Source organism: Micromesistius poutassou (assembly GCF_964030765.1).
Source record: "Micromesistius poutassou genome assembly, chromosome: 20".
Lineage (NCBI taxonomy): Eukaryota > Metazoa > Chordata > Actinopteri > Gadiformes > Gadidae > Micromesistius > Micromesistius poutassou.
In genome coordinates, this window is record NC_140290.1 from 14475870 (window position 1) to 14606585 (window position 130716).

Genomic DNA, 130716 nt, shown 5'->3' on the forward strand with positions numbered 1-130716 from the left:
GTAAACACTAGATTGTAACGAGGTGTTCCATGCACACAAACGTTAGATTAACTTCCCACATGTTTTGCAGCTTGTTATGCTAATTTGATTTTAGCCCAATGCAACATACTAGGCATTGTGAGTTGGGGGCTTCGAAGTAGACAAACCAGTTCTGGTTAGGCTAGGGTAGTTAATGGTCTGGTTAGACTAAAGCAAGCCATTAACGGTGTGAATGAAAGGTCTGTGAGATTCAGGCTGCAGACAAATGTAAATCTGGAAAGCTGCATACAAATGGAAATAGGGGTCTAGACTAGGCTGTAACTTGAAATAAAATGTGTCCCTTGTCTTCAAGGCTTTTTACTGTTTCTCTAATTTATTTACCTCTTGTATCTAACAGGTCATGCATTCACGACGGCTCTGAGCCTCCACTCACCCCATGGGTCATCCTCACACCATCGGGGCAAGTGTGTTCGGCCCACTGGCAGCCACCAGTTGGGGCATCAAACATGAGGAGACAGCGAGGCAGGCATACACTGCCCAAACAAAGGATCAGCACACCGATCAACAAGTGGAAACTTGTGGGTTTTTTGTCAACCCGGCCTTCCCACAGGTAGGAGCATCGCCAGACGCCATTGTTACTTGCACTTGTTGTGGGAAAGGCTGCATAGAAGTGAAATGCCCCGCGAAGTACAAGGACAGCACAATCCTTGGTGCGTACTCATCAGATGACCGCAACTTCTGTCTGCATGCTGTTGATGGTCAGGTGCACCTCAAGAAGAACCACCAGTACTACACCCAGGTCCAGACCCAACTGTTTGTAACAGAGAGTGCCTACTGTGACTTTGTAGTGTGGACATTGAAGGACTGTGTGATTCTGCGCATAGCTCCAGACAAAACATTTTGGAATGCACGGCTTCAGAAGGCACAGGACTTCTTTGTGAAGGTGGCTCTCCCTGAACTTGCGGTGCAATATTTCTCGATACCACCTACCTCCCAAGCATCACCTGGCCCCAGTGTGCTTCGTGAACTACAGCCACAGACCCGTGGTGAAGAGGCCAAGGAATTGTACATCCATGCACATTTCTTTTTGATTTCTTTATTGCTATTTTTAAATGTTTATTTTTAAATGCACATTGTTCTTTTGCACTGTTTCAACCTTTTGAAATGTTGCACTGTCAATTTCTATTTATTCAATTTATAGTTCTATTTCTATTCTAACAGTTCTCAATAAATAATGTTACGCCATATCATGTTTCAAGAATTTATTTCACACACGAAACAGTAAGGAGGCACTCAAACAACACTTTTACACATATTTGTTAAGGCACAGCAAACAGTGACAATCTTATCCAACGGCATTAGGTTTTCACCCTCACATTTGATGAGCATGTTCACAGGTACAGTGGAGTGTAAGAATTTAAATTTGTTGCGCACAACACCAATCACCCTCTCAACATGAATCCTGAGATGTGCTATGGCCCTAGTCTCCTCCACATCTTTCGCATCCAGCTGTGCACGACCCCTTGTGAACGTAGGTACCTTAACTTCAGCACACATCATACCCACACTTTCCCTGATATTAAAGCCCCTATCTGCCAGCACAATGTCACCTGGCAACAGTTTGTTGAGGAAACCACTTTGCTCTGTTATACGTTTGTCACTAGTGTGCCCACCCCACCCTTGGGATATGAAAGAAATTACACCCTTTAGGTGTAAGGGTGTAATTAGGTACTTCATGGTGTATGCATGTTTATACTGAGAGAAAGTCTGTGCCCTTGCCAGTACATTTGAGGGTTTTTCAATAAACACCTCGAAACAATCCACAATGGCGGCTACATTTTTCCCGAACGATTCCACGAACTGGTGTGGCATACTCGTCAATAAACAGTCTCTGCTTGGCCAGTGCACTAATGGACACAGCCGTGCATACATCACTCCAAGGGTATGGTGAAAGGCATCACTGACTGTTGTCCTGTGTACCCAAAACAGATGGCTGATGTGCTTTACTGGCAGGTCTAGTCTGAGGCGCATTAGAGTCAACAGGACAAGCTGGAAGGGTGAGAGTTTCTTCATCCTACCTTGAGGCAGATATGGGGTGAGACTGCATAGAAGTGTCTGAAACATTACATAGCTTGCAAGTCCTGTGTAATACTTCACTATGTTATCATCACCACTCAGAAAGTTCTCATTCATCCGGTACTCATCAAGCTCCTCCTTCAGCTTTCTGTTTTCCTCCAAAAGACTGTTACTGATTACATCTCCTCTAGATGTGCAGAGTCCACATTCCAGGTCCTGTGCTGGGGATGGCGGTCGCTGGTCCTGTGCTGGGTATGGCGGCCGCTGCTCCTCTGTCGGGGATGGAGGTCGCTGCTCCTCTGTCGGGGATGGAGGCAGCTGCTCCTCTGTCGGGGATGGAGGCCGCTGCTCCTCTGTCGGGGATGGAGGCCGCTGCTCCTGTGCTGGGGATGGCGGCCGCTGCTCCTCTGTCGGGGATGGAGGCCGCTGCTCCTCTGTCGGGGATGGAGGCCGCTGCTCCTCTGTCGGGGATGGAGGCCGCTGCTCCTCTGTCGGGGATGGAGGCTGCTGCTCCTGATGCTCTGCCAGCGGTGGCACTTGCTCCTGGTGCTGGGTCCTGCTGCGCATTACATGCCGCTGATATCTCGCTCCATCTGTTGGCTTGACATCACTGTGGCCTAACCGCAAAGATGGTGTCCAGTCAGGGTGGTTCTCCACCATCTCATATGATGGTTTACCTAGAACAGAATAATTAGATTATGAAAACTCAATGTAATCAATGCTTTAATTACAATCAATGCTTTAATGCCATGTACAATGTACAATCAATGCTTCAATCAATGCTTTAATGCAATGTAATCAATGCTTTAAGCTTTTACAGAAAATGTGTTAGTTAAGCTCAAAACAATCATGGGAAACACTAATGTCATGAACTGAATCTCAACTAGTTTTGTTTAAAACAACATTAATGGTTGGGCCATCGAGCATTTTCTAAGAAGCAACAGTTTGTTAGGTAGCTAGCTAGCTGCTAGAAAACAACTTCAGATGCACTTCAGGGTTCGCACCAACATAAGGTACACTTCGTGGCTTTAAGAGACGACAACAAATTTAAAGACATTTTTAGAGAACGTACCTGAGTGAAAATGCAGAGAACACACTCTTATCGACTGGGGAATGTTATCGAAAGTAAGGTCCTTTCTTCTGATTGCAGCCACCCAAGAAATCCGACGTCTCCTCGTGATGTCGGATACTTGCTCTCCTAAGTGCGTTCTCCATTTAGGGAACCTAAAAAACTGTAGCCCACTGTTCTTACGGTTTCCTCGGCGATCGTGTGAGGCATTGGAGCAGTTTTTAACGCAGCAGTTGCTTCCAGGCATTGTTAAAACAGTAAAGAATTTCAACAACCTCCTCTGCTAGCAGCTACCGTGTCAACAATAACGCAAAGCTCAGCTGCACTCGGAGGGGCGTACCTACCAACATGGCGGAAAGGGGGGGGGGCTTACACGGCTTACTGTGCCGTGACGTCAACTCCTCATTCCTAAATGAGAACACAATTCGGTGTTTAACTAGGCTAGTTGCACACGTCTTTTTTATGTAGACTAGCCTAGTCAAGGCCTGCGGTTCGATGAATACTTTTCTATTAGATGTAGGTACCCAATGTGTTCGCGTTATCCATACAGCATGGCCTTTTCATGCATTTCAATTGCCTATAGATAGGCTACACCAGCGGTCCCCAACCACCGGGCCATTCAGCTCTTAGCAGATCTTAGCTAGATTCCTGACCGCCGGGCCTATGGCCGGCGGCGGAACCCCGACCGCGGAGCCCCCCGGCGGCGGAGCTAAGATCTGAATATTAGCCCCAGCTTGATGATTCGGATCTTAGATTATGGTAGGTGAAAAGTTTGGACCCCTGGGCTACACTATCCATTGGAAATTGACACAGTTTCTCGTCGGTGAGTTCGCCTTAGCACTACAGGCATCATGCATTTAGCACGTGATCAGACCACCAGAGTTGTTGGTCGTAGCACATTGAGACTAGTGCCGCGGTCAGTCGACCGCCTATTTATTTTTGTTCTCCCGTCAAACGGCTCACTGTAAGTTCACCTCCGCACAAGTCTGTGCGCTGTGCGCGCCCTGCTGGTTAATCTGCTATCCTCTTTCTTCCCCCTCCCCCCGCCTTCACTGCTTTGATATGAAAAATGGCTGAGGCAGGTGAGTGCTCCGAATCAAGTCGAGTATTTCAGGCCAACTGGTAAAGGAGTTTCACGGCTTTCAAACACACAAACCATAAAGCCTATGGACGCCTCAGAACGGACTAGTCAACGCGCTGCGGCATCACTCGGGTGTGTGTGTGTGTGTGTGTGTGTGATTTCAAAGTAACAAACTCAAAGCCGATGCATGCGTCCAAAACTATTCGTTCAAAACCAAATAAACAACAAAAACAGCGTCCCTTATTCGCTTTAAATACTTTATTTACCGCGCCGTATTAATTCCCAAGTTTTGAAAAGAAAAGAAAGTATTTGAAGCGAATAAGCGACGACACACGCACGAACACACGTGCACGCACGTTCATTCACGCAAGCAGGCACCCACTACAACCTGGAGAGGCTGTAAATGCTTTTAAAAATGATAATGGCTATAGACAATTTTTGACAGGTTACAAATTCTCCCAATTTACTTACTATTCCTCTGTACATATTTGTTTTTTCCTGCATTTTACAGATTTGTGAGGAGTTTTTCTGTATTACAAACAAAGATCTACTCGGAACATTCAGAGCTGCTGTAGAAAAATATGCGCCCCTACTGCTGAGTTTGTACCGCGCCCGAAAAACAGAGTTTGGCAAGGATCTGAAGGAGATACTGAGAAAGCTTGATGATGAGGTGTGTGCACAGTACAGTACCAAACAATACTTTTGCCCAGATGAAATTCAATCTGTTGAATTACAATTAGTCTTGCTATTATTAGAGCTATCTTTCTGTTTTTTCTTTTTTTCTTTGAGACCACCAACATCGTCAGACACGGCAAGGAAGCAGCCATGAAAGGACTTCCTGTGTTCCTGCGTGAAGATCCTAATCTACTTTTCAAGCAGTGTCTTGTAAGTATTAATGGTCATTAATATAAATTTTACAAGCATATAGATACAATTGTAAAATGAAGATACTGTAATTGAAAATACTAGAAAATCTGAAAGTTTATTTCTGTTTCGCCCTCGGACTGCTTGAGAGAGGGAAGGGAAGTTAATTGCCTGTCTTATATAAAAGCTTATTGGTTGTGAAGTGAGTCCCTCTAGCACATTTGACAGGGGTTTCAGATTATACCATGAGGAAGATGCTGCTTTGCTATACAGATTGTTGTCGGCAGATGTTAGACTGAGGCTACCTGCTTTGGCTAGAACTAGGGGGCTAGATCACAGCCATATCACTCACCACCTGTCAGGTCATTCTTTTGATACTAGTGATTAGGTCTAAGCCTCTACAGGCTACAAGCTATTATTTTTCTTACAGTCCGAGACAAATGTTCTGGGCCACATAACTACAAGGGTGATATACTCTTCTACATTGGGTTGGAACCATTTCCTTGGTTTTGTGGACATTGCAGGTTATGCTGGTGAGCTGGCACGCATCTCACAGGGGTGAATTATACCATAGATTATAGATAGATAGATTATACCATGAGGGAAGATGCTTTTATTGAGCTGGCTCCTCTTTGCTCTTTTATCTGTTTAAATGTGCGCTATGCATGATGGTGGAAGTTCAGTTTGTATTATTTGTTTAAATTTCTTGGTTGATGCTTTTGCCCAACAGAACGTAGAGTAGGTTTAAAGTTTAGGATCACTTTGAATGTTCTTGTTTTCAATGGAAACACACATGAGTTATCCTGCATAGGAAATATAGGAGACCAAATCCTGTCTTTATTCATTTTTTCCAGATTCATATGGCGGTCTTATCATGGTAAACTAGCTCATTGTCAGGTGTTTAACAGCGACACACACTCAGAGAGAGTAAAGAAAGACGGGTCCAAGCTGCTACGCGCGTTTGATGTGCTCTCACCGTTCTCATGCACACAATTGTTTTTTTAATACATAAATTAAAGGCTTGCGGTTTGTCCACGATGCGGCCTATATGCGGGAAATTACGGTAGTGTAGTTTACATAGTTTTCATAGTTATCAGCCTACGTGCTGCTGAGAAGACCAGAGTTTTTTTTACAACACCCTCAGGGGTCACATAGCTATTGGATCATGAGGAGATATTAGCTGAATGCTAGGAAATGTTATTTGTTTAAAGGTCCCATGGCATGCTATTTTATGGATGCTTTAATAAAGGTCAAAACAGACCGCTGCTACAGACCGCTGCCCACAGACCGCTGCCACGGCAGCGGTCTGTCTGAGCCCCGCTGGCCAACCCCGGGGCTGCCCGCCCAGCCCCACTGCCCGCTACAGCGGGGCTCCGACGGACAATCCTAGGAAACAATCCTTTTTTCCTCCATGTCGCGGTTCCCAATTCCTTCTCAACCAACCCGACGCAGTCTAGTCTTTTCACCAAATGGGAGCTACATGCAAGCTTGCGTTATTGTGTTGCATGTTATGCGCCATGAAGGCCGCCTCATACCTCCGGATCCGGACGAAATTTGTCCGTCCGTACTAAACGTTGTCTCCGGGACTACCCTTTGTCCGGTTTCAGTGTTATGGATGTTACGCAAAACAACCTCTAGAGGGCAGTGACTGTCGTGTATAAAATGACCGGCATCGACAATGCAAACATGGTATCTGTAGAGGAGATGATTATGCTCTGTGTCATCCGGCACAAAGTGTACGTGGAGGTGGCATGTGGCACCCCTCACCAACCTGCAGATTCTCTGCTCAAAATTTAAATTCAAAAAAGTTTTATTGGCATAAAAAATATACATTTGCATTGCCAAAGCAGGTGTACAATAAAATTATAAGGTCAAGTATATAGTATAATATAAGTATAAAACGTTAAATACAAAATATTTATATACATATCAGTTATTATAGGCCTACTACTCTGGTGGTTGGGACTTCTGCCTCTACTGCCGCCTCGATCTCCGGTGGTAGTGCTCCGGTTTGTCCGGAGCACTCCGGATTCGTAAGCTCAGAGGCGACGGACCCACTGACGGACGACCTCCAGGACCAGACAAAAGCGTCCGTATCCGTATTTACCGTAGGGTGTGAATGGGCCTTTACACCAACAGCGGAACGGTTATCCAAATAACAAAGAACACTTGCGTTACAGCACGGTCCTAGCTCATTGTCTCATTGGCGGGCCAAATTCTCTGGGCGGGCCAAGCAGAGAAAGGGGAGGTAACATGGCCCCATATGACGTCATATGGGGCCGGAAGCCAAATCGAAGCGTTTCAGCGATCCTTTTTTCAAAGACGGCGCAAGATAGCTACTTCTCGGTTTACACCTAACGCAATTTTTAGCTACTGGGGGACCATAGGGAGGCTAGGGGAACTCGACTTAATGTTAGAAAACCTCAAAGTGAAAATTTTTAAATGGCTTATAATTCATAGGGCTCCTTTTTAGGTATAGGCCCATTTGATTGTTGTTTCTGCTGATCAGGTGCACCAACCCATTGCAGCAGCAAATTTGATGATGGAAGTGTGATTGCTGCTCTGCAGTGGGTGCATCACATAGCCCTGGGCAGAGCCGTATATAGAGAGAGTTCTGCCAACTGAAATCATGGGTGCCATCTTGTAGACCCAAGTCAGCTCACTGCACAACGTCTGCCAATGGAACGAAGATGGGATGGTGCAACAAATCGCTCATTATCATCATAAACTGTTTGTGAATGTTAAAAGGTTTCTCATACTTTGCTAAAATATAAACGCTTTTACAAATATATCACGTTGAACGTCTCGAGAAGACAGACAATTATGCCTACATCACCTACAGGGCTCCAGACTAACTTTTTGACAGGTAGCACTGGTGCCACCTAGCTTTTCATTTAGTAGCACCAAAACAAATTAGTTAGCACCATATTTTTCTTTGTAAAGCGTGTTATTAATACATGACCTTATGTTTATGAAAGATTGACAAATAAATATAAAGAATAAAAATAAAGATAGATAAACGCCTTAAATTAAGCACATAACATGGAATATTTATATTTACACACACACACACACACACACACACACACACACACACACACACACACAATTCTGTGTGTTTTTATAAGATACCTGGGCATGATGGCATTAAATAATAATTTAATTCTAACGGAAATTATAATTAACCTATAGAGCATTTTTCCATATAGTTATTATCATTTGGCTATATGAGACACACTCCTTACCTTCTGCATGGCCATGTTCAACCACAATATGGCCAATAAGAATATTGGTTTTCCATCTTCAACGATACGGGCATATATAATCTCACACTCTTTGGTGGATTTGTCAGTGGAACCGTCAAGCATGAACGAGAGGTAGGGGGCGGATGCGACTTTGTCAGCGGTCTTTCCCTTGAGTGTGTCTGCTATAACTCCCACAAATTGTGCACACGCAGTGTCGTTGGAATATGTGGGGTTGACGTTCAGTCCGTTATTCTATTCTATTATTTTGTGAACAGGAGTTCCTCTTTAGTAATGATATTACAGATATATATTCCTCTCTTGTAAGTTGTCGCACTTGCCTTGATAGCATGGTAATGACGATTGATTAATGTTTGGTCTGTAATATGGCGTACACAAAACATGTGACTGCCTTTGAACCAATCCATGACAGAATTGTCCTGAACGTTCTAAACAGAGTTGGCGGAACTCTCTATATACGGCTCTGGCCCTGGGAAGAACTTGTGCTGAGGGATAGTGGATGTCACATATTCTACTCTGGCCACCTGTGATCGGTTCTTTTAAGCAATCTTACACAAGATGGCGTTCTTGAATGTCATTGGTACGCAAAGTTCCGAAGTTCTGTGCTTCAAGTACCAATAATGACATTCAAGAACACCATCGAGTGTAAGATTGCAAATCAATAACACAAACCATCTTCATTATCAACAATATTGTAAAATGTTTTCATATTGTGGGTTAATTTGCCCTCAAATTCAAGCTTTCTGCCCGAGTTCATCTCCATCAGAAAATAGTTCCTATAGTAAAAGCGCCTCGTTCTTACTGCGCAAGTGAAACAATGTAACAGTTGAACGTTGTTATGGAAACTAGGCTCATGAAAGTAGTTTCAGCTAGTTAGCGTAGCGATACTTTCTGTAATTAGGCATATTATTTTTGTCCGTTCTTTCACCAGGCAGTTAAACACACTCTAGAATGGGAATTGACCAATCAGAGTGCTTGCTTAAACTTGTGTGTTATTGAATACCACATTAAGTCAGCTTTACAAATGTTCTCATTTTTCCCATGGACAGCACCAGATAGGCTTGAATGACGGGGATATGGATCAGTATACACCGGAATGGTCCTTCAACAACAAAGCTAAAATGACAGACAACTTCATATTGGATATGACAATCCAATTTGAGATGCCTGGCTCCCTACAAGACATGTAGTATGTGATGTGAGTTTGAATTGAAAATCATATTTCTTAATGTCCTCAAACAGGAAACTGATCCAGATGACGTGGCTGCCAAGGGAGTCACTGTGTCACACTCATCCCCCAAGATCCAAAACATCGCACTCATCTTAGAGGAATCCATAGTAGTAAAGGACCTTCCGGATACTCCCATGGCCTACCTTCTCGGCCTCCTTTATGCACTCAATATTTCCTATCCGGAGGACCTTACGTACACCTTTGAAACACGTGTTCCTGGATAATGGCCCAAAATGCTCTGTGTGCGATCTCTAAAGAAAAAGCTTTGTCTTGTCTAAACGTTGCAAAAAGAAAAGTGAAATAAAGAAACAGGTTTTCCCTCTTGGAGTCAGCTCTGATTAGCAGCTGTGAAATTTGACAAGTTCACATAATTGTTTTGTGTTGTGTTCTCAGACTAATTGCTGGTTAATAACTCAAAAGTTTGTAAAATGTGTGTTACACCCGTTTGTAAGTTATGTAGTTATTGCTATTAAGGCAACGTGAAATTTGACATTGATTTATTTTATTTATATTTTTCTTGTTGTTGTTACATTGTAACAACATTGTTACATTGATTGTTACATTGCTACATTGTTGTTACATTGCTACATTGTTTGTTCTAGCAAAATGTTAATGCAGAATGTATTTTCAAGTTAGACCTGTGAAGCCATACGTTTCAAGACAGCTGTGAATGACATGTTATGTGAATTTTAACAGAACTTTTTCATGTTAATTCTCTGGATGCCCTTAGTCATCTCTGACCAGCAGCTGGCAAACTAATGTTTTAAGTGTTTATCACACATTTTGTCTTAAATTGTATTTTAGATGCATCTGAGCAGGGATTATTGTTCTAGCATAAGTGTAACTGCAGAATGTTTTTCAAGTTGTACCTGAATATTTGGCCATATTGTTGAATTTGAAATTCACACTTTGATCACTGACTAGCAGCTGTGAATGACATGTCATGTGAAATTTAACTCTGAACTTTTTCATGTTAATTCTCTTGATGCCCATAGTCATCTCTGACCAGCAGCTGGCAAACTAATGTTTTAAGTGTTTATCAAGTGAAGAATGGGGAGATCGCGCACTAGGGCTGAGAAGTTCCAAAAGTATTTTAAAAGCCGAAACAACAATTACAGGACACAAACAAGGGGAAACGTTTCGGGTCTAGCCCTTCATCCGTGTTCCTTGTACGTGATGCGTCACAGGGCGCAGTGGCCTTTTATAGGCTCGCCTGCCAATCACCCAATCACCCCAAGACACATGAGTGTGTTTGGGGTCACAGTGTATCCAAATCACCAAAGTTACACCACAGGTACTATAATATCACGATTATATACAAACATGTACAGGAGATATAACATTTGTATACAGAAACATATAGTCACATTTTCATAGTGATACCAAATTTAAGTTAAAAAAAAATATATATATATATATATATAAAACAACAATATTTAGAAAAAGGTACACATCACCCTTATCAAAAGCAATATCATCATAGCACATTAGGTTATCTTGCGTCCATGTTGGCCTAGTCAATTATTCAACCAACTATTCTAATTACAACAGTTACAGCGAACATGTTATGGTAAATTCATCATTGATACCACAGAGACGGTCTCCTAAGACCAGTTCAGACCAAAGATTCGCGACGCAACGAGACTCTTGGGACGTCGCAGGGGAAAAGTTGCAGCAGTGTGAACTGGTCGCCGCAAGTTGCAAGGAGTCCCCAAAGATTGAACATGTCAAATCGTCGGGTCCAGTTTTAGAATGCAACGATGTGGCTATTTCTCTTCAGCCAATCAGTACACAGCACAACAATTTAGGCTTATTAAATACAAGTTGTAGATGCTAACGGTATTATCTTTGGTTTTACACCGCACTTATTTAACATGTCCTGCAAATGTAAATCAGTGTTCGAATTACGTGGGAGCCAGAGGGAACCGAGCTTCCAAAAAGGCAACGTCAAAAAACATTGTAATTTCATCTACAGTGTAATTTCATCTCATTTCATCTTAAACAACACTCATCCATCCCCGTGCAGTCTCTTACCATTAAAAAAATGGTAAGAGACTGCCCCTACCCCCCACAGTCAACATTTACACCCGCGGACCCTGCTATAAGGTATGCATTACAAGATTCTACAGAATCTCACGGCAGTAATGTAATGCATTACTGAACTGGTCGTAGGAGACCATTCGGGAACCATGCCTATGTAGGTAAACAAATGATACGTCTAAACGTAAAAAAAATTATGAAAAAAAAATAATATAAAAAAAAATGTTATATTAAAAAAAATTAAGTTTATATTAAAAAAAAATTATTTAAAAAAAATTTATATAAAAAAAATTATAAATTTTAAAAAAAATTGGACCTGCGCACAAATGTTTTTTTTTGGACCTGCGTGCGCATCTTTTTTTTGACATGCGCACGCGCATCTTTTTTTGGACCTGCGTGCGCATCTTTTTTTTGACATGCGCACGCGCATCTTTTTTTGGACATGCGCGCGCAGGTCCAAAAAAAGATGCGCGTGCGCATGTCAAAAAAAAGATGCGCGCGCAGATCCAAAAATAAGATGCGCGCGCATCTTTTTTTGGACTTGCGCACGCGCATCTTTTTTTGGACCTGCGCGCGCATGTCCAAAAAAAGATGCGCGTGCGCATGTCCAAAAAAAGATGCGCGTGCGCATGTCAAAAAAAAGATGCGCGCGCAGGTCCAAAAAAAAACATTTGTGCGCAGGTCCAATTTTTTTTTATTATTATTTTTTTAATTTATAATTTTTTTTATATAATTTTTTTATATAATTTTTTTTTTATATAATTTTTTTTATATAATTTTTTTTATATAATTTTTTTTTTTATAATTTTTTTTGTGTAATTTTTTTTTTTATAAATTTTTTTTCATAATTTTTTAATAGAATTATTTTTTTTTATTATTTTTTTTATACAATTTTTTTTTTCAGAATTTTTTTAATATCTTTTTTTAAATCTGTTTTTATATATAGGCCTATATATTTTTAGAATGATTATTTTTTGATTATTATTTAATAATAGGTAAGACCGCACGGGAAATTACAATGCCAAATATGGCAGACACCTTCAGATATATGAGAGAGCCCCTCAGTTTTTTGACTTTGTTGACTTTTTGGGAGCTTGGTTCCCTCTGGCTCCCACGTAATTCGATTTATACATTTCAGAGCTGCCAACTTGCACGGTGCACCGTGTGACACACGTTTTTGCCTGCTTACACACGCCACACATCCAATTTCTCACGGCCAAAAAAACAAAAAACACGCGTCCCCGTCAATCCCGATCGTCGGTCCGTCCGTCCCCCCCGTCAACAATCACGATCCCCCCCCCCCCCCCACAGTCAACATTTAAGCTCAGTTCAGACCAAAGATTCGCGACGCAACTGCTTGCAACCCTCAACTCCTTGCGGCGAGACGGGCTGAGACGTTCTAAAAACGGGGCAGTTCACACTGCTGCACCGGGCGGCGACGGCAGGTGGTCTCCCTAGCAACTGTGAACGCTCTGGCACAGCTGAGAGCCGCAACAGCATCACTTACATCCTGCTAAAAAGTAACCTAACTTAGGTTTGCGATTAGTTTTATTTTGGTTGAGAGTAGGCCAGACTTGCTGTGTTTCGCCATTCTCCACTACTTCTGCATTGTAGTAATTCGCTGGAGCTTAGTTTGTTTAGATCCCGCTAGTTGGATACATTGCATTCTTTCGTAGTGGCGACTTCTCGACTGCAAGGGAAGCTCGGCTTCCCCTAAAATTCCCCGAAAATTAAATGGTCAGATATATACTGTTGTGTTAACATTTCATTGATTAAAAATGCGTTAGAACACGTCCATCTCGAAGACGAGTTCGTTCAGAATCAGCTGCTTATCGCAGGTCGACTGACTCGATGTCCTTCTCATACACTTACGTGTTTAATTTGCGTGTGTTTAGACAGATGGGCGTGCACACACGCGCACCAAGCATCACCCGCATTCATTCATTATTTTAAACACTCACTCGCGGTAAAACTATGTTTTCTCACGATCAAATACTCATCAATCCTAAAAGTAATGGGCTTGTACACGATGTCTTTGTCAAGAACATATGTGTTTGCTGTACGGTGTTTGCAGATGCATTGATTTAAAAGTAGGCCTACAATTTACCGCTGTATCAGCTGTTCTTTTCCCAAATCATTTAACCAATCATTTACCCTAAAACTAGATTTTGTTTTGGAAGCCTGGAATATACTTTCTCGAATGTATTATTGTTATTGTTATTATTATTATTATTATTATTATTATTATTATTATTATTATTATTATTATTATTATTTTAACGCATGGCATAGCTTACTATACTTCATTCATGTTCATTCATGCAGCCCTATGGGAAAAAAAATGTTTCCACAATCCACACGCTATTTCTATGCAGTTTCACACGTATGCATAATCTTTGACATCATAATATTTAACATGCAAGTGTAGTGGTGCCTGGTTGCTGCGGGGGGAAATCAGCTTTGCGCCGGGTGTCGACTAGCAACGACACATGCGTCGGTGTAGAAAGTCAATTGCGCCGGGCGCAAGATAGGGCCCTTCTTCTGTTTGGCGCACATGGCTAATTTGCATACGCGCACAGGACTGTAGGAATGGGAACATGTCGGACTGGCAGCATTACGGGGGCGCGATTACGGGCTGGCGGAGTTACATTTAAAAAACGCGTTCAAGTAAAAATAAATAAGAAAAGCGGAATCAATTTGTGGCGCTCGTTGTTCAATCTGTGGCGCAGCGCCACACATTGGCCTATGTGTGGGAAACACTGCACGGCCATCACACATGTGCTCATTCGGAGCATTGTAAATAATTTATTGTTTCATTGTTGTAGCCAGTTCATTTATGTAATAAATGAACGATCAGGATTGTTATTGTTGTTGGATGTGTGGCGTGTGTGTAAGCAGGCAAAAGCGTGTGTCACACGGTGAACCCGTGAGAGTTACGGTGAACCCAGCTCTGCTTCAACTTTAAAAAAAAAATACGCGTACCACCCTCAAGGGTAACTGGAAACATTGTGACTCATAGCCTCAGGGGGCGGGACCAGACCTCAGGGGGCGTGACCAGACCTCTGGGGGCGGAACCAGACCTCAGGGGGCGGGAACAGGGCTGGTTGGTGTGGTTGTAAAGTACATGTGTGTTATTGGGTAGTGCAGTAGGCCTACCTTATAGGCAAACTGGGGGGAATATACCAAGGATATTCAGGTTGTTATAGAGGTGTTGCTAATAATTATTATGATATTAGTGTGTTAGATATTATGTTAGGTCGACTCTTGGTTGGATTGTGCAATAGTTTAAAAATAATCAGAATTGCACATTGTTAGTATTACATTAATTTTGCTTCTTTGATACACAACATTTCCAAAGGAAAGAGGATATGAGAAATGTGGAGTAAAGTTAGGATTAGAGCATCATTGTGCAGTTCAATCAATTGGCCCTGAAACAAGTCTTTTGGTCATGCACGTTTTTTGCAAATAAAGGTTGCCATGCTGGGAGTGATAGCCAACATTATAGCCTAAGGGAGGCCTTCAACTCAAATAAGAAGGTAGAAGTTGGACAGATTTGTCAGTTTAAACGTCCCGCTGTGCACAAATCAAAATAATTTTTCACTAGCAGCCACATATTTTGTCTGTATATGTTGAATGCTAAGCCATTCTCACATGGTAATTTTACTTATTTATTAGATAGATATACCTTATTAATTTGTTTAATTATAATGCAGAATTTAATCAGGTGACACTATGCAACACTTCAGATCTGAATCACGTTTCTTTCGGTTGAAAACAGGCCTAAGCCTTTATCCAAACCTCCCCATAACTAAGAGGATTACCCCAACATGTTAGCCCCCTGATTTTCAGTGGTTGGTATCACAGGAATTATGCTCACTCTTTAAAATTTCTCCCTCGCTACCTTATTCTGGATATTTTTTACTGTGTTACGTGGAATCCTGTGTAAGCTCTCCGTCCACCTCCAGCTATTGGACAGGAGCCTTGGCAGTTTGTCTTAGCCTTTTGCTGTAATGCGTTGGTGTACTTGTACCAGACGAACAGCAGTAGAACCTTCAGGTAGGTTCTAAGGTTTCCTTGCAACACCAATAATACAACCATACAATATCTGTGTTGTTGACGGTTTATCTATCTGGAAAAAAAAGACAGGAATGAGGCCTGACATGGTCCACCTATCTCAAGGACAAATTGTAGCTTCTGTCCTGGTTCATGAGTCAACTGCTGTCAGCGCTTTTTGCCTGGTCCGCTTATGATCGGATTGTGTTTCGACGGAGTCACATGGGGCTCCTGCATTTGGACCAATGACCAGTGGTCCAACAAACACATGAGAATCATGAGACTCAATCGAGAACTGTTTAACTGACAGAGGGGTCACAGGTCCCACGTTGTTGAACGAAAGAATGAAATCCGATCCAAACCATCTTGATCTGCAGCTCCGGCGTGCAGGCAGAGCAGCTGACGGCCAGGCAAGGTGTACCTCTCTCGGACAAGAGGCAGGTGCTGACTGAAACCCAGCTCGCCCTGCCACTACGGAGCCCAGGTGCTCCACCTATACTGCCTCTGTGTTCTCCGGCCGCACGTTATCCAGCCGCTCGTGGGGGGGGGGGGGGGGGGGCTGCTATGCCTGGAATGCCGGGTGGCAGATTGAGAGATGTGTGCTGGAACGCCAGGAATCTCTGCCCTCTGTCAAGGGGACTTGGAGCCCTGGTGACCTCAGAGAGCAGTGGGTTGTTTACGCTGCTGCATTCCTGATGTGTCTGTCATACAAGGTGTCTGTCTTTAATGGTGTCTGTCATACAAGGTGTCTGAACTACAAGGTTTCTGTCCTACAAGGTGTCTGTCCTACAAGGTGTCTGTCTTTCATGGTGTCTGTCCTACAAGGTGTCTGTCCTACTGTAGGACAGACACCTTGTAGGACTCCTACATGATGTCTGTCCTACATGCTGTCTGTAGGAGTATGTATGGATGGATGTTGGCTTCGTCACGTTAATTATATGTTCAATTTAAGTTTTGGGAAGATAAATCACATCAGCTAGTGTTTAAAGATGTATTACTCTATCAAGGCAAAACATTAATTTAATCTCTGGCGTATGAAAAGTTATGGCACAGAATATGTGTTAACATTGTTTGTAGAATACAGTGAATGTACTCCTATTTTGATGACTTAAGTGCTTTTATAATTTAAAAGCAGACATCATGTAGGACTCCTACATGCTGTCTGTCCTACAAGGTGTCTGTCTTTCATGGTGTCTGTCTTACATGCTTTCTGTCCTACATGGTGGCTGTCTAACATTCTGCCTCTCTTACATGCTTTCTGTCTTACATGGTGTCTGTCTGTCCTACAAGGTGTCTGTCCTACATGCTGTCTGTCCTACATGCTGTCTGTCCTACATGCTGTCTCTCCTACAAGGTGTCTGTCTCACATGCTGTCTGTCCTACATGGTGTCTGTCTAACATTCTGTCTCTCTTACATGCTGTCTGTCTCACATGCTGTCTGTCCTACATGGTGTCTGTCTAACATTCTGTCTCTCTTACATGCTGTCTGTCTCACATGCTGTCTGTCCTGCATGCTGTCTGTCTCACATTGCTTGAATGTTTCCACCTGTGGGTTCCTTGTTGTGATGGTATCACTAACCAGCTGTGTAATGTGTAACTCTGTAGCCACCTGTAGCTCTCCAGGGGGGCGATTCGTCGACAAGTTAATCATAGCAGACAAGCGGTCATTCTTAAAGACAACACTGTAGGACTGTACTCCAAAAGGGGTTTATTTTGGCTAATGGCCTGCAGAAAGAAGAAAGAAAGAAAGAAATAATGAAAGAGACATACATCATACACAGATAAAAAGATAGATAGATATAATAGAGATAGATAGATACAGTAGATATAATAGATAGATAGATAGATAGATAGATAGATAGATAGATAGATAGATAGATAGATAGATAGATAGATAGATAGATATAGAGCGATAAATAGATAGAGAGAGAGATACAGAGATAGATAGATGATAGATAGAGAGATGGATAGATATCTTGGTTTGTCACACAATGTGAATCACTGGATTTGCTGAATGCGGGTAGAATCAGGTTCTAATTTTACAACAATTTGTGTGGACTGGAAACAGTTTGCTTTTATGAAAGAAATCACAGAAAACAATATTTGTTCAATTGTGCTTTAAAGTCATCAGATAATCAGATATAAAATAAAATCGGCTTAGGAGTAAATTATAAAAGCACTTAAGTCATCAAAATAGGAGTACATTCACTGTATTCTACAAACAATGTTAACACATATTCTGTGCCATAACTTTTCATACGCCAGAGATTAGATTAATGTTTTGCCTTGATAGAGTAATACATCTTTAAACACTAGTTGATGTGATTTATCTTCCCAAAACTTAAACTGAACATATAATTAACGTGACGAAGCCAACATCCATCCATACATACTCCTACATCCCCCACCAACATGGTTCATATATAATCAGACCTCCTACACCACCAATACAATACAATACAAACTTTATTTATATAGCGCCTTTCGTGCAAAGTTGCAATACAAGGTGCTTAACAGAGCAGTAGAAATACAGCAGTACAATTTTTATATAATAGTATAGTGAAAATCAATGATAAATTAAGTAAAACTATAGTAAATATTAAAAATAGGAATAAATAAAAACTTAATAGAAATGGATTCAAGAGAATGCTGAGCGAAATAGGTGTCTTTAGATTACTTTTGAACGTGGTCACAGATTGTGATGGTCAATATAATCAGGTCACCCATTCAGTCAGCTTAGTGTGTTTAATACAGAGTTTAATAATTAGCTTCTCTGCTTGGGGTCTATCACTCAGTCAACCTTTGCCTTGCAGTACTTGCTAAATATTCCAAACCGACCTGTTAGACAATCTCACTGTATATTTTTGGAAGCTCTTGAGAGTATTGGGAATAATAACTCTTCAATGGCTGCTGTGCTGTGTTATCTACATTAGTTAAATGAGTGGGGCCAAGTCGTCCCCATGTATTGAGTTCTATGTTTTCTTCTACTGTTTATATAATATTGTCTTGTAGATAAAAGCACTTGGTGGTAATTCAACTTTGAAAAGAATGGAATCAACCTGCACCCAGTGGGACCAGTTTGTCCCTGGAGGTTCTCCTACAGACCCTCTGACCCGAGGGGTCATCGAAAGAACCAGCAATGGTGTCGTTCATAACACTATTTATGGGTATCTCTTCTTCTCGTGCCACATGTAGATAAAGGAGCAGACTCATATTGGTGTTCTGAGCGACCCCTGTGTTTGTCCTCAGTTCAGATATGGAACATGGTTCTGATATGGTTTTGATACTGTTTTTACAGTTTTTTATAGTGAGTAAGCCAAGATTGTTATTGTACAACACTTGTAGAACATATATAAACAATGCATTTACATGTCCTATAGCCCACACTGTTTTTTTGTACACTCATAAGATGATGGATTTAATTGATGAACATTACGTCCCTTACTCCTTGATTGGCTAATTGAGAACAATGCCCATTTTCATGGGTATATACCCCCTCCCACCCTTTGTTTCCTGTTAACACCTGACGGAGACCTACTATGGCCGAAACGTTGTGAATATCGAATAAAATCACCGGGAGCAACAGCATACAGCATACATACATAGAATTATGCAACAGCATAATTCCTGTTGCAGTTCACCCAGGAGCTGAAAGCTACCGTCAGAAGACTTTAGTCAGAAGAATGTTATCTGGTACGGTTCAGGGTTAACCACCACCGAAAGAGAAAAGGCCCAGAGGAGGCTGTCCAGCCGTCTGTCCATGACGTCCCTGGTTACTTTACTGTGTTGTCAGGAGGAAAGATCAGACACGATCAGGATCTCTACACTGCTCCAGCAGCATCCTACAGATCCATCCTGCCATTGTTGTGAGCTGGTGTGAGATCATCCCCAGGAGCGCACACAGGCCGGTCCTGTCAGCAGGTCCCGCTCTGGCCCCGGGTCAGCCCTATAAAGAACACATCTGCACGTGACGGTGCACTTCTGGCTCTTTAAGCTGAGCAGGGAGCTGCTGTGAGCCAGGGGTGTACATTGAGGGAAGCAACACAATGACCTTAATAATATCAAGTATACACGTTTCACTTTGAATGAATGGGATGTTTTAAAGTATGACAGAAACACTAAACATATACAATCTAATAAAAGTCCCGTGACCCTTGATCAGAGAACCAGACCACCGCTGTCCTGCCACTTCCTTCTGCTCCTCCCATGCAGCGTCAGATCGTTTCCAGGCTAGCAAGGAGACAATGAGAACCCCTCTTCATGGACACAACGTGGTACGTTCTGCGGCTGGAAGGCCTGTAGCGAGCTCCCTGTGGCAGAGCTGCTCAAACCCAACATTGAGCTGAACAGCTCAAATGGATACAGCTGTGGGAGCTTTCCATGCACCTGTGCTACAGTCGGGTAATGAACATTGCCATTCATTACCTGACTGCTGCAGGGAGGACCCGGTTTCAGCTCACATAGTCAAATACAAGGTGGTATTGTTGTGCACATGAGGGCTTTGCATGGCCACTCTCCAAATGTGAACAACGAGTTGTTTAAAGGTATGCAGGCTACGGCTGCTAGACTCTCGGATAATCCTCTTTATGTTCAAATACTTCCAAAGCAAAAACGTGCATTACAATTCTTTTATTGTATTTGAACAGGACTCGTTCAAACTTTCCAAAAATAAATAGACAAACATTTGACAGATTCATGTATACATTTTGTATGTTTGGTTTAATAAAAAAGAAAATAAGGAAGAAATGTCATAAAAAAAATAGGCCTGATTCAAACATTGTCAAAACATTGTAAAAGGTTCATTTTATGACGCTTTTTTACATGTTGAGAAGTCGTTCTGTGATACAGTTAAAACAGTCTTTCTTTCAGAAGGGTTTTGATGATTGATGAGGCCTTGGATGACTGTCATATTTGCAAGTCAGGGGGTCCCAAGGGATCAGCAGTGCAGGTGTTATGAACAACGGCAACAACTGTTCGGCGTAAACTCCTCATAGCGTCTTCACTGGCAGCAGAGTTCCATCTTTTATCAACACTTTTTACATTTCGGGATCCCCACGGCCTCCAGGTGTCGGCCATGTAGAATCCGATCCCCCGACTCAGTCCTGCGCGTCTTTCGCGTCGTTCCGTCTCCTACCGAACACCGCAGACACGCTCCTCACGATACCCTTGATGCCCGCCGGTCCCTTCTTCAGGGCCCGGGTCTCCCGGATCAGCTCCAGCAGGCCGTGGAAGGCCAGCAACACGCCGTGATAGTTCTCCGCGGCGGAGATCTCGAAGAAGCCGCAGTCGGCGGTGAGGGCCAGGAGCCGGCCCTCCTCGCTGGACACCGTGCGGCGGTGGCGCAGGTCCCGCTTGTTCCCCACGATGATGATGGGGGGCCCGGGCGCCGTGCCGGGACCCCCCCTGGTCCGGGCCCCCCGCAGCCGTCGCACCTGCTGCTCCACCACGGAGAAGCTGGAGCGGTCGCAGATGCTGTAGACCAGGATGAAGCCGTCCGCCCACTGGAGCTGTTTGGTGATGTTGTGATCGGCAATGCCCTCATTCTACAATAAAGAAAGATGTGATCGGACATGTTATCCAGTGAATTTGATTTGGGAACTAGGGTTCATTTTGGAGGCTGGACCCTAGACTCACCTGAGGACAGACGGAGTCCCAGATGTTGAAGCAGATCTCTCGTCCATCGATCATGTCACAGTGGCTGTGTATCGACTCTGTATGAAGGATTTCACAGTGAAGGTGAGTTAAGATTGTTGATAAAACAGAAGGTTATGAAATAGGCAATGTTCTTTAGCGAAACGTACCGATATCTCCATATTCTCCGATGAATCTTCTGGTTAAGAACCGCACGGTGAGCGCTGAGGACAGACACACAAAGCTTAGGGACGACGTTCATGAGTCGTTTAAACACTTTTACGTTCATTTGGTTGATGTAGGCCTACATACATATGCATGTATGTTTTAACTTACCAGATTTCCCTACGTCTTCTGCTCCAAGCAGGGCGATGTTCGCATCGACTCTCTGAGGAGGCCCTTCCATGGTTCTGCTCCTCTGAGGAGTCCCCTCCATGGTTCTGCTCTTCTGAGGAGTCCCCTCCATGGTTCTGCTCCTCTGAGGAGTCCCCTCCATGGTTCTGCTCCTCTGAGGAGTGCCTCTGCTCCTCTTAGTACTTGGACGCTGACTCTCTCTGACCACCATGTCGACCCGAATGCCTGCAGCCCCGAGCAGCAGGGGAGGTCTACACACGGTGGACCTGCACGGAGGGCGGACCTTCGGGAGGACAGGTGGGAGGTGCACGGGGGGGGGGAGCGCCATGGGGCGTCCCTCTGACGTCACAGCCCGACTGACCTGCAGCACGTGTCCTGGTGGATGATTGGATGATCACATCACAGTACTAAAGAGTAGTATTTCTTTTTGAGTACTCTACTCGTAGCCCAAAAGGCAAATTGAATTGAATTGCAAATTCAGATTTAAGGCGTTTTATTTGTACTTTAAATACTTTACCAATTGTATAATAATGAAACGTTTTTAATTAAATGCAATCACAAAGGATAACAATTTCAGATGGACAACCTATCCTGTTTCGTTTGCCATTTTAGCAGACCCTTTAGTTCAATGGGACCAATTTAATTAAATACATCCAGAGGATGGGGTGAGAAGGGGTCTGTCTAAAAAGTTTGTCAATATTTATTATTGCTGTTTCAATGTCAACCCCTACATTAACTTTATAATTGGTGTAGCACGAAACATAACATTTTGGCATTCATCTCAGGTTTATTCGGTCAATTATTTGCAAACATCTCAGAAACACTCAAACATTAAATATTTCATATACATAAATATATACATACTGTATATCCTTTCATTTATCATATAATAAACAAAAAAAATCATGGGCTCAAAATGAAACAGACAATGGCATGTTTCTTCAAGTGATGTACTCCGTGCTGAGCTGTAGCTGAAAACCTTCCAAATGTTCCTTTAGTTTTTCCCTCACATCTTCTCTCACGACCGTACCTAGAACATTCCCATTGGACGACTCCAAGCCCCTGTTCGCTACGTCTTCTGGAACCGGCCCTAAATCCGCCTGGAAGGTCATGTGTGGCTCCAGTATAGTTTGCATATTTCCAGCCCCATCATCAGTGCTGTCCACACCTTTTAATCTGTCCTGGGTGGTGGCAGGCACGAGCAACAGCTGTCCCTCTGTGCTCTCCTGCACAAAAAACACTTGCTGGCAGGGCTCCTTGTAAAACGCTGCACCCTTGGTTTGACCCGCCATGGCCCCGAAGTCTGCCAGCGCTGGCTGCGGATCAGGGCCCTGGGAGCTATGCAGCGACTCCCCACCCAAGAGGACCCGCTGGAGGCCCGCCTGAGCCTGGCTCTGCAGTAGGCACCTGGAGGGGGGCAGCTTTAAGGCACTTTGTAGATGGGTAGTTTTAAACCCGTCTCCCAGCGGCCCCTCCAGAACCAAAAGCTGCACGTGATCCGTGTTCTCCACTAACTCCGGAGAACTCAATTGGTGTTCATGAATTTCTCCGAGGGCTTTCCCTTCCCCGTTTACAAACGTGTCCTTGTGACTTCCGGGCGGTTTAAGGAGCGGCAGCCAATCGCAGCCCTCCTCTTGAGACCTCGCCACGCCGTCGCGCCCGACAGCGCGTGCGCTTTTACCTACCGCCCGGGAAACGGCGGGGCGCGTGTCTCCGTCGCAGCAGCCGTCCCCGGCTCTGTTGCAGCTGAAGCAGAACTCCCCCGCGTCCACGTCCTCGTCCTCCGCGTGTTCCCCCACCAGCCCGGCCTCCTCGCTCTCCATCTCCCCGTCGCTCTCCTCCGGCTGGGCCCAGAACGAGCCGTCGCCACCGCCGCCTTCGCCGTCGCCCCCGGCCCCGCTCGCCGCCACCGCCCCCCTCATCAGCCGCCCGCCGCCCAGCCACTCCCTCCTGGTCCTCTGCCCGTCGTCCTGCCCCGCGGGCCGCAGCCTCTTCTCCCGGAGCCGGGACAGCGTGCTCCGCAGTCGGTTCTCGCGGCGGCGCGCCGCGCTCAGCTGCCGCAGGGCCTTCTCCAGGCAGTCCACCGCTCGCTCGCAACGCCGCCGCCACAGGAGGGGACACAGCTGGGCGTAGCTGTGCTCCTTCCGCAGGTAGAACCCGGGGGCCGGGGGCAGGCGCCGCATGTAGCGGGACGGGGAGGCGGGGCACTCGGCGGGCGGGGACTGTTGGGGGGGCGGTGGTGGAGAGGGAGAGCTCTCGGGACGGGGGACGTGCGGGGGAGGCGGAGGAGAGGGACAGCCGTCCGTCAAGGAGGCGGGCGGCTGGGCCTCGGAGGCGGCCTCGTCCGAACAGGGCGGGGGCGGGTCGATGACGGCGGCCTCCGCACACAGACCGGCCCTCTCCTCCTTCACCGGAGCGGGGTCTCGGATGTCCTCCGCCTTCTCAGCCTCCGCGTGGTCCGCTTTGATTGGCGGCTGTGGCTTCTGTCTAGGATATATAATAGCGAGCTGGTAGAGTTACGACAGCAACAAACGATTCAGGGCATGGGGAATTATTTGTCATTAGTCACTGCTACGACCACTCAATAACAGACGGTAATAAAAAACCTCTCTCTGTGTAGTGATAGGGTTACATTTACACTCTGTTGTGCCTGAACGTCTTTGTTCATATTGTCAGTATTCTAAATGAAACATCTGCATTTGACTATAGGCTGGGTTTGACCACGACTGTGGCGTTTACCTGAACATTTTCATAAACGTTTGAGAAGAAACAAAACGTGACCACACTTTTATGAAGAAACCAAAAGGACGTGAACCTGAGATGAAGGGCCTCCCTCTTCCGAGGGCGACCGGGCCCTTTGCGTTTGGCCCCCAGCGACGCATCAAACACGGTGGGGAAGGCGTCCTCTCTCAGTCGGCGGATTCCGCTGTGAAGACGACCACAGCGGATACATTTGACTAAACGTCCCAGCAACAGTAGCCCCATGAGACCATCCTGATATTCAGGTTTGATGAACTTGTTCAAAGATCCAGCCAATCAGAGCGTTGCTCGTAAACTGGCCGAATCTGGTTGAAAGTAAAGTAAAAACGTTTTGTTGATCTGAGAAAAGCCGTCGATGCAGATTTCTGTTCTTCTTCGTCACATTGTTAGTCTTTGATGAGGCAGAGTATGTCCTGCAGCCTGGGGGCGTTCTCAACGAGAGTAAAGTGTTGGCCTCGCCTTGCGTTTTTCCGCTTTCATGATTTTTGTTAAACGCCTCGAAAGCCTTGTGACGGACGTCATTTGAGGTTTTTTTCCATTGTCCAATCAGATCTAATAAGGAGGCAACTTGGCTGAGAACAGTGACTTGGTGATTGCCTAGTAATAAAAATAAATAAATAAAAGGGCACAGCAAGCTGCTTTTTTTCAATTGTACAAAATGCAGTATGGTGCGTCTTGTGATGAGCAGGTTGGATGGAGAGGGCTTTAAACAGGATGGAGGCCAGACCGCCAGAGAGAAGCAGAATGTGAACTTGCAAGATTTGGATGGTCTCATGAGGCTTTAGTAATAGTTCCTCACAATTCAAACTTTACATGCAATTCAAAACGACATACTAATCTTAAAATCACAGACCTGTAACCAGTGAGTTCAAAATTTTCCGGAGTAAAGTGTTTTGAGCAGAAGTAAACAAAGTCTGTTTGGGGATCCCAAAGACCCTTGCGGTGTGAATTTGTAATCCATAAATTCCTTCGGCTGGCTCCCTTGGGTAATCTGGACAACAAAAATAAAGTTATTGACTATATTGAATTGTCATTCCTAACTGTGGAGACCCACTGAACACATTAAATAGAAATTCTCTAAATGATGGATAGATAAATGATAACAGATGTGATCCAAGGGTTTTCATAGTTCTTACTTGTGAAAAGTAATGCCAGCCTTGCGGGTTTCACGGTTATCGCGAGATTTGCAGCCTCCAGCTGAGCAATGTCGAGGCATCTGCAATACAGCGTAGGATACAACGTGTGATTCAATACAATTATCCACTAGGTTTATTATTAGCTAAAACAGAGACATTCAACTGAAAAAAACAACGTCACAACCAGAAGATATTTCGTTGCTGTGTCTCCTTTAAGAAGATGACCTAACTTGTAGTGACCTGGGATAAGGACACATGATGGTGGTACTGGTTGTCTGCATGTTGGTACTGGTTGTCTGGGTGGCCGATGGGCGCCCAGTGCTCATTTTCAGTGAAATAACTTGCAATTGAGAAAATAATAACTATTGGATATTTTGAATTTAAGAAAATGTGATGGTTCGACATAAATGTGTAATGACCAACATGTTACGTCGTGGTCTCCATCTTAGTGCTGGTACACGGGTTTAGCTCACTGTTAATGACCAATAACATGACCCACACTAGGCTGTTAATGGTACCTGATATATATATTGGTTGGACGCTACGCTCAGTCACATACATCCAAACATGAACGGAATACTACTGAAACTACAACGGATATCTAGATGAGAATATTGCAGTAAAGACCTTTTCGCTGATGCTCTGGACCTCACGAAGATGGCGGTTCTTCTCTTCCGCTCCCGTGATTCTTCCTCTACGCCGCTGGGAGCGGACATAAATCCCATGATCGCCATCTAGTGTCGAAATGTAAATATGCACCAGCCCCCACGATATCAAGAACAACGCCCCTTGCCCGATATTGTGTATAACCCCCTCGTATTATTGTTGAAATTAAAATTGTGTACGTCATGTGCAATGAGTTTCTCTGACCTACACAACAGCAACTCCCTGTATGAGACATTGGCACAACATCTCTTCATAAAAGCCGACAGGCCAGTACAGCTTCAGATTCAGTCATCATGTTAGGATATTTGAGAACGTGCAATTGCAATTTCAGAGTTTTTGATTAGCCCAAAAAATCCCAGTTTAACCACACGAGTCAAACATGGTAGGACAGTCATACCAACACATTTGTTTGTCCCCCAAGAATCATGGCCAAAATGCGCAAACGCCCTTTGTGCGTTTTCTTCAAGAGAATGAAAGAAGGCGTGCTCCTGATTATATCCCAGGGGGCTATGAGACGCACATGAAAACAATTTGGGCTGTCAGGAGAACCTGAGACCAAAGGCATTCAAACAAATCATTCTGGATGATGTGCTCTTAGAAACTGGAGACGCTGCCACTGGCCGGGAGGAAGTTGAGTCAGGCCTTCGCTATGTTTCCAAATGACGAGGAGAGGAGAGAGTACTTCATGGCACACTCACAGGAAATCCACAAAACACAGTGTGGACTCTCCACAGCATCCACAGGCTGGGTCCTCCCTCGAGGGCTCTATGGCAGGGACGGGTTGGAATCCATCAAAGTTCAAGGACTCTTCTAGCAGACGTCACAGTGGCACTAGCAGTGTCGTGGCAAACACGTGGAGGTCACTGCCTTGTGGCGGCGGTGGCCTCTGAGTCTGTGTACAACATAAGCAGCCTATCCTTCTCCTCAGATACATGGGGCAGTCCTCACTCCTGTCAATGAGGACCATGGAAACAGACGGATCTAAAAACCGGGAGTTTGTGGTGGTATAATGGACACTTTTGATGTTGCCAGATTGGATAACATTATTGATTGACTCTATACATAGTTAGAAGTGTTATTTGAGTGTTATTGGTTGGAAATAAGCCTAGCCTTCCGTGGCCTAGTTAGTGAAATGCTCTGTGAGAATACGTGTTGGCGTTGAATGTTTTTGCCTCTGTGTGACGCAGTTTAGATTACATACCACTCCACCTGCTCATGTCTGACATATCTGTGAGGAATCCACCTGGCCTCTCAATCAGAGGTGCGTGAATGCAACGCTTCTGGTGAGGCAGCTTTAAATAAGCACCGTACGCATTATGACGTTTAAACAAGTGAAACGATAACTTGTATGGTGAGGCTTGTGCATTTGTAAATACAGTAAGTAGGATTACAAAAAGATAATTCTGTGTGTGTGTGTGTGTGTGTTTCCTTAATGAAATTAAGATGCAGGATGTAATTGAGTATTCAAAGAAAGATTGCATATAAAGATACTGTACAAACAACACAAGAATGCAAATTTGCCCAAACTGTAATATTCATGTATATCTACGAGTATCGAGTGTTGTACGAAACATTTGCACTAATATGAAATGATAAATCTTGAAGACATCCCAATCATTTAAACCAAAAATAAACTCTTTGGGCTACTTTACTTTCTTCAAATGTTTATTTAATAAATGGTGTAAAGTATCCTATGGTGTCACATTGGCCAGTACACAGAGATAACATTGTTGTATAAATACAGATTAAAAGTCATATTGAAGAGCAAAACGAACACAATGCAAATCCAAACTTTCTATTGTACACAAATTTAGGCAAGTCTTTCATTTAAGTTCTAACACTTGAATGAGATAATCCCAAATTGCATTGGAGTTAGACTCCATGATATGTTGTTTATTTTGTCCATCACAGGGTTCATCACAATATACCTCTATCTTAAAGCTTTAAAGCTCAAGTAAAGAAAATACTGTAAACTTGATTATTGCTGGATGTCATTTAATGAACATGTAATGAAAAGGTTTGCTTCAAATTTACCAGAATGCTTACTTCAGATATGTTAAAAGAAATTGTAGTCACTATTTTTCACATACGGAGAAAGGATGTAGTTCCTGATGCTGAAAGCCTACATTATAGAGAAACCAAACAAAACTATAACACAGGAATGGTACTCTCTGGTTAAACACAGTTTATTGCAATATATGTTGTAATTTCTTGTAAATGAGTTTTTTGTATTTTTGGAAAATGAAGATTTTAAACATCTGAAACTGGTGCCACTCACTATTGCAAATCAGAAAGGGCAAATTGTACAGGCTCTGGCAGGGAGATCCTCCTCTCCTGTAATGTGTTGGCTCACTGCTGTCCTGCTGATGGTTAAATGCTGGGCTGGCTAAGCCGAGATGAATAGAGGGTAAAGGTGCCGGATCCCTTACAGCACGATGCAGCTGCATTTGGACACCTTGTCGAGGCTGAGCAGGCCGTGCTGCTGGGTGGCTTGTGATTGGATCAGACTCCAGAAGCGCTCAAAGGACACGCCCTCCCCGTCGCCGGACACGCCCATTTTCTGGAGGATGTCGCTCCATCCCGCGTCCGTGCCAACGGTCTGTTGGGAACAGGATGGGGTGTTCATTTTATTAAATAAGGCTTGACACCCTCGACTCCCAAACAAACCAACCAATATTACTTCTTTGTGTGTCAACTCATAAATTAGATCCAACATTGTGTTCCTTAAAAGGTGATGTAGGTACGAGTTATTATTTGACTCTTTTGAAATAGCATTTCCATCTGTCAGCTATTAGTCCGTGAAATGCAAACAGTGAGCACATCTGTTTTGATTTGACTGTGCCCGCCTCGATTTTAGACCGCTCCCGCTCCATTTCTGACCACTCGGGACGTCTCTTCCCTGATAGATTCAAGAGAACCTGCTTACCAGTCAATCTAAGGTGAGTGGAACTCAAGACTTATCAATGGGGGAGAACAAAGGGAGGGAGGGAGCAGAGAGGGAGGGGACGTCTTTTGGTTTAGTTTCAGCATCTCTCACTCTTCTGCTCTCTCTCTTTCCAACGGTTGAATCTTATCTACAGAAACAACTAACAACCAAAACAACGGCTGTTTCAGAAGACCCAAAACAGGATCATGCACTAAGCATGGAGTCCTACTGAGAATGTACGTTCTGTTTTGATACTTTGGGGTATTAAATTGTCTTCAAAACCTCCCTCTGAATCCCTCTGAATAGAGTCCATCTGTGAGTACAGCCCCCATAAGCTGGGTGTTAGCGGTGCAGAAGATGTCAGACCACACCCTACAGCTGGGATCAATGGTGGGCGGGGCAAGGCCAGTGCACATGGTTAAAGGAGGCGGGAAGACAGGGGGGGTTGCGCAATTGACAACCACACCTTGGTGCTCTCATTGCGTCACAGACACACATACACATACACATACACATACACACACACATCCAAACATACACCCTCACACCTCAATCTGCAAGCTAAACCCATTGACCCACGATTTTTGAGGTACCGTTGTTATTGGGTTGTGATAATTATTTAGTCGGATCTGCTTAGTCTGCCATTGAACTGTGTCAGAGTTCTTAATTATGTTATGATGATGATGTGCTGTTCCTGTATTCATCAGTTCTTGCTTGTTAAAGACTGGTTAAATCCAGTTAAAATAAAATGCAATTAAAGACTCACACCATTAGATTCAGCTATGGTGCGTCAGAACTGGGTTTATAGGCCTATTTGACCTTGTTGTGCACCGGGGGGGGGGGGGTGAGGTGACGACGTTTACCTTGGCTAATGTGGGCAGCTGGGAGGAGACCAGTCCCTTGAACTCATCCGCCTTCAGAGTGGCTCCACTGCCGGCGTTGTGGAACTCGTCCACCATTGTAGAGATGGCCTTCTCGAGATCTGTGAACTACGGAGAGGTGAAGGAGCAGAAGATGAGCGGTTATAAAGGACGGTTCCAGGTGAAGACCCTGTGGTGTGGGATACAGCAGGTGGTGGCTGACTTTAAGTCTGGAAACACCACACCACACCAACACAGAAAGACCGGCCACATTCCATTCATACATACGCGGACGTTTAAACGTGCTTTCGCACAAACTAACACTTCATTTGACGGATGTATGTTTGTTGCACAACCAACAACAGTGGTCCATCGCTGTGTCCCGTTCTGTATGACTCGGAACTATGGAATGTGTGAATGACAGTCAAAAGCATCTACACACACACATGCACGCACGCGCATGCACACACACTAGCTCAAAGTGTCTGTAGGCTACCAACTGTATAGAAACAAAAACTTTTACTAGACAATTGTGCTAATGCCATTATTAAATACTGTATTTGATTGGACGCTGTCTCAACATGGAGTTAAATATATCTGCAACTCATCAGAACCCTAAGTTGATGTTGATGACCATCTTCAATAGACTAAATAATTACATTAACACATAGCGTTATATTCAGCTCAGCAACTTTGTTCTCTATAAAATGAAGATGGCCAGTGTATTAGATTACGTGGGATCAATAAGGGCCAACATACTCTTTTAATGTACTTCCAGGCCCATAAACCATGCTTTATTGAACATGTAGTAGATGGTGTAGGCTTATTAATCTTAGGCTTTAGTTTTACAAGGCAGTTCCCAAGGTATCAGAAACTCTAATTTAACCCCGGCCCCGCCCTCGTTATATTGCATCCATACTTGTATAACAGGTTAAAAAGTAAACTGCTGCTGTGGGGCTATAAGCCATTTGGCAATTCTGCTTTAAATAGGAGAACTGGCATGTCCCACATGGCTTTTATTAGACCTATGAAATACAGTTGTGCATAACTGTATTTAGTACGTACAGAGCTAGGCCTTTTGTGCTAAAGTTTTCAGGTGATGCATCAAATCCCATCACATTGAACAACAATGGAGACATTTCAGACGGTACAAACATACTGTTAAGTCATTAACACACCCAACATGCTGGGTTACTAGTGTAATAGTTTGGATGAGGAGCCCCATCGGTTCATCATATTCGGCTCAGCGAATTCCTGCGTGTATTCTGCAATGTGCACTCAGGTTTACTCGACAGCCTGGTGGCCCTAACCAGGGGTGAGGCTGGAGCAGGCCTCTGCTGAATACTTAAACCAACTATACAATTATTACAAATCAATAATCGTCCATCATGTGTTTGCTCTCTGAATAAAATACTATTTCTGAGAGCAGTGTTGTAGTGAGGGGTTCGTCACATTGTGACCATTGATCGCTATGACGTCTCGGACGTCCTGGAGTGAAACTCCCGGAGACGGTGGAGCGATCTCGATCTGCTTCGGACCTCCGCCCGTTTCTGTCCTGAGGAAGATCTGACCTGCAGCTCAGAACCCGAGTCACACTAGGATCTTCTCCTCGTCCACACGCTGGCGCATAGTCAGTTATTCTATAGTCTCAGTTCAGATGGATTAAGGAGACTAAATCAAATTAATGAGAAATAAAAGACGATCTACGTCGACGCGATGAACTGTAGGAATTGGCTATTATTTTGCACCAAAAAACTCATGTTGCGTTCATGAAATCTCTCCAAACCATACTTGGGTGGAGTGTGAAGTCGTTGAACTTCGGCTACTTCAAGGGATAAAGTTGTTAAATAGTAGCAAAAGTTACAGGAAATGACTGTAACTAGAAGTACTTCAACCCGATCGATCCTCCTACTAGTTTACTACTAATAAAAATAAAAGCCTTACCTGGACCATGTTGGATGTTGGGTTGTTTTAGCCTCAAGTCTGAACCGTCCTTCTTTCTCCGGGAGCGAAATGTTCCTTCTCTCTTCAGTTTCCCATTCCTCTGTGACTGGCTGGCTGCATTCCTAGATACTCCCTCAAGCTGGAGAGAAAAAAAAAAAAAAAAAAAATCCTGGATCCGTGTCAGTCAGGAAGAGCGATCGGGACCAGATCACAGACTAGGACCTTCTGGGACCTTACATATTATAAGAGCATTCGACCTGGCCAATGTTATTTACACTATATCCTTGTGGTCTTTTGTTATGGTTATATATATTTACAGAGGACGAGCAATACTATCCACATCTGGAAATATTTATGAGCTCAAAAGTTGACACGTGTTTTTTTGCACTGAAGCCCACCCTAGAGCTGCATGACAGGGGAGGGGGAGCTCTGCTATAGACGATTATTTTGCTTAGTGGCATGTGTTTACGATGCAATATTTTATTTATATTTAAATTTGTTTGGTGTGTATGCACATCTTCCCTGCCGCTGAATGGCCTAAACCGTGTGTGTGATAGGGGTTTGATGACGCCACAGAGCTGTGTGTGCATGCCCAGCCCAACCCGCCCCCGGGTGGGGTGGGGTCGGCGAGGAAACAGGTTCTCGCAATCCGGTTTTCTGACTTTGAGTGAGATTGTGTAGACGAGACGAGAGGGATCAGTTCTTTGAGCGCCAGTTGTGTGTTTCCGTAGGAGAGGCATGGCTGATTCAACAGTCTTAACATCAAACACCAATGTCCTTGCATTAAAACACCAAATCATTGCACAACGACTCGGTGGTTCTCTGCGGTTGGGTGGACGTTGCTACAAGTCGTTTATAGCGAGACAAGCAAATACGACCCATGACGACATAAACCCTGAACGTCCTGTCCCGAGACGCTCAGGTCCATGTCTGAGAGGTGTGTCTGAGACGAGCGGGTCCAAGTCAGAGTGGGTGGGTCAGAGACGCTCACGTCCATGTCCGACTAAGTGTCAGACGCTCATGCCCTGCCATGTCTTTCTGCCAGGACAACCACACCGAATCCCTGAAAAGCGACACGTAGGCGGCCACACCCCGTCGAGCGAACCAGGCCCCGCAGGATGACATGAAGGCTTTGAATGGGCGCAGTTGGTTCAAATAGCCAAGTATTATACTTATTTGTACATTATATGCAGCCTATGCTGCAGAAAGAGTAACGCACCTTATTCGTAGTATCATTTAACACTACTACATCTCGTTGCATGCGCTACAACCTCAGGTGCTCATCAGGGCTGACGTAAGAGCCACCACCTTGTTCTTGGAAAGTAATATACTAGGGCAATTTGCGCCGTCCAACTACTCAATATTAATGAACAGTTTACATTTAATTAAGCACCATCATAAGATTGCCCCCTTCACCGTGCTAGGAAACAATCATGTAAAGTGACCTTTACTCATTGGATCATTCAAAAGTTTATTTCAGCCTGTACACTGTTTAGTAAAACTCAAGTTATAGTAACAAACAAGTTCTCAGGAAAAGTGCATTATACTTTTAAATTTCTTAGAAAATAAGCCCAAGTTTTGGTTCCATTTCATTTTATTGAAACTTGGAGAAACATGAAATTGAAATTTTGTAGAGATTTGGGAAGTCTAGGTTCTCATTTCTTGGTCCGCTCTTCAAGCATCAACGAAAGCTGCAACATGTGAAGATATGCACATTAGCAAGGAACACAAAAAGCCATGAAGGGTATACATTAGTTAAACTGTTTATATTGTTGCTCCTGAGGATGAGAAATAAGCTATATAAAGCCAATGTACAACCATCAGCAGAGAGCAATGGCTTTGGGATCATTGCGTAAGGATCAGACTTGGGATAGTCACTGGCCCTCTTTGAAAAATGATCCGGTGTTCAGCACTCAGAACGCCGTCTCATACCTACATCTAGAACTGCCATGACGGTGAGTCCAAAGACCCTCCCACTGGTGTCTGTCAGTCTGGACACCACCTGTAACAAAACATATTTTAGTCATTGGAACAATACAAGCTGCTCATCAGTAGTCAAATACTGACACGCAATCTCATATGGCTGAATACTTAATAATAAATTGAGACAAAATGACTTCTATTTGAGATAAGATGTTCCCAGCAGGTGTCCACAGCAGGGTTGCTAGCGGAACCCACTGGAATAGATCTGCTTTATGGTCATATCCACAGCAAGATGGGAACAAGGATCCTAAATGCCTTGGTAAATGACCAATACAATGTTCAAACCAATTCATGTTATCTAGACTAAGCTGTGCTTCATTCAGTTTGAATTAAGATGTTGTTCAATACCTGAGGGCCGGCCACCAGCACATGTTTATTCCACACAGGACGGTGAATCCATAGCTGTGCCTGTTGGTTGAGCAGAAGCAGTTGAGTCACATTGTCAAGACCTCAGCCCACCACCAGTCAAAAGTAAATCACTCAAAAAACACTAAATGTATAAAGTATCTGGCTGTAATAAGCCCGTTAATCTTCAAGCGTTTAAATGATCTTATTGGCTGACTACTACACGCCTCTGTCATTGCACTCATTACAAATGAAAGTCATCGAAGGCTAGGCAGCCCGATTGCTAAATCCAGCGTACGTAGTCAAGCACTTTTGGGAGTGTTTGGGAGAGAGTTTTCCCTGCAGTCGATTCCTACAATAGCCAATTAACCCTTTCAGGTTTCTCCAAAATGCACATTAAAACGTCAAAGACAAGACTAATCTGATTAATTACCAATTATCTTAAAAGTTCATAGGACAGGCATCAACCATGTAGGGCTGAATATCATATTTCAAGCCATCTTTCCGTATCATTTATAGAAGTTTACTAGATGGCTTGGTTTCCTACATAGTTGGTGTTGCAGCAAGTTTACCAGGACTCCAAGCACTGGCAGCAGGGAGACCAACGATGCCAATACTGCTTTCTTCTCGCACTGACTTTTGAACAGACCAGTTGGAGAAGCAACCGTCTGCAGATACTGCAGTGCTTTTCTCAGGGACAAGAAATGAGAAGTAGTGCCTTCACTCACCGTGGCCATTAGTGGACTTCCGCTTGGTTTCCATGCGTCAGGGACCCTAGAAACAAGTTGAAAGCAGCATTAATACACCAGCACCCCCTGGCACAAAGCAATGATTATGTTGCATCCTTCCTGGAATAGGAGTTGAATTGTTCTGTCGTTTTATCCCACCTGGTAAATTATAGTCACCACATGGGTAAAGCAAACTACAGCTTTAGTCTGTGAGGCATTTCCAACGATACGGCCCTATGGTAGAGAGTCCATCGGGATAGGCCTCAGTACATAGATTATAGTGAGGAATGGAAAATTACCCTATATTATCACTCATCTAGGCTCACAACCAGGGACTAAATATTTGACGTGTTGTAATTACCATGATGTCTCTCCTGGACAACAGCACTGCTGCCTCCAGAAGGCCGGTTAAAGGAGACGCTCCACATGTCAGACCTGGTCATAAGGGACCTGATGAACAAAAATAACATTCTAAATTAAAACTGCGCGCAGTGATGAACGGGACCTCGCGCCGGCTTGCAGCCGCCACTACGAGGTCCCGTTCATCACTGCGCGCAGTTTTAAAAAAAAATCGCGCCGGCTTGCGGCCGCGTCACGTGCCGTCGTAACATGTGTGCTGGCAAGATGTGCACATGTTAGGACCGCACGTGACGCAGCCGCAAGCCGGCACGAGGTCCCGTTCATCACTGCGCGCAGTTTTAAAAAAGCGCAGTTTTAAAAAAAATTCGCAAATTTATGTAATCTGTAGAAGCAGAGGTGCCCTGTGGTGTCCTACTGATTGTTTTGACATTAACATGTAAGACCACATTTAACTGAATTACATGTTGTAACAACTTTAACTAACATTATTAACCCTACATCAATGATCCGATAAATTCCCTAGGAGGAGTTAGTTGAAATACAAGGCGAAAAAGTGAAAGTATTCCATTCAAAATGGCCAACTTTGACAGCACGCCACGGCCATGCCCTTCAATGTACAGTCACAAATAGCACGATTTTGTTTCAGCACCACTTCATGACTGTACTGACCAATTTTGAAGCAGATCCGATAAATTCCCTAGGAGCAGTTAGTTCAAATACAAATTCCCTAGGAGGAGTAAGTTTAATACAAGGCGACGGATTTCAAAAATGGCCAACTTTGACGGCACGCCACGGACACGCCCTTCAACGTACAGTCACAAATAGCACGATTTTGGTTCAGCACCACTTCATGACTGTACTGACCAATTGTGAAGCAGATGCGATAAATTCCCTAGGAGGAGTTCGTTCAAATACAATGCGAAAAAGTGAAATTCCATTCAAAATGGCCAACTTTGACATCACGCCACGGACACGCCCTTCAACGTACAGTCCCAAATAGCACGATTCTGGTTCAGCACCACTTCATGACTGTACTGACCAAATTTGAAGCAGATCCGATAAATTCCCTAGGAGGAGTTAGTTCAAATACAAAGCGACGGAATTCAAAAATGGCCAACTTTGACGGCATGCCACGGACACGCCCTTCAACGTACAGTCACAAATAGCACGATTTTGGTTTAGCACCACTTCATGACTGTACTGACCAATTTTGAAGCAAATCCGATAAATTCCCTAGGAGGAGTTCATTCAAATACAAGGCAAAAAAGTGAAAAAAATTCAAAATGGCCGCCAAAAGTGAAAATTAGAAATGCAAATAGCCGACTTCCTGTGGAGTTTGGGGCATGGGTCCAAGAGGCTTTTCTGTAGGTATGGGCACATTGTACGTGAATACTGAGTTTCATACATATTGGTGAAATGTGACGTAGGGGCTGCATTTTAAAGTTCCTGTAGGGGGCGCTACAAAAAATAGAAACACGAATTTTGGTATGTGAGCTATCGGCATCAGTTTACACGTGTCCTGTGAATTTCATATTCATAACTATTACGGTGTCCGCAGAGTGATTTTGAGCCTCTGGCGGCCATGTTGTTTTTTAAATCGACTTAATTTTAATTGAGCAGTTAGAACTTTGGTACCTAACGGCCATTGAGTTGGTCGCGCTCAAATCAAACATTGCGTCTATGAACTGTGGCTATTTTAGTAACAGGCCACGCCCATTTCGAAGCCACGCCCCATTTGAAAAAATGTTGAATTATTCTTGTTCAGAATTTGATTATGAACAACTTTAGTAGAGAGGTCCAACACCATAGGAGTCCAATTAATGTAGATATGTGCAATTTACTATTTTTGGGGTGAAAAACACACCCCTTTTTGAACTCAATGGCTCATGGGTACTTTGAAATTTATCCTACAGACTAATCCTTATGTCAGATTGAAGATAATGGGCCATAGATGATATGTGCCAAAGGATTTTTGTCAAAGTCGAAAAACCTGGGATTCTTGGGGAATTTACTGTTTTTAACTAAATTCAAAATGGCGGGAGATCTGGCTACCGGAAGTGCTAAGTTAGTATCTGCAAATTTGTTCATTATGAGGATTTGCATATGTGTGCAAAGTTTCATGAGTTTAGGTCCAACCGGTGACGAGTTATGCTTGTGCAAACGTTGAAATTTTGGCATAGTTGGTATAGCGCCACCTAGGGGCGAATGTGAATTTGAGGGCTAGAATATCAAATTTTTCACCAGTCCCACAAAATGTGCCAAATAAAAATGAGTTTTCGAATATGTGCAGGGGGGGAAAAATGCAGTCGAAGATGAGGTAAAATAATAAGAAGAAGAATAAACATGAGGATTTCAATAGGGTCCTTGCCAAGTTTGGCTCGGTCCCTAATTACACATTCATCAAGAATATGAAGAGCTACATTTCAGCTGGTCAACCTTTGAACATAATCCAAGCCATGGGTGCAGATACCATGTAGTGCTTTAATTTAAATAAAAATCAGCACGTATACAAAATAATTGAGCAACTCTTCTGTGCCATATTAACTTTTAACACGACCCTAAGAGAAGTGACATTTAAGCAAAAAATGTGCAAATTATATAAGACATTGAAACAAGTTGTTTGCAAGACATTAATTTTAACCAAAATTAGCTTATTGGTCGACTACATGCACTCAATCATCTAAAGCCTGGGCAAATATATTTTAAGCCATCTTTCCAATTACTTATAGAAGTTTACTAGATGGTTTCCTACATAGTTGGTGTTGCAGCAAGTTTACCAGGACTCCAAGCACTGGCAGCAGGGAGACCAACGATGCCAATACTGCGTTCTTCTCGCACCGACTTTTGAACAGACCAGTTGGAGATGCAACCGTCTGCAGATACTGCAGTGCTTTTCTCAGGGACAACAGACGAGAAGTAGTGCCTTCACTCACCGTGGCCATTAGTGGACTTCCGCTTGGTTTCCATGCGTCAGGGACCCTAGAAACAAGTTGAAAGCAGCATTAATACACCAGTGCCCCCTGGCACAAAGCCATGATTATGTTGCATCCTTCCTGGAATAGGAGTTGAATTGTTCTGTCGTTTTATCCCACCTGGTAAATTATAGTCACCACATGGGTAAAGCAAACTACAGCTTTAGTCTGTGAGGCATTTCCAACGATACGGCCCTATGGTAGAGAGTCCATCGGGATAGGCCTCAGTACATAGAACGTAGATTATAGTGAGGAATGGAAAATTACCCTATTATCACTCATCTAGGCTCACACCCAGGGACTAAATATTTGACGTGTTGTAATTACCATGATGTCTCTCCTGGACAACAGCACTGCTGCCTCCAGAAGGCCGGTTAAGGAGATACTCAACATGTCACTGGACCTGGTCATCAAGGGACCTGCAGAACAACAGGGCATGCTAAATTACACATTTATCAAGAATATGAAGAGCTACATTCTGGCTGCGTCGTTCATAGAAATAAGTGTCATTCACGAGCTCAGAGCAGTTGAACTATTTCAGTTAATCATTACGACACAACATTCCTCTTGCATATCTCATGAAACTTACCAACATTCCAGACGTCTTCCAGGGGAACCTTGCATGTTGAGCTAAAGACAAAACAATAGAAACATGTAAACTAAATTCTTAAGATGCCTTAGCAGAATGAATGAAACATGATTCATGGTCATCATTGTCAACTCTTCTTAGTAACACTGCTGTTGATTGACACAGCAGTGGGTTGCAGGAGATGAGATTAATCTGTGCACAGCAACGTCAGGAAAGCCCACTGAATCAAGGCCCAACTTGAGCCCAGCACGAAAAACATCTACACATTTAAGCAAACATGGGGTCAATACTTACTTGACTTTTACCGAAACTCCTGGGAATCATCGTAATATTGCCACAATATCCTGAAAAGACAAGGGCAACAGTTTAACCTAATGCAAGTTAAATAACGCAACAGTTAGCAGTTGACCTAAGTAGCATGTGTCAGGCCTCATTGTCACGATACCGCAACTGAAGTGCCGTAGTGAAAGCTAAACCTGAGTCAGTCTAGCCACGGCAGTTATGGTATTGACCAATGAAAATGGACTTTCCCAAACTGAGTGGCACTTCAGTGTAAAAGCAGAGATCGATAGTGCTTTGGAGTAGAATGAAGAGAATTTGGGGAAAATATGGGCTCATAGTCATAGCAAGTGAATACTTTGAATTACTTAAAGGTGAGTTAAGCAAATCTGCAAATGCTATCAATGCAACGATAAATGTGCTCAATACAGTTCGTGCTAACGCTAGGGATCTAGCATCGTGGGTAGCTAGCCTTAGCATGGATAATAGCCTAGTGTTCACAATAAAATCATTTTATTGGCCAAATTGGCGATTGCGCAGCATTGATACACAAAATGCATTGCGGCCTTGATGGTTTAACGAGTCACCACAAATGGACTAGGTAGCGTTCCTTAAATAAGGATCACCACGTGGTGGAACGAGTCTCTGCATGCAGACCACGTTACAGAAGACAATAAGTGTAAAGTACAACCATTGTAAGAACGGAATGAATTAGGATCTGAATACATGCATTATACGTAAGTAATTATAACCGATGACCATCTGCAACTGCAAGATTGACAATTAAGACTCCGCTCACCGTGGACTTGTCACTTCAGGACACCGAGCGCAGTTAAGAAGAACTTCCTTAGAGTCGGTGGACGATATATAGGCTGAATTACGACACTTAACCATCTTACGGCAAACGCAGTTCTGGCCGGTATTCCTTTCACAATAAAGGTGCATGCATTTCCGCTTGGAGATTTTTCGACAGGCCATAAATTAAATAGGCCTACTACACGTTTTTTTTTTTTTTTTTTTACAAGTTACCTTTATTCCATTATTTTGTTAACTTAATATAACTGTTATAATAATGAAAAACATAGCCTTTGATAAAATGTCCCAAACACTGCTGACTGCACACCTGAAGTGAAGCGGTGCTCCTGCGGTAGGCCTAACATGGATGAATAAATAGGATTGGTTCCACTACATAAAATGTCCTAAAGTCTCGAATAAAACACATTGTGTGTTGACATTCAAATTGGGGGCTGCATTAAGGGTTTTTAATGTTACAAGTTGTGACAATATAGAGCTGTATCATTTGATCTATTTCGAAGAAAACAAAGAGTTTACATATTTTAAGTTGAAAAACAACTCAATGTTCTAATTTTATAAACTGAAATGTAGACCTAGGGGTCAGGGCAGCTAACTTCAAATATACCCAGCGGTTATATAATACAATTACTTAATCATAACAGGTCCATGGAAAGAAGCCTATCTCAGGTCTAAACCGTTTAAAGGAGGCCAAATGAAGCAAAGGTAGCCTAATAATTTAAAGCATAGGCATGGCTACTAGCCCCATCAATATGCTTCTAGTCGCAGCGTGCTCCACGGACTGACCACCAGTAGGCCTACCTCCCGCATCCCTCATCCCTCCAGCCCAGAGTTCACCGCGGCGGCTGTGTGATCACGGCTCCTGTGACGTCGCTGCTAAGCCGTTCAAATCTGCTTTTCAGATTTGAAGAGCAGATTTGAAGGCTCCTTTCTCTGCCGCTCAAGATCAGCACCTACGACCCTTTCTTGCCAAGTTTAAAGTCAATTAGAAATTCCGTTTATGAAACAATACATTTTAGTAAACATTAAACATTAAACGTTTGGTCAATAACTATACCAGTTAGAAAGTAGACGCCTATCGATTGGTTCAGAACGAGAGCGCTGGCGAATTAACGGGACTTTTGAGACTTGAAGCAACAGAACGGACCTGCAGCGGAGAGGAGATCCTCACGCCGCACCTTGAAACCGCCTCAAGATCCAAATAAAAAGTAAGAAAAGTAAAAGATTAACGTGTCTGGCTGTAGGCTAGTGGACCAAGGCACTGAGCCAACTTGCTGCAGGTATGGGTTAAACGCATTGATCTAATTCCCCTCAGTGGACACGCTTTTCAAATTATTATTGTAACCAATGTTCCCGTAAATTTTTGTTTCATTGCAGTGTGTCTAACTGATGCCATTATGAAACTCCCTATATTCACACATCCCTCACCTTGGCCTCCCAAAGTCTACGGGCGCCCTGTCACCCACGTGACTCAAACCCTCGATGCGTTCGCGCTGTTTTCACCACGGCCTGTAGATGGCGCATGCGCGTAGGGGACGACAACTGTTGCTGGCGAGAGGAAGCACGGACTCCTTGTTTTTGTTCGCGTAAACCGTCAAGGCGGAACGTTCACAGTTTCTTTCCGTTATCATGCGCCGTTTCATCGCTTTACTGATGATAATAGCATATTAGGCGCGTTTTGAAACTCTTTTCAACAATGAGCCGTCCGAGTGAAAGACAAAGTTCTGAGAGTCATGTGAAGTGTTGACATGCTTCACCAGCCGCTGCAGACTCTGCGCTCCCATGCTTCTTTAAACAGCACGGTAAGGGAAACCAGTGTTGGTGATAATAACATGGCATGATCTCCCAGTGAGTATCAACATGGCATATTGTTCTCAGACGAAGCGTCTTTGACAAGGCGAACACCCGGGGATTGAAGTTCACTAAAGTGTTGGTGTATGAATCCACTGCACTGTTTACATGTTCTTTTCCAGGCTGCCTGCGTGTGAACTGCATTGGTGTGTGATATATTTCCATATCGTCTCATATCCCGTACACACCTCTGCTCTCAATATCAGAGCATGCATCTCGGCCCTCTGTGTCAAATGTTACCTTAATACTGATGGACTGATGTTGGCCTGTTTTGTTACTACCAGAATCTCACCTCTGACACTGAAAGGTCTGCCTTACTCCCATGTTGTCAACATCATATTGAAATACTCTATTTCCACAGATACAATGACTGACCGGGGGCTTTTACTGTGGCTGGATCCTCACCGAACAAGTCTTTGACACGACAGCCGCGCGGCACGGCCGCTCAGATCATCTTGTTTTGGCGCCGTGCAACTCTTGGGAATGGCACAACAGGGTATAGCGTGGCTCCCCATGGTGTTATGGGCTGTGTTGGGCCCGTGTTCGGCATGGCTGACTCCACGCATCTCCTTTCCACAAGGTAAGTGGATGGTGTATGTGTGTGTATGTATGTTAAGGGTAGTTTATTTTCATTTTGACACTATACAGTCAGTCATGTTGGCTGTAGTGTGTGTATATATGAGTATATTTATTCATTACCTACTAAAAACAATTGCATCAAATCTAGAAAAAGAACCAGGCCTTAAAGGAGTCAGAGAATATCTTATTGTATTTTCTATTTGAAAGGATGCCCTCGCAATACTAGAAACTCTATCTGAGAAATGTCTGTAAACGTACCTTAAAACAAAAGAAGGATATTCTACACTGTTTTTACGAGTAGCAACAAAAGATCTTTAGTTGAAACAGATACAAGGAGCGTTATTTAAACATTTCTTGATTTGCAAAGTGAAGAAATTCAATGGACAAACATATTCTGAATTGGATGGCACAATTAATCTTGTTTCCAAACTAAGGTCACATGGTAGTCAGCTGGGGGGGGGGGGGTGCTAGGCTCTCTACTGCTTCTGTTTTCACTGGGTCAGTCCATCAACCCCTTTACTCAGAACAAGTTTGGATCACAAAGCGATTCAGAGCGATACGGCTGATGAAAAAACTTTCAGTACAAAATGTTTTTTGTTTTGCACGGCGGCGTGGCCATGGCAGCCAATCGGACACGGATTACGAAAGACAAGTTTCTTCTGAGAAATAAGGACTTATATTGTTTTGAAAGAAAAGTTTCTGTGCTGATGGTAACCCACTCTTAACTCTGGCCGGAGCGCACTACTGGGCCCAGGAGGAGGGAACGAAGACAGCGATCCCTTTTTCATGTCACTGTCCCGATAAATAGATGTTCAGCTTCATTACGACTTTTGGTCTGGCCATTTCACTGGTTTCCTGACATTGGTAGGGAGGCCTGGGCAATATGGCTGAAAGACATATCACGATATAACTTGATCATATTGATAGATAACTATTGATCATTTGAATGACCTAAAAAGACTAGGAATTACCATGCTGGATTTAAAAACTTCTGTTTAACACTTAATATTACCTTCACTGTTCTTTCATTGCTAAATACTCCTACTATGGACATATACTATGTCGATACAACAATGAAAAACACTCAAATATTGTAAATAAGTATGGAACCGTGTTTGTGTAACAAACCCAGCTGCTAGATTCGGTGGTCCAGTCTCTTATCGATATGTATTGAACGTGTTTTATATTGATCAAAGTCTATCACGATCATTTATTGTTTTATTGCCCGGGCCTAGTAGGAACATGTCCCTACTAAAACCTATGCCCTTGCATTTAGCAATGTCAATGTTTTTGAGCGTCCACATGTACTACTCCTTAATGTGGAGGCTTAACGCTGTTGTCTCCCTGGCGGTGCAGGTTCCCTCGGGAGGCCTCTGGTCCGCTTCCACCGGCCAGACGTGGGCAACAGCACCCTGCTGCTGCTCAGTGAGGACGGTGACACGCTGTTTGTGGGGGCGCGTGATACCGTACTGTCCCTGGATGTGAGCCAGGAGGGGGCCATGGGGATTAGGAGTAAGGTAGGGGAAATATTACACAAGGATCCGTGCCACCCAGTTACCCATTCATGGAACACTTGCAGGAGGATCTATTGTGCAGTTATTCATTTGTTTTTATAATACTTAAAATATATATAAAAAGATATTATTGCCTGCCTGCCTGATGGCCCAAAATATATTTTTGTGTTTGTGTTGTTTGAGTGAAACTGTTTAGTTTTGATTTCAACTACATCATCTACTCTTTATGTATCAGGTTCAGCTTGTTGATGCTGGTGATTCAAAGTTAAACAGCTGTTAAACAAATGTCTCTCACCCTTTTTCTTTTCAGCTGGACTGGTCCCCATCAGAAAATGACCTTCAGCAATGTTCAATGAAAGGCAAGGAAATGGTAAGTGTGGAAACTAATCTCTCCTTCTCAGGGTTTAAGTGTATTCTCTCTAGATAACTGTGGAAGTATAGGATTTTCTCCTTATCTCAATTAAATGTACTCTTTAGTAATAACTTGGCTGTTGTTTTGAAACTATCTTGACTTACCAATGGTTTCTTTTGTAGATGGATTGTCCAAATTTCATACGTGTGCTGCAGTTTCTGAACACCACGCACATGTACGCCTGTGGGACGTTTGCCTTCAGCCCGCGTTGCACCTACATGGTAACTGAAAGATTATGTAGCACTTCCTAGAGACATTGATGCCCTGGTATGTAGCGCCCAACCCCCTGTGTCTGGTTAACCTGAGCCACTAGCAGATTACGGAACTCTGACTATTGCCTCATAGCTTTTGATTCACCCCGTTTATACCCACTTATTGTATGTTGTATGTCCTTAAGTGCCTTAAATGTAAATTTAAATGTATATTTTGCCTAGCCACACTTTGCCCTCCTGTGGTTTATGTTCTGTTCTGTCTTTGTTTGGGGGCATCCTAACGGTCAGGATTCGAACCGGCCACCCTCCGGGTTACCGGTCCAACTCCTGAACCAGTAGGCAAAAAATGTGGACGGGGGGAGTAGTTGTGCAGCACTCTCCTACGTCCTCATCCACGGATGAGGTGCCCTTGAGCAAGGCACCTGAAACCCCCACCTGCTCCCCGGGGGCTGCACTGCGGCTGCCCACTGCTCCGGGTGTGCCGGTGGGCCCCCAAGTGTGTGGACCTCTGACAAGGTCACTCCTCTGTGTGTGTGTGCAAGTATGTATGTGTTCACCGGCTCCCGGATGGGTCAAAAGCAGAGAAAGAATTTCCCCCAAAAAGGCACAATAAAAGGGATAACTTAACTTATCTTGTTTTGTTGTAATGTTGCTTATTTCCGGTGAACTTGCGTAGCTCACCGAGACCCTGACGATGACGAGCCAGAGCGGCAAGCCGGAGGAAGGCCGGGGTCGCTGCCCCTACGACCCCTACCAGCGCAACACCGCCATCACCGTCGGTAAACACCAGCGCCAGGCGCTCCGTTCAGGGGTCCGCCGCTGGCTTATCTAGAAGAACCTTGAGTGCAGGACATCCTGTTTCATGTGTTTAACTGTTCTAATGTTCTTGGCATTGTCACAGACACCATTTGTATATAAATCATGTTTTTTTATACAACATGTAAAACATTACGACACTAGTTCTGCATTCAGAGAAAAATGATTATGTCATGAATCTCTTGACCGAAAGGAATTGATTTGTCGCCGTGCCTGATTATCCTGTAATTTGCATAATTGTTTGCATAAAAGTGGTGGTCACCCCCACTGCACATGCCTGTATTATCAGAGCAGAGTTCACTGTGTGCCCTGATGAATTGCCTCTGTGCTGTGTTTCAGACGGAGAGCTGTACACGGCCACGGTGGCGGACTACAGGGGCAACCGGCCCGTCATCTCCAGACACCTCAGTACTGCGGACCTCAAGCTGGACGACATGCTGGGCTGGCTGGAGGGTGAGCAGGGCTGCTGGTTTTAATTCCTCATCCTGTCGCAGACATTGAAGCTAGCTGGCCTTTTCCCATGGGGAATGGGCCATTCACACGTGATTATTACACCGGATTATCTCAGGCGAATCAGGTCCGGACATGATCAGGAGTTGCCCTTTTGACACGAACAACACACAACAGTTCACACGTACATACAGTTGGTGGTTGTTGAAGAGTTCTTTCATGACTCTGCTGCGTTGATCACCATCATCTTAAACCCAGCATCCTCGCTGTTCCGTAGTGGTTGATCAACATGTCCTAGCTCTGAGCCACTTCGTTGACATCGTGTCTCTGTCCTTCAGGCACTGTGATTGTGAGGGACGGTGGCTTGCTTCAGTCAAATGGGGAACCTTTGTTTTACAGCTATTTGGTGCCATCTATTGTTGTGAAAGTATCAAGACATTTAAAAGTCTTGACCCCTTTATATGACCCCACTTTTTCTGTCTTATGTTTAGACCAATACGGTGAGTTGAGTTGTGTCTTAAACACTTAATAACATGACCTCCACCCTGATTATCAAGAACATCAGCACCCCTCTACCTCCTCTCCTCTCCTCTGCACCTCCATCTTTTCACCCTTCAAAAATTAGCCTACAGCGCAAATAGATCCAAGGACATGGCCGTTAACCAGGTGCTGCACACCGCTCTCTCTCCCGCGGGCATGGGGGGGCAGGGGGAACGACCTCAGACTCATTGGCTATAGTTCAACTAAATATTGACCCTCAGTCTGGCCAGCAAGCTCAGGGACATGGGATCAACCGCTCCCTCTGAAACTGGGTCCTAGACTTCCTGAGCAGCCGATTGGAAGGGCCTTATCACTAACACCGAGAAGGCCTGAATCAACGAGGTAGAAAACCTTTTGGCCAGCCCCACTTTTCACTAACATTGTAAACATTATCTGTTTTTATCTTTTAATCTTACAAGCTTTAAACTGATCTAGGTGGGTCTCATGTGCATTTCAATACACATTGTATTGTATACTCTGTGTATGTGACCGATAAAGATCTTTTGAACTTTTTTGAATCTGTGGGACAACACAACATTGTGTCAGAAACATTAAGCAAGCTTTAAGATGGAGGCAAACAACTTGATTATATCTAATTTCTGTTCCCTTTCTTTAGATCCCACTTTCGTCAGCTCCAGCTTCATTCCCAGCGAGGAGAAAATCTACTTCTTCTTCAGCGAAGTGGGCAGAGAGTACGACTTCATCGACAAATTCATTGTTTCCCGCGTGGCTCAGATCTGCACGGTAAGGGGCAGTGTGGCGAGGAAACCAACATTCCTTGCATGATGTGAATGAGGTGAATCTTTGTGGGCATGCAGCAATCTACAGTTTATACACACATTCAACCAATTCCTTTGCCCCACATTGTTAATTAGTTCAGTTTTTATTAATTGTCAAGGTGTGCTTTGGAAGATAGACTCTCAATGTCATTTCATTTTGCATACGTAGAAGTATCTGAAAAGTATACTATAAATCAACTTTGAAGACCCAAAGCACTAGTAGTGCTGTTGTTTGGTCCTAAAGTGTCTTTTCTCATGGACCTGGTTGGTCTCAGAGCGATGTGGGCGGCCAGAGGACCCTCCAGCGGCGCTGGACCACCTTCGCCAAAGCGCAGCTGCTGTGCCAGGCCAGCAGTGAGCTCCCCTACAACGTGGTCCAGGACATCATCGACCTCCCGCCACCAGAGGGAGCCCCTGCAGATGACACCTTGTTCTATGGCATCTTTACCTCCCAATGGTCAGTCGGTCACAATTAGGGATCGACCCATATGGATTTTTTTAGGGCCAATACAATACCAATTTTTTTCCATTTTTACAATTTTTCATCAGCCTTAGCCGATACGCCGATACCGATTTTCTTGAGCCGATACTGCTTTTGCTCCCTCAATTTACATAATAAAAATTACACAATCATGATAACAAAGTTTACAAGTCTCAATTTAAAAAAGGAACATTTATTGAACTGTCATCATGCCGGTATACATGTAAAAAACTGAAATATCAGTCGATAATATCGGTCGATCACTAATCACAATACTACGTTTTTATTCTTTTAGTTTCACACACGCAGCAATAAACAAAGTGATGGTTGTTGTGTGTTAGGTCGGTGAATTCTGGCCAGTCGGCAGTGTGCGCTTTCCGCCTGGGGGACATCAAGGCAACGTTCTCCAGGAACTACAAGGTCTTGAACCGGGACACCCTGCGCTGGAGCACGCGGGTCCAGGAGAAGATCGCAAATCCAGGAGAGGTATGTGGCTTTTCCTTCTGGCCGTCCAAAACACCCACTCATAATAGGAAGGTGATGACTATCTGTATCTTCAACCCCACGCACACTCGTGTTCCCCTCTTCATAGTAAGATACTGTTTGAATATTGAGGTATTCCAGTAAATACTTGATCAATTGTCTGCCCGCCTTCATGCTCTTTTTCGTTCATGCATTTTGCTCTGCTCTCCCTTCTCACAGTGTGGCCTTCACAACGCATCAGACAACACACTTCGTTTTGTCAAAGACAACTTCCTAGCGGACGACAGCGTACAGCCAGTCGGGCGGAATCTGACGATGGTGTCACACGACCAGAAATACAGCCATCTCGCCGCCCAGCGGGTCCGGGCCGCCAACCACAGGGACTACACGATACTGTTCCTACTCACAGGTAGATAACCACACTACACAGTACTGTTCCTACTCACAGGTAGATAACCACAGGGACTAGACAGTACTGTTCCTACTCACAGATAGATAACCACAGGGACTCATGGTTTAGGACAGTCTTCAGTATTAATACAAAAGAGGGAGGAAACCATTGTATGGTAAACTTCTCCTAGACTGAGCCTTTCCACAGCAATGTTGCTTGTCCACAAAACGTACATTTAATAATTGCAGTGTTTTCTAACCGGATCAAATGGGTGACATCCCTCTTTAGATGATCAGCGCAGGGATCCTCCTCACCAAGTGTCTGTGTTCAACAAGACCAGTGTTAACCCGTATCTCTTTGACCTTCCCTTCAGACTCGGGTTATCTCCACAAGGCAGTGCTGCTGGAGCAGGGGGCTCACATCATAGAAGAGGTCCAGGTCTTTCAGCAGCCCCAGTCCACCGTCGGCATGAAGCTCTCCGTCTCCAAGGTGTGTGTGTGTGTGTGTGTGTGTGTGTGTGTGTGTGTGTGTGTGTGTGTGTGTGTGTGTGTGTGTGTGTGTGTGTGTGTGTGTGTGTGTGTGTAAACGCGTGCATCAGCCGTGTGTTGCAGATGCCACCCAGAAATTGCAAGAATCTTGCAAATATATATAAATTCTCAAATAAGAGAATTAAATAATTTGTAATATTTACTTTTGTTTTTGCTTGATATTGTTGTGTAAGTGGTGGTCACTGCAGTAAGAAAGTGAAGTTATCATTATTATTATTATTATTTTTCCACGTAAAGGACGAGGCATCCCTAGCTTGTTGTTGGTAGGACATGTGGGTTAAGATGAAGCCTCCCTATGGCCTCTCAATCGACCAATATGGATTTTTAAGGACCAATACAATACCGATTTTTTTCCATCAGCCTTAGCCAATGACCGATACCCCGATACCGATTTTCTTGAGCCGATATTTGGGCTGATACTGCTTTTGCTCCCTCAATTTACATCATAAAAATGACACAATGATGATAACAAATGTTACAAGTCTCATTTTTTTAAAAAAAGGAACATTTATTGAACTGTCTGTAAACCATGCCGGGAAAAAAATTAATAATAATAATCGGCAGATGCCGATACACGTAAAAAACGCAAATATCGGCCGGCCGATATATCGGTCGATCACTACTCTAAAGCGTCTTGACCCCCCCCCCACAGGGCGTGGTGTTCGTGGGTACGTCTGAGGGCGTGGTCCGGGTGCCGGTGGCCAACTGCTCCTTCTACCCCAGCTGTGACCAGTGTGTGCTCGCCCGGGACCCCCTCTGCGGCTGGGACCCCCTGACCAGGGCCTGCGTGGAGGTCTCTGCTGGCCCGGCCGGCCTGTAAGTACCGCCGCACCCTCTTGGACCGAAGGCATAAGGCACCGTCAAACGCGGACACCCATCTTTTTAAAGGTCCCGCATTGTACCACCCAGGTGTGAGTGTGATTAGCCGTTACAAGCCGTTTTTTGAAAATCTGCCTCTTCTGACATCACAGGTGGGCGTGTCCGCCTAGATGAATGACAATGATAGATAAGCAACGTTTGCTACGGTCCACTGGGCAGGCTGGTAATCTATCCAGCACACATCTAGGTGGACACGCCCACCTGTGATGTCAGAAGAGGCAGACTTTCAAAACGGCTTGTAACGGCTGATCACACTCACACCTGGGTGGTGTAATACGGAACCATGTTGAATGTCCTTCTCTGCGTACCTCCTGTGATGGGACTTATTTAAAATGAGAACGGGATAGGAGGGGATGAGGAGGTGAATTCGATTATTGAGGATTTGATATTGTTACCACAATATCTTTTTAAAAATTGTTTCTTATTGTTCTCCCCACAGCGGTCAGGATGTGGACACGGGAAACGTGGTAGAGGTCTGCAGTCCAACGTCTTTGTCCCCAAGGACTCGCTTTGGCCAAAACCAGCTGACTGCAGGTGGGTTCGCCTACACCCAGCCCCTCAAAAGTTGTAACATTTGTCACAGCTTACTTAGCATCCATACCAGCATACTTCCTCCAGCGCTGGATCCCACCCGTCAGCTGATTGTATTGAAGTGTAGAGACCCAACGTAGGCCTGGGCGATATGGCTGAAAGTCATATCACGATATAACGTGATCATATTGATCACTATGGATAATTTGAATGACCTAAAAAGACTAGGAATTACCATGCTGGATTTAAACACTTCTGTTTAACACTTAATATGACCTTTCACTGTTAAATACTACTACTAATAGTATTTACTAATACATAAATACTCCAATGTCGATACAACAATGAACAACACTCAAATATTTTAAATAAGTATGGAACCGTGTTTGTGTAACAAACCCAGCTGCTAGATTCGGTGGTCCAGTCTCTCTGTAGATATATATTGAACATGTTTTAGATTTATACTGATCAAAAGTCTATCACGATACGACGAGTTTATTGTTTTACTGCCCAGGCCTAACCCGACCCTCCCCGTCCCGGTCCCCAGGTGAGACGGTCGCCGTGACGCTGAACGAGGTGGTGCGGCTGCAGTGTCCCGCCACGTCCCGCCACGCCCAGCGCCTCTGGCAGCGGCCCGACAGCCGCATCTCCCCGGACCTCTACCTGCACCTGGGGGACGGCAGCCTGCGCTTCGTGGTGACCCCGGCCACCCTGGGCCAGTACCTCTGCCTGTCCACGGAGAAGGGCCACCAGCAGACCCTGGCCGTCTACCACGTCAGGCAGAAGACCGCGCCCCCGCCCCCGTCCCCCAGCGCGCGCGCCCGGCCCCGCAGCACCCCCGCCCCCACCGCCACCTGGACGGCGGTCACGACGGGAGGGCCGGATCTGGCCGCCGCCGCCGCCGCCACCACGGGGGTGTGGTCCAAGATCAGCGCGGAGGTGAGGCGCCACATGGAGGGCGTGTCGGCGTCCAGCGCGGCGCCAGAGACCCTGCGGCCCACCAGCCCCGGGGCGGCGAGCCCCGGCACCTGGCCCCGGGACCTGGGGCTGAAGGACGGGGACCGGCTGCTGCTGGCGCGGCCCCCCAGCTACCTGAAGGAGCTGGTGGTGGTGTCGGTGCTGCTGGCGCTGTGCCTGGGCCTGCTCCTTGCCGTGGCGCTGTTCGGCATCAGGCAGCGCTGCCGCAAGCGGACGGCCCCCCAGGCCGCCGCCGACGGCGGCAGGGGGGTCCCCGGCGAGAGGGAGGCGCTCCGCGGCGAGCCCTCGCCCCGCGGCAACGGCAAACGCTGCAGCAGGCACGGAGCGCACAACAGCCAGGGCAACGGGCAGGTGTGTAGCGCCGGCGCGCCCAAGGGCTCCAACGGTCACCTCCCCAACACGCCCATCTGAGCGGGGGGGGGGGGGGGGGGCTCAGGTGGGGTCACTCTCCTGTCGGGTCACACGGTATACGTGCTGAAGGGCACGTATGACCGTGTGACCTATGAAGGACCAATGCTTCGTTCTTCGTTCCTGGGACACCGGTACTCAAACCAAGACTTGCTGCTTTTTCTGACGGTACGCGTACCTGATATTGTTGTGTACATAATCGGTCGATACAGTTAATGATGCTATTATACAGAATATATCCACATTTCTAAAAGGGGATCCACTGAATGGACGGGGGTTTTATAAAGGAAGAGGCATTCCATGGTATTTTCTTCGAAATAGGTGGTATATATATATATATATCGCTCATGTCATTTTATTTTTAAATGGCATTTTTTAAGGAAATTCCACTTGAATGCCCTCTTGAAAACGGACCAACCACTTTCCAGAAGCATTTCACTAGTGATGAACCATCACACCACTCATCTATGACCACTACCATTGTTGTTATTTAGTTGTTTTAGACGCTTCAGGTTAGACTTGGAGATGGGTTTCAGACATGCTGGACCACATCCATTTCCCATTGGCCGTATCGCTGTGTGTGCATTGACCATGTGTAGAGCTTGAGCCGTTAGGAGAAACCATTAAAAAGCAATGCACCCATGAGGTGTGTGAATTGAGCATGTTAACTCAATCCCCAGTGATAATTTGCTTATTCAACAAATCAAAGCGTGCCGAAAAATAATATTGTATAAAAAAAACATGAACATAACTACCTTTTACAGCTCGTGTCTGATGACGACTTGTCAAAGCTGGCATTAACCAATCAGCATGGTTCTGTTCCGCCTGTGGTGGCTAGCCAGTTCTGGCACTTTTGCACAATCCAAATAAATGACATTCCACTTAATCGTTGTCCTCCTGTGTTATTGATCATATTACAGGAGTCAAGATGCATTAACATCATCATTTTGCATTAGCTGCCACAAAAATTATATATTGCCTACATTAGATGTTTATTTTTATTAGTAGCCCTTTAGGTCGCTCTGAATAAGTCAGGCAGTAACCCCTGGCATCGAGGCTTTGTTAAGACATAAGAATTAAGAATTGGGTTCATTTTACACTGAATTTTACAACTAATAGCATACTTTAATTTGAACCCTAAACAAGTGGGAGGCTTTGAACAATAACACTGAGGGAATAAACACGTTGTATTACTCATCGGAATCCCCTCGCATGTGACGTAGTCTGCAATGAATTGTATTCATTACTGTAGCATACAATTTCAATTCAAACAGTCTTTACTTTTATTATAAAAACCATCAAATAATACGTGACCCACAAATGATGACTTGGACTAGACATACAGGCTTTCCTGTTAATAGATGAATACAATGTGCAAAGTTCGCCCTATCCTAATGAACAGCATGGAGTATATACAAGATTGTTAAAGTATGATCCAATCACAATGGTAATACAGTAAAAATAAATAAATGAAAGAGTGCTACATTGCAGATGAATCCACTATTTCATATTTTTTCCTTATTCTAATATAATGGCGCCGTTCCAATGTCTTTCATGGACTGTGGTGTGTTTGGGATGTGTGAGTGGGTCTGCTGCGGCGGTACTGCAGCGCCAGCAGAAATAGTCCTGAGTCACGAGGCATCCTCAGCAGCACCTTGCACTCCGCGCGTCTCCCGCTCCCCTGCAGCCCGGCCCGCCTCACATACCGGCTACAAACCCCGCATCTCTCCACCATAGACCCGAGCCCAAATCAAACCAAACAAGTCGGATAAGAGGAGCGCCATCGGAAAAAAACAACAACAAAAACAAATCGGACGACGGTCGATTCCAGGAGGAGGTAAGACCCGTGTTGTCCCGCATGAAAAAGTATAGCGAGCGGTGACGGGACATGACGTCCTCTGAGATGACTGGCCTACCCTTGATATCAGGTACCGGGGAGCAGTGGACGTGTTTTTATCAAGGTACAGCTGTGTTGACACCCAGGTCCACCCGATGCTCGGTAGTGTAGCATGCGTGTGATGCCGAGTGTGTGGATGCTGATGCGGGAGGTGTCTGGTGGAATTCTGATGTTGGAGTTGTCTGGTACCTGCATCATGCAGTGTGCGGATGACTGGAGTCTGACTTGATGCCGCAGTACGCCTGGATCCGCGCCAGTAGCTGCGCCTGCTATCATAACTTTTAACTGCAAGGCCACAGACAGTAGCTGCGGAATAGACTGACGACATTTTTTTTTTTATTATTCTAAAGAACCTCCGTTTGACACATAAACAGAAAATAACGTTCACTGGCAGTGTTCTTCATCGTGAAGCAATGCATTTTTATTGTATGATTAAAGCTATCCCTGAACCCGAAAAATTGCGGATATTGGATTGCAGATTTGAAAGGCATTTGTTTTATTGAAAGAAAACGGATCATGTTGCAGACGAGGCCTGCATTAGTGTTACATCCAGGGTTAGAAGACAGGCGTGTTATTATTATAGCTTGTATTGTGGACCGGGCCTGGTCCGTCACTAAAGATCGAGTGTCCTTAGGCTTCAGCAACGCACGTTCCTACTTCATTAAGTGCCCAACATTTAAAATATCTGATTCTTCTTCTTCTGGTTTGAAAGGACCTGAACACACGCAGGACAAACTTTATGGCAGCAGCTCAATGTTGTCCATACCTGCTCCAGATCAACTAAATGTAGCATCTTTATTAAGATAATAGTTCACTTAAGTATTAATGACTTCCAATGCAGAGATCAATGGTCGTGATTAAACCCACGAACGGATCATGTGCTGAGTGTGTTTTGTCAAAGCCTAAAAAGGCCTTGGGTCGATATGTTAAAATATAAATGGATCACACCATTGCTACACAGTTACAAATTGCTATTCCAATAGATCTCATGGGATCATATTTCTGGGAAGAGACGTGGCTGATGCTGTCAATGTTGTAAACTTATCAACTTCTTCATGTAACGATTCACCCTACAATGTATTGGTGTCCTCATCTGCTGTAATCAGAGACTGGGAGGAAAAATACATTTCATGTCATCACCAAATATTGGGTAATATTTGGAACTATTTTAACTTTATGTGAAAAACATAACATGTTATAATAACGTAGATTTACAAACACGTATTACTGATTGATTTATATTGGTTACTAAACGTTTTATTCAGAAACTGAAATTCCTCTATTAGCTTTTTGTTTACAGCAATTTCCTTATAATCCTAGAAATATTTGAAATGTATGTTTTCCAAAAATATGCTACATATGCTACAATTCACGATTTCTGTAAAAAAAAAAGAAAGAAGTAAAAACAGCTAAAGATACAGATACCCCTTGTTCTAAGGAAAGTGTATTTATACCAAGTCATCGTTTTTTCAGCCACTATTTGGCCACAATAAAACAACATCCCACATTTCTCGATGTTAGGAGGACGAGACAGACAATGCGTGTGTTTTTCATCCTGTGTAGACATCAGCAGACCAGGATGGGCATCGACAGCCAGGACCCGCTTCCCCCCACGGGGAACCTCAACCATGCGCAGGTGGAGTCCTACCACAAGATGGAGCCAAAGACCCTGGGGGTGAGAATAACGCGTGCCCTTCACGAATATTCCCCGCAAAAACCCAAACAGGGAAGGGGGTCATAATTCTAAAAATCGAAAATGTTCCATCGGTAAGGTATATTCAGTGCAGAAAGCCTTTACCATGCAACGCCACCCACTGCATTTCTGCACTCTTGTCAGTTATCCAGCAGGTAAAGTAGATAAATGTTTAGGGTTGAGACTGCATGTGTCAAAGGGAATGTGTGAGTGTGAGAACCTATAGGATGTAAACATATATATATATATATATATATATATATATATATATACACACAAAGGACCTAGAACAGCAACTGACCTGCAACATATCTCCAGCCCCCTGCTGGTTAGAAGGCACTCTGCGTTCCGTTCCGGTTTCAAATCATTCCACTGATCACACATGCGCACGGTGACTGGATCTGCTCGTGTTGTGGCTCCTCCTCAGGCGATCCAGATCATCATCGGAGCGCTGATCCTGTGTCTGAGCGCCTCGGTGCTCCAGATCCACGAGGTCCACTTCACGGAAGACGTGTTCCTGTTCCTCATCGTGGTCATCCAGGTGACCATACCATCACACCGTCAGCAGGACCTCTCCCACTCACCAACAACATCTCGTTTACAGAGTCTTGTTTAAAACAAAACAACGACTTTTTGCGTCTGAAATAACAGTAAACAGTCCAAAACGGTTGCAATGGAGTGGGGGTTTGTGATAAATCGGCCGATATTTGCGTTTTTTTTTTTACGTGTATCAGCATTAGCCGATTTTTTTCGCAGATTTTTTAAATTATTATTTTTAAATATTTTTTCCCGGCATGATTTACAGACAGTTCAATAAATGTTCCTTTTTTAAATTGAGACTTGTAACATTTGTTATCATCATTTTGTCATTTTTATGATGTAAATTGAGGGAGCAAAAGCAGTATCGGCTCCAAATATCGGCTCAAGAAAATCGGTAATCGGCGCATCGGTCCTAAAAAAATTGTTATCGGTCGATCCCTACTTGAGCCGCTAGACACATGATGAGCTCTCAAACGCACAGGCCACTTCATGTTACCTGACTAAGAACCATTACTAAATATCGGACGTGGACTGTGTTTATCGTGTACATCATTGTTGTAATTCTCTGTCTTAGTACTTTAGAGATTGTAATGCTCCATATCCTTGCAGGTGACGCTGTCCGGCTCAGTGCTGGTCCACAGTGGACGGAAGCCTTCTCTCTTCTGGGTGAGTCACTGCTCCTCAACCACGTCAGAAACACCAGCGTCAGCTTTCTACCGACACCATGATGCTACGTTAAGCAGGGCTGGGGATCAAAGGGTACCTCACGATACGATACGATACATGGTACATGGCCCGCGATACCGATAATATCGCGATACAGTATTCAATATATTGTTAGACAATCCTGTAACGATCCATCATGATACATGCCTAACGATGAATACAAGATACAGGAAGTGTTGGATTTTGGTCTATATTCACGGTCCAAACTCAGTTTTTCAGTTACTCATCTTTGGTTCATAAACCTCAGTTCAAGTTTCCTTCATTCCTGTGTTTAGCGCCACCTCAAGGAGCAGGGAAATCTGCGCCTTATTATATTAATTAAAATATCGATATTTGAGGCGATATTTCCTGTCTAACTCTTCATGAAGAAAGCATAAAAATGCAAAAGAAGTAGAAAAATATTATATTACATTTGGCGCCAGTGTATCAATTCTCGTATCGCAAGAAGAAGGGCGACGATATATCGCCGTATCTGTATTTTGCCCCACCCCTAACGTTAAGTGAGAGAAGAACGCTGACTATCTCTGACACGTGGAGCTGAATCAAGACTTCCAGGTCCTCATAGTGGATGTCACACGTATGTACTGTGTGTGATCCCTCTCCCCATGCCTTGGCAGATCAAATGCTCGCTGGTTCTGCACCTGATCAGCGCTGCGTTCGCCACGGCCGCCCTGGGCCTGATGTCCAAGCACCTGCCCTACCGCCAGGACTCGTACCACTGCGAGCACTGCCGGCGCCTGGAGCTCCACGCCGTGGTAGCTACTCCGAGGGGGGGGGGGGGGGGGGGGGAGGGGCCTTGTCAGGCTGCTCCGTGATTGGACGGTTCATACGTGTCATGTGGGGCAGCAGGGGCCTCTTAGGGAGCGGAGGGAAGGGTAACAGGGACATCACGTGGCATATGAGCTTGTGTTGTTCGGTGGCGTTATGTTCTCATTCACATCCTGTCAGAGCTCTTTGTGTCTTACTCCAATGGATCAGAGCTTCCACTAGTTACTTACGTATCTTCAAGTATATATCAGCCACATGGGGAGATGGTTTGATGCTGGTGGTTAAACTGGAAAAGGTCTAAGCCAACTTAAAGCCGGTGTAGGTAGCTTCCTCCCAAAAATATGTCGATTATGCGTCGCATTTTCCCCAACAAAATTAAAACATTGATGTCGTTAGGAGAGAGATTTAGGTGGAACGCACAAAGTCCAATCGACTGGGAGGTGTCTGGAAATACTGCTACTGTGGTCAAAGATTTGGACTTTAGTCGTCCTGCTGTCTCTCTTGTTCTTGATATATTTATTATTGCCTTCATGGGGGATAAAGACTTGATACGATTGAACTTAAAAGTCTCATCAGTGTATACTAAATCACCCTTTCATGGATTAAAATGCAATATGCATCATTTGCCTAGTGCTGGAATGAAACAATGTTTGCAAACGACAGCGCTCACCTCTAAAGATGAAAGAGTCACCGCAAATTAAGACCATAATTGTGAGCTTGACCAAATTGAAAACCAATCAATAGTTTAACACATGCTATTCTGATCTTGGCTCACATAGTCAATTCATTTATGAAAAAAACATCAAGAAAGTATGAACAAGAAGAATACATGGATCGTTTAAACGGCCACTGTTTTACCACCATGAGCCAATACAAGGTGTTTCAAAATCTGCCCTGTGACTTCACTTTGGGAGTGTCCACCTAGATGTATGCTGGATCAGTCCACCAGTTTACCCAGTGGGCTGGGTTATCTATCTATAGTACAGCTATGTGGACGCTACCACTTGTAGATTCTGAAGTGGCTTGTAATGGGTAATGGTGGTAAAATAGGGCCCCTTTAATTCTTCTCAAATATATCATCAACAATTATAATAAATGAAGCACTCCTTAATGTTTAGCTGGCAGAAAACCCACACATGTGAATTTTAATTGTGTTTCTGATTGTCTTTTTAAAAGATTGATATGAATGTTCACATGTTATTATTCACAAGCTAACGTCAGATTAGCATCCGATCACATTACGCCACAGCCACCCCAATGCTTTGCTTTTCGTCATTAATTGTCTTTTGTAGAATTTTAACATAGCTCCCACTCATACTAGCATGACAGTATATACAATCATTGTAGAAGTTTCAAACAAGCAGACCTAATACTGCTCTCTTTACTTACAGTAGTTACTGTAAAGAGCAAAAATCAACACCCAAAGGTGTTTCATTTGATTTTAGCGGTTCACGGTGTGTATCATTGATGAGACATGGGAGTTACAGAACACAATATCTTAGCATTGAGGGACACAACTAAAGAATCTATTCCAGTCTCAATGGCAGATCTTTGACCACAGATTCAGCACCATTGCCTTATGCCATTATAAATTATATTACAATTATGAATGTGGGGAGCTTTGTTAAATACGTTATGTTAAATATATTTAATCAAAACCTGGTGTTATTCTAACTCCATGTGGTCAGCATGTTAAAGGATATTCAACACATTTTCTAACAAATCCTAAAATAAACCCCCATGGAAATTCCTGTTTATAATTGGCTCAAAAGTCATTGACATTTGAGCCAATCAGACATCAGAAACGGCAATTGAAATTAACCTGTTTAATTAGGCAAAGTACATTTTCCTTCTGAGGAATCCAAATACATGACATGATGTTTTTGAAATATCATTATCTCTGATTATGTTTTTGTCTACTGTCCATGGCAGCAACATTGTTTCAGGAAATGCACTGGGCTAATCGAGCAAAAGTGTAAAGTAAGTAGTGTAAAATCTGTTCCCAGTCAATATGTTGGTCAGAAAAGTCTTCAGTAAATATATTAAACAAACAAAAAAAACAATTTAGACCAGGATTTAGACCAATTTAGACCAGGAATTTAGACCAGCTGTTAATTATTAAAAGTATATCCATCTCTATAGTAATTTAGGATACATCCTTGATGATTGATTGCAATTCCTTAATGTCTGCAAATATTTGAGCGATGTCATCTTTATTTACTATAAGTCAGAAACAATAGTGTCTTTAAGCCCCCCCCTCTGTCTCTCCCTCCCTGTCTCCCCCTCACTGTCTCCCCCTCCCTGTCTCCCCCTCACTGCCTCCCCCTCCCTGCCTCCCCCTCTCTGTCTCTCCCTCCCTGTCCCCCCCCTCCCTGTCTCCCCCTCCCTGTCTCCCCCTCTCTGTCTCTCCCTCCCTGTCCCCCCCTCCCTGTCTCACCCCCCCCCCCCTCTTTCCCCCTCCCTGTCTCCCCCTCCCTGTCTCCCAACATACACCTGTTGGGAGTTGCCACCAAGTTGCCATGTTTATTATGTTTCCAGAGATGTCCTGTCCATCCTCCTTAAAAGATGAACCATGTTTCCTTCATGTGTTTCCATTTTTTTTTATTACTATCATGTACCGCAGTGTTGTTAAGGGCTGATCATGGTCCCACGTTCACGCAACACAAGGGGGTTTACAGACCCCTTACGTCCTTGCGGACCCTCCTTACGTCCACCGCAAGGGCCGGACGTGCGCCTCCCAAAAATTGTAACCTCCCGTCGAGGCGACGCAGCAGCAAGGGGCTGTGATTGGTCCGCTCACTAAAACCCGACGCAGGACCAAAACAGGTTCACGACTGCGTCGAAGCGTCTGCGCGGTCGTTGCGTTGCGTGAACGGGGGACCATAAGCAGCCCTTAAGTTGCTACTCCCTGTTGATTGCTGCTGTGGGTTATTCCCGGGCTAAGCTGCTGATCGATGGGATCCTGGGCACCCTGGTCATCTTCCTGGTGCTGGAGCTGCTCATCTGCATCACGGCCATGCTGTTTGGGCTCAGCGTGCTGTCGGCTGGAGGCAGCCAGGTGAGTTCCACTCCACGCCCCCCGAAACCAAACCCTCCCTTCCCTGGACACTGTACACTCTGATTCGGGGGCGACATCATTTTGTACCGCTCGTACCTAGTCGGGTTCCCTATAAGATGCACAACTTAATACCCATAATGCACTGTAAAACCATGCACAACAGCCTTATTTCTGCATGCTTTTCCGATGATGCATGGATCGTTTTCTGATCTTTTTTTTCGGCATCGTATCCACGATTCTCCCTCTTATAAGTGTACGAAAATGAAAAGAAGCGCAAACAATAACCGTTTATTTTTCATTTGCTCAACTTGCATTAGTATACAGATGAAGAATGTAGGCGGCTAGAACAACGGTAGCATAAATACACTCAGTGAACTAATAATAATAATAATATGATGCATTTTATTTAGGGGCGCCTTTCTTGACACTCAAGGTCACCTTACAAAATCAAAAACAATAAAAACAATCAATACATCAATCAATAAGAGTAAGCAAGAGCAAGAGCAAAAAACAAACAAGCAAAAAGAAAACTGTGAAAAAAAAAAAAGCTGTTCAGATGCCCGCATTTACTGCAGCGAGCTTCCTGTTGTTTCTTTCTTCCTGTTCCAGTCCGCGGGTCAGAGGCCCGTCTATCCCCACAGCCAGCCCCCCGCTGCCCCCGTGCACATCACACAGGCCCCCGCAGCCCCCACCTCGCTGCCGGTGGTAGCCGCGGTGCCCCACAGCGGCCCCCAGGTATACCTCTCAGACCGGGGGCCCCCCGATACGGGGAACCCCCTGCTGACACTGCTGAGTGACAGAGTGGACCGGGCCGTGGATTAAGAGAGATTCACGTTACATTAATTTCTTAAAATGGGATTCAGATAAGATTAATTTCCTCCCATCCGTCGGCTGTCTGTTCCTGAACTCTCCAGCAGGTGGCGGTGGTGGTGACGGAGCCCGAGTCGGAGCAGGTGGAGGAGGACCTCAGCACGCCGCTCACTGAACCCCAGGTGGTGCCCATCGAGATACTCAGTGCCGACGAGGAGCCGTGAATCCAGCCAGGGTGGGGTGGGGGGGGGGGGGGGGGGGGGGGGTAATATAACACCATGGGTCACTGTCAGATTATTGTTGTATGACTACTCATGAGGTCAATTTATTCATGAATTATTACCAACTCCACAGGGTCAATAACTGATAAATCATAAATAAGAAAAGGGAATTTGGAAAAATGATTTGAATCAAATTATGCTGGACTGCTGATTCCTTGTTTATTATTTAAATGTTTTGACAATGTTCAAATATTTTTAGGTTGTTGTTGTAGTAGTTTTTTGTTACATTTCTGACTCTGTGAGTAGCACAGGGCTGTGGGGTACACAGGGGTAAATATGCTAAATATGTCAAGCATTACCTACAGGAATCAGACACACACACACGCACACACACACACACACACACATGTATGTGGCTCCATTTCATCTCAGCAAAGTGGAAGTCAAAGCCAAGCCATGTGCTGGTAGGATGTGTTTCCACTTACAACTCAGACTACTCTGTTGGAATTTGAGTCCCTGCTGTGGGATGAATAAAGGTTGATCTTATATTATTTTAATTGAATAATTGGGTTATAGGTGTTGTATGAATTATATTCTTTTGATCTAGGAATGTGGGATCAATTCTGTCACGCATAAGCCTTGTTTGGTGAATCTTTGGCATAAAAACTAAGAAAAGTAGCTTGGCTATATTTCAACCAAAATTTAATTGGAGAGTGTTCCCCGCACTCGTGCTATATGACTGAAAGCAGTATGAATGACTGTTTCCCCGACCCAAACTTTACACCGGTGCTACCTGATGCGTTACACATTGTACAACCTGGGGTACACACGTTGCTCTGTACTGAGCGTGTACTCACACATATATCGCACTGCTGTGGTTCATGTTGTATGTTAGTGTTGCTAGGTAAATATTTATACCTTCTTGTATCTGCTACTATTTTGGAGCTACCTATTTAATGTCCGACGGAGCCACAGAGTTCAAGGACGTAGTCACAGCAGTTGTTAGGCTGAGCATGTAAGATGTGCTGAATAACCCTGTCTTCATGGTACACATATCCACATATCGAGCCCTTTTCAGAGTAATGCTCAACTGAGGGACCATTTACATCTCATTTAGTGTCCCTGGATACATGATCATACATTTCCTTATTCATTCCTTACGAACAAACATAACTTACTCATAAGGCATCTTTGAGTTATTGTTGTTACTGAAACGATGGTTGAGACTGCAGAACTTATTATTATGATTGAGGTCCACTTCATTCATTACGTTCATCAGTGTTATTTTGTTGCATGGTGCTAAACATGTCTAGCACAATGATTTGGATTTTGCAGTAGTCAATGGTTGAGTGTACCTGCTTACTTGTCCAGAGCATGGTCAAACTACTGAGAGAGAATCCAACACTTCCATTGGGCAGATTTTTTTTCCCATTCTTACACAGATCAAATAAGTCAGACATGTTTTTAGCTCAATGTTTTATACACCAATGTTACATGTATGCATTTTTTTGTAGTTTGTTTTATTGATTTCACAACTGTTGGACACCTTCACTTATAAGACATACAGTATATTCGTGAGATTATCTCTATATAATAAATTAATCTTAAAAGGAAATACCTGCTGGTCTCAATTTAAGCCCATGCTTTGGTTTACACTGCACACTTTATCACACTATTAGCTGTATAGGATTTTAAGAGGAAAATAGTTTTGTTCAAATAGTGTCATTTCATATAATATGGTATCCGTGACTAGGAGTACATAGGGTTTACATAGGGTTAACAATACAGTGCTACTGGCTATAGTGTATAGCGATTATCATCACAAAGTGTTTTCCATGAGGGACATCTTTCAAGCCCTCTTATATGTACGCCCCGACCCCATCGCTGGCCCTTAATGTGTTAAGGTCTCCGGAAGACACCGTGCACATATTTTAGAAAGGCCACGAATATAATGATATCAACACACGCCCTGCTCGAAGAGTTCCCTGTGTCACCAATTGCTGTGAGTAGTGCCAATGCTTATGGTGGTGATGTTTGATCACCATTACCTTTGAGCTGACCGACTATGAGTAATGCAGTTTAATGAAGCCCAGATATCCTCGCCCTTTAGTTTATTATCGTTGGTCATGTTCTTTTTCAGATAAAGCTTGGTCAATACACCATTCCCAAGAGCGTCATTGGAGGACAAACATAGTAGTAGACACGGAATTGGCACGGGCAGCAGGCTGCCCTCGTGAGGATAAGGACCCGTGCCCTGGTACCAAACACTGTGCACATTTGGAGTGACAGGGGGCGGGACCAATGACGGGAGTTGGTCATATATCTGAAAACTGTGTCTCCTTTAGTGTCTCTCTCTCTCCCTCTTTATTTCTTTCTCTCCCTCTCTCTCTATTCTCGCTCTCTCTCTCTCCCCCTCTTTCCTTCTCCCTCTCTCTTTCTCTCTATGTCTCTCTCTCCCTTTCTCTCTCTCTGTCTCTCTCTCTTCCTCATTCTCCCCTCCTCTCTCTCCTTCTCACTCTCTCTCTCTCCTTCTCCCTCTATCTTGCTCTCCTTCCCTCATCTCTCTCCCTCCCTCCCCCCTCTCTCTCTCTCTCCCCCCCTCCTTCTCCCTCTCTCTCTCTGTCTCTCTCGCTCTTTCTCTCCACCCCACCACCACCTCTCACCACTCCTCTTTCTTCCTCCTCTTTCCTCCCTTCCTCCTCCTCTTTCCTCCCTTCCTCCTCCTTCTCCTCCTCCCATTTCCTCCCTTCCTCCTCCTTCTCCTCCTCTTTCCTCCCTTCCTCCTCCTTCTCCTCCTCCTCTTTCCTCCCTTCCTCCTCCTTCTCCTCCTCCTCTTTCCTCCCTTCCTCCTTCTTCTCCTCCTCTTTCCTCCCTTCCTCCTCCTTCTCCTCCTCCTCTTTCCTCCCTTCCTCCTCCTCCTCCTCCTCCTCTTTTCTCCCTTATTCCTCCTCCTCCTCCTCCTCTTTCCTCCCTTCCTCATCTTTTTGTTATTTGCCCTTTTCCTCTTTGGATGTGTTTTTTTTACAAGTTGATTTCAATTTCAAAAATTGCACCAAAAGACTTCTTCATTTAATTACAATATCCCAAATTCACTTTATTGACTGATTGGTTTGTGATACCGTATCAGGTATTAATCACATGATGAGCTGGTTACTGGAACTGTTTTTGCGGGGACATTATTATGGTCCTTCACAGAAGAGTCATTGTACTGGAACCCTTATTATAGGTCTGCTCCTTTTAGAGGTCATTGGTCCCACCCCCCTGTCACACCACTTGGTTTGGTACCAGGACACGGGCACTAGGCTAACCTTCACTCATTGAGTTTACTTCCCATTCCCTGGTACATAAAGGAGCAGACCCTAGTGAGTGCTGTGAACGTGACCGGTGACCTGTGACCTGTGACCTGTGACCTGTGTTTGTGCTGCGATGCCCTACTGTGAAAATGGTCTATTCAAAGATGTCCTGTTGGATTTGTATGGCCACTGTACACAAACATCCTTCATCCTAAACTGTGGGCTGAAAAACGTTTTACACCAGAGAAGGATTGCATTATAATCTGTCAGTGTTTTGAGGTTGGGAGTTGGGAGATTACATTTTAGAATTATAAATAGGATTCTAAAATGTTTAATCATCACCTGATGGCATCTTATGGCACCTATGATTGTGTCTTTAAATGCAAAGTTAGTTAATATATATTCATGCCCACATAATTCATAGCGTGTGTATGTGTTTGTGTGCGTGTGTGTGTGTGTGTGTGTTTGTCTGTGTGTTGTGGCGACCCGGTTCACAAATGTCTATATCACTCACGGAAAACACCACACCACGGATCCAGGTAAGCCGAAGTCAGCGTTTATTCGGCAATACACTGGTGAACAAGGAAATATACTTTTGACTATGGCCTCCGTGAGACTCGTGTCGGCAGTCTGGCTCTCTGCTTGTCCTTCTTGTTCCCCCTGGAGTGAGTCTTTTAAGCGGTCTCACCCTCCCTCCGGCCAGGTGCGCTTCATCAAGGTGATTGCGGTGCGTGACGACGTGTTCTCTGCCGCCGACTAGTGCGTGTCGGCGGTATACGCCGTCAACCACTACCCCACGGTTCCCCCTGGTGGGGAGCGGGTTGTCACACTCCTTCCCCGTTAGTTGAGGCCTCCGGTCGCCGGGGACTGCGGGACTCCTCGATGACGCGGAGCTGCAGCATCCGGGCAAACCTCCTCCTGGATCGCCACCCGTCTGGCCTCCGGGACTCTGTAGGGAGGAACTCTCACCTTCACTCCTGGTGCCGTCCGGATGTCATGCTGGATTACCGAGGTCCGACCCCGGAGCCCGGAGAACACGTCCTGGTGTTGCAGGACCAAGTCGTCGAGGTCTTGCTTCTGGGCCGGGCTGAGGTCCTCTCCTACCGGGACCACCGGGATTCCGTGTCGGGCCGCCAACCCCAGGGGTGTCGGATCGGGTGGATCCACTCCCCCCTTCCACTGCTTCAAGATGTTTCACATGATACAGTTGGGTAGGCTTACGTCTCCCGGGCTGGCGTACCCGGTAATTTACCTCTCCCACTCGCTCGACCACCTCGTATGGCCCCTGCCATTTGGCCAAGAACTTGCACTCCGCCGCGGGGACCAGGACCAGCACCAGATCTCCGGGCCGGAAGACGCGCAGCTGGGCTCCCCGGTTGTAGACCCTCGCCTGGGCCTGCTGTGCTCGCCTGAGGTGGTCCCGGACGATGGGCCAGACCTGGGCCATACGGTCCCTCACCTGCTCCACGTGGTCCAGCCCACGGCCCTCCCACGCCTCCTTGGCGAGGTCCAGGATTCCCCGGGGCCTTCTCGGCCCGTATAGGAGCTCGAACGGAGAGAAACCCGTAGAGGCCTGGGGCACCTCCCGCACCGCGAACAGGACATGGGGCAGCAGCTGGTCCCAGTTTTTTTCCATCTGTGTCCATGGCCTTCTTCAGCATTTGTTTCAATGTTTTATTAAAGCGTTCCACCAGGCCGTCCGTCTGGGGGTGGTACACCGACGTCCGGAGCTGTTTGACCTGAAGAAGTCTAAGCAGTTCTTTCATGACACGGGACATAAAACAGGAGCCCTGATCCGTAAGTACGAGTATGAGTTCCTTCGCTACCGCCTTAGCGGTGGCCGCGCATAGGGGTAGTGCTTCAGGATACCGGGTAGCGTAGTCTACCAGCACCAGGATATATCGGTGTCCCCTGCTGGTCTTGGGAAGGGGTCCCACAATGTCCAGGGCTATCCGATCGAACGGAGTCTCTATGATGGGCATGGGTATGAGTGGGTTTCTAGCCGTGGAGCGAGGAGCTACCCGCTGACACTCAGGGCACGTCTGGCAATAGCGTTCTACGTCCCTTTTCACCCCCGGCCGGTTGCTAGGAACAACTCCCACTCCCTTAAATTACCTGTTTAATCGGACGGGCAAGAAAATGTGATCTTTGAGAGTGTGTATTACAAAGTACTGCTATTGTTTGTGCGTGTGTGTGCGTGTGTGCGTGTGTGTTTGCGCCTGTTTGTACACATGCGTCTTTGTTTCTCCTTGGCTTTTGTGTATATTTACATTAGCTCAGTATTTGGTTACTCCCTCTATTATGAAGGCGACCGGCCCTCTATGTCCCTATTGTCTTTGTTATACACTCCCGTGGTTAAAAGCCCATCCATCAGCCTTTGACACTGACACGCCGCTGCCGTGGCAACTGAAGGGAGAGGTGGATGACGGCTGGGCGTATGCACAACACTGTGGGGCAGCAGCCAATCAACGCTTAATCACACTGAGGACAAGAACGATAAGAAGGGGAAGAACACATCTCGGGTCAGGCGTCCGAAACGGTCCACTGCTGCATACTGAGGGAAGGAGAGCTGGGGGTCAGAACCTTTCACCTCAAATGACTTCCTAAAATGAACACAAATTCACCATAAATCGCCATAACATCTACATTTATTAAACTAATGATAAAGAACAAACCAGGGAGAAGCAGGAGCCACACAGCATCTGAGCTGAAAAGACGGGAAGGGAAAAGATGAATGCTCTTCTGTTTTAAGTAGGAATTTGAATTCACAGAGCGTTGTTATACGTTTTACTCAGCCAATTGGCGACCCAATCAAAACGGGTCGGGACCCATTTTGGGTCGGGACCCTACGTTTGGGAAAGGCTGAAGTAGAGCATTTACAAACTGTTCTACTGCTTATTGGGATGTGATGATATCTAAAGGCTTTTTAAGAGGTAGCTGGATGTTTATTTGAAGCTAAAGACCTGCTTAAGAGTTGCTTTGTTTGTAGTTATTAGGGTTATGTCTTGTACAATTAAACAATTTTGATTATGTAGCACACTTTTCGAAAAGGAAAATGTATTTTAATTTAATTATAGCAGTAAAAACCAAAAATAAACAGTCCACAAGGATGCCTTTAAAGTGAAATAATCAGTCACTATGTGACTGCTGATTTTTAGATTTTTAAATTTCACGTTTTACCTCAATCCTGGTTGCATCTTTTCCACCATGTGTGCCAGAGCACATGGTGCTGCCCTCTCATGTGAACACAAGGGGGCCGTACTCCGGATATCTCCCTTTGATTACATAAGGACAGAGGAATTGTACTCCCAGATTGTTTCTAAAGGTGATTAATTCAACTCAAACATGATAAGAGCAAGGCGTGCTGGCTTCATTCATTATGCAGTGTTTACTTTTGGTTGGGTAGCCCGTTTACATGTTTAAATCGGGCTCCGTGTTCATGAATGATGGATTTTTGGGTGACTTAGGCCTACTGCCCTGCCCCTTTCGGAGCCCAGCGGCAGACTGACGGCTGATCTTCTACCGGATAGAGGTGCTTTCGAAAAACTCCAAGTCCATGATAAGCGTGGGCTCCAGAGCTAGCTTGGACTACTGATCAGGCATTAAACAGGGCTGGAAGCTGCCCACTCCAGATAACGCGATCAGGACATAATGTCATATTAAATGGTTCAATGTTCTACCGATCTAATACGAGTATCTGAGAATCAGACTTCTATCTCAGAAAAAGTCGCACAGGATGCACAGGAACTCAAATCAACGATTTTATTGAAAGAACAGTTTTGGGTCTGAAAACAACCAATTATTTTGTTTATGTTGGCGAACAGGCTGGTCAATAGTAAACACCATAGCAACGATAGACAATATGGCATTAACTAACAAACCACATCATGTGATGATCTATGTGTCAAAATGCATTATAATGCTGAAACTATCTAACTAGCATTTTCCACTGAGAATAAAAAGAATGACAACCATTTTGTTTCTGCAGTCAGAAACTTGAGAGTCAAGTGATGGACCAGTGCAATAAAGTAGGGCGTTCAATGATCACTCTGGTCATAGATTTAACTGTTTATTTCATGAAATTGTAATACAATGGTAATACTTAGTATGGTTCCACTCTTTGTGGAAGCAACCAGTATGGTTCCACTCTTTGTGGTGCTCCCTGCTGTAGGATTAAAGCATGACATACAGAAGTCTGGTACAGAATACCAACATGACAACAGGGAGCACTATACATTCCCCCATGGGGTTAATCAGATATATCAACCTGTTGTGTAGTTTACATACAACACAGAGCAGAACCAGAGAAGGTGGGGGCTGGGTGGGGCTGGGTGAATTCTGCTCAACACACAAGGTCCTAAATTGACCGCATATCAGTGTATGTGCGTTTGATTGGATTAGGGGCCGCCAGAACTAGCTACACCCATTTATGGGTCTCCTTGACAAACAGAACTCTGACGCTGAGCTCTTTCCCAGCTTATCATGGACATGGGGCTTTAGTAGGAAACTATTAACAAAATGACATGAATTATTTGAGTTATATGATATATGAAAGATAATTACAATATAAATTATAATAGCCTGATTACAATATATATTCTCGCTATAAAATAAAGTTGTGTAATACAGAATAGTGTAATAAATAGTATTCATACAAATCAAATTCAGATGATGCATTACGGTATAGTCAAAGGCCTCCTATTCTCTTCCCATAGGTTTCATTAGTCATCGATTGTGTGCCTGAAAGTACAATTAGAGAGTTAATTAGTACAAACAAAACATAACATAATAACAATAATTATTATGTAACAACACAAATACTTTGTCATCAAGTGTTTTCAATGTTGGAGTATGGAATTTCAACACTTGCTGATAAAACATACAACAAAAGTAAGTAAAGTGCTTTGGGAGAGTGGACACGTAGATTCAAATTAAAGCTCAACTCCAAATCCTTCTGGGCTGGAAGCTGTTCCCATCTTTCAAATGCACACCAAGATTGACCTGCGTTTTAGCACGGCCCTGGTCAACTTGGGAGAGCGACACAAAACAACACAGATTTGGACACCAAAGCAGTCTGGCAACGGTATTTTAATTTGATAACTTTTGTAGAAACCGCAGACTGAACTGTATCAATGATCATGTTCAACAACTCACTGCATTGTGTTAATCAACAGATCAACCTTTGAATGGTGACATCAATCAAAATGTTTGGTGACGATTTCAATTCATAACATAAAAATAAAAAACATAAATTCACTTATCTGCTTATACTTTTTGCTGACAACCAGTTAGGCTTGATTAGAGCTGAATGTGAAACAGACTCTCTCTCTCTCTCTCTGTCTCTCTCTATGTCTCTCTCTCTCTCTCTCTCTCGCTCTCGAATGACCTTAGCTGGGCTAAATGTAGATAAAAATGTTACTTTAAGGGGAACCATCCCCCTCCGCTACTTTCTTATAAAAGAGAGCCATGCTGCATGTTGGGAAAACTCAAAATGCTGCCTGACACATCAACTCAACGCTAATGACATGCAGAAAAGTTGGACCGGTGCTTATCTTTTTTGATGTCAGACTGACGGTGAGCAATGGAGAGAATAAATTTACAAATAAATCAATTCAGTAAAATAAACAACCTAGATGAACAGAGGCTTCGATTTTTTACCTGAATCCGTAAAACACGCTCATTTGCCTTCATGTCAAGGATTCACAGCATAGAAGCCTGTCCGATTCTTTTTGGGTGCGTCACCCTGTTGAAAGATAATTTGGAGACATAAAGCCAGTTCAAATATATACAGGCCTATAGGTTATGTATAATGTTGGTGGTCACTACTAGATTTTATTACAGGGGTGTAGTTTTGTGAACACAGGTGTACATCATAAGGTTAATGGCCACTGGCATGCCATTTTCTTAATCAACCCAGAGTTGAATTCCAACAAGTTAGCCTTTGAGCGGGTTAAATCAATAGAATAAAGTAAAGATATTTAAATGATTTCATTTGTCTCTTTGTGAACAGTATATCTTAAAAAAAAAGAACTACAGACAAATTAATTGCTAAAATAACTTTAGGTTTCAGAATATGGAATGGTGTTTTGTAGCCTCAGCTTTTAGTTATGACTAACTCTGTCAAATTGAGTGCTTGGATGAGGAATTCGCCTGATGGAGCAACGCTAATGCTAGTGCTCTTAACCGACTTGCAAACTAGTCATCATTATGACAATCTAGGAATACCAACACAAATCATACTTACGACAACCATCTCTGTCTGCATTGGACTTGGGGGCGCTGCTGTCGGTGCTGATGGATAGTATACAGGCACCGTTTCCTGAGGATGCATCTTGTTCTGCTGATAGTATGGATCATGGCTCTTCTCCATGGGGTCCTCTGATGTGCGCTTACGGCAATAGTGAACACACTGAAAATAGGTCAAGGTAATTTCAACAAAGGCTTATACATTGCTCCCTGGACTGTTCAATTTGATCTACTTGCTTTCTCACCTAAGGCGTGATGACCAGACATAACATACTATAACATACCATACATAACCAGGACTTAAGAACATACTAGAATACCAAAATGAAAAAAATAAATCACTTTTGTGGATTACTAACCAAAAGGATGAAAAGGATGATGAGAAGCAACAGGATGGCTGCAGCTAACACCAGGAGGGCAATGCCCCATCCAGGCACCCAGTCTCTATCGTCACGGTTTCCTCCACCACTGGGAGAGCCAGATGTTCCTCCACCACTGGGAGAGCCAGATGTTCCTCCACCATTGGCCGGGCCAAGGGTCGCTGTACGGTTAGGGGTATTGGTGAGGTCAGGGGTCACTGTAGGGTCAGTGGTATTGATAAGGTCAGGGGTCAATGTAGAGTCAGGGGTATTGGTAGGACCAGTGGGATTTTTTGGCTCAGGAATTGAAGTTGGCTCAAGAGTTGTAGTTGGCTCAGGAGTTTTAGTTGGCTCAGGAGTTGAAGGAGTTGAAGTTGGCTCAGGAGTTGAAGGAGTTGTAGTTGGCTCAGGAGTTTTAGTCAGCTCAGGAGTTGAAGGAGTTGAAGTTGGCACAGGAGTTGAAGGAGTTGTAGTTGGCTTAGGAGTTGAAGGAGTTGAAGTTGGCTTAGGGGTTGTAGTTGGCTCAGGAGTTGAAGTCAGCTCAGGAGTTGTAGTTGGCTCAGGAGTTGAAGGAGTTGAAGTTGGCTCAGGAGTTGAAGGAGTTGTAGTTGGCTCAGGAGTTGAAGGAGTTGAAGTTGGCTCAGGAGTTGAAGGAGTTGTAGTTGGCTCAGGAGTTGTAGTCGGCTCAGGAGTTGAAGGAGTTGTAGTCGGCTCAGGGGTTGTAGTTGGCTTAGGAGTTGAAGTTGGCTCAGGAGTTGTAGTCGGCTCAGGAGTTGAAGTTGGCTCAGGAGTTGAAGGAGTTGTAGTTGGCTTAGGAGTTGTAGTTGGCTCAGGAGTTGAAGTTGGCTCAGGAGTTGAAGTTGGCTCAGGAGTTGAAGTTGGTTCAGTTGTTGTAGTTGGCTCAGGAGTTGTAGTTGTTTTCTTGCACGGATTATCAGATAATATGATCGGCACCGACTCTTGAGAACAAATAGAAAGAAGTAAGAATGTCATTTAACACTGAACACGAATACAACTGTAGTGATTTGCAAAATATATGTTGTTGACAAACAAATGTGTCAAAATAAAGGTCATACTCATTGTGTATTCCTTGTTCACCCTGAGTTTCGTTTGGAGTAGGGCTGTTGCAATATTTAGTCCAAATAATGCACGGACAATATACTCGTTGATCTCAGATGTGTTGAAGATGATAGCCGCGTTAGCTATCAGTCCAGGGCTGTGAAGTCTAAAAATAATAAATAAAACTAAAATCATTTACTGATAATGAAATTCAAAATGACAGTGATCGATTTTTGTAATTAAAAAGTAATTATTTGTCAATAAATATGAGATACCAACATAAAACCAAAGCACGAACCCAGCATGCCCAGGGTAGCCAGGCAAAAACATAATAATTGAGGGTCACAATACCTGTAGGTTATGCACTCAACACGTTTGTAGGATCCTTTTGTAGAGCATTCTTTACAGCCAAAAATGCCGTCAAGCTGTAAGATGCACCAATAGTTGCTGATTAAATTAAGCGACCTTGTCGTTTGGAACACAAAATGTCATGTGAAAGTATGTATGCTAGTTCAAACCATTCTGTTTCTAGTGTACCCCCTTATAAATGTCACTGTGGTTTTGAGAAGAGTTTGAGAAGCAGTTGTGTAGAACAATAGCTAATACATTTTTGCTGGAATTGTCTCTAAATATCTACTCTGTATCTTTTCTTTTTTATTTACAAAATTGATTTGTTTATTTGTTGTCCTGATATCTCAGAACTGTGGTGGTGTTGTTGTTAAAGGCTTTACCAGCATCACCACTTCTGCATCCAACATCTTGGAGAACTCAGATTCAGGATTCAGCAGGGAGGCATTGAAGGTCACATTGGTGATCTCGATTTCCAAAGCCACAATCGTAGTGTCCGGGTCCGTGGCAGGGTCTAGTGAATCTGCAGATGAACCTGAGGGGTTTGAGTATGAGATATTATCATATCATAGAATGAAGTTACATTTCCACATGAGTTAGGTTTCTGTTGGGTTTTACAACACGATGTATTCCATGGGACCTTTTACAACAACCAATAGACCCTTGTCCTTAGGATGAACCCAGGTGTTGCTCAAAGCACCATTCATGGATCTGCTCCTTTTATGAACCGGGACACAGGTAGTAGACTTATCTTCACTAGTTTGGTCTATTGCCCGTGCCCTGGAACATCAAAGGAGCAGAGCCATACTGTGGTATGAGCAGTTCCATGACAAAACTATGGCGTTATGATAGAATACCGCTTACCTCTGTAAAAAGGGTCTACTGTTTGAGGTTATAGTCTGAAGACACTTAACATGAACAGAAGAAAACCTTTGGCAACCCAACATAAACTCAATATTTTCCCATTGTTAGGATGCATTATAATTGGATCACCATCAATTATTCTGTACTAACTTCATTATTAAATATTTTAAACAAAATCTCACCTGGAGTTGAAGAAATTGTAAGGCATAGCAGGACCCCCCATACCCATCTCGATAGTTGACTCATCTTGTAGAAAGCCAGTCAAATATTTCCAGTTAAAATGAAATCCGGTCAGACCAGGGAATGGAACCGTGCTTGATGTCTGATAATATGTGATCAAATGTTGCACAGTGTTTCCTTTGAAAGATTTGATCCTCTAGTTTTGTCCATGGGCTTGGCCAAGAGGGTGGGCCTTGAAACTAGTGACACCTATTCTATATTGGTTTTTAGTCACAGTAATTTAATAAAGTATATTTGCATCATTTATAACCTGATTATTGACTTTGCTCTTTAAAAACAATGTGGGCTGGATTTACTTAGCATCAATGCCATGGCACTGGATTCCCATTGTGTTTTATCTTATCTAGAGTTTAAAAAAAAAATAGTGAAGCACTGGATATGCTGCCACTCCAACAACCCGTTGTTGAATATACAGTTATTGCAAACCCTTTTCGATACATTACCATACATATATCATGTTGACCTAATCTAATTACAAATACATTAAATTGTTCAGGGACAACAATGTGAAACAATATCAAGTCATGTCATTGTGAAAAAGGAGCCATGTTTCCTCCCTGACCGTGTTGATGTACAAAGTTGATGTTGTTCTGTTCTCTGAAAGACCATAAAAAATAGTCTACAGGGCTTTGGTTGGAGTTGGCAAAAAAAAACAATAATGGAACTAATGGACGAATATTAATGCACAAACAAGTGACAAAAGCTTCAACAAATCTTTGTACAGTCGGTTGTGGTGGAAATGACAAAACATGAGTACAAGTTTTACTTAAACTGATGCTCTTCACCAGGGCTAAGCATTGGGAGTCAGGTTAGAGGGATTTTTGACCCATGAACTGTAAGAGGGCATTGCGACCCACCACACTAACCAACATGGCCACTAGGTGATTCAGATTGCCTTCTTGTTAGACCATACCCTACTTCTACTACAGGGACAAACAGAATACTGTTTACCCGTTGCCAGGACATATCCCACAGCTAAGGCTTAGGAACTTCCACAAGACTTTCAAGAATTCATTGTATGTAAACTGTCTGCTCAACAATGTATTAGCATTACAGATTTCCAAGACCTAAAATACCTGAAAGTCCAAAACCCTGGAAGAATGTGATGTTCTGCCAGCTTCATCAATCTGAAGCTTACAAATGTGTACACATAAGACGCACATGCACGGTGTGAATGTCCAATAAGAACCAATAATAACTTTGCTGTTATAGGATACACATGTTATAGTGTTTCCTGTAAACATTAGGAAAGACATGCAGAAGGATACATAAGATGAAGCCAATCCAGAATTTGCTCTTGGCAGCTGATGAAATTGACAAGAAAGCCTGTTATTTGATTGACATTTTAATTTGGAATAGAAGCTAAGCATTGTAAAGGCCTGAGAAGGTTAATAACGTATAAACTCATTTCAGATTAATTCAGGGTCAAGAAACATCTGCAGACAATAATTAACCTACATTTATATTTAATGGGGGAATTATAATTGTAACCTGTAATTTCATAGTTTTCAAAGGTATGTACGATTGTTTGCTCAACGAGAAGTAAAGTTATTTAATACTAATTTATGAATATCCTCCCTTCTGCTGTACCTTCTCTTTATCCTGTAAATAAATCTAAGTGGTGATCTTGGATAACCTCCACACTTGACCTCTGTTAAAATAGGTTGTTTATCAGTACATCTCAAAAGACCCATATGAGCCAAACAGTCAATTCTAAAAGGTTAATTTTGATTTTTGCGAGCTAGAGACCACGATTATCCATTTGGTGGCTCTAACCAGATTACCAGCTGTTTGATCTACTTGCTTTCTCGCCTAAAACTGGATGACCAGACATAACCAGGACTTAAGAACATACTAAAATAACTTTTCTGGATCACTCGATTACTGTCCAAAAGGATGAAAAGGATGATGAGAAGCAACAGGATGGATGCAGCTAGGAGGCTCAGGAGTTGAAGTTGGCTCAGCAATTGAAGTTGGCTCAGGGGTTGAAGTTGGCTCAGGAATTGAAGTTGGCTCAGGGGTTGAAGTCGGCTCAGGGGTTGAAGTTGGCTCAGGAGTTGAAGCGGTGTTAATTTTGTTGATGAATAACTTTCGTCATAGTTGTCGTCAATGACTGATGAAAACGAGATGATAACTTAATAAAAATCTAAATCATGATGACAAAAACTATGATGAAATCCATTGACACTTCCACTGTGTGGAGCAACAATCACCGGTAAAAACACAACAAACTCGATGCGACATTTGCAGACGAGTCATCCCAAAATGTATGCGAAGGTAAGCACACTTGCATGTTTTTTTCTTTCAAGCTAATGTTATTTTATCAGCTAACACTAACTGGTGTTACTGGTGTTACTAACTGGGCACAGAAACACAGGATTCACTCTGTGGTTTCTGTGACATAAAAAAATACAAATGTTTAAAAATACAAAGCTATCTTTAGGGCCGTAGCCCCACTTAGTGGGAAAGCCATGCCACACCACAGAGAGCCATGCTTACATACAGCAACTTTATTATGACGGGAGAAAGGAGCAGCAATGTACTGTAGAGACAACTTGGAGCTGTTTGTGCCTGTATGTATGAGCGAGAGAGGGGAGTGGATGAGACAGAAAAATCTGAAAAACTTGATTCCCCCCTTATTCTACCTCACAGAATATTTCTACAACTCTTCAAAGTGCTTCAAAGTGACTGAAGAACAACAGACCAAGGAGGACGCCATAGCGAAATGGATTGGAAGCACAGGATAACCAGAAGAAATTATTGAAGTTGGGGACTGTAATGATTGATACAGTTGATTGGCGGCTGACTGTTCCTAAGAAAACTAAAATAAGCAATTGGTTTGACAAACATTATGAATCATTATTGGTGTCTTTTTGTTGTCTGCAATGAAAAGCAAAGCCATATTATTTTTTTTGTATCAGACTTGGTTATATTTGTATTTGATTTTAAGATGAATAAAGACAGTTCATATCACAACATTTAAGTCTGTGTCCGTATATGGCACATTCAAACCTTCATACCATTCCATAATACCAGGTTAATAGATGTTTCCTCTAGGAGTATATCAGTTTGGAAATTCTAGAGAAACGTTTATATAATGCTTTATATATATAATTACTTTAACCGGTTTGATTTTAGTAGACTAAAATCGTTGACTAAATGATATTTAGTCAACTACAACTAGACTAAAACTAAAACAATTCAGATGACTAAAATATGACTAAAACTAAATTGCATTTTAGTCAAAAGACTATGACTAAAACTAAATCAAAACTGTCAAAATTAAAACTTGAGTTGAAGGACTTGGCTCAGGAGTTGTAGTTGGCTGAGGAGTTTAAGTTGTTTTCTTGCACACATCTTCATTTAATATGATCGGCATCGAGTCTTGAGAACAAACAGAAAGAAATGAGAATGTAATTAAAAACTGAACACAAATACAACTGTAGTGATTTGAAAAATATATGGATGTTGACGAACAAATGGGTAAAAAAAAAGGTCATACTCCTTGTGTATTCCTTGTTCACACTGAGTTTTGTTTGGAGTAGGGCTGTTGCAATATTTTCTCCAAATAATGCACGGACAATAACCTCGTTGATGTAAAGTGTGTTGAAGATGATAGACGCGTTAGCTATCAGTCCAGGGCTGTGAAGTATAAAAATAACAAATAAATCTAAAAACATTTACTGATAATGAAATTCAAAATGACAGTGATCGATTTTTGTAATTGAAAAGTAATGCTTTGTCTATAAATATGAGATACCAACATAAAACCAAAGCACGAACCCAGCATACCCAGAGTAGCCAGACAAAAACATAATAATTGAGGGTCACAATACCTGTAGTGTATGCACTCAACACCTCCGTAGAATGCTTTTGTAACACATTCGTTACAGCCGTAAATGCCGTCAAGCTGTAAGATGCACCAATAGATAGCTTTGATTAAATTAAGCTACCTTTTCATTTGGAACAAAAATGTGGCATATCAAAGTATTTTCTTTATAATTGTTTCTAAATATCTACTCAAGGTCCCATGACATGCCACCAGGTGTGAGTGTGATTAGCCATTACAAGCCGTTTTAAAAATCTGGCCCTTCTGACATCACAAGTGGGCGTGTCCACCTAGGTGTGTGCTGGATAGATCAGTCTATCAGCCTACCCAAGTGGAGCCTACCCAAGTGGAAATGTTGCTCATCTATCCGTCACACATCTAGGTGGACACGCCCACTTGTGATCTCAGAAGAGCCCGATTTTCAAAAATGGCTTGTTATGGCTAATCACACCACACCTGGTGGCATGTCATGGGACCTTCAGTATCTTATTTTTGTTTGTTTATTTGTTTTTTACATTTTTTTTGTCCTGATATCTCAGAACTGTGGGGTTGTTGTTGTTTGCGGCTTTACCAGCGTCTCTACTTCTGCATCCAACATCTTGGAGAACTCTGATACCCTCTTCATCAGGGAGGTATTGAAGGTCACACTGGTGATCTCGACTGCCAAAGCCATATTCGTGGTGTCTACCGAATCTACAGATGAACCTGAGGGGTTTGAGTGTGAGATATTATTATCATATCACAGAATGAAGTTACATTTCCACATGGGTTAAATTTCTGTTGGGTATTACAACACGATGCATTCCATGGGAGCACCTTCTACAAGAACCGATAGACCCTTTTCCTAGAAGTGTCATCGTAGGACAAACCCAGGTGTCGCTCATATTACTATTTATGGATCTGCTCCTTTTATGAACCAGGACACAGGTACTAGACTTATCTTATCTGCCCTGGTACATCAACGGAGCAGAGCCATACTGTGTTATGAGCAGCTCCTGTGTTTGTCCTACGATGACAAAACTATGGCCTTATGATAGAATACTGCTTACCTCTGTAAAAAGGGTCTACTGTTTGAGGTTAAAGTCTGAAGAACAGAAGGAAACATTTGCCAACCCAACATAAAATCCATGATTTCCCATCGCTAGGATGGAATATAATTAGATCATCATCATATTTTAAACAAATTCTCACCTGGAGTTGAAGAAATGGTAAGGCATAACAGGACCCCCCATACCCATTTTGACAGTTGACCCATCTTGTAGAAAGCCAGTCAAATATTGCCAGTTAAGAGGAAATCCGGACGGACCAGGGAACGGAACCGTGTTTGATGTGTGGCAATATGTGATCAAATGTTGCACAGCGTTTTCATTCAATGGTTTTATCCTCTAGTTTGGTCCTTGGGCTTGGCCAAGAGGGTGGGCCTTGAAACTAGTGACACCTATTCTATACATATATATATATATATATATATATTTTTTTTTTTTTTTACAGTAATTAATAATTATTAAAAGTATATTTGCGTTATCTATGACCTGATTATTGACTATGGGCTGGATTAAGTTAACATCATTACCAAGGGACTTGATTCCCATTGTGTTTTATCTAATCTAGAGTTTAAAAGAAAACGTGAAACAATGAATATGCTGACACTGCAAGAACCTTTTGTCCCGTTGTTGAATTTCGAGTTATTTGAAAGCCTTTCCGATACATTACCACACATATGTTGCTCATCAGCTGCTCAGCTGCTCTTGGCAGCTGATGAAATCAACAAGAAAGCCTGTTATTTGATTTAAATTAAATTTAAATTGAAACAGAAGCTAAGCATTCTCAAGGCCTGAGGATATTAATAAAGTATAAACTCATTTCAGATTAAGTCAGGGTCAAGAAACATCTGCAGACAATAATCAACCTACATTTATATTTAATGGGGTAATTATAATTCCATAAAAAAAAAAATCCATTCCAAAGGTTAATTTTGTACACACACATGTATACACAAAGTTATTAATGAAAAAACATTACCACTTTTAAGGTCTTTAATGCATAAATGCAATCAATAAAATAATACATTTAAAAGACTGCTACAATTATCAACATGGGGGGTCGTAGCCCGACAGGAAGCGATGCAATTAGCATGTTACCTCGGGGTCTAGGACGCTAGGACAACTCAAGACCTGGGGTCTGTTTTGCTATGAAACAGGGCATTAAAGAATACCACATTTATCAACACTGGGCATGTAGCTCTACTGTAAGTTAATAAATGAGCAGGTGAGCTAGGGGTCAAGGAGACCTGGGAGTGAGCTAGAGACCTGGGGGTCTATTGTGTTTGAAAGGACAAGCACGATTATCCATTTGGTGGCTCTAACCCGACAAGAAGTGATACAATCCCTCACCAAGAGGTCATCTGATTGATGAAAAAACACACCATGCATGTCTGGCAAGCAATGAGTTAAGTAGTAGTGCACGATTCCAAGCAAAGATGAACATTTTAAAATTGTAATGGAGTCTCTAGCTAAAAAGATTAAGGAGGAGTAGAGTGCTAAAGTATTGGGAATAAAGAATAATAAAGCCTAGGAGGAACAATCTTTGAGCGCTGCATGCAGCACTCACCTAATAAATGACTCCCTAGAAATATGATCAAAATGCATTGTAATGCCACCCGAAACTATCTTCAAATGTAGCATTTTCCACTGAAATTAAAAGGAATGGGAACCATTTTCTTTCTGCAGTCAGAAACTTGAGAGTCAAGTGATGTACTGACGTCTTCAGACAGCTGGCAGAGCACTGGCCCGGCGCAATACAGGTAGTCTGGTCAATAGTCAGTCATGTCATAGATTTAATCATTTATTTCATAAAATGATAATACAATTTAGTTTAGCAGTATGGTTCCACTCTTTTCTCGTGCTCCCTCTAGGTTTTAAAGCATGACATACAGAAGTCAGATACAGAATACCAACATGACAACAGGGAGCACTATACATTCCCCCATGGGGTTCATCAGATATGTCAACCCATTGTGTAGTTTACATACAACACAGAGCAGAACCAGAGCAGGTGGGGGCTGGGTGGGGCTGGGTGAATTCTGCTCAGCACACTCAACTTCACAGAGTGGGTGTTTGAGTTGGAAGGTCTAACATTGACCACCTATCAGTGTACGTGCGTTTGAATGGATTAGGGGGCGCATGTCTGGAGTGTCCTGCCAGAACTAGCTACGCCCATTCATGGGTCTCCTTGACAAACAGCCAGTTTGGAGAACAGGCTGGATAAGAACTGACGCTGAGCTCTTTCCCAGCTTAGTGTTAATAGGAAACTATTAACAAAATGACATGAATGAGTAATATGATATATGAAAGATAATTACAATATAATACCATGATTACAATATAAACTATCGTCCCACATTAACAATGTCTGGACCGTATTTCTGATTAATTTAATGTTATCTTCATTGAAAACAACTGTGCGTTTCTTTAAAAAATAAGGACATTTCTAAGTGACCCAAACTTTTGAACGGTAGTTTATACTATCGCTGTAAATAAAATAGGTGATTTAAATAATGTAACAAAACTAATGGGTAGTACTTTAATAAATAGTATTCATACAAATCAAATTTAGATGATGCATTCATCAACGGAATAGACAAAGGCCTCATATTGTCTTGTTTCCATAGATTTAATTTGTCATCTTTTGTGTGCCTGGAAGTACAAGTAGAGAGTTAATTAGTACAAACATAATGATATAATAATAAGTATTATTATATAACAACACTAATACTTCAATCAATTGTCAAAGGCTTTGAATGTTGGAGTATGGAATTTCAATACCTGCTGATAAAACATACAACAAAAGTAATAGGTTATGGAGAATGTACACGTAGATTCAGCCAAAAGGTTCAATGTGTAAGGCAACCATCTTTGTTGTTATTGCCGCAGACTGAACTGTATAAATGATCATGTGCAACGACTCACTGCATTGTGTTCATCAACATCAGATCAACCTTTGAATGGTGACATCAATCAACATGCATGTTGACCATTTGATTTTGTTAATTGAAAAACGTTACTTAAAGGGGAATCATCCCCCTCTGCTACTTTCTAATAAAAGAGAGCACTGCGGCATGTTGGGAAAACTCAAAACACTAAGGACATGCAGAAAAGTTGGACGGGTGCTAATATTTTTGTGAAGTCGGACCAATGGTGAGCAATAGAGAGAAGAAATACGTTAACATCAATTCAGTAAAATAAACAACCTACATGAACGGAGGGTTACATTTTTTTTACCTGATGCCGCAAAACACGCTCATTTGCCTTCATGTCAAGGATTTACAGCATAGAAGCCTGTCCGATTCTTTTTGGGGGTGTCACCCTGTTGAAAGCAATTTGGAGACGATCACATGAAGCCAGTTCAAATATATATATATAGGTTATGTATAACGTTGGTGGTCACTGGGAATCTCTAGACTTAATTACAGAGTTGTAGTTTAGTGAACACAGGTGTACATCATAAGGTTCATGATGGCCAATGGCAGGTCATTTTCTTAATCAACCCAGAGTTGAATTCCAACAAGCCTTTGAAGCTATTTCAGGGATTTCAATCGTCTCTTTGTGAACAGTGACTCTTAAAACAAAAGAACTACAGAAAAATTCATTACAAAAATAACTCTTTGTTGCAGAATATGCAATGGTGTATTGTAACCTCAGTTCACTGACAGAGTTAGTTGACTTTTAGTTCAGACTAACTCGGGTGCTGGAATGAGGAATTTGCCAGATTGAGCGACGCTAATACTAGTGCTCTTAACCAAACCGTCATCACTATGACAATCTAGGAATACCAACTCAAATCGTACTTACGACAACCATCTCTGTCTGCATTGGACTTGGGGGTGCTGCTGTCGGTGCTGATGGATAGTATACAGGCACCGTTTCCTGAGGATGCATCTTGTTCTGCTGATAGTATGGATCATGGTTCTTCTCCATCGGGTCCTCTGATGTTCGCTTACAGCAATAGCGAATACACTGAAAATAGTTCAAGGTAATTTCAATAAAGGCTTATGCATTGTTTCCTGGACTGTTCAATTTGATGTACTTGCTTTCTCAGCTAAGGCTGAATAACAAGACATGACACCAGGACTTAAGAACATACTAGAATACCAAAATGAAAAAATAAATCACTTTTGTGGATTACTAACCAAAATGATGAAAAGGATGATGAGAAGCAACAGGATGGCTGCAGCTAACACCAGGAGGGCAATGCCCCATCCGGGCACCCAGTCTCTATCGTCACGGTATCCTCCACCACTGGGAGAGCCAGATGTTCCTCCACCACGGGTCGGGTCAGAGGTCACTGTAGGGTCAGGGGTATTGGTGGGGTCAGGGGTCTTGATAAGGCCAGTGGTCTTTGTAGGCTCAGGAATTGAAGTTGGCTCAGGGGTTGTAGGAGGCTGAGGAGTTGAAGGAGTTGAAGTTTGCTCAGGAGTTGTAGTTGGCTTAGGAGTTGAAGTTGGCTTAGGAGTTGTAGTTTGCTCAGGAGTTGAAGTTGGCTCAGGAGTTGAAGTTGGCTTAGGAGTTGTAGTTGGCTCAGGAGTTGTAGTTGGCTCAGGAGTTGTAGTTGGCTCAGGAGTTGAAGTTGGCTCAGGAGTTGTAGTTGGCTTAGGAGTTGAAGTTGGCTCAGGAGTTGTAGGAGGCTGAGGAGTTGAAGGAGTTGAAGTTGGCTCAGGAGTTGTAGTTGGCTTAGGAGTTGTAGTTGGCTTAGGAGTTGAAGTTGGCTCAGGAGTTGAAGTTGGCTCAGGAGTTGGAGTTGGCTCAGGAGTTGTGGTTGGCTCGGGAGTTGAAGTTGGCTCGGGAGTTGTAGTTGGCTCAGGAGTTGAAGTTGGCTCAGGAGTTGAAGGAGTTGTAGTTGGCTCAGGAGTTGTAGTAGTTTTCTTGCACACATCTTTATCTAATATGACCGGCATCGAGTCTTGAGAACAAATAGAAAGAATAGTGAATGTAATTTAACACTGAACATGATTACAACTGTAGTGATTTGCAAAATATTTGGATGTTGACGGACAAATGTGTGAAAATAAAGGTCGTACTCTTTGTGTATTCCTTGTTCACACTGAGGTTCGTCTGGAGTAGGGCATTTGCTAAATTTATTGGAAATAATGCACGGACAATACTCGGGTAAATCCAAGGTGTGTTGAAGATGATAGATGCATTAGCTATCAGTCCAGGGCTGTAAAGTATAAAAATAAAAAATAAAAAACAAACATTTGCTGATAATGAAATTCAAATTGACTGTTTTTTTGGAGTAATGCTTGTATACAGTATGTTTGTCTATACATTTTAAATACCAACAAAAATCCAAAGCAAAACTCAAATCCAGCATACCCAGGGTAGCCAGACTAAAACATAATAATCAAGGGTCACAATACCTGTAGTTTATGCACTCAACACCTCTGTACGATACTTCTGTATCGCATTTGTTACAGTGGTAAATGCCGTCAAGCTGTAGGACGCACCAATAGTTGCTCTGATTAAATTAAGCTACCGTGTCATTTTGAACAAAAATGGTACATGTGTATGTATGCTAGTTCAAAAAAATCACTTTCCAATACACCCCCTTATAATGTCACACTGTGGTCTGAGTTTGACAAGCTGTTGTGTAGAACAATAGCTATATTTTTTTTTTTTATGGCTATTAGAGTATCTTCTTTTTTTTGTTACATACGAAAAGGCTTTACCAGTGTCGCCACTTCTGAATCCAACATCTTGGAGAACTCTGATTCAGGATTCAGCAGGGAGGCATTGAAGGCCACATTGGTGATCTCGATTGCCAAAGCCACAGTCGTAGTGTTTACCGTGGCAGGGTCTAGTGAATCTGCAGATGAACCTGAAGGGTTTGAATGCGCGATATTATCATATCATAGAATGAAGTTACATTTCCACATGAGTTAGGTTTCTGTTGGGATGCATTCCATGGGAGCACCATTTACAAGAACCGATAGACCCTTTTCCCAGAGGTGTCATCGTAGGACAAACCCAGGTGTCGCTCATTGCACTATTTATGGATCTGCTCCTTTTGTGAACCAGGACACGGGTAGTAGACTTATCTTCACTAGTTTGGTCTACTGCCCGTGCCCTGGTACATCAAAGGAGCAGAGCCATACTGTGGTATGAGCAGCTCCTGTGTTTGTCAATATGACAAAATGATGTCTTTATGATAGAATACTGCTTACCTCTGTAAAAAGGGTCTACTGTTTGAGGTCACTTAACATGGACAGAAGAAAACCTTTGCCAACCCAACATAGAGTCAATGTTCTCCCATTGTTAGGATGGAATATAATTGGATCCCCATCAATTGTTCTGAACAAACTTAATTATTAGACATTTTAAACAAATTCTCACCTGGAGTTGAAGAAATGGTAAGGCATAGCAGGACCCCCCATACCCATCTCGACAGTTGACTCATCTTGTAGAAAGCCAGTCAAATATTGCCAGTTAAGAGGAAATCCGGTCAGACCAGGGAATGGAACCGTGCTTGATACGTGACAATATGTGATCAAATGTTGCAGTGTTTTCATTCAATGATTTTATCCTCTAGTTTTGTCCATGGGCTTGGCCAAGAGGGTGGCGTTGAAACTAGTGACACCTATTCTATATTGGTTTTTAGTCACAGTTATTAAAAAGTATGTTTGCGTCATCTATGACCTGATTATTGACTGTGGGCTGGATTCATCATTGCCATGGGACTTGATTCCCATTGTGTTTTATCTAATCTAGACTTTAAAAAAAAAGTGAAACAATGAATATGCTGACACTGCAAGAACCTTTTGTCCCCTTGTTGAATTTAGTTATTTTCCATACAACATATATATCATGTTGACCAAATATAATTACAAATACAGTAAGTTGTTCAGAGACAACAATGTGAAACAATATAAAGTCATGTCAATATGAAAAAAGGAGCCATGTTCAATCCCTGACCATGGTGATGTACAAAGGAGTGTTCCTCTGTTATCTGAAAGACCATAAATACAGTCTACAGGGCTTTGGTAGGAGTTGTTTAAAAAACCTTTAATGGAAGACTAATATTGTTGCACCAAGAAAAGTGACAAAAGCTTCAACAAATCTTTGTACAGTCGGTTGTGGCGGAAATGACAAAACATGAGTACAAGTTTTACTTCAACTGATGCTCTTCACCAGGGCTAAGCACCGACATTGGGAGTCAGGTTAGCATTTGCGCTCAAACTTTACTTCAGTATTAGTGTGACGTGCAGTGGGCGGTGCTGAAGTGCAGAAGACGCGCCTCCCGGTTACCCACAATCAGTAGCTTGCGATGACCCTAAATTTCAGTGGGGCAGAAACTACTGGCATATGACCACACCCACAATTTATATGTTTTTTTAATATGTACATATTATATACATATATAATATTGTATTATATATTATTATATACATATATATATATATATATATATATAGGCTTCACATCACTCACACTCGTGGTCCATAAATCCCCTTGTCCTGTTGTTTGATGGATAACTTCTCTTCCAATTTTAACCTCTCAAATGATTTTTTTAACAGAAACTCAACACTGTTAATCACAGGTGCAACACCACTCGCCATATCTTCATCTGATATAGAAACAACGAAAGATACTGGCTGAATAATTTGAGTTAAAACAACAGTTGAGAATAGAATATGACCATGGGGCAGACTACTTTACGACGCGTCTTTTAGCTAGGATTGCAATTCTTATTGCAGCCTGCAGGGTTATGTGATAAACATATGGAGGAACGCGGTTGTTGAGCTGCCCTGCCCCAACATTGCATGACACGTTAAACTCAGCTACCCATCAACTCGCCAAAATCCAAAATTTGACGTCAACAGACCAAAAATAGTCGGAATGCCTACTGAAACTATAGATAGTTAATGTGACAATCACATTATTAAAAATAGACTTCACACAGCAGGCTGGGCTACTCGGAACGGGGGCCTTAACGCAACGTGATACAAATCAAACCGTTTTTGAAAGACGCTGAAATTGGTTTTGCAGATATTACCAGTGAGAGTAATAAGGGGTATTTCTAACATACAGGTGTAACAGACTTTGACCAGCCTGCATTAATATCAAAAGTCTTTGTATGATGAGTTGATGACTGACGACGCAGAGGAGATGTGGGGTAGATCTGTCAGCATTTATTCTGTAACACACGACAGATAGGGCACATCACACATGGGCAGTGGAAAAGAATAAAAGACAATACACGTGATCGTATAGTGTAGTAATAGTACAAGGTATAATAAACGAAAATAATAAAAATGCATGCATAATTATGAATTAAATACTGGACAGATCTTTAAATGCTCTTTAACACACACATACCTGTAACACACGACAGATAGGGCTATGGAAGTATATCTGTCTCATCGGATTTTGAAAATAAAAAGCCATTGAATTTTAAGCACTGAATATTTATGCATTTAAATAACGTATCTGAATGTTTTGCCACTGAATTAAAGCCATTGCATTTTTAGCACTGAATATTTATGCTTTGAAATAACATATTTGAATTTTTTGCCTCTGAATTTAACTATTTAAATTTTCAACAAATCATTTTCACCGTTATTTTCACAAATTCAAAATCGAATATTCAACGTTAAAAAATTATATATGCAAAATTCTGATGCAAAATTCAATGTATAAAATTAACCCTAACCCTAACCCATTAATTTAACTCTTTAAATTAAAAAAAAAAAAAAACCTGGCTAAAACCTGCTTTGCACATCATGCCTTCCCGCAGAGTCAGGTATCCAACGAGTGACGCTCATATTCCTGCTCGCTCTCCTTGCTTGACCGCAATCTAGCATCTAGGATCGATCGCTCTTCCTTGGGTCCCCCGGATGTTAACACTGAATTTCATACATTGAATTTTGCAGCTGAATTTGGCATGTTGAATTTGGGGACATTGAAAATATTTAAGTTGAATTTTATACATTGAATTCTGCATATGAATTTTGCAAATTAAAACGAATTATAACATTGAATATTACATTTAGAATTTGTGAACATTGAAAAATAAAGGTGAAAATTATTTGTTGAAATTTAAAGAGTTTAATTCAAAGGCAAAAAATTCAGATTTGTTATTTCAATGCATAATTATTCAGTGCTTAAAATTCAATGGATTTTTATTTTCAAAATCCGATGAGACAGATATGCTTCCATATAGGGCACATCAAACCCCATGTGTGATGTGCCCTATGGAAGCATATCTGTGGCAGGGGAAAAAAACGCTGGCATCCCTACGACCAGTTAGCATCTACTTAATAGCATTCAACAACTCACGCGTATTATATGACGCTAATTTGCATATTTGCAGAATTACTAACAGCGGAACTGAGAGTAGGCATTCTTGCACAAAAAAAAAAAAAAATGCCCCATCAGAAACAATAACAAAACCATGAGTGGTACTAAAAAAAATCATGTTTGTTACAGTCTGGAATTTGGGGAAGTTCACTATAAACTAAACATTTATTACACTGGTACGCAGGCATGTAACCCTATTCTAGTAGTACCCCCAAATGCAATTATTAACCCTAAAAAAGCATGATAAGGGATCTTTAACTTTACAGAGTAGGTGTTTGAGTCGGAAGGTCCTAAATTGACCGCCTATTAGTGTACATGCGCTTGATTGGATTAGGGGGCGCATGACTAGAGTGTCCCGCCAGAACTAGCTACGCCCATTCATGGGTCTCCTTGACAAAAGCCAGTTTTGAGAACAGGCTGGATAAGAACTCTGACGCTGAGCTCTTTCCCAGCTTATCATGGACATGGGGCTTGAGCAGGAAACTATTAACAAAATGACATGTATGAATTACTGATGTATTACAATATAATACAATGATTACATTATATATTTTCGCTGTAAATACAGTTCTTGATGTAAATAGTGTAAGAAACAGTAATGTAAGTACTGTAATAAATAGTATTCATACTAATCAATTTCAGATGATGCCTTAATCAACGGTATAGACAAAGGCCTCCGTATCTTGTTCCAATAGGTTTCATTAGTCATCTTTTGTGTGCCTGGAAGTACAAATAGGCAGTTTATTAGTACAAACAGTGATATAATAATAACTATTACTACATAACAACACTAATACTTTATTAATTATCAAGGGTTTTTAATGTTGGCGAATGGAATTTCAACACTTTCTGACAACATAAAACAACAGTAAATGCTTTGGGAGAGTGCAAACATAGATTCACACAAAAGGTACAATATGTAAGGCAGTTACTTTGTTATTAAAAATGCCTCTATTTTTATTTGAACTTAACTGTATAAATGATCATGTGCAACGACTCACTGCATTGTGTTAATCAACATCAGATTAACATTTCAATGGTGACATCAATCAACATGCAAGGGAACCATCCCCCTCTGCTACTTTCTATTAAAAGAGATCACTACTGCGTGTTGGGAAAACTCAAAACGCTAAAGACATAAAGAAAAGTTGGATCGGTGCTAATCTTTTTGTGAAGTCAGACTGATAGGGAGCAATAGAGAGAATAAATACTTTAACATCAATTCAGTAAAATAAATAACCTACATGAACGGAGGGTTACTTTTTTTTTTACCTGATGCCGCAAAACACGCTCATTTGCCTTCATGTCAAGGATTTACAGCATAGAAGCCTGTCCGATTCTTTTTGGGTGTGTCACCCTGTTGAAAGCAATTTGGAAACGATCACACGAAGCCAGTTCAAATATATATATATAGGTTATGTATAACGTTGGTGGTCACTGGGAATCTCTAGACTAGGCAAGCCATTTTCTTAATCAACCCAGAGTTTAATTCCAACAAGCCTTTGAAGCTATTTCAGGGATTTTAATCGTCTCTTTGTGAACAGTGACTCTTAAAACAAAAGAATTACAGACAAATTCATTACAAAAATAACTCTTTGTTGCAGAATATGCAATGGTGTATTGTAACCTCAGTTCACTGACGGAGTTAGTTGACTTTTAGTTCAGACTAACTCGGGTGCTGGAATGAGGAATTTGCCAGATTGAGCAACGCTAATACTAGTGCTCTTAACCAAACCGTCATCACTATGACAATCTAGGAATACCAACACAAATCGTACTTACGACAACCATCTCTGTCTGCATTGGACTTGGGGGCGCTGTTGTCTGTGCTGATGGATAGTATACAGGCACCGTTTCCTGAGGATGCATCTTGTTCTGCTGATAGTATGGATCATGGTTCTTCTCCATCGGGTCCTCTGATGTTCGCTTACAGCAATAACGAATAAACTGAAAATAGTTCAAGGTAATTTCAACAAAGGCTTATGCATTGTTTCCTGGACTGTTCAATTTGATGTACTTGCTTTCTCAGCTAAGGCTGAATGACAAGACATGACACCAGGACTTAAGAACATACTAGAATACCAAAATGAAAAAATAAATCACTTTTGTGGATTACTAACCAAAAGGATGAAAAGGATGATGAGAAGCAACAGGATGGCTGCAGCTAACACCAGGAGGGCAATGCCCCATCCGGGCACCCAGTCTCTATCGTCACGGTATCCTCCACCACTGGGAGAGCCAGATGTTCCTCCACCACGGGTCGGGTCAGAGGTCTCTGTAGGGTCAGGGGTATTGGTGGGGTCAGGGGTCTTGATAAGGCCAGTGGTCTTTGTAGGCTCAGGAATTGAAGTTGGCTCAGGGGTTGTAGGAGGCTGAGGAGTTGAAGGAGTTGAAGTTGGCTCAGGAGTTGTAGTTGGCTTAGGAGTTGTAGTTGGCTCAGGAGTTGAAGTTGGCTCAGGAGTTGAAGTTGGCTTAGGAGTTGTAGTTGGCTCAGGAGTTGTAGTTGGCTCAGGAGTTGAAGTTGGCTCAGGAGTTGTAGTTGGCTTAGGAGTTGGAGTTGGCTCAGGAGTTGAAGTTGGCTCAGGAGTTGTAGGAGGCTGAGGAGTTGAAGGAGTTGAAGTTAGCTCAGGAGTTGTAGTTGGCTTAGGAGTTGTAGTTGGCTTAGGAGTTGTAGTTGGCTCAGGAGTTGAAGTTGGCTTAGGAGTTGTAGTTGGCTCAGGAGTTGTAGTTGGCTCAGGAGTTGAAGTTGGCTCAGGAGTTGTAGTTGGCTTAGGAGTTGAAGTTGGCTCAGGAGTTGAAGTTGGCTCAGGAGTTGTAGGAGGCTGAGGAGTTGAAGGAGTTGAAGTTGGCTCAGGAGTTGTAGTTGGCTTAGGAGTTGTAGTTGGCTTAGGAGTTGTAGTTGGCTCAGGAGTTGAAGTTGGCTCAGGAGTTGAAGTTGGCTTAGGAGTTGAAGTTGGCTCAGGAGTTGAAGTTGGCTCAGGAGTTGAAGTTGGCTCAGGAGTTGTAGTTGGCTCAGGAGTTGAAGTTGGCTCGGGAGTTGTAGTTGGCTTAGGAGTTGTAGTTGGCTCAGGAGTTGTAGTTGGCTCAGGAGTTGAAGTTGGCTCAGGAGTTGAAGGAGTTGTAGTTGGCTCTGGAGTTGTAGTTTTCTTGCACACATCTTTATCTAATAAGACCGGCATCGAGTCTTGAGAACAAATAGAAAGAATAGTGAATGTAATTTAACACTGAACATGATTACAACTGTAGTGATTTGCAAAATATTTGGATGTTGACGGACAAATGTGTGAAAATAAAGGTTGTACTCTTTGTGTATTCCTTGTTCACACTGAGGTTCGTCTGGAGTAGGGCATTTGCAAAATTTATTGGAAATAATGCACGGACAATACTCGGGTCAATCCAAGGTGTGTTGAAGATGATAGATGCGTTAGCTATCAGTCCAGGGCTGTAAAGTATAAAAATAAAAAATAAAAAACAAACATTTGCTGATAATGAAATTCAAATTGACTGTTTTTTTGGAGTAATGCTTGTATACAGTATGTTTGTCTATACATTTTAAATACCAACAAAAATCCAAAGCAAAACTCAAATCCAGCATACCCAGGGTAGCCAGACTAAAACATAATAATCAAGGGTCACAATACCTGTAGTTTATGCACTCAACACCTCTGTACGATGCTTTTGTATCGCATTTGTTACAGTGGTAAATGCCGTCAAGCTGTAGGACGCACCAATAGTTGCTCTGATTAAATTAAGCTACCTTGTCATTTGGAACAAAAATGGTACATGTGTATGTATGCTAGTTCAAAAAAATCACTTTCCAATACACCCCCTTATAAGGGGGTCTTTTCTTTTTTTACATACGAAACATATGAGTTTGTTTATTTGTTTTGGACATTTTGATTTGTCCTGATATCTCAGAACTGTGGTGTTGTTGTTGTTAGAGGCTTTACCAGCGTCTCCACTTCTGCATCCAACATCTTGGAGAACTCTGATTCCCTATTCAGAAGGGAGGCATTGAAGGCCACATTGGTGATCTTGATTGCCAAACCCACATTCGTAGTGTTTGAATCAGCAGGGTCTACTGAATCTGCAGAGGAATCTGAGGGGTTTAAGTGTGACATATTATCATCCACATCCACTCATATTCCACATGAGTTAGGTTTCTGTTGGATTTTACAAAATGATGCATTCCATGGGAGCACCTTTTACAACAACCAATAGACCCTTGTCCTTAGGATGAACCCAGGTGTCGCTCATAGCACTATTTATGGATCTGCTCCTTTTATGAACCGGGACACAGGTAGTAGACTTAGCTTCACTAGTTTGGTCTACTGCCCATGCCCTGGTCCATCAACAGAGCAGAGCCATATTGTGTTATGAGCAGCTCCTGTGTTTGTCCTGAATATGATGAAAAACTATGGCCTTATGATAGAATACTGCTTACCTCTGTAAAAAGGGTCTACTGTTTGAGGTTATAGTCTAAAGACACTTAACATGAACAGAAGAAAACCTTTGCCAACCCAACATAGAGTCAATGTTTTCCCATTGTTAGGATGTAATATAATTGGATCATCATCAATTATTCTGTACTAACTTCATTATAAAATATTTTAAACAAATTCTCACCTGGAGTTGAAGAAATGGTAAGGCATAGCAGGACCCCCCATACCCATCTCGATAGTTGACTCATCTTGTAGAAAGCCAGTCAAATATTTCCAGTTAAAATGAAATCCGGTCAGACCAGGGAACGGAACCGTGCTTGATGTGTGACAATATGTGATAAAAATGTTGCACAGTGTTTTCATTCAAAGATTTTATCCTCTAGTTTCGTCAATGGGCTTCGCCAAGAGGGTGGGCCTTGAAACTAATGAAACCTATTCTATATCGTTTTTAGGTATGTTTGCTTGATTCCCATTGTGTTTTATCTAATCTAGACTCTTAACAAAAAAAAAAATCAAACAATGAATATGTTTACACTGCAGCCACCTTTTGTCCCGTTGTTGAATTTACAGATATTGCAAAGCCTTTTCGACACATTACCATGCATATATCATGTTGACCTAATCTAATTACAAATACATTAAGTTGTTCAAAGACAACAACATGAAACAATATAAAATCAATATGAAAAAAGGAGCCATGTTCTATCCCTGACCATGTTGATGTACAAAGTTGGGTTGTTTTTATTTTCTCTGAAAGACCATAAAAACAATCTACTGGGCTTTGTTTGGAGTTGGCTAAAAAGACAATAATGGAAGTCAAATATTGTTGCACCAACAAAAGTGTCAAGTTATACTTCAACTGATGCTCTTCATCAGGGCTATGCACTGACATTGGGACTCAAGAAACGTAACAGGGCATCGTGACCCACCCAACCAACCAACATGGCTAAGAGGTGATTAAGGTCTGTTCTTGACTTCTTGTCAGAATTTACCCTACTTCTACTACAGGGACGAACAGAATACTGTTTACCCTTTGCTAAGAATGTATTTTTCTGTACTTTTATAAGTTGAATCAATCAGGTAGTAAAAGTTATGCTATAGCAATATCTATGTTTGCAAGTAATGTAAGTCATCATATATACGGGTGATTTTTCCTTTTTGCTTTGCTGTAAGGTTAACGTAGATTGATTGACTTCTAAACTCATAGACTAGCCAGGCCTTAGAAGGCCCATGCTCTAGCAATGTGTGAAAGGCTACTTCAAGACAAAGAGGTTGTGAGAGTGTGGTGACTGATAACATACTTACAAGGCTAATTAACAACTTTGTATAAGGGAGGTTTCCAGTTGCAAAGCAGGAATCACGCTCTTGATAAGGAACCAGCTGCATCTGAGGAATTTGCATGGACAGTGGAGAACAACAGCCGGAGGAGATGGATCCAAGGAGATACCGAAGGAGGAGTAACCAATGTTGTTTGTTGATCATGTGTCGACATCCAACTTCACGTGCAGAACCGCCAGGCCAACTCCCACGGAGAGACTGTCGGGCCCGAAACGTATTCTCTCTGTTCTGCAGAATATATTGGTGTATTGTGTAAGCTTTTCAACGGCATAGAATTAATTATCTTAAACTTAGTTCACAGTGTGCAGTATCTGATTCAAGCCTCTAGTGCAGGGGTGCCCAGATTTTTCATCTTGTGAGCTACTTTCAAAATGACCAGGTCAAAAATCTACCTACGTTAAAAAATGCTAAACATATATTTATTTATGTATACTGAGTACATACTCTGATGACTTGCACTGAATGGAGTCAGCCAGGGTTGCATAGTCCGGACAGTAGCTGCTGGTAGCTAGTCTCAAGCAGGCTTCCAAATGACCATCAGTCATGGTGGAACCAAATTAAGACTTAATAATCTTCATGTGGGAAAAAGCTGACTGGCATAAATAAGTAGAGCTAAATAATGCATTCAAGGAGGTTGCACATTTTCTCATATTTGGATAATTTTACTTTGTGAGTAAGTTCCAAAATTGTCCACAAGCCCTGGGCTTAAGCTCAATGTCAGCTATAACTATAAAAATCTCATCCTCCGGTCTGGCATTGGAGTGGGCGATGCCATCATCTACCTCCTCCACAGAGCTCTCCCACCTGGAAACAGCTGGAAGCACTGTGAGGATCATGTTCTATGATTTCTCCAGTGCTTTCAACACCATCCAGCCCACACTACTGAGGGACAAGCTGGAACACGGCTGGAGTGGACCCTCACCTCGCTGCCTGGACTACCTCACAAACCGTCCACAGTATGTGAGGAGTAAGTGTTGGACTGCCAGCACGGGGGCCCCACAGGGAACCGTCCTGGCTCCCTTCCTTTTCACCCTCTACACTGCAGACTTCTCATACAACCTCTCACACTGCTATCTCCAGAAGTTTTCTGATGACTGTGCGGTGATCGGTCTCATCAGGGACGGGGACGACACTGAGGACAGGGGACTAAACCGGGTCTTTGTGGAGTGGAACCACCTCGAGATCAATGCGGGGAAGACTAAGGAGCTGGTTGTGGAATCCGCAGGCGTAAACATCCCCCACCCACACCGGTGAACATCCAGGGGGTCGACATTGAGTTTGTGAACTCATACAGGTACCTTGGACTACACACACTAACAATAAAACAGACTGTAGCTGGATGATCAACGCCCTCTACAAAAAAGGCCAGAGCAGACTCTTTCTGCTAAAGAAACTCAGGTCCTTTGGTGCGCAGGGGGCACTCCTGAGGACCTTTTATGACTCTGTGGTGGCATCAGCCATCTTTTTTGGTGTGGTGTGCTGGCGCAGCAGCATCACGGCTGCTGAGAGGAAGAGGCTGAACAAACTCATCAAGAGAGCCAGCTCTGTCCTGGGGTGCTCGCTCCACCCAGTGGAGGTGGTTGATGTCAGGAGGATGATAGCGAAGCTATCCCCTTCACGGGACACTTACATCACTGAGCAGCACCTTCAGTGATAGGCTGAGACACCCGCGGTGTGTGACAGAGAGGTACCGCAGGACGTTCCTTACTGCAGCCGTCAGACTCCACAATCAGCACTGCTCTCACTGACACACACATATTGTATTTTTTTGTATTTTGCACGACTGTCGTCTTTATTTCTTTATTGCACTTTATCGTCTTTGCTCTTTGCTGCTGTAACACTGCAAATTTCCCCACTGTGGGACTAATAAAGGATTGTCTTATGTTTGTGTGTGGTACATCTGGGAGCCGTAGCATCTTATCTTATCCACTGCAGACGAGTTCAGGTGAAACAGTGCTGCAATTTTTGATGCAGCACGGTAACAGTGGGACTCAAGAAAAATGTTAGTGTTTCCAAACATTAGGAAAGACATGCAGAAGGATACATAAGATGAAGCCAATCCAGAACTTGCTCTTGGCAGGTGATGAAATCGACAAGAAAGCCTGACATTTGATAAATCTTTTAATTTGGAATAGAAGCTAAACATTCCAAAACCTGAGGAGATTAATAAAGGATACTCATTTCAGATTAAGTCAGGGCCCTGACAATAATGAACCTACATTTATATTTAATGGGGGAATTATAATTGTCACCTGTAATTTCATAGTTTTCAAGGGTATGATTGTTTGCTCAACGAGAAGTACAGTTGTTTAATACTAATATATGAATATGCTGCCTTCTGCTGTTCCTTCTCTTCATCCTGTACATGCATCTAACTGTTCTTATAAAACAACCACACTTGACCTTCCAAAGGTTCATTTTCAAATATAAACATTTAAAAATTGGAATGGCGTCTCCAGCTAAAATGATGTAGGAGGTGGTAGGTAGAGTCACCAAATACATTTCTCCCTAGAAATATGATCAGAATGCATTGTAATGCCGAAACAATTATCAAACATAGCATTTTCCACTGAAATTAGAAGGAATGGCAACCTTTTTGTTTCTGCAGTCAGAAACTTCAGTCAAGTGATGTACTGCTGTTGTCTTCAGCCAGCTGGGAGATTGCTGGACCGTCGCAATACAGGTAGTTCTGTCAATAATCACTCATGTCATAGATTTAACTATTTATTTCAAAAAATGGTAACACAATTTAGTTTAGCAGTATGGTTCCACTCTTTTCTCGTGCTCCCTGCTGTAGGTTTTAAAGCATGACATACAGAAGTCAGATACAGAATACCAACATGACAACAGGGAGCACTATACATTCCCCCATGGGGTTCATCAGATATGTCAACCCATTGTGTAGTTTACATACAACACAGAGCAGAACCAGAGCAGGTGGGGGCTGGGTGGGGCTGGGTGAATTCTGGTCAGCACACTCAACTTCACAGAGTGTGTGTTTGAGTTGGAAGGTTGGCTATTAGTGTACGTGCGTTTGATTGGATTAGGGGCCACATGACTAGTGTCCCCCCCCCCCCCAAAACTAGCTACGCCCATTTATGGGTCTCCTTGACGAACAGCCAGTTTTTGGTTTAGGTTGGAGAACAGGCTGGAATAAGAACTCTGACGCTGAGCTCTTTCCCAGCTTATCATGGACATGGGGCTTGAGCAGGAAACTATTAACAAAATGACATGAATGAGTAATATGATATATGAACGATTATTACAATATAATACAATGATTACAATAGATATTCCGGCTATAAATAAAGTTGTTGATGTAAATAGTGTAACAAACAGAAATGGGTAATACTGTGATAAATAGTATTCATACAAATCAAATTCAGATGATTCACTACGGAATAGACAAAGGCCTCCTATTCTCTTGTTACCATAGGTTTCATTGGTCATCTTTTGATATTATATCACACTTAGTGTGATATATATAATAATAATCACAACACTTCACAACACATTCACTCCCTTCCCCTAGATTTTTCTAGGGTCAATTTGATTTACCTGATCCATGCTAATTTGCCTTCATGTCAAGGATTTACAGCATAGAAGCCTGTCTGATTCTTTTTGGGTGTGTCACCCTGTTGAAAAACAATTTTGAGATGATCACATAAGCCATTTCAAATATACATATAGGTCATGTATAACGTTGGTGGTCACTGGGCTCTGTAATGTATAAAGTGCACAGAGAATCTCTAGACTATAGTTACAGAGGTCTAGTTTAGTGAACACACAAAATAACTACGGACAAATGAATTGCTAAAATAACTTTACGTTGCAGAATATGGAATGGTGTTTTGTAGCCTCAGTTAAGACTAACTGTGAAATTGAAGGCGACGCTAACACTAGTGCTCTTAACCGAGCTGTCATCATTATGACAATCTAGGAATAACAACTCAAATCGTACTTACGACAACCATCTCTGTCTGCATTGGACTTGGGGGCGCTGCTGTCGGTGCTGATGGATAGTATACAGGCACCGTTTCCTGAGGATGCATCTTGTTATGCACATAGTATGGATCATAGGTCATCTCCATGGGGTCCTCTGATGTTCGCTTACGGCAATAGCGAATACACTGAAAATAGGTCAAGGTAATTTCAACAAAGGCTTATGCATTGCTTCCTTGACTGTTCAATTTGATCAACTTGCTTTCTCAGCTAGATGGATGGATGACAAGACATAACCAGGACTTAAGAACATACTAGAATACCAAAATGAAAAAATAAATCACTTTTGTGGATTACTAACCAAAAGGATGAAAAGGATGATGAGAAGCAACAGGATGGCTGCAGCTAACACCAGGAGGGCAATGCCCCATCCGGGCACCCAGTCTCTATCGTCACGGTTTCCTCCACCACTGGGAGAGCCAGATGTTCCTCCACCATTGGTCGGGTCAGAGGTCACTGTAGGGTCAGGGATCTTGGTGAGGTCAGGGGTCACTGTAGGGTCAGGGGTCACTGTAGGGTCAGGGGTCACTGTAAGGTCAGAGGTCTTGGTATGGTCAGAGGTCTTGGTAGGGTCAGGGGTCTTGGTAGGGTCAGGGGTCTTGGTAGGGTCAGGGGTCACTGTAAGGTCAGAGGTCTTGGTAGGGTCAGGGGTCACTGTAGGGTCAGGGATCTTGGTAGGGTCAGGGGTCTTGGTAGGGTCAGGGGTCACTGTAAGGTCAGAGGTCTTGGTATGGTCAGAGGTCTTGGTAGGGTCAGGGGTCACTGTAAGGTCAGAGGTCTTGGTATGGTCAGAGGTCTTGGTAGGGTCAGGGGTCACTGTAAGGTCAGGGGTCTTGGTAAGGGCAGGTGTTATAGTAGTCTCAGCGTTTGTAATAGGCAGAGGGGTAGTAGGCGCAGGGGTTATAGGAGGCTCAGGAGTTGAAGGAGTTGAAGTTGGCTCAGGAGTTGAAGGAGTTGAAGTTGGCTCAGGAGTTGAAGTTGGTTCAGGAGTTGAAGTTAGCTCAGGAGTTGTAGTTGGCTCAGGAGTTGAAGGAGTTGTAGTTGGCTCAGGAGTTGTAGTGGTCTTCTTGCACAGATTTTCATCTAATATGACCGGCATTGAGTCTTGAGAACAAATATAAAGAAGTGAGAATGTCATTTAACACTTAACATGTGTACAACTGTAGTGATTTTCAAAGTATATGGATGTTGATAAATGAATGTGTCGAAATAAAGGTCTTACTGCTTGTGTATTCCTTGTTCACACTGAGTTTCGTTTGGAGTAGGGCTGTTGCAATATTTCTCATAAATAATGCATGGACAATGATTTCATTTATGAAATTTGTGTTGAAAATTATAGACGTGGTAGCTATCAGTCCAGGGCTGTGAAGTATAAAAATAATATATATAACTTAAAACAAACATCAGTTTTTAGAATTGAATAATTATGTTTGAATATGTTTTGTCTATAAAAATTAAATATCAACATAAATCCAAAAAAACCCTTGAATCCAGCATACCCATGGTAGCCAGACAAAAACATATTAACTTAGGGTCACAATACCTGTAGGTTATGCATTTAACACCTCCGTAGAAGGCTTCTGTATCGCATTCTTTACATTTGTAAATGCCGTCAAGCTGTAAGATCCACAAATAGTTGCTTTGATTAAATTAAGCTCCCTTGTTGTTTGGGACAAAAATCGGCCGCATGAAAGTATGTAGTATGAAGTATGCTAGTTAAAAAAAAATTACATTCCGATATACCCCCTTATAAATGTCACACTGTGGTCTGAGTTTGTTGTGTAGAACATTACATTGTCTCTAAATATCTACTCAGTATCTTTTCTCTTTCATTTACAAAATAGATTTGTTTATTTGTTTATATGTCCTGATACCTCAGAACTGTGGAGTTGTTGTTGTTAAAGGCTTTACCAGTGTTACTACTTCTGCATCCAACATCTTGGAGAACTCTGATTCCCTATTCAGCAGGGAGGCATTGAAGGCCACATTGGTGATCTCGATTGCCAAAGCCACAGTCGTAGTGTCTACCGTGGCAGGGTCTACTGAATCTGCAGATGAACCTGAGGGGTTTGAGTGTGAGATATTATCATATTATAGAATGAAGTTACATTTCCACATGAGTTAGGTTTCTGTTGGCTTTTGCAACACAAATTGATGACTTCCATGGGAGCACCTTTTACAAGAACCGATAGACCCTTTTCCTAGAGGTGCCATTGTAGGACGAACCCGTGTCGCTTGAGTGCGTGTCGCTCATATCACTATTTATGGATCTGCTCCTTTTATGAACCAGGACATGGGTAGTAGACTTATCTTCACTAGTTTGGTCTACTGCCCGTTCCCTGGTCCATCAAAGGAGCAGAGCCATACTGTGGTATGAGCAGCTCCTGTGTTTGTCCTATGATGACAAAACTATGGTTTTATGATAGAATACTGCTTACCTCTGTAAAAGAGGACTGGTGGTCTACTGTTTGAGGTTATAGTCTGAAGACACTTAACATGGACAGAAGAAAACCTTTGCCAACCTAACATAGTCAATGTTCTCCCATTGAAGGATGGGATCATGTAATATAATTGGATCACCATCAATTATTCTGTACTAACTTCATTATAAAATATTTTAAACAAATTCTCACCTGGAGTTGAAGAAATGGTAAGGCATAGCAGGACCCCCCATACCCATCTCGATAGTTGACTCATCTTGTAAAAAGCCAGTCAAATATTTCCAGTTAAAATGAAATCCGGTCGGACCAGAGAATGGAACCGTGCTTGATACTTGACAATATGTAATCAAATGTTGCACAGTGTTTCCATTCAAAGATTTTATCCTATAGTTTTGTCCATGGGCTTGGCCAAGAGGGTGGGCCTTGCAACTAGTGACACTTATTCTATATTTGTTTTTAGTCACAGTAATTAATAGCAACTGTTGAGAGTTAAGAGTATATTTGCGTAATCCATAACCTGATTATTGACTTTGCTCTTCAATGTGGGCTGGATTTTGTTTACATCATTGCCATGGGACTGGATTCATATCATATTATCTCATCTTATCTTATCTTATATAAAGTTAAGAAAATTATGTAAAGCATATGTAAATGAATATGCTTACAATCTAACAACCTTTTGTCCCGTTGTTGAATTTAGTTATTGCAAAGTCTTTTCCATATATTATCATACATATATCACTAGGGCTATACACCGATATTGGGACTCAAGAAACGTAACAGGGCATTGTGACCCACCCAACTAACCAACATGGCCACGAGGTGATTAAAGTTTATTCTTGACTTCTTGTCAGACCTTACCCTACTTCTACTACAGGGACAAACAGAATACAGTTTACCCTTTCTAGACCTATGCGCCACAGCTAAGGCTTTAAATGCATCCTTTTATTGATTTATTTTACTAATTCCTTTTTAAAGTAACTTCCACAAGACCTTTAGGAATTCATCTTTGAACTGTGTGCTCAACAATGTGTTAGCATTACAGATTTCCAAAAGTCCGAAAGTCCAAAATCCTTCATCAATCTGAAGCTGTCAAATGTAAACACATCAGACGCATGCACGATGTGAATGTCCAATAGGAATGAACTTCATTGTTATAGGATACACAGGATATGTAATAGTGTTTCCAGCAAACATTAGTATACAGAAGATGAAGCCAATCCAGAACTTGCTCTTGGCAGCTGATGAAAGCTGGCATTTGATAGGCATTTTAATTTGGAATAGAGGCTAAGCATTCTAAAGGCCTGCAAAGATTAATAAAGTATAAACTCTTTTCAGATTTAGTCAGGGCCACGAAACATCTGCAGACAATATTGAACCTACATTTATATTTAATGGGGGAATTATACTTTCACAGTTTTCAAGGGTACGATTGTTTGCCCAATGAGAAGTAAAGTAACTATTTATTACTAACATATGAATATGCTCCCTTCTGCTATTCCTTCTCTATATCCTGTACATAAATCTAAGTGGTGATCTTAGTTAACCTCCACACTTGACCTCTGTAATCCTCCACCACTAGTTGAGATAACGAGCCCGACTGGTTAAATAAAAAAGTATGGCTACTGTCTAAAGGATGCTTCACTTTGGTGCGGTTGCCACAAAGGAAACTTTCATTTGTTTGCTGAAATGCAGACCGCTCAGCCACTTAGCAGCTGGCTCAGAGCCGCCCAACCTAATTGAGTACACGTCAAAAAGTGTTTGTTTAAAACTTGCCTGTTTGTTTAAAACCTGCTTTGACTGTGGTTTATAATTGTACAATCCCATCACAAACGCATCCGTGTTCATTTGAAATCTATTTTAAGTAAAACTGTACATCTATACACATTGTTTATTATTTAGGACACATTGTTTCATGCATCTTGAAAGCTACCCCAATCTGAAATGACCAGATTGATGATAATTACCATCATTTTTTTATAGCGGTGAAGTAAATATTTAGAGCTTTTGAATAATAAATACTCACGCCTTACTAACAAGTTGTAAATAGTTAGGAGATTACTTTCTATTCTATTTATTGGTGGTGCCACTGAATTTAGTAAACTGCTAGTTAGGATCGAACTAGTGGATAAAGGACTTCACGCACAGACATAGATAACAAACTTACGCATAGCTGGTGAGACGTCACGCCTACAGGGTTAGGTTTATCTCACTTAAAGGCGACTGTAGTCAGTTGATTTGAGTTTAACCTCATGGTTGTGTTGACCACTCAATGTGTGAGCAGAAACTAGTCCTGGTGATTGATTGGCTGAGCGTTTGATTGACATGGTTAAGGGAGTGGGGAGACAGGGAGAGATTAATAGAGATGAGATGGCAGAGGGTTGCCCATCTCTCAGTTTGTCTCCACAGTCAGGAGTCTGTGTTTCTGGAGACCGTTGGTCTGGACAACGTGAGACCTTTGTCCATCCATTCACCTTTGAGAGGATTCAGACGTGCTGCTGCACAATGATCTACTCTCTTCTCTCCACACCTGCCAAGGTGTGGAGGAAGTGTGAAGAAGGGGAGACCGCAGAGAGAGAAGAGAGTAGATTGTTGTGCAGCACATGGGGGATGGGTGCAAAGGGATGACGCTGAGGAAGTTCAAACCAATCATTTGCAGAGTCAGTGGAGCTAGGCAAGAGGTTTGGTGAGCAGGGGAGGGGAGATAAAGTTAATTTTTAAGTAAGAGCTGGAAATGGTTTCTTCTTTGAAGTTCCTTGGGTGTGGCTTGACTCAAGAACGTTACTAAATGTCAGAAGATAATTTATTTGATGAGATGTTTGGCTTGAACCGTGTGGATGCAGCGGATTATTTGAGTGACATCATGATGAGAATTTGGATAAATCCACATTTTATCCACATTTTGGATAAATGTGCAAAAGATGCAACTAAAGGAGAGCACTGCAGATACAGGTTAACACGGATTTAATTAAAACAGAAGCCAACAGCTTAATGAGGAAATCAAATATAAGGTTATGACAACGTCGACGCCCGGAAAGGAGTTCAAGGCGTTGCACCAAAGAAAGCGCCGTGATGATGAGGATTCGTCCTCCTGTCCCGACGGGGGCGCTAATGGTCCCCATTGTCACAAAACAGCTGGCGAGGAGGACCACGACCAGGAAGAAGAAGCAGACCATCAGTGGTTTTTCCGGTTTACCTCTCTGCAGGACTGCCTTTAAGACCATTCCTTTGTAGTTATTATTAAAAACCATCAAAACGTCGTACACAATGAGGCAAGTAGAGCGCATGTCTATGTTGTACATCGTAAACCCCGTGGTCGTGTGATGAACCGTACTGAGCCGTACTATGAGAGAGACGAGTTAGAGACCCAGGGGGAGAGCTCGTTAGCTGGTTAGCCTGTGCAGCTAGCAGGGGTCTGGACCTCAGTTAAATCAGCATCATATCAACGCATCCTCAACGACTACACATGCTGATGACTTGTCTGAATTAACGATTAAATGTAATGCACCTACATTACGGTTGGGTTGTGTACATGTCGGTGGTGTCTAGCCAAGCAGGGGACCATTTCAGAATGAATGAATGGGTCTATGGAAGAGTATTCCGACATTGTGTTTTGTTATTTACGGATGGATGTGTCTTAAAGTCTTTCGACTGGTAGCTGGTCTCATGTGTGCGTTGTGTTGTGTTTGCTTCCACAGAGGAGATCGTGGAAGGGGCCGGGGGGGCAGGTTTGGATCCCGCGGAGGACTCGTGCAAGGGTACAATCTGCGACCTATTCCACCTGCAGGTTTGACTTCGACATAGTTGCTGAATGGAGGGTCTTACCTTTTTTTCTTCTGTTTCAGGTATCGCCCTTTCGTTCCACACATACCGTTTGATTTCTATGTGGTAGGTACAAGAGAATATGGGGTCATAATGACTTACTGTGCCAATCATTACAAACCTGCACCGATAGGCTTCCATTTGCTTTAATTAGACAATAAAATACTATTGCGCTCTAATGCAAACTCTGATCCAATGAAATTAAATGTTTTAGTTTATCAAACAGTTGTTTCATTTTCTTTCTATATTCATATTGAATCTCGGTCATTGAAGAATAAAAGGCCAACCACTTAAAGTAGGACCCATAGTCTATTCCACTATGGTTTATGCTGTTCCCCGTTCGCTTCCAGTGTGAAATGGCGTTTCCCCGGGTGAAGCCGGCGGCCGATGAGACGGCGTTCAGTGAATGCCTGCTGAAACGGAACCAGGACCTCAGCCCTACCCCTGCTGAGCAGGTAGCCCCACAGCTTACCCCCGCTGCCCATGAGTCACGTGGAGTCACGTGGCCGCTTTTACTCATTGTTTCTCCTCTTCCACGCAGTCTTCCATCTTGTCTTTGGTAACAAAGATCAACAATGTCATCGACAACCTCATCGTGGCCCCCGGAAATTTTGAAGTGGTGAGTTAAATGTCGTTGCTCCTACGGCTCGATCAGACAGGATGGGTTTGGTAGAACTTGATGTTCTTGTAGGAAATGCATGCAGGGCGTATGAATGTAAAGATGCTTCCTAGTTTATGGGAAATATGGTGGGTTAGGATTAGGCCTGGGCGATATGGCTGAAAGACTTATCACGATATAACTTGATCATATTGATCGATAACTATTGATCATTTTAATGACCTAAAAAGACTAGGAATTACCACACTGGATTTAAGCACTTCTGTTGATAAAATTGATAAATACTCCAATGTCGATACAACAGTGAAAAACACTCAAATATTGTAAATAAGTATGGAGCCGTGTTTGTGTAACAAACCCAGCTGCTAGATTCGGTTGTTCAGTCTCTTAATATATATTGAACATGTTTTATATTGATATTGATCAAAAGTCTATCACAATACGATAATTTATGGTTTTATTGCCCAGGCCTAGTTAGGATTGTTCTATATTGGTAGGAAGCACAAGAATCCAGTAGTTTCTTGGTACAGATGGGCCCAGGCCGCTCAGGGCTCTGCTATGTGATAACTTTATAAATCACCTCATAAGCTTGAATGGGCTTGAGTGCTGAGTTCAGCAAGATTCAGGTTAGAAATGGTTAAAACGCACTTAATCTAATTTAGCACTAGATCAGAGTCGACATATGGCTGGAAAGGCCCACAAAAAAATACCACATTTGTTCTATAATTTCCTAGCAAATCGAAGAGGTGCGCCAAGTAGGATCTTACAAGAAGGGCACCATGACGACCGGACACAATGTGGCCGACCTGGTGGTCATTCTGAAGATCCTCCCTACACGTGAGTTCAGCCACGTGTGTGTGTGTGTGTGTGTGTGTGTGTGTGTGTGTGTGTGTGTGTGTGTGTGTGTGTGTGTGTGTGTGTGTGTGTGTGTGTGTGTGTGTGTGTGTGTGTGTGTGTGTGTGTGTGTGTGATCATGGACCTTTCCATTTCTGAGTAAGCTCAGACCACATGTTTCTCTTACAGTGGAGGCTGTTGCAGCTCTTGGCAACAAGGTAGTGGAGACCCTTCACACTCAAGACCCCGCTGAAGGTGAGTGCACTGTTCTCCAGCCTGGGACAGACTAACTCATCTTTCAAACCAACATTAATTGCATACATATTCCTCAACCCATTTACATTTACGACTTACCAGTACATTTGTCAGAAGAAAGAGAAACAGTACAATCGCTGTCGGTACAGTAAGAATGTTCATGGAACCAAGTGCCGAGAATTAACAATTGTTAAGTTAACCCATTTCCTGTATACAACAAATATAGCTAGGATAAGATGCTACACAATCCGAAGTATCCCAACATCCTCTTATACCTCTGCATCGCTCCTTTTGCTTCCTGAAAAATGCATTGTTTCTGGGAGTTGTGATCCCAACAAGCCATGTTCTGTTATTAATCGAAGAAACTAGTAGTAGAAACAGCTGTAGATGGGTGTATATGGTAGGGGTGGGAATCTCTTGGCACCTCACGATTCGATTCCGATTCAGAGGTCAACGATTCGATTCTAAAACGATTATCGATGCATCTCGATGCAAGAATTTTTTTTATGTACATTTCCATGCAGGATTTTCAAAAACAAAAAATATCTGAGTTTGCTACTCAGTTTGCTAATCACTTCCTACTTGTGTGATGATCATTAAAGACAATCAATAGATGAATTACCTCATCTAATATTATATATCAGATTAAGTTGGTTCTCTGTGCAGAGAACCCGCAGGCAGAAAAGAGTTTTCTGTAACGCTCTTTTTTTATTGATTTTTTTTTTTTTCAATTAAATTTGTTTCAGATTTATTTTATTTATTTATTTTCCTGCATCGAGACGGAATCGTTCTAGAGAGAATCGTGATGCATCAAAGAATCAATTTATTTTTCCCAACCCTAGTATATGGTCTCTCCAACATCCTATTATGAGGCCTGTTTATGGGGTTATTCGATGTACGGTTGAACGTTGTCTGGTACATGTGAGCCCCACCTCAGCACCACCCTCCTGGCCCCCCCCCCTCGCTGTGCTCCCTCAGTGCTCTCCATGCTCACCAACGAGACGGGCTTCGAGATCAGCTCGGCAGACGCCACGGTGAAGATCCTGATCACCACCGTGCCCCCGAACCTGAGGAAGCTGGACCCCGAGCTTCACTGTAAGACACACACACGCAGACACACAGATGCACACGAAAACGCACACACATACAGAGAGAGAGAGAGAGAGACAGAGAGACCCTAGCTATGTTCTCGTCCCATTCAAATAATTGAATGTTGCTTGAGTAATTAATCGAAAAAAATATACGTTTGCAAATGTACACACGCCATTTAAAATGAATAAGCCTACCGGATTCTCTTTGCAAATACAGATATAAGGTTTTATATTGATATTTATCAAAAGTATATCACAATACGATAATTGATTGTTTTATTGCCCAGGCCTACTTGTACCTTACCTAAAGAGTGACCCTGTGGTTCTGTCTCCTGCAGTGGACATCAAGGTGCTGCAGAGCGCCCTGGCCGCCATCCGTCACGCCCGCTGGTTCGAGGAGAACGCCTCCCAGTCCACGTGAGTGAAGCACTCCTAACAGTGGGTTTGTTATTTCTGACCCAAACTGGTTGGTGTCTGCGATGCGTTTGTCATTTGTACACTGAGTACACTGAGTCAAGGTGCTCATTTGCCTTCTTAAGGACCTCAGGCTGGCCTTGGTAGGGTCAAAGGTCACGGTAGGGGCAGGGGTTGTAATGAGGTCCGGGGTCTTGATAGGGTCAGGGGTCACGGTAAGGTCAGGGGTTGAAGTAGATTTTTGGCATTGAAAGGTAATCATTGAATGTCTATAAATATGGACCATCCACCCTGGCGGGTGTTTGGATGTCGTTCTAACCCTGTGCCCGTCCCCTCCAGGGTGAAGGTGCTGATCCGCCTGCTCAAGGACCTCCGGCAGCGCTTCCCTGGCTTTGAACCCCTCACCCCCTGGATCCTGGACCTGCTGGTCAGTCCTGGGTCTCCACACGGCCCCTCTAAGCCCACTTCTTCAGTCCTCCTCCTCCAAGTTATCTTTTGTTTCCATGTTTATCTTCTTATTCCAACCGGGTAATACAGTAGAAGTATTGGAACGAATTTCCCCTACGGGGGATTAATGAAGTTGGATTGTAGAAGGCCAAAGAGGCTTCCGTTGAACACGATGTGGGTGTGTGATTCCACTGCCATCGCCCTTGGGCAGTCCCCACCTCCAGCTGCAGCAGTCCTGGGCTGATCGGAGCTGTTATGAGCAGGCAGCAAGTGCAGCCACCCTGTTTATGGGTGGATATATACGGCTATATGTGGGGCAATACTGCAGGTCAATGATGGGTCATTAGTAAGAGCTCTTTGTTGTCAGACAGCCGCCAGGATTACCCTCAAAATACAATGCATTTAAAAATACATTTATTCCTTTTTAAAATATTGATGTTGAAATACACAACTGCGTGATTGACCAATCTCCTCTTTTCCTTCCAGGGGCATTCTGCGGTGATGAACAACCCCTCCAGACAGCCCTTGTCCCTTAATGTGGCTTACAGGTTTGTTTGCCCCTCTAGTCGTCTCCCCATCTCTTATTCCCACAGATGCACCAGTCAGTCACCCTGTTCCCGCAGCAGCCATCTAGAATTGGATTCAGATTTTAGGGACGGGGTCACTAGTGAAATGATTCAATTTAATCTTTCAATATTGTTAATGGATTGACACAAAATGGCAATATTCGACTTTCATAACATAATTGATTTCTTTAGGATTAGATTTTCTTCTTTAAGTAGGTTAGCGATGCAGTGTTTTGTTTTTTTCTAACCTTCTGGCTTTTAGTTCCAGTATCTCCTGCTTTCACAAACCCCTCTTGTCTGTCGAGTTCTTTAATTCAAGACGGCTGCCCTGCAGTGCGAAAGGAACTTGTGTGTGTGAAGTTCAGCCCCACCGGACTCCCTCCCTCCTCTGACCGCGTAGCTAAGATCCACAACACTGAGCCCTCCCCTCTCCCCAGGCGCTGCCTCCAGATGCTGGCGGCCGGGCTCTTCCTCCCCGGGTCGGTGGGCATCACGGACCCATGCGAGAGCGGCAACTTCCGGGTGCACACGGTCATGACCCTGGAGCAGCAGGTATGCCGTTGACCCCCTTGTTCACCGCCAAACGTCTGAGACCATCGGACTGCAGCGCACGTCTATTTGACGGAAGCGTCAGCGGTCCTGCGTAGACGCGAGCAGCTCAGCTAGCTCTCTGCAGGGCTCTGATGTTCAATGACATGCCCGTCTGATGCAAGGGTTTTTTTCTCCAATTCACATCAAAAAGGAAGAAATGCAGCATAAAAATGGCTTATAACATTCGGGTTTCGTACACGGGATGGGTTTAAGTTGTCCCGGGCCCCTGGGCTACACGTTTCAGCCCCTAAGACTGTAAATGAAGCAATAGAAAATGCAAAAAAAATGCAACCGAGCTCAGTTGTCGGTTCGTCTGTTAACGTCTGCTTGTTGTTCTCCAGGACATGGTGTGCTTCACGGCCCAGACGCTGGTGAGGGTGCTGTCCCACGGCGGCTACAGGAAGATCCTGGGCCTGGAAGGAGACGCAAGCTGTAAGCCCCGCTCCGCTCTATTTTAATTTGACTTCGTCGACCCCTGCAGTGCGATCCGACCACTGCTGAACTACATTTAGTGTTTAGAGTACCACACGGGCAAGGGGAGCTTGTAATCACAGGAGAGGAGATTAATATTAATGAAGAGTGCAGCACAAATTACATTTCCGAACACGCGCAAATTACTATTTCAAGCACATTCACATCGCATGCAACATTCTCCGCACGCGCAATGGAAGGTCTCAATGAATGTTGCCAGGGATTTAAAAGTTGGTTGGCATCAGATAAAAGGTAAATGGTACCCCAACATCATCTTGAAATCCTGTATAATTCTGATGGTAAGATCAGCTTCCTCCGTTTCGTACCGGTACATTTTCTATGGGTTTGATTTGTGTGACTCGGATGAAGTTTAAACCCATGTTCTCAACCTCTGTATTCGATGGCAAGGCATGCAGTGTACTAAAGCGTAGAAAACCTGGTTCCAGATCTGGCGCTGGAGATGTCCACGTGGGACGGCGTGATCGTCACGCCCTCGGAGAAGGCCTACGAGAAGCCCCCCGAGAGGAAGGAGGAGGAGGAGGAGGAGGGGCTGGAGGAGGAGGGCGGCGGGGAGGACGAGAGCATGGAGACGCAGGATTAAGAGGACCGCCCCCCCTGCTCAGGTAAGACCCTTTAACCCTTTTCCCCCCCCACTGAATCCGATTGCTCTAAAGGATTCTTGATCAAACCTCTGAGCCCTTCTAAGATCTGGACTTTGCTTAATAGGACGAGAAATGTAAGGGCGAAGGGCCACATTTTTAAGGATAAATCATAAAAATACTGATGAATGCATTACCATCAAGTCAACCTCTACAGACCGTGACAGGCTTGTAGAGAACTTGCTAGACTGGATGGTCTGATTTACGATCAATTTGTTTTTTTACTAGGGGAAAAAAAACCCAATGTACAAAGTGTAAATGTTGGTTTTCCAGTATTTCCGTAGTTGCGTTCCCCAGATGTGTTTGACGTGTCCACCGTCCAGAGAGGCTCATAGTAATGTCTCTGTTCTGTCCTACAGGGTGTCTCATGTGATGTTTGGACGGACCGTTCCTTCCTCCGTCCGTCTGTCTGTCATGTCGTTGTTTTCCATTCAAATGTCATCTGGCATTTGTAAATATTGAGTTGGTTTTGATTTGTATTGTGAAGTGTCTTTTTATTACTCGGTAGTTAGTATAATAAAACCTTTTTATTGACCTTATCCCTTGTGTATTCCTTTTGATTTTCACAGTACTCAAACTGGATTAATGTTTCTACTTCATATAAACCACTTCACGTATCCAGAATAACGCTCCAATCCTTTTGATCGGTTTATAACAAAGTCATGGACCAGAAGTGTTGTCCCAGTGACTCATGACTGTAGAGGAAACCACGCACGTCACTGGTTGACGGTCCAGCCCACTGCTATCAGCGATATGCCGTCACAACTCAGTTCAGCAGGACAGAAAAACGCCTTTAATTTGATTAGGATGTGAAATACACTTGTGTTGCATAGGTTATTCAATAAGAGAATAATAAGGGTGTGGACATTAGCGCACAATGAGGGTCAAGGGAAGTCTTGCTCAGGGGCGGGATGATGCGAGCTGGGAGGTTTTTGATTGGATACGGGGCATGAGAGATCTCTACCCATAAGAGAAAAGGTTCAGCAGCAGGTTAATGTGTAAGCATCTTTATTTTTCTTTCTAAAAAGACAAAGCAACATTTTGTAGGCATAAGTAAAAACACTGCTGGGCTCACAATTAGTTTTTATATATAATCTTTTATGTTATGTTACAGTATTAACAATGCTTCTCATATGGGCTTTTCCTACCCATTGGGTAGGATCTGTGCATAATATATTAATATATTAAAGTTATATACAGCATTGTACAAATAAACAGACCACTGGAAAAACAAGCACCATTGGAAGTGAGGCACGCTAAGGATCGGACTGTTTGGAGTGCAAGTGGTCTCCTGTGGCTGCGTCGACGTCGCGTCAGTTCACGTAGGCTTATACTAACATGCAAACCCAGGGGAGGTTAACAACTGGACGTGTAGAAAGAGTGACGAGTCTTCCGGTCGGAGAACTCAAAAAGTGTTAAAGCACTGATGTGACAACAATTGACAGCAAACAGCAGTAGCAGCGAAAGGTATAGCAGCAGCAGCAGTACTGGAGAGTGGCGCGCAGGTCTTGCGCCCAGTGCGGGGGGGGGGGGGTGGGGGTGCGATCAGCAGAACTGTGGTTCAGTCCAGGGCTGAGTCTCTCCAACGGGAGGAACAGCCCGCAGTGAGGGAGGAATAACGTCAGAGTACCAATGAACGCAAACTGGGGGGAGAAGTCACTACTTAAAAGCGATGAGGGTTGGTCGTCGAAACTCTTAATACTCTCCATGGCTTAATAAATGTCTTGGCCTTTCATAAAAGCCATAGTTTAAGGGTGTTCATCTCAATGTGCATGTATATCAAGGGAAGCCCAATCTCAAGGTGATTCTGTTGTGTAGTGCTAGTTGCCTGTTAATGATTGTTAATGGCAGAGTAAAACTACAAGGAAAACCTTAAAAAAAACATCCTTGTCCAATGTGAAACAGCAAATAAATAAGAATAAATAATCAAAAGGGTGAATTTAGAATGCGCATTGGCAACTATGGCTTCACAACAATGACCAGGTCCTTGATGCATGTTTGTATAATTATCGTATGCCTTTGCTCTCTATGTTAACGTTGAATCATGCCTTAAGTGCAGTTTACTGTAAGTCATTCCATTTACCCCCTGAACACGAGTACACGCCGCTGTAAGAGTTCTCTTTTGAAATGAGGTCTTTTCAAACCAAAGAGGAGGGATGAGAAATACAAAGTAAGAGTTCCCTATTTAAACCAATCTCCGTGAATCGCCTGCGCTGAAGCCACGGGGGGACGTGACCTGGCAGACACATAAAGTGCTACTGGAGGGGAACAGGGCCAAAGTGACAGGTGGACAGGAAGTGAAGCTCTCAGGAAACAAAAGAACAAAGTGGGCATTCATAAATGTTGACCTTGTGTTCTTCAAGCAGGGTTTCAACGTTCCCCCGTCCATCCTGAAGCCTTTGTATATTGGGTGGTGTTTACCACAGGCTGGGTGGAGCTGTCTCACAGCTGACACTTTCTCAAGCCCAGAATAACATCCTTCCATTGCGTCGTGGTGGAATATCCCAGATATCCTGGCCACTCATGCCGAGAGCCTACTGAAGGCGTGGCTCTGTTTGTGTGGCCACTTCCAGATCCCAGAGACGGACCGGGGACCGATTCACCGGCAGATGAAGCTTCTTCTGACCATAGAGCTGGCTTCTGTCTTCACCAGCCGGCAGAGAAAGCTTCTTCTGACCATAGAGCTGGGTTCTGTCTGCACCCCCCCCCCCCCCTGGCCCAGAGCCACGCCCTCATCGCTGCAGGGGCTGCCTGTTTCAAGGGGACTTTTTGGCCTTTTGTGAGTACGATTCGGACACGGGTTCTCCTCCGACGGAGGTGAACTCCCCCCACACCTGGGTTTTAGCTTTGTCGTAACTGGAAATAATATTTTACTTAAAAAAAACAACATGGAAGACCAACTCAAAAATAAAGAGGAAAAAAATATATATATATTCTCTGCATTTAAACAATGAGTTAGTGCAAGTTCAAATTGGCTTCTTTTCCATACCTATTATGGTGTAAAATTCTGGCATAAATGTGGGTCTGTCCAACTCAATATAGGAAAAATCATGAACCATAATTTTTTGTTTGTATGTGTGGACGAGCGTGGATGTGCAGTGAATTGTCTGCAACATACATTGACAAGTATACAAAAAAATTACAGCTCAATAAAAAACATATGACGAGTTAACCCTTGGGGGGGGGGGGGGGGGGTTCTGCAGATGTGGCCCCGCGAAGCTTCACGGGACTTTCCTCACTTCCGCTTCTCCTCCCCCGTGCCGCTTCCGCCTGCTTTCACCACCAGAGGGCGCTGCTGTGCTTTCACTATCCCTTCTGCCAGCCTGACGCTCCAGCCACAAGCTACCCGAATCTGAGTTGCAGTCGAGCAGCGAGGCGGTGTTATACTGGCTGTAAAACGCTGCGCTGCCCCTGTAGTGTCCCATCACCTCGCTGTAGGTGGGCGGCGGACTCTCCATCCGAGTGTTCGCACTGCCGACTCCGGCGTTAAAACTCGTCCCGCAGCCGACATAAATGTCGATGAAGTTCCTGTCGTAGACGGTCCGGTTTGGCGGCGCGCGCACCGAAGCCCGGCTGAGCTCCAGCTGCTGCTCGGGGTCCCGCAGCTTCAGGGTGCAGGGGCCCTTGTAGGGGGGCAGCTCCTCGCCGTCCGACAGGGAGATGGACGGCGGCAGGTTGATGATCTCCTGCTGCAGGTAGGGGTAGGTGGGCTGGAAGCGGCAGAGGTGCTGGCTCTGCTGCTGCTGCGTGTAGGCGGGCGGGTTGCAGACCAGCCGCTCCTGGGTGCCCTGGGGCCCGTACATCACCTGCGTGGAGAGAGGCGTATGGGGAGGGAGGGGGGTGAGCGTCTTCTACATGCATGTGGGTTAATGAGGTACGCGGCATGGGTTGGCTCGCTGGGCTAAACAGGTTCATTCTCAGGGAGGTGGATATCGCTGCTGACGCCCTCAGGAGTCACTTAAGACGGTGCACCTCAAACAACAAAAGTCTAAATGGACACGTTGAGCCTGTTCCCCTTACGGTTGGCCTACACATACCACATGTTTGTTTCCATATGTGAACCATGATCATGTTTAGGGCTATGGGTGTCATAGGATTACAGCGAGACAGCGACGGTAACTGAACAAGCACTGTGTAAAGCTATGGACGTCCTCACGACAACGCTGACACACCTAATGCTGGATGATATTGGACCCTGTCCGGGCGTCTTGGGTGGGGAGCTCTCCATAGAGGCAGCATTGCTGAGCAGTAACCCACTTCTCCTAGTCCACTGACGCCAGCAGATTTAGAGATATTTACATAATGAGGATCAATCTCGGTGCGGTTCTTTTATCTTTCCTGTTTTTATTCTCTTGTAAGGTCGTTGCTTCAGGACCCCCTCTGAACAGGCTAACAGAAGGCCTAGCTGCGTTTCAAAATAAACCCTTCACCATAGGGGTTCTGTGCTGAGTCACCACAAAGCCGCCCTGGAGAAAACGAAGAGCGATGGGGAGCTAGCAGGGTTGGGATCGTTCCAAGTCTGGGTGAAAAGGCGTTCTGCCCGCCTTTCGGACAGATCATAGTCATTTCTGTCCATCTACCTTTGGGGCATCAGTACTTCCATGGCCTACTAGTGACCGAACGACGGAGGTAGCTCCTCCAGACACACACAAGCTAAACACTGATTGGGTCTAGTGCCTGTACAGGATCAATTGAAGTGCTTCTGTAACCCAAGTTCCTCCATTAGGGTGGACTTCTCCCAGGTGACCAGAGAGAGAAGCTCTCAGGTAACATTACGCTAACCAGCCTTTAGATGGAGGAAGTGAGCAGGATCTTCGAAAAGGAAGAGAGCGACCATGTGCACATAGATTGGTTTGGAGGGGCTATGTTGCTGACATTTTTGCTCCTTGAAGACTTCAATGGATTTTTTTCTTTCAACTTCTGACATCTGTTGGCTGGACTCGTGGAAAGACTAAACCGAACTTGACAACGTATTGATATTACGGACGTACTGAAGTGAAACACAGGTTTCAGTATTAGTTTGACACTGGCCCTTTCGGTGAGCAGTGATGTGACATTCAGCATGCGATGTTAAACACTATTTGAAGACAATACCTTTAAACATACATAATATTGAGGTTCATTGAATTCCCAGTAGAAGTGTCGAGTGTGTCCTGTGTCAAACCCACCAGCTGTGTGGCCTGCTGCCGGTGGCCCTGCTGCCGGGCTCGGCTGTGTCGGCTCAGGAAGGCCAGGGCAGAGAGCCGGTAGTGGTTGAGAAGGCAGATGATCACGACCACCATCACCATCATAACCACCAGGATAATTATTATCTGAACAAACTCCAGTTCAGCTGCAGACATAGGGACACGTTGGGAGACAGGACAGGACAAACGTTAGTTGTGGTTAGTGTACAGGTCAAGGCAAGAATGGCAATTAAAGTGACTAACCACTCACACAAAGAAAAAGTGAAAGAGTTGCGGTTGAACAAACCGCAATGCGTTGGGCTGCACTGGGAAAGTCTAAGTGGGGAAGTGGAACGGCAAGGAAGTCCAGACCACGTAATGGTTCAGAATTCATTCAATAACAGTAATCCCCTCCAAACCGGGCCCCAACCTCAGAGGACCACGGACGGAGCGCCTCCTGTGTGCATGGACCCTTGACCCTCCCCCAAGTGAGAGAGAGAAGAGCCCAGGTGATGAGACTGGGCACCCCTCAACCTCCCTCTCCCCCAGCAAGGCCTTCTTAAGACGAGTGTATCATCACTAGTCCCTAAGGCTAGAGTATTCTCCGGCTGAGGCCTTGAAGCGACATTGATACACTGAGGATCTCACTGGTTTTTGATACTATTATACGACTACTACTGATTCAATGTTGGGATGCTATTCTTGGATTGGATGTGGTGGAATACGATTGGATGAGTGAGCCATCCTCCAGGTGAAGGCTGGTACGCGTGGAGCGTTCTAAAGGCCGTTCTCTATCCTTCAGAGTAGGCCTGGGTGATATGGCTGAAAGACATCACGATATAACACGATACGATAGTTGATTGTTTTATTGCCCAGGCCTACTTCAGAGGCTCTCTGCTCAGCCTCCACTGCTCCGTGTGCCCACGGGCTACGTCTTTATAGTCTACAGTCCGTACGACGGTACAGGGACGGGCTGGACGGATTCCACCTCCAGGCTGAAGCTGTGTTGGTTCCCCAGCAGAGGCTAGAGAACAAGTCCGGACAGCTCCACAACCCTAAACTGTACGCAGAATAAACAATATACTCTTACAGCTATAACAACTAACAAGTACACAGGGATATGTGTTCATTTATATATATATATTCATATAAAGATGGTACTCTTTGGGCTCCATTCCACTAGGTCTCGCTGACACTAGTTGTTTGTGGATCCAATATCGATTGGATGCTTGGTTCAGGCTCACATTCTGACTTAGAGATCATCAGCGTCAAGAATGAACGAATGCCAGTAGAACACTGAGTCCACCACGTTGGGCTGTTCAGCCGGTGGTGCCAGGGAACGCGCGAAAGACAATACCCAATCAGATATGTTGTTGTCTCTTCTACTTCATTCTGTCTGAGCTCTTCAGTTGCTATGTGCTGTCCTGCAGATTTCTCCCCATTGGTTCGCTTTGCTCTTTTACCGAGTGGGGAAGATGGGCCAGCTCCTGGTGGAACACCTGGTCCGACTCCAGAATGCACCATTTCAATTCAATTCAATTCGATTTTATTTGTATAGCCCTTAATCACCATTACAGTCTCAAAGGGCTTAACAGGCCAAGTATTTGTGACACCCCCCCCCCCCCCCCCTGACCCAAGCCCCCAACACGGGCAAGAAAAAACTCCCACCACTGCACCAAATCCTTCATGTTGGTGTTCAGTGTTTTCCACCTCCAACCACCTACATCACATGGCTTATCCCTCCCTAGCCTGAGGACCACCGAGGGAACGGCGTCTGGTGCTGAGGCTGCCGCCCTGTGAGTCTACTCTTCTGTCCGCACTCTTCTCCTGAGGGGTGGGCCTGCCTGCCTCCATGTGCATCTACCTGGCTCCGCTCTATCTGTGCATCCCCTCCCTTCCTTCAGAAACCCCCGTACACACCCTCGTCTGAGAACCTCTCATAAATAGACAAGCTTGTGACGTTCGTTGTATTTAGATGCGTCCCTGCGGCTACTCTGCACTCCTCCAGTAGTTGTAGTGTATAATCGACTTCTCCGACACAGACGCTTTGGATAAAAGGTAATGACGCATCTGTATGTGCTGTACAGAGGGCTCTTGAATCCTCCTCCCGGTTGACGTACATTAGGACACTACCAAAGATACTGTCATACAATATTACTATATTACAATTGTGTAACACACCCTAACCATGTTTCTTTAAAAAGAATATCTGCAGTATTCAATATCTTGGTCATTTTGAGAAACCGTCATATTGAACCTCAGATGATCACAAGTCGAAGCCACTAATTGGCACGGTCTTCATCACCCTTCATGGGTGCCTCCTCCATCCAGACCTTTAAAGGGCGTCATGCTGAGGCTTACCCCTGATGAGCAGGCTAATGGGGCTGCTGGAAGCTGGCTGTAGTGCAGATGCCAATCAAATAGTAGGGACATGGGGGAGGGGCTTAATATGGGGAAGGAAAGGCCACAACCCCCCCCCCCACAGTTTAATACAGACGGGGGCATATTGAAATATGTATTCTTTAAAACGGAAACATTCATCAATAAACATGTGCATTGTTAAAATGGGGAACTGAAAGTAGCATAATGCAAATAATGACATTAATATACGGTAGCCTGGGAGGAGACAAAACAACTCAGTGCCGAGCAGACGTGCTGAACAACTGCGGGAGATCGAGGCCTTGACCTTCGACATCTGACCCCAGAAAGGGGCGGGCGGAGCCAGCAGCCGTGTTATGAGTCGTCTGGTGCATCAGTAATGCACTTCCTGGCTGGGCTGCAGACGGCCAGCCAGAAGGGAATACAGCTGCTTTATACGGCGCAATTATAACGCGTCTTTTGTAACACACGCGTAACATGTATGTAATAAAAACAAAACGAAGATATACGATACGCGTTTATATATTTCGGTAATATAGCTTATAACCAAACATCCAGATTGCACAAATTAATGTTTAAATTCTATGTGCGGCATTATTGAACCCAAAGGTTTCAGCACAATGAAATGGAGTTGAAACAGTGTTTCAGTTTGTTTTTGTCGTTCCCAGATGGATATGATGGTAGTCCCTAGTCTTTTTCCAGTTCTGCCTTCTGGAGGAGACATCAGTAGACTGAACTGAAGCCAAACATGGGGGAGTTCTTACGCACCAAATATCATCATGCACATAATTCTCACTCACTTGATATATCCAATGTAATGTTAATGGGTGGAATGCACATTCGCCCAATACAACGTTATTACCCCTATAAACAATATCGTACATGTGATAGAGGTAAACAACTAAGAATTCAGGAAAATAAATCCAGGTTAGGTGGTAGACTGCTGACATGACGGCGTCCTCTCGTTTGGATTGGTTCTGGATCTCCGTTTGGCTGAATAGTAATATTATATCATCTCAAATACGTATTAAACCAGACCGACCCAGTCAAATGGGAAGATAGGCAAATACTTCACTGCGCCATCTCTGTTGCCTCCTCATATAAGGCGAATGAAGGCACTTCTCCGCATGAACCGGGTCCTCAGACTCCAGACGCACTCACCGACCAACACTAAACCCAATAATGTGTGCAGAAACAGCCCCGAAATAAGAAGGATAGAAACGGACTTACATATATCCATGCCCTGTGGCTGGGTTCCGGTGCAGTTGCAGGAGCAAATAACATTGGATTGGGTGTTCGTGGAGCCACTCGCAGGCGTTCTGTCCTGCATGGGGCGGCTGGGGAGTAACGGGACGCCGGGAGCTCAGCCGCCAGGAGGACCGGCAGGGGGTCCGGCAGCTCGCTGTCAGCGTCGGCCTCTAGCCTCCACTAAACCTCCTCTCACGCCATTTTAGCCTCGTCCCAGTCCCAGTGACCGCTCCGTCGTCAGGCCCCGGGCCACATCCTGCGGTATCGCGCCACGGTTCCTCCCCTCCTGCGCTCCGCACCGGTTCATTCACAATGATCTCCCGGAGCAGGACGTGCTGATAGAGTGTGTGTGTGTGTGTGTGTGTGTGTGTGTGTGTGTGTGTGTGTGTGTGTGTGTGTGTGTGTGTGTGTGTGTGTGTGTGTGTGTGTGTGTGTGTGTGTGCGCGTGTGCGTGTGCGTGTCAGTGTGTGCGTGTGCGTGTGCGTGTGTCTGTGTCTGTGTCTGTGTGCGTGTGTGTGTGTGTGTGTGTGTGTGTGTGTGTATGTGTGTGTGTGTTGCCCTGCCACCCTGCCACCCTTCCCCCAGCGCTTCCTCCCGTCTCGCCTCAAACGGGGAGCGGCTGCAGCCACGCAGTGAGGGGGAGGGGGGGATTGGGGGCGGGACGGGACGGGACGGGACGGGACGGGGTGGGGGGGGGGGGGGAGGCTAGACTGGCGCGCAGACGGTACGTCGCGGCGTCGGATTACAGCGGCGGCCATGAGCCATTAAGGAGACACGCAGCCCTCTGTGCGCGGCCCCCCCGAACAACAACTACACGGACTGTAATGGAGTCTCTGAAAAGGTTCAATAAGTGCGATAAGATGCGAGGTTTATATTTTATATTTGTGACAATGTTGTAAATGCTTCCAATACTATTCGTTTAGTTAACTTTAAATAAACTACACACTCAATTAAAACGGTCTATTTTTTCTTGGAGTTTTAAAATCATTTGATTACAATCTCATTACATAAATTACGTAATCGTTCGTCCTAAACGTGCCTGAGAGGAAATATACCGTCTCCCGGATCTGGGAGCTCATTCATAATGAGCTGGGTCGTTTGCACTCATGTTACTCATGTTAGTGGGACAGTCGTTCTCAGGACAGGACATCTAGGCTATAGGCGCCGGTCCATGTTCCTGCCAGTGGGGGCTCAAACAGTCGATGACCCCCTCTCGAAAAACCGTCTGCAATAACGCAGACACAGGACTTTTTGCTGTGGGCATCAGGGCTTTGAAGAGTAGTCAAACGCACGCATTTCAGCACCATAGGAAATGAACAGCGACACACGCACACGTACACGCACACACACAATACACAAAGGGAATGGAGATCGAAGGTTGAACTAACGATATACACACAATGAAAGTATGGACAGTAGGCCTACCTGATAATCAATGCCACCAAAATGATTTCATAAAAGGCTCACATGAACATAAATCATATTGGCAAAGTGCACAATCCAACAGTTTTTTTTATTGAGGTGGTTATAATGTCTTTCTTTTAATTAAAAATTGTTAGTGTTTTGTTCGTTGCTTTTGAAGCGTTCACCACCATCTCGCCAATGATTTGCAAGGGAGATTACTCATATCACTTGGTTTTGAGTGTGCCTACCTGTGTTTGGAGAGCCATGTAGCCCTACCACTTCGCCTTAGCCCTTTATCTCAACAAGGATCAGGACACCCAGTCACCTCAGCACTAAGTGGTCGGGGCAAGGCCTGGGATTGGGATTGGGCCAATATAAACATGAATGCAGCTTGAACTTCACTATGGCTGTGTGGAATGTGAAGTGCCAAGTTGTTGGCCTGCGATCTGTCTGCTGTGAATAGCCTCATGGAAGTGATATTTGACTATTTTCCATTGTATAAACAACCTAACCATGTTGAAGCAGGTTATTTGGCATTCTTTTAGGCAGGGACATATTCGTATTCTGTTAGCTGAGGCTGCTGGTGTGAGATGTTATAGCCAAGCAATGTAAGTAATAGTAAGTAATATTAGTAATGAGATAGTAATTAAGTCACTCAAAGTTAACAGAACATTTCTTTATTTTAACGTTATATTTTAAACAGGGCTGGCCTAATGTAATGTTGCAGTATAACAAAATGAAACCTTATAGCCTATCAAATATTAGAGATAGTCCTATGCAACACATGATTTGACAAAATGAATTATAATAATACAGAATATACTGCATAATCAAACAAAATGTGCTTAGGCCGGTTATAAATAGAACACAAAGGGGCAAAAATAATAATGCGTCCAGAGGCGTTTTTGTATGCGCCTGTTGATAACGCCCCTTGGAAATTGAAAACAAACCTCCAGGTTCAAGGTTCCAGACTAATTAGTAGTATTTCCCCGCAAAGCTGGGGGCAGAAATTGTGTTGTGTTGGGCCTAATAAGATGTTAGAACCTACAACAGATGAATTTGATGAGCCTAAAGGATGTTACCATACTTACTGTTTTAATAGGTCAGGGCGATCTCCCAAGATATCAGAAGTGTATTTGCTTTGAATAAATAAGCACATTGTGCAATAAATGAATTACAATAAGCTTTCAATGTATTCCATCCGCAGACGCACACAGCTGTAGTTTAAGAAGGTAAACCGGAGCATCTCTGGGTGGATGTCCCTTCATGATGAGTCATCATTGCTGGTGCATCGCTGGACAGATATCCCTTCATGACGGGACAATAAATGGATAATCGTAGCCTAATGATTTTTTTGAGGATGACAATCATAACTTCTAATTTGATCCAAAACGGAAAAGATTTGATGAAGTTGTCTCAACAGTGTTCCGTTTCAGTAAGTAGGCCTCAGGTCAGACTATTTAACTAACAATTAGTGCTCCTAGTGCTGCTAGTGATGGTCAAATAGTGCTGTTAGTGATGGTTAAATAATACTAGTGCTGCTAGTGATGGTTAAATACTATTAGTGCTGCTAGTGATGGTTAAATACTATTAGTGCTGCTAGTGATGGTTAAATACTATTAGTGCTGCTAGTGATGGTTAAATACTTCTAGGGCTCCTAGTGCTGCTAGTGATGGTTAAATGGTGACAAATAAAGAATCTTCATCGTGTGTGTGTGTGTGTGTGTGTGTGTGTGTGTGAGTGTGAGTGTGAGTGAGTGTGTGTGTGTGTGAGTGTGTGTGTGTGTGTGTGTGTGTGTGTGTGTGTGTGCGTGTGTGTGTGTGTGTGTGTGTGTGTTGAGAGCTTTATCATGGGCCCAGGAAAGCCATCAAAAGCTGTCTTTAACGAGTTTCCCAGTACTCCCACGGGTGGAAACAGTGGGAACGCCCTGTCTACCCCCTGCTGGCTGGGATGGCTGTGAACGTTGAACAATGGCTAGGTTAATCTTATACATTTAATCATTTTTGTTCCTTTTTTATGTAACAGTTGATGGGTCAGTGTTTGGTTTGCATGGAAAATGTTATCGTTTAATGAACACATATCCACATATTTTGCCTAGGTGTGTGAATGTGACGAAAGATGTTAACACACCTAAGACTTAAGTACTTCATGTATACATACTACTACCACTGATGGATTTCCTTATTGGTTTACATTACAGCAAGCAACAGCAGTACCTGCTGCTGCCTGCTGGGGGTGTCTCCGTTGCTTGCTCTCTTCCACTCTTAAATCTTAAACTTAAGTCTTCAGAAAACCATTCCAAGACCTATGTAACACGAGTTGGTTCCTTATGAGACACCGCCCTGCTCGTTTAACTCAAATAGTGTGGCAGTATAAACTTTGTGTTTGGATGCGCTCCCAGCCACTAGTCACAGTGGCTGTGCATCCGTGCGCATCCGTTCTGCTATCGGCTAGTAAGGGCTTTCTGGATATGTCAACGGGGTAATCTGAGGTGAGTGACTCCATGCAAAAAACACAAGGTTTATACTGTTTCGCCACACTATTTGAGTTAAACAAGCACGGTGGTGTCTCGTAAGGAACCAAGTTGTGTTACATAGGTCTTGGAATGATTTTCTGAATGTGTTTAGAGGCCCCAAAAGTGGATAAAGAGCTTGCCCCCATAGGTTAGCGTTATAGCTATTCCGAAGCGCCGGCAGCCAGTGCAGATCTCTGGTTAGGTCGAATCAATTTTTGTACGTTTTTTTACTTCCCTCAACATGGCGTGATCCTCAGTAGTTCTCCTTTAAGTCTCTCAAATATCAAATATATATAAAGCAGGTTTAAATGAGGCCAGGCAACCAGGCATCGATCTCATGTTAAGTAGGTCATATTCCTTTGAGCCTTTGTGCGAACTATGAGCTGAGTTAATCACTTGATTCATTCACCTCGTCATTCAATCAACTTGTGATTAATTAACTTTGAAACTTTGAAATTAACTTTGAAACCCCAACCTCATCGTTAAAAAGATCTGCAAGATCAAATCATCTGAAATGACTACACATTATTTGGCTTTTACCTACCTACTCTTGTTTATTAAGGGATAATATAAATATTTGCCTGATAGTTAACATTTTGACAGATGCCCTGATGGGGTTTCCACAGTTAACATTCATGTTTTTTGTCTTCTTGTACATTCACTATTCAAATTCACTTATTTTTTCACTTACATACACTGCAATAATTATCATGAATCGAGAATGTACCAGGAAGAGGGATTATGCAATAATGCAATCCGACACTAGGGGGCAGCAACGCCTAGTGATAGGTGTCTTAAAACATATTTCTGAAGAGTCTGAATGTTAGTGGAAGGTCTTTACGAAAATGTGCAAAATCTATTGACAATGGATTGGTCTCACTTAAATATATTTTATGAAAACGTCTGAATGTTGACGAAGATTACCTTTTGCCCTAAATTTGTCAGGTTTTAACAAGAAGAATAAATCCTAATTTGTTTAACTTTCCAAACGCATCCCTTCTTTTGTTTAGATTCTACAAGGGGGAACTAAATGTCCCACTCAAAGGGTGTATTTTTAAGTGGGTTACTTGATGAACTTGTAGATAAAGGTGAACTTGTAAGAGCAGGCCTTTATTCAAGCAGCGGACTAACACAGGCCTGCATTGTGTTTTACTCAGTCATACTTAGATTTAGGGCATTTGGCAGACGATTTTATCCAAAGCAACTTACAACGGTTAATACACACCAACGGCGGAGTCAACCATGCAAGGCGATGGCCAGCTCGTCAGGAGCAGTTAGAGTTAAGTGTCTCGCTCAGGGACACATCGACACTAGGAGGAGCCGGGGATCGAACTAGCAACCTTCCGGTTACAAGTCAACCTTCTCTACCTCCTGAGATAAGCCGACCCCCGACTCATGCTTGCCTTCACAAAAACTGCTGTTTGCTTTTCATTTCATGAAGTTCTTCAGTGACTTTACGATACTGTAATGAAAGCTACTCCTGCCTGAGAGATTTAGCTAACAATTAGGCTGGGGGTAATCCCTGCGTTTTCATTCTAATTGAAAGCAGGCCACATGCTTGTAACCCTTCTGTCCCTGCCTCTCAGTTCAGGGCCTCCTCCACTCTCTGCCTCTTTATGTACTTCAGTGAAAGGGGCAGGGGGGTGGTTATGTAAAGGTATTCTTTGTCAGCAATGAGTAAAGGCAACATAAAAAAGAGGAATAAAAGCTTCCCTGGACTAAATAATCCCGGGCCGTCTGGTGGTTTGACCCTGGGCTGCGGTGCAGAGAGAGAGAGAGAGAGAGAGAGAGAGAGAGAGAGAGAGAGAGAGAGAGAGAGAGAGAGAGAGAGAGAGAGAGAGAGAGAGAGAGAGAGAGAGAGAGAGAGAGAGAGAGAGAGAGAGAGAGAGAGAGAGAGAGAGAGAGAGAGAGAGAGAGAACAGGATGTAGTCGGGGGGGGGGGGGGGGGGTAGGAAACTTTTGTATAAAAGGTAATAGGCTGCTCACATAAAGGAGATGAATGAGAGACATACAGTAGGAGAGAAGAGCACCGTATTTCAAGGCTTCTGACAAAGCAGCTTCTCATGCTTTATGAAACGACATCATGTGATCTGAACGTCCACCATACCCATTAAAGTAATGCCTGCAATCTCGGTGCAGGACAGAAGATGACAGAATAAGCAGGCAGCCAGTAGTTGTTAATCTTCTGGTCAAAGCAGTATGATGGATGCTTGGACTAGAGCAGAAACACGCCGACAGCCAATAAAGCAGCCAGCAACTTTGCTTTAAAATATCCCTGCTTTTCTTTCCACAATATTGTTGTATTCAGTTTCTACCTTTGATCATGTTATATATCAACGTCTGGCCTGGTGGCAGTGGAGCCGGTTTCTGCCAGATAGTCATCATACAGAATTACGTTACAAAGCCATTTATGGTCCTGCACTACAGGAACAAACGCACGCACGCACGCACGCACGCACGCGCGCGCACACACACACACACACACACACACACACACACACACACACACACACACACGCACACGCACACGCACACACACACACATCCATCAAGTGTCCTCGTTGTGGTGGATCTGTTGCTCCACTAGTGCTAGTGCGCTGCCACGTAGGCAATACTCCTTGTAGGGACACGGGTTCGATTCCCACCTGTCTCCCTCTCTTGACTCCACAAAACAGCCGATAAACGTGCACATACAAAAAAGGAAATGTGTGTATATATATCCTTGCGACGTGGTCAACAGACAGCACAGGAACGTGAACTGTTGTCTTGTGATACCCGTACTAATGGAAGGGGCACGTATGAAAGGATCATAGGACAAACACTGTTATGGGTTGGCACCTTAAATAAAGCTTCAATCCTTTCCGCACACGCAACGAATTGATCTTTGTCTGGTTGGACATGGAGCTATTCTCCGGTGAAACAAGGATGGTGGAAGAGGAAGAGGTGGGGTGTGTGAGTGGCATGACAAGATGCTTCCAGAGAGGAGCAGAGGATTCCTTATTCACCAACCCCCCCCCCCCCCACCCCCCCCGTGTCTCCTCTCTGGGTTGAACAGCCATCCTCGGCTCCCGTCCACGTCCTCATACGCAGTGCTGATCATAACTGTTGTTGTTATTAAGCCTGTGTTATTATTACTGCCCACTAAATCAACTGAGAGTCTGTTTGCCAGGCCACAAGGACGGATGAGTGGAGACTTTATGTGTGGAGAAAGAGCTGATGATGTTTACTGTGATTAACTCTAAGCCCTGTTAACGCTTCCTGCAGGAACAATGGACCAGAGCGTGCTCTGTCTTTTACTGGGAAGAAAACTTGATTTTGATCACTCTCTCTGTCTCTCTCTGTCTCTCTCTGTCTCTCTCTGTCTCTCTGTCTCTCTCTCTCTCTCTCTCTCTGAAATGCACATGAAATTTGTGTTTTTCTCCAGCTTTCTCTACCTTTTTTCTATGTGTATCTAAACCAATCCCTCTGTTGTTCAAAAACAACTCTTCTTTGATCAAGACTGAGTTTGATTCCCACTGCCCAGGCCCAAAGGTACTGAAACAGGTTAGCGCACATATCTGCCTCAGGGAAAAAAGATATGAAGACACATGATCAATAGTTTTGGATCAGGCCTCCATGAAGTGTTTTATTTATCAGGTTCAGGAATAGCCTGCATTTTAAGTTAAGTTAAAAAGTAAAGAAAAAGGACTATGTCTTGAGCCGGTGGTTGAGAGATGGAGAACTGGGTGGATGTCACTCAGTCTGGCTCTCTGTGTATGAAGACCCACTCGATCTGGACCTGAGGAACAGAGAGGAGGGGATGTGGATGTCTCTTTGTGTATGAAGACCCCCTTGATCTGGACCTGAGGAACAGGGGGGATGGGAGGTGGATGGTGTGAGTAGTGAAGGTTTAAAAAAAAAAAGAAAAAGGTGTTTACTGGTAGGTTTACAGGTGGATTAACAGTTTATAGAACTCCCTTTATTTAAATATTGCTCTAGCAGAACTTAGAAGTCTGTAAGCAGCAGTCTATCAGCAGCAGTCTATCAACATCAGTCTATAAGCAGCAGTCTATCAGCAGCAGCAGTCTATCAGCAGCAGTCTATAGGCAGCCGTCTATAAGCAGCAGCCGTCTATAAGCAGCAGTCTATAAACATCAGTCTATAAGCAGCAGTCTATAAGCAGCAGCCGTCTATAAGCAGCAGTCTATAAGCAGCAGCCGTCTATAAGCAGCAGTCTATAAACATCAGTCTATAAGCAGCAGCCGTCTATAAGCAGCAGTCTATAAGCAGCAGCCGTCTATAAGCAGCAGTCTATAAACATCAGTCTATCAGCAGCAGCCGTCTATAAGCAGCAGTCTATATAACTTTAGCTCTTACCCATTGATGGGTCAGAGCTGCCTTCTTTCCTGAAGAGCTGCCAGGCCTCCGCTCCGTCCCGCTCGCAGCGAAGCTGTCGTCAGGCGACAACACCTTGAGCCAGAACGGAGGAACGCGGACCGTAAACAAGTTCACAAGAACTCCTGAACTCGGTGGCTAACCCCTCCCCCGTGGGACGATGTCAGGGGGTGAACAAGAGAGGATGGCAGGAATTAACACGTGGGATGATTACGATTATAAAACCAAAAACGTCCCTCTTGAAAATGAATTTCAACATATCGTTGATCCCCCCAACATTAGATTGCTTTACAATTGAACAACAGCTTTAACTATAAGTTTGTAAATATAAGTGTATATATATAATATGTATATATATATAATCTACATAATATCACAATTCAATATAGCCAGTATGTAATATATAATTAAGAAGTGCACTGTGGAGATACAGGAGGAAAGAGCCTTTGTACTTCCAGCGTTCTGTGGGAATGAAACCGAGGCCTGCACCTGGACCCGAGACACAGGGGCCGGGCCCCAGCGGCCCCCCCCAGACCTTATCTGTGGAGGTCCTCTGCACGAGGCTGACTGAGGCGTGTGCCGGCAGGCTTCCTCCCGCCAGTGGGGGGGGGTGGAGGGCGGGGGGGTGGTGGAGGAAGCCTGTGATGATGGTCGAGGCCGCTTTGGGAGCCAGCGTTACGCGCATGACGACAACAGAGCGAGCGGGACATCCCGAGTGAGCCGGTGGGGTCAACAGAGCCCAGAGGAGGCCCACAGCGCACCACGGCAAACAGGAAGTGGATCACTGGCGTGTGGGCCCAGATGTTGAGGTCACGTGTGGTGCTGTATTGTTGTGTTGTGTTGTGTTGTGTTGTGTTGTTGTGTCGACAGACAGCATTCCCGCCAACATCACTAGACCACTGTGGGTCAGCTCTCTGGGCCAATGAGCAGGGATCTGAGGGGATGGAAAGGAACTGTTTGAATTCAAACATCGTCATGTTTGTATTAGTTCAGGTAGTTAGAAAGGTAGTTAGAAAGCACTACTGAAGTCTTTTGTGTGAGCTCATCTGAAGTGAGTACTATCTATGCGTTCATAATGATATAGATATAGATATAAATAGATAGATATTATATATAGATATGAATAGATAGATACAAAGGCTGGATCCCAGCAAGCACAATCCCAACGGTACAAAGTATAAGTAGTAACACAAAGTAAGGCATATATAGTCCTCACACACACAAAACAGTTAACACATGTTTTATAACAATGTATGTATAGGTATTTACACAGCAGCTATGATTCTGCATTGATGGTGTTGAATTGTATGAAAATTAAATAAAAATAAAAATAAGAAAAAATTGATTCAGTTCAAAATTTTGAATGACCACACGGCCCTAGGCTGGTGCATTGTACGCACAGCACGACACAACACGACATAACACAACACAACACAACACAACACAACACAACTGTCGATCTGAATTAAATAATACAATTCGAGTCAAATGAAAGTGAATGTGGTGGTGGAGAGAGTCAGGGAGAGGTGAGCAGACGCGCCTGGTGTAAACTGTTTGGCTGTTAGGACGCTGCTCCACGGCCACACTGCCAAGAGAGGGACAGCAGCACGGCCTTCTAGGGACTAGGAAGGAGCTGTGTGTGTGTGTGTGTGTGTGTGTGTGTGTGTGTGTTTATGCTGGTGACGGTGTGTGTGTGTGTGTGTGTGTGTGTGTGTGTGTGTGTGTGTTTATGTGGTTGAGAGTCCGGAATCAACCAGGACCACCACAGAGGAGGGCCACGCCCGGGGGCCCACGCCCGGGGGCCCACGCCCGGGGGCCCACGCCTGGGGGCCCCGCACCTGGGGGCCCCGCACCTGCCCCGGGTCCTCACGCTCAGTATGGATCTCATCTAGCATTCTGAGAGAGAGAGAGAGAGAGAGAGAGAGAGAGAGAGAGAGAGAGAGAGAGAGAGAGAGAGAGAGAGAGAGAGAGAGAGAGAGAGAGAGAGAGAAGACAAAGCGGGAGAAACCGAGGGGAGGGGGGAGATAGGAAGAGAGAGAGAGAGAGAGAGAGAGAGAGAGAGAGAGGGATGTGTAGATACACACCATGCAGGGTAGATGATAACAGTGAATGAATACATCGCACACACAGAACAGAACAAGCCAGGTTCCCCACAGGGCGGCCTTGTTTTATAGCGTGACACAGGCTTAGATTAACGGAACATCTTTGAGCTATAGGAACGTTTATCTATGAGTAGTAGTATCAGTACTGGGACGGTTTGAACTGGTCCACTGTGGTGAAGACAAATGTGTGTTTGTTCTAACAACAATCTACAGTTCCCTTGCTGACTCAATCCCAGTCTTGTGTTTAAGATCCAACTTTAATTACTATACAAATTTGTCTAAAAAGAGCGTGTGTGTTTATGGCTGCCACGCACTTAATGTATTATTTAAAACACAACAAAAAACGACAGAAAATCGCATTATTTAAAATGATGAATGGGGACACAATGCAGATCCAATCAGAAAACATCTTATTGAACACGTTAGTGTCCATCACTCATCAAACAGACGGATACTTGATTGTCCTCTGTTTCATTTGGATGTTGTTACAGGTTCCTGCTGAGCATTAGTAGGTCTCCTCGGGCCACACGTCAAACTGTAGAGTCGTTCAGGACATTCGGGAGGTGTTTCCATGATGAAAACACCTCCGTTTCATCAGCTCCAGCCCGAGAATAACGGCTCTCTTCCTCCCCGTCGCACACGGGCCACGGCTAGTGGCCGGGCTAGAGCTGAGCCGGCGGAGGTGACAGGGAATCAGTTTGAGGGAAGGCTTCCATACGCAGCGGTGCAGGACGTTTCAAATGATGGATGTTTAGCAGCAGACTCCCCATTCACAGCCCTGTCGACAGCTGAATCGGGGCGGAGGGAGCTGCACAGCCAGACCGTGACACAATACGTCATTCAATAATTGTTTGGAGGTTAAGAAAGCATACAAAAACAACGTGAAAGGGATGCTCTGAATGCGTCGGCCACAGGACGGCAATGCAGGGGTTTGGTTAATTTCGTGTGCATCTCATGTGAGAGACCTAAGTGCAGTAAGCCTTGTGGGGACACAGACAAAAACTCTGCCAAGGCTGGATTTCATCAGCCATCAACCCACTGCTGGAGAGCCAGTAGAAGTATCCATAAGTCATGGCTTCACACACATATTTGCTTTCAAGCCATGTTTCTAGAACTGTCTGGGAACAGGGGATTCAGAAGTAGAAAGCGTAGAAGGATTTAGACGAAACACCAGCTGTGACATTGTTCTTTCTAAGATCGAGTTCATTGTCGCAATCCCTGGATTATAAAGAGAAAAATGCATGAGAAAAATCACGTTACGTTATTCCTATGTTCCTATTTTGTTTCCATTTGATACGGGTATGAAGACACACATGAAAAAGGCACAAACAAGTATCTTTCTATTCCAACTAGGGCTTTAGGTCATGAGGCTAAACACTC

At 43.7% G+C, this 130716-nt stretch overlaps 11 protein-coding genes, 1 long non-coding RNA gene and 4 other non-coding genes across 19 annotated transcripts; 3 read left to right on the forward strand and 13 right to left on the reverse strand.

Moving 5' to 3' along the window:
* Positions 1–1272: 1272 nt before the first annotated feature.
* Positions 1273–2052, reverse strand: LOC311364852 (uncharacterized protein; the record flags this gene model as incomplete). The annotated part of the gene is made up of 1 exon (XM_084484342.1): positions 1273–2052. The coding sequence occupies one exon, from the start codon at positions 2050–2052 to the stop codon at positions 1273–1275; it is 780 nt and encodes a 259-aa protein (XP_084340468.1).
* An 18461-nt stretch (positions 2053–20513) lies between these two features.
* LOC311365555 (ras-related and estrogen-regulated growth inhibitor-like protein) lies at positions 20514–21809 on the reverse strand. The gene is made up of 4 exons (XM_084485116.1): positions 21624–21809; positions 21458–21511; positions 21291–21367; positions 20514–21199 (listed from the first exon to the last, which is right to left on the reverse strand). Exons 1-4 carry the CDS (start codon positions 21781–21783, stop codon positions 20753–20755), a joined length of 738 nt encoding a protein of 245 aa, XP_084341242.1. The 5' UTR covers positions 21784–21809; the 3' UTR covers positions 20514–20752.
* A 773-nt stretch (positions 21810–22582) lies between these two features.
* thap7 (THAP domain containing 7) lies at positions 22583–26196 on the reverse strand (the record flags this gene model as incomplete). 2 transcript variants are annotated; one of them, XM_084484636.1, is made up of 5 exons in its annotated part: positions 26165–26196; positions 25538–25617; positions 25255–25392; positions 24457–24567; positions 22583–24128 (listed from the first exon to the last, which is right to left on the reverse strand). In XM_084484636.1, the coding sequence occupies exons 2-5, from the start codon at positions 25615–25617 to the stop codon at positions 22583–22585; spliced, it is 1875 nt and encodes a 624-aa protein (XP_084340762.1). In that variant the 5' UTR covers positions 26165–26196. The 2 variants fall into 2 exon arrangements, with proteins under 2 accessions (XP_084340762.1, XP_084340763.1); XM_084484637.1 differs by lacking the exons at positions 25255–25392; positions 25538–25617; positions 26165–26196 and having other exon boundaries at positions 22583–24124; positions 24457–24519.
* Positions 26197–27856: 1660 nt separating this feature from the next.
* s100v2 (S100 calcium binding protein V2) lies at positions 27857–32066 on the reverse strand. Its single transcript, XM_084484755.1, has 3 exons — positions 31934–32066; positions 29993–30118; positions 27857–28802 (listed from the first exon to the last, which is right to left on the reverse strand). Exons 1-3 carry the CDS (start codon positions 31940–31942, stop codon positions 28629–28631), a joined length of 309 nt encoding a protein of 102 aa, XP_084340881.1. The 5' UTR covers positions 31943–32066; the 3' UTR covers positions 27857–28628.
* A 1322-nt stretch (positions 32067–33388) lies between these two features.
* On the reverse strand, positions 33389–40058 carry LOC311365442. The gene is made up of 10 exons (XR_014639409.1): positions 39989–40058; positions 39205–39254; positions 38911–38951; positions 38649–38740; positions 38283–38328; positions 35351–35439; positions 34990–35035; positions 34265–34324; positions 33870–33935; positions 33389–33624 (listed from the first exon to the last, which is right to left on the reverse strand). It is a non-coding gene; the product is annotated as an uncharacterized lncRNA (long non-coding RNA).
* LOC311365636 (small nucleolar RNA SNORA8) lies at positions 34814–34948 on the reverse strand. The gene has a single exon (XR_014639466.1). It is a non-coding gene; the product is annotated as a small nucleolar RNA SNORA8 (small nucleolar RNA).
* On the reverse strand, positions 35125–35257 carry LOC311365643 (small nucleolar RNA SNORA18). Its single transcript, XR_014639472.1, has one exon. It is a non-coding gene; the product is annotated as a small nucleolar RNA SNORA18 (small nucleolar RNA).
* Positions 38107–38241, reverse strand: LOC311365637 (small nucleolar RNA SNORA8). Its single transcript, XR_014639467.1, has one exon. It is a non-coding gene; the product is annotated as a small nucleolar RNA SNORA8 (small nucleolar RNA).
* Positions 38418–38550, reverse strand: LOC311365644 (small nucleolar RNA SNORA18). Its single transcript, XR_014639473.1, has one exon. It is a non-coding gene; the product is annotated as a small nucleolar RNA SNORA18 (small nucleolar RNA).
* A 1505-nt stretch (positions 40059–41563) lies between the features above and the next one.
* Positions 41564–51867, forward strand: sema4ab (sema domain, immunoglobulin domain (Ig), transmembrane domain (TM) and short cytoplasmic domain, (semaphorin) 4Ab). Of its 3 annotated transcripts, none has more exons than XM_084485016.1 (15): positions 41564–41804; positions 42215–42433; positions 43789–43949; positions 44257–44316; positions 44481–44579; positions 45247–45349; positions 45726–45839; positions 46993–47120; positions 47431–47612; positions 47978–48122; positions 48339–48528; positions 48884–48999; positions 49711–49874; positions 50377–50471; positions 50983–51867. In XM_084485016.1, exons 2-15 carry the CDS (start codon positions 42337–42339, stop codon positions 51855–51857), a joined length of 2529 nt encoding a protein of 842 aa, XP_084341142.1. In that variant the 5' UTR covers positions 41564–41804; positions 42215–42336; the 3' UTR covers positions 51858–51867. The 3 variants fall into 3 exon arrangements, with proteins under 3 accessions (XP_084341142.1, XP_084341143.1, XP_084341144.1); XM_084485017.1 differs by having other exon boundaries at positions 41570–41804; positions 51016–51867; XM_084485018.1 differs by lacking the exons at positions 41564–41804; positions 42215–42433 and adding an exon at positions 42943–43142.
* Positions 51868–55330: 3463 nt separating this feature from the next.
* On the forward strand, positions 55331–61570 carry LOC311365168 (uncharacterized protein; the record flags this gene model as incomplete). Its single annotated transcript, XM_084484685.1, has 8 exons — positions 55331–55426; positions 55872–55985; positions 56594–56650; positions 57328–57465; positions 59411–59458; positions 60423–60536; positions 61146–61271; positions 61451–61570. 8 exons carry the CDS (start codon positions 55331–55333, stop codon positions 61568–61570), a joined length of 813 nt encoding a protein of 270 aa, XP_084340811.1.
* Positions 61571–70552: 8982 nt separating this feature from the next.
* LOC311364853 (uncharacterized protein) lies at positions 70553–100619 on the reverse strand (the record flags this gene model as incomplete). Its single annotated transcript, XM_084484343.1, has 5 exons — positions 70553–70603; positions 97903–98067; positions 98241–98735; positions 99851–99999; positions 100616–100619. 5 exons carry the CDS (start codon positions 100617–100619, stop codon positions 70553–70555), a joined length of 864 nt encoding a protein of 287 aa, XP_084340469.1.
* On the reverse strand, positions 71445–78478 carry LOC311365244 (uncharacterized protein; the record flags this gene model as incomplete). The annotated part of the gene is made up of 5 exons (XM_084484775.1): positions 71445–72424; positions 72542–72690; positions 73281–73407; positions 73646–73652; positions 78377–78478. The coding sequence occupies 5 exons, from the start codon at positions 78476–78478 to the stop codon at positions 71445–71447; spliced, it is 1365 nt and encodes a 454-aa protein (XP_084340901.1).
* Positions 89464–91336, reverse strand: LOC311365245 (uncharacterized protein; the record flags this gene model as incomplete). Its single annotated transcript, XM_084484776.1, has 3 exons — positions 89464–89514; positions 89940–90104; positions 90278–91336. The coding sequence occupies 3 exons, from the start codon at positions 91334–91336 to the stop codon at positions 89464–89466; spliced, it is 1275 nt and encodes a 424-aa protein (XP_084340902.1).
* Positions 100620–103547: 2928 nt separating the features above from the next.
* Positions 103548–110688, forward strand: ilf2 (interleukin enhancer binding factor 2). The gene is made up of 15 exons (XM_084485140.1): positions 103548–103652; positions 104079–104138; positions 104226–104268; positions 104553–104657; positions 104744–104821; positions 105556–105658; positions 105845–105910; positions 106889–107005; positions 107340–107418; positions 107755–107842; positions 108349–108410; positions 108866–108980; positions 109361–109451; positions 109937–110113; positions 110509–110688. Exons 1-14 carry the CDS (start codon positions 103648–103650, stop codon positions 110089–110091), a joined length of 1167 nt encoding a protein of 388 aa, XP_084341266.1. The 5' UTR covers positions 103548–103647; the 3' UTR covers positions 110092–110113; positions 110509–110688.
* Positions 110689–113057: 2369 nt separating this feature from the next.
* On the reverse strand, positions 113058–119321 carry LOC311365053 (protein TMEPAI-like). Its single transcript, XM_084484573.1, has 3 exons — positions 118924–119321; positions 115318–115481; positions 113058–113955 (listed from the first exon to the last, which is right to left on the reverse strand). The coding sequence occupies exons 1-3, from the start codon at positions 119021–119023 to the stop codon at positions 113371–113373; spliced, it is 849 nt and encodes a 282-aa protein (XP_084340699.1). The 5' UTR covers positions 119024–119321; the 3' UTR covers positions 113058–113370.
* Positions 119322–130716: the final 11395 nt, after the last annotated feature.

Coding starts and splice junctions, on each gene's coding strand:
- sema4ab (XM_084485016.1), top strand. CDS start 42,337: ATGGCACAACAGGGTATAGCGTGGCTCCCCATGGTGTTATGGGCTGTG. Junction 48,529..48,883: donor GATACTGTTCCTACTCACAG/GTAGATAACCAC, acceptor CCTTCCCTTCAG/ACTCGGGTTATCTCCACAAG. Junction 50,472..50,982: donor CCAAAACCAGCTGACTGCAG/GTGGGTTCGCCT, acceptor TTTACTGCCCAG/GCCTAACCCGACCCTCCCCG.
- LOC311365053 (XM_084484573.1), bottom strand. CDS start 119,023: ATGCAGGACAGAACGCCTGCGAGTGGCTCCACGAACACCCAATCCAAT. Junction 115,482..118,923: donor GCCACAGGGCATGGATATAT/GTAAGTCCGTTT, acceptor CTATGTCTGCAG/CTGAACTGGAGTTTGTTCAG. Junction 113,956..115,317: donor GGCAGCAGGCCACACAGCTG/GTGGGTTTGACA, acceptor CTCTCCACGCAG/GTGATGTACGGGCCCCAGGG.
- ilf2 (XM_084485140.1), top strand. Junction 104,139..104,225: donor CGCGGAGGACTCGTGCAAGG/GTACAATCTGCG, acceptor CTTCTGTTTCAG/GTATCGCCCTTTCGTTCCAC. Junction 105,659..105,844: donor TCTGAAGATCCTCCCTACAC/GTGAGTTCAGCC, acceptor TTTCTCTTACAG/TGGAGGCTGTTGCAGCTCTT.
- s100v2 (XM_084484755.1), bottom strand. Junction 28,803..29,992: donor AGCTGCCCACATTAGCCAAG/GTAAACGTCGTC, acceptor TGTTCCCAACAG/ACCGTTGGCACGGACGCGGG.
- LOC311365555 (XM_084485116.1), bottom strand. CDS start 21,783: ATGGAGGGGACTCCTCAGAGGAGCAGAACCATGGAGGGGACTCCTCAG. Junction 21,368..21,457: donor CGGAGAATATGGAGATATCG/GTACGTTTCGCT, acceptor TCCTTCATACAG/AGTCGATACACAGCCACTGT. Junction 21,200..21,290: donor GGGACTCCGTCTGTCCTCAG/GTGAGTCTAGGG, acceptor TCTTTATTGTAG/AATGAGGGCATTGCCGATCA.